Source organism: Schistocerca gregaria, chromosome 6, assembly GCF_023897955.1.
Source record: "Schistocerca gregaria isolate iqSchGreg1 chromosome 6, iqSchGreg1.2, whole genome shotgun sequence".
Lineage (NCBI taxonomy): Eukaryota > Metazoa > Arthropoda > Insecta > Orthoptera > Acrididae > Schistocerca > Schistocerca gregaria.
In genome coordinates this window covers 405,644,100-405,788,278 of record NC_064925.1, presented here as the reverse complement: position 1 = coordinate 405,788,278, position 144,179 = coordinate 405,644,100, and the positions used below count along the sequence as shown (strand labels likewise).

General features: G+C 41.9%; 1 protein-coding gene across 2 annotated transcripts; it reads right to left on the bottom strand.

The window, feature by feature from the left end:
* Positions 1-53,161: 53,161 nt before the first annotated feature.
* On the bottom strand, positions 53,162-141,234 carry LOC126278381 (uncharacterized). Of its 2 annotated transcripts, none has more exons than XM_049978460.1 (6): positions 141,138-141,234; positions 140,939-141,042; positions 104,648-104,962; positions 101,798-102,034; positions 98,477-99,037; positions 53,162-62,020 (listed from the first exon to the last, which is right to left on the bottom strand). In XM_049978460.1, exons 3-6 carry the CDS (start codon positions 104,960-104,962, stop codon positions 61,922-61,924), a joined length of 1,212 nt encoding a protein of 403 aa, XP_049834417.1. In that variant the 5' UTR covers positions 140,939-141,042; positions 141,138-141,234; the 3' UTR covers positions 53,162-61,921. The 2 variants fall into 2 exon arrangements, with proteins under 2 accessions (XP_049834417.1, XP_049834416.1); XM_049978459.1 differs by having other exon boundaries at positions 101,798-102,052; positions 141,138-141,221.
* Positions 141,235-144,179: the final 2,945 nt, after the last annotated feature.

The following is a 144,179-nucleotide window of genomic DNA, read 5'->3' as shown; positions in this document are numbered from 1 at the left end:
AATCAAAGAAAAGTTCTGCAACACCCACCTGAAAACACTTATTAGCAAAAACGACAAGAAACTGTTAAAGCAAAGCGAGCACCGCTGCAAAGTAAAGGCACGCGGATTGCTTCTAGCACCTTGTCGCCAGTTGTGTCTTGCCCGCTCGTCGGTAATAGGGTGCCTACAGCACGCAGCGTGCTCGGAATGCTAAGCAGCAATTTAAACAAATAACATCAGTAGTTTTATTGTTAGAAAGCAGCTTGACAATACATAACTTTGATAACAGCAAATGTCGCTAGCGAGAGGCGACATGAGAATAGTAAAGTTCTTGCTACACACAAAGTCAAAGTAAGCAGTTGACACGGATCACGACAGTCTGACAGCGTATCACTTATCCCGTTGCAGACTGGGCCGATCTGAGCGCCGAGACTCGCAGGAGCAGCGCTTATATTCACTTCTTGCAGGTGTCGCTCTTGGGGCGGCTTGATCAATTTCTGACGTTTCCTTCTCTGGCGTTCTGTTCGTCTTAGTTCCGAAGCTTGTGGTTACGCCAGAACAATGTACACCCTCCAAGTAGTCGAATGCATTAGTATGTCGCTTCCAGGATTCGGGGATACACCATTGTATACAATGAAAAACTAAAAGATCTAACTCATTGTATACGAATGTATATATTGGCCCATTCTGACGTGTCCAATATTATTATCCACGTTATAGCAGTTTCTGTGTGCCAATTGTCCACCTGTATATGCAAAACATCTCCATGTGAAGGATGTATTGTGTATTATTCTGACCTAATTTCATGGAAACTTCGAATACATAATTTGTAGTCCTAAGCCCACACGGATAATGATGAGTCGCGATTTCTCCCCTAGATATTACACTGTGACTTGTTCCAGCCGGCATCCGGATAAAATTTGTGCAAACGCATTTATCTTAGTCTTTAACATAAAAGTGCATTACCAGTTCAGTCCTGCCATAATCAAGAAGCTGTGCGATAACTCGAAGGTAACTTCCCTTATAATCAGGTATCTACGGCAGCTACTTTAGGTCGTTACCTTTCACAGCGAATATCAAACTTTAACAATGATTGCTCTGTGATGAATCAAACACACTCCTCTAAATTGAAATAAGAACACCGTGAATTCATTGTCCCAGGAAGGGGAAACTTTATTGACACATTCCTGGGGTCAGATACATTACATGATCACACTGACAGAACCACAGGCACATAGACACAGGCAGCAGAGCATGCACAATGTCGGCACTAGTACAGTGTATATCCACCTTTCGCAGCAATGCAGGCTGCTATTCTCCCATGGAGACGATCGTAGAGATGCTGGATGTAGTCCTGTGGAACGGCTTGCCATACCATTTCCACCTGGCGCCTCAGTTGGACCAGCGTTCGTGCTGGACGTGCAGACCGCGTGAGACGACACTTCATCGTGTCCCAAACATGCTCAATGGGGAACAGATCCGGAGATCTTGCTGGCCAGGGTAGTTGACTTACACCTTCTAGAGCACGTTGGGTGGCACGGGATACATGCGGACGTGCATTGTCCTGTTGGAACAGCAAGTACCCTTGCCGGTCTAGGAATGGTAGAACGATGGGTTCGATGACGGTTTGGATGTACCGTGCACTATTCAGTGTCCCCTCGACAATCACCAGAGGTGTACGGCCAGTGTAGGAGATCGCTCCCCACACCATGATGCCGGGTGTTGGCCCTGTGTGCCTCGGTCGTATGCAGTCCTGATTGTGGCGCTCACCTGCACGGCGCCAAACACGCATACGACCATCATTGGCACCAAGGCAGAAGCGACTCTCATCGCTGAAGACGACACGTCTCCATTCGTCCCTCCACCCGCGCCTGTCGCGACACCACTGGAGGCGGGCTGCACGATGTTGGGGCGTGAGCGGAAGACGGCCTAACGGTGTGCGGGACCGTAGCCCAGCTTCATGGAGACGGTTGCGAATGGTCCTCGCCGAAACCCCAGGAGCAACAGTGTCTCTAATTTGCTGGGAAGTGGCGGTGCGGTCCCCTACGGCACTGCGTAGGATCCTACGGTCTTGGCGTGCATCCGTGCGTCGCTGCGGTCCGGTCCCAGGTCGACGGGCACGTGCACCTTCCGCCGACCACTGGCGACAACATCGATGTACTGTGGAGACCTCACGCCCCACGTGTTGAGCAATTCGGCGGTACGTCCAGCCGGCCTCCCGCATGCCCACTATACGCCCTCGCTCAGAGTCCGTCAACTGCACATACGGTTCACGTCCACGCTGTCGCGGCATGCTACCAGTGTTAAAGACTGCGATGGAGCTCCGTATGCCACGGCAAACTGGCTGACACTGACGGCGACGGTGCACAAATGCTGCGCAGCTAGCGCCATTCGACGGCCAACACCGCGGTTCCTGGTGTGGCCGCTGTGCCGTGCGTGTGATCATTGCATGTACAGCCCTCTCGCAGTGTCCGGAGCAAGTATGGTGGGTCTGACACACCGGTGTCAATGTGTTCTTTTTTCCATTTCCAGGAGTGTATTTTCATTAAAGCACCACAGACCCCGTCAGCGTGCAGCAGTCATTATCCATGGGAGTGAACGCAGCAGCAAATGTGCTGAGTTTGTGGCCGGATCGGAACTAAACTGTACAGTCACTTCCTACGGGCTTCCGTCAGCAGGAGAAAAGTACGGGCGGGACTGATGCTACGAGTCATGGGTCTGAAGAGCATTGTCCACGGAAGACAAGATGGTAGATTAAAATTCAGCGTTTATACAGAGTGAAAAGTATTTAAACCGACAAACTCTGGGAGGTTGTAGGGGGCATCAAAACAAATATTTTTCCTAATGTCATTTTTCCTACGAGGATTATTTAAACCGGTGGAGGCCATATTACTCTCTTTAGTCGTTAGAGGCCATATGACGATCTTCAGTTGTTAGATGGCGTATTACACTCTTCGGTTGTAGTAGTGCATTGTCTCTCTTTAATAATGGAGCGACACACCTGGAATGAGCACACTGGTATGGTTGTGAGTGCTACGTAGCGCACTACAACGGACGAGCTGAACAGCGGGTTTATCAACAAAAATATCCTAATCGCCGTATCCCGCGTCACACGACCTTCGCTGCTGGGTACAAACGCCTGTGTGAGACCGGGTCACTTAGTAGATTACCTGGACAGGGACGCCGTCGCTCGGTAAGAACGCTGCAATTTGAGGAAGCTGTGGAGCTGGATCCTTCAATCAGCACTCGTGCAATTGTACGTAACATGGAGACGAATCAGACGAATGTAGGAACAGTCCTTCGAGAGCAATTATTACGTCCATTTGACTTAGAGCGTGTCCACAACCTGGAACCAGCTGATTATCTACCCAGAGCACAGTTTTCGCAGTGGTACCTGGAACAGTGTGAAATGAATCCTACATTTACAGCCTCTGTGTTGTTTACCAATGAAGCATCGTTTGGGCGTGATGGAATGTTCAACATGCACATTTCGCATCTTTGGAGTGAGGATAACTCATATGCCACAGTTACTGGCGCTCATCAAGTGCGGTTCTTAGTTAATATGCGGGTCTGTGTTGTTGAGGACTGTTTAATTGGGCCGTATCTTCTACCTAGGCCATTAAATGGCAGGCACTATTACATTTTTCTCGCCAGAGCATTGCCAGAATTGCTAGAAGACGTCCCGCTCCCTACAAGAAAACTCATGTAGTTCCAACATGGCGGGGCACCGGCACATTTCAGTTGTCGTGTGCGTCGATTCCTGTACCGACGGTTCTCAAAAACGTTGGCTGGCAGTGGTGATCCTGTAGCATGCCCTGCTCGATACCCAGATATGTCCCCTCTGGACTTTTTTGCGTGGAGAGGGATGCGCAACCTTGTTTTCGCAACGCCTATTGCATCAGAAGATGACCTGGTTGCCCGGATAGTAGCAGCAGCAGGAACAATTCAGGATACTCCTGGGGTTTTGCCCATGTCAGACATAGAACATGATCCGACGGTGTAACCTTTGTTTACGTGTCCATAGAGGCATTTTTGAAAATTTACTGTAATTGAAATTGGGTTGTGTTAATGTGTTGTCTCTTGGTCATAAAAAATGGGAAAGTGTTTGTTTGTTGCCACCAGAGAAATCTTCCTCTACCAGCTAAAATAGTCCTCATAGGAAAAAATGACACAAGGGAAAAATATTTGTTTTGATGTCCCCTACAACCTCCCAGAGTTTGTCGGTTTAAATACTTTTCACCCTGTATACAGTTTAAAACTGTCAAAATGTTTTTTTTTTATATATGTTGTTCGGTTTTACAATTTTTCTATGTACAGAAACTCCAGCCCCGATGTGCCAGGCTTGACCTTTATGAGATACCACTTTGATCTGTGGATCTCAGTGGTTTGTTTTCTGTCTTTGGGTAGCTGAATCTTTCAAAATTTCGAACCATTGATTAACGATATTTTTCTATGAGGAGCTGTGTAAATGACAAAATTGTATACTCTAATACAGCCGTTCCCAACACGTGTCGCGGCCCACCTATTGGCTGCGGGCAGCATGGCAGTGGGCCGCGAGCGCTGGTCGACAACCAAGATCAGATGGCATTTATCGGGAGCATCATGCATTCCACTCCTTAGTCTTCAAGGTCAGTCAGTAGGGAATGATATAAGAGTTGAAAAGCTCACCAGTATTTTGTTTTGAATGTTGGAAATGACGAATATCATGTACCATTGGGCTGCTGGAAGTCTATACCCCCCCCCCCCCCCCCCCCGACATCACTACCTCGCTGGCGCGTGGCATCGGCAGGCTGCTCACGACGCAAGCACATAACATGCCACAATCTGATTATAATTTGTGGAGTTAGCAACTGTTCACAAGAACGATTCGTTTTAATTACGCTAATTTAATATTCTGACACAGGAAGAAGGAAGAATGGTTGGTGTTTTACGTACCGTTCACAGCTAAGATTAAGATAGGCTTTGAATTCTAACCATGGAAGGAGACAACAATCCCGGCTGTTACGCGGAAACGAAATGATCGTATGGTATTGTTGGCGAGTTCACTCTTTAGCTCCTACTGTTCAGTCTACACTTCCAAGAAGTCATCACGGAAGTAAAACACAGGCTCAAGAGTGGAATTAAATTTCAGGGTGAAAAGATATAAATGACAAGATTCGCAGATAAAATTGCTATCTTCAGTGAAAGTGAAGAAGAATTACAGGATGTGCTGAATGGAATGAACAGTCTAATGAATATAGAACATAATAGGAATAAATTGAAGAAAGACGAAAGTAATGAGACGGTACAGAAATGAGATCAGCGCGAAACTTATCAGAATTTGGGATCACGAAGTAGACGAAGTTAAGAAATTGTGATTCCTAAGTTGCAAAATAACTCATGATGGGCGGAGTAAGCACATCGAAAGCAGGCTAGCACTGACAAAAAGAGCGTTCATTCCAAGGGAAGTCTTCTAGTATTAAACATAGACCTTAATTCGAGGGCAAATTTCTGAGAATGCATGTTTGTGGTACATCATTGTGTAGTAATAAAACATTGACTGTGGGAAAATTAGAAAAGAAGAGAATAGAAGCATTTGAGATGCTACAGAATAAAGTTGAAAATTAGTGAAAAGGTAAGGAATCAGCACGTTCTTCTTAGAGTCGGCGAGGAAAGGAAAACCACTGACAAGAAAAAGGGACAAGATGATAGGACATGTGTTAAGACATCAGGGAATGTCTTCCATGGTACGAGAGGGAGCTATAGAGGGTAAAAACTGTAGAGGATAGCAGAGATTGGAGTATGTCCAGCGAATAATTGAGGATGTAGGTTGAAATTGCTATATTGAGATGAAAAGATTGACGCAGGAGAGGAATTCGTGGTGGGCCACATCAAACCAGTCAACAGACTGATGTCTCAGAGAGAGAGAGAGAGAGAGGGAAAACAGAACACCATCTCTCGATGTTAAAATAAGAAAAATAAACTTTAAATGGGCGCTAAAAATGAAGATTGTAATCTTAAGTCTTCTGAAAAGAATCGAAACATTACCTTTTGTCGTGTTCATAAGTGAGATTATTCATAAGATTTAAGCCTGATCACATAAGGTGACAAGGTACAGCGTATATTAGGTTCTGGTTCTGTATCTTACATTACGTCAGTGATGTGAAGGAGATTGCATCAGATTTTGAAATGTGTGTTTGAGTAGAAAATGTATTCAATTTTTTTTTTTAATTGAGGTGTACGATTGCAAGAGCCGCCTAGGGTTATCCTTGATTTTTGTTTTATTCCTTCTCAGTAGTAAGTGTAGTCAAGAGCGCCAAAATAATAGTTTATGGGGGGGGGGGGGGCTAGACCTTGCAGTGTGGTGCAGTTTCAATATTCTGGAAGATGAGTGCCGACATGTAAGTAGCCAAAAAAAGGTTCCAGTTAAAACACTGATAACAACCTGCGTAATGTTCACTTTTAAATAAATTCCCTGAAAGAAAAACACCTGAGTCCTGTCCCTTAGAGCTAAGGGGACTGCGCCCTCCCCTCATCCCCCCCCCCAACCATTGTCCCACAGGTGTGGGCACCCTTGATTTGAGGTTGGAGATGGCAAGGGAATTTGTAGAATTTCGAGATTTTTCTATGACTAAACTGCCCATCAAACAGTTTACGAAATTTGAAGATTGAATAAGTGTTGGTACACCTTTCTTGTAGTAAATTTTGCCGGCCGCGGTGGCCGTGCGGTTCTAGATGCTGCAGTCCGGAACCGCTGGACTGCTACTGTCGCAGGTTCGAATCCTGCCTCGGGCATGGATGTGTGTGAGGTCCTTAGGTTAGGAAGGTTTAAGTAGTTCTAAGTTCTAAGGTTCTGATGACCTAAGATGTCCCATGGTGCTCAGAGCCATTTGAACCATTTTTTGTGGTAAATTTTGTGCCTGCATCTAAAATGCTTAACTTAAAATATGATCAAGAGACGTCAGTAATTCACAGCAGACAGAATCAAATCCATTTTAAAATATAAAGTAAGAGATGTAATGTTACATTCCTTCTAGTAAATGAATAAGAAAACGTACTCCTTCGTGTGCAAATCACTGAAGCAAGGACACTGCTATAGCAGCTAGGAAATGAAATAAAAAGGTCGAAAAGTCGCAACCCACAGTCGGATGAAGTATTACTCAAGTTAAATCTATAATCTGTTCACCTTTACTGATGGTATTCAATGGTGTCAGTGATTATTATACAAAAGTATCAGTTTAATCTACTACGAACATGTTCGTCTCCAATACCTATCTGACACCAGGGTGTGGCAAATAAACGATAAAATTTAATAAAACTACTGCTACGTAAGTAATAATTGTAGTCACTGCCACATTACATACCTGGTATAACAGCACAAATAAACAGTGTCTTATATCAGGACCTTCTCGTAGGCCAGCCACACAATTGCGATTGAATAATCCTTCGCTAGGCCTCGGCTACATTTTACCCGGGGGCTACAGTAGCAGCCTTGTTTCGCACGAAGCCTACCCATCGAGGCGACGTGGAGGCATGCGACGTTCGTCTGTAGCTGCAATTTTGCCTCGTCGACCTCCCTCTACTCACATATGAGATGCCAGAGGCAAGGGCTATAATAGACGCCGAGATGCCCTCGATAACAACAGCAATGTTCTTGCGGACGCGGCTGGGGAAGTAAGTGCTGCCATATCATGTGCGCTAAAGGCACAAGGCTCTTGCAACCTCTCTGTGGGATAGGGGACTGAACAAAGGAGTGCAGCATAAAGGACGATACACCTGAAAAACGTGCAGTTTGTCCCACACGTGGCTGATGATGACGAAAACGAGCGATTAATGTTTCAAGCTAAATGCGCTACTTTGAAATATTAATAGTAACCTCAATCTGGGCCACGGAAATTTAATTTTAACATTACTACATAAAATTATAGAAGTACTTTTGCCTGATCTTTCTGTATTTGTATTTTGGTACTCGTTTCTTGTATATTGATGCGAGGTGTGAAATATTGTTATGAACATGCAATGACTTCGACAGACAACGAGGAACGTGCAATAAGGACTTTCTGAAGATGAATGTCAATAAACTCTTCCTGAACAAATGGACTCATATTTCTATGTTTTCTTTCTTTGGACAATGAAATTCAGTGTCTCGTGTCATGTTGATGGATTTGTATAGTGTCTTACCTTTCTATCTGATCTCCATTAGTCGGCGTCAAGAGTACAATCTATATGGAAGTGTGAGAAAGTTTTCCAAATATTTGCGTATCGTGTATTTTAGATGGGACATCGGCAGCAGCGTGGTATTCATCTAATGGAATGTGAAAAGCCACCTAAAAGCCACGTCCAGGCTGGCTAGTACACTGGGGCTCGTTAATCCATCGGAGCTACCCATTAGTCCTCTCTTTTATTCTTTTCCCCTATTTCAGCTAATCGTTACCTAAAGCTACTTTTGAAACTCTCAACAATCTCTGAATCTTTCAGTTCATCCAGGCACCGTCATAATTTCGTGCCATTCACAATTTCTTCAGTTTTAATCTGCCGTTCATAACCAATAAATTATGATCAGAATTCTAATAAGCCTCTGAAAATGTTTTGCAGTTTAAAATGTGATTTCTAAACCTGTCTTACCAAAAAATAATCTACGCGAAAGGAATGTATTCTTTCGGTGTGTCCAGGTCACATCCGCGAAATTGTCCTGAGCGTTCCTTTTCATATACGTCAAGGTGTAGTGGCAGTGACAGGGATTGAATTTGTTACTCTGAGAACAATGAGTGCCATCTGAAATATTTATTTCTGACCGCTGGTTCCTTATCTCAAATGACGCAGTTCGGAATTATCTACGACCTGTATAATTTTGACCCTAACCTTTGGGTACCCTATCAACTGTACTGTTCCTAACAACTGAACCACCTTGTATAAATTGTAACTTATTGCATCTGCTAAATACGTACATGACAGCCACTATTTCCTTGGGTACTTTGGTCATTCATTACTTTCATTTTTCATGTTCTGGGGAGGTTTCAATTGTGGTTGTCCATTGATTACAGTTATATGTACACGTTTCTGAGCGCAACGATAAGGTCCTGCTCTGGCGAGCAGTAATTAGTTAACTGGTCATTTCTCACATATATCATTATCATGAAGTGTTCTGTATAGAATGCAGGATAGCTTCTGCGAAGTGCAGATGAGATATACTGACAGACTGAAACTGTGCTGAATGGTCTTGACTAGTGCCTGGAAATCTAAGTCGGTAAAGGCATTGCGCGCCGAATGAAAGAAGACGGATTCGTATCCAGTTCCAAAGACTTTTTTTAATAAGCCAGTACAGCTCAAAACTGCACAAAATCGGCTGCATTTAATTTTTAATTTAGTAAGATGGTCAACTTTTTGTGTATGTTTTGTGTTTCTAACACTATACCATACTCACGGCAAGTCAGTTCAATCAGTGCGTTTCCAATGCGCGTTGAGCTGGAACTTTCAGATGGACTTTTTTTTCACTGTGAATCACTGAACAGTAAAGTAGATTGGCCGTCACCCGAAATTGTGATCTGAGAGATTTCTTTATAATACACAGCGCCCCTATGAAGGCACAAGGCACAAGTTTGAATGTAGTTACCTCTACTCATGTGGAAACAATATGTATGAATTAAAGGTAGAGCGTCATGTGTACCGATTATATTGTTTGTCTAGCTTATCTAGTAGCTGGTGTGTTCCTGTAAGCATCAAAATTGTACGTGGAATAGCAGGACAGGTCAAAGACTTACGGTTTCATGAAGTGGAAGCGTACCGGTGTAAAGCATGTGTAGACTGTCAAAGTTGCTTTTAAAACTAACGATCTGAATGAGCATTAGAGATGATTAAAGCGAATCGTGTAACAATAAAAACTATGCTTGGATAAAACACAGATAATCTTTCTTCAACGTTCTTTATTATGGTTTGTGTAAGTGAGAGTTTCTTGTTGATAGCCAATATCAACCAAAGAATCTATCTCAGTTTGGGAGTGATACATGAAAAAACATGTGATACAAAAATTTATCAGTTTACTTGCTTGTCGAACATAGGAAAAAAGAAAATCCTCACGACTTTAGTGGAAGACGTGAACCTCAGTCTCTACTATTGACATAGATCTAAACCGATAAAGTAAACTGCCTGAAAAAGATAGATTTTTTAATACGAACTTAGCTAAATATGTAGGTATATGTATCTGTTAAGCAAAATACGAGAGTTATTTGGGAAGTAAGTTCCGATCAGTCACGAAATGGAAACCGTATTAAATATCGAAAATGTTTTATTTGTACCGGTCACGGTGGCCGAGCGGTTCAAGGCGCTTCAGTATGGATCCGCGCGACCGCTACGGTCGCAGGTTCGAGTCCTGCTTCGGGCATGGATGGTGTAATGCCCTTAGGTTAGTTAGATTTAAGTAGTTCTAAGTTTTAGGGGACTGATGACCTCAGAAGTTAAGTCCCATAGTGCTCAGAGCCATTTTTTTTCTTTTATTTGAAACAGTTTGCTACGCTTTCCAGATACTTCTCGGCTCCCCAACTTAGAGATTTGTCGTAGCGGTGTACGAACTTCCGAAATACGCTCGTCATAGAAGGCAGATGCATGTGTTTTCCACCACTTCTCTGCCCCGGTCTACAGTTCGTTGTCTGTACCAAAATTTTGTCTTCATAGCCAGCTGTTCCTGTGAACAGAGATGAACGTCAGAGGGAGCCAAGTTCGGGCAGTAAGGTGGATGGTCAAACAATTCCCATCGACAAAGCTACAGGGTCGTCTTCACTACCCTACGGTGTGCTGCCAAGAACTGTTATAAACAAGGAAATGAGTGACATGTAGGATACGTGGGGTTTCATGAAATCAGCGGACACCCTTACTTGCTAAGAGACAGTATCGTTCTAGACATCTTTAAGTGCTCACTGTGTGCTCAGAACTGAAAACAAAGACATGAAGTGATCGACAGGCATCCTAGAGACATTGCTCAACACATCTGTGGAAATCTTCATGGGATTTTCACTGTCGTTTCCATTTCGCGACCTATCGAACTTTATTTTCCGAATAACTCTTGTGTTCTGTACAGCAAAGGATTCATAAAGAAAACGCATTACAGTTAAACTAGAATAGAAAAACGGTGTTGTTCCACGTCACACTATAATACTAGAGTGTTTACTTTTCTTTCAGATACTATTATCTTGTTTTCTTTCTTAGCTTTATATCTCACTATCAGATAGTTTTTGAAGCAAACGCTTAAGAAGCTACAGTATACAAAACTGAAAAAAGTCTACGTCATGGTGATGATGCTAGCGGACAACAGTGGGTATTGTGTCTGTAGAAACTGCAGCGACTGAGAATGAGAAACGAATGAGCTTCTAAACTTTCATGGTGGTGTCTGTTTGTTCTATATCGTGTCTCCCTTCCACTTTCGCGCAACGACGCTCTGAGCGTATTTTTTAAGGAATTGACTAGTTTGAACCTGGGACCTGTTGCTGGTAAGGAGACGCCAGACCACACATGACATGTAAAATTCAGAAGAGTTCAGTGAGACTAGCGATAATATAACCAAATACTAAATGATCTCAGCGTCAGCTCCACTGCAGTCCCTGTAAAAGAATCTTAATACTAACTAAATTTAGTGGGAGGGGTTCAAGGCTTTCCTATTTTTAGTTAGCTGGTAAAATAACGTCGAAAAATCAGTTACGTTTACCATTGGATATTTTATTCTACTCACAAAACATTGTTTATAAATTGCACTATTGATAAAAGGAAGTGTTTTAATACAGGATGGTAAAACCAACTGCGTTCAACAAAAATGTGAACGAATATTCCCTGAATGGGTTTCCAAGTTCTACAATGTATCGAACGATGACCTATGCCATATCGCATCTATAATCTAGGTTTAAATTAAATTTCACAAGAGAGAAAACTATCAAAATGGTCTACAGTGACCCTCAATTATCTTTAATTACTTATCTAACTTGTAAATTACAGTGGCTGATGTGGCTTCTCAATAACAATATAACAGAAAAATCATCGCGTTTCAGATTTTTACTTCAAGTGGCAAATGTGAACACCATGAGTTTTAATTTACGATCGACACTAGTATTACGCAGAAATGGGGCGTAACAGATGAGACTTCAGCAGTTCTGAGTGAAGCCTTCTGCGCTCAAAAATGCGGCATCGCGTGCGTTCATTACCTTGTCAGTGTTTAGACAGCGTCAGAGCGGCAGGGGCCGACGCAGCAGCCATCCAGCTCGCCGTCTCAGAACTAAGTCACTCTCACTTCTCCTTAGTACAATTTACCGAAGTTGGTTTGAAAAAAAATATTTGGCTGTGTTTTCATCTGACCAATCAGGGTCTCAATATTATCCTTAAGGTCCGCCTACAACAATTCTGTCTATCCAATGAGAAACGTTATACTTTTCGTGGTGGGGCAATGTTTTTAAAGTTTGCAACGTAACAGAGACGCGAAAAAGTCTCACGCTAAAACTTGCAGCTGGTGTTGTCCTTTTAGCGTTATCGTAAGATCTATACTGTTCTTCTGGAGGGCTCTGTCTTTCAACATGGGCTGGGGGGTGGTCCTAACGTAACAGAGACGCGAAAAAGTCTCACGCTAAAACTTGCGGGTGGAGTGGTCTTAGCGGTTAGCTGGCGACGTGGGTGTCCGTCCATCCCTTATCGTAGGGGCTTCCAGCTTAACACGGTTCTGCTCTCGGTTTCTGTTCTCGTTTCTCCCCTCGGAACTGCGTCTGGCTCACGGTGGGAAGGTATGACATGCATTTAGGCATTCTTGTGTTAGTCTGTGGTACTCCATTTGTTCTCTCGTTACTCGTATTACTTTGGTTAATTTAATGTCACGATTTATTGGGAGCTATCTGATATACTACTGGATTTGCTTATCATGTCAAGGTTTTCATGGAAAGTGTTGGATTTGCCTGACACCTTACAAGCTGTTTAGTGAAAGCTTTATAAATTATGAAATAACTTCTTTGGAATCATAAATATAAACAGAAAAGTATCGCAAACTAAGGAAAACCGCTTTATTGAAGAGACTGGCCTTATATACAGAAGGATGCGGTTTCAATCTCCTTACGTACAGTCTGATTTAGTATATCCGTGATTTCGCTTAATTACTTGAGATTGAGGCGAATAACGGGATATATATATATATAAGTGAGCCACTGATGAACAAGAATACTAGTACAAAACAGTACATACATTGAAATGTGATCCATGTTTGTCGCATCATAATCGAGTCTGTCACGCGAAATTTTACCCTGGGCAACACTACACTAAACCTTTGGGGAGGAGGTGTTTTATTTCATTTATTCCTAAGAATGCTATTGTTGGCCAGCTCAACTGAGCTGTCGGCGCGTGTGACTTTCATACAGCGGATCTTGGCTCGATTCCCAGTCGGGTCGGAGATTTTCTTCGTGCGGGAACTGGTTGTTGTCACCATCATATCTTAATCATCGACACGCAAGTTGCTGATTCTGGTGTCAAGAGAAAAGACTTGTAACCGGCGGCCGTACTTCCCCAGTTGAGGACTCACAGCCATTAGTGCCATACGATAATTTGATTTTCATTTCAATGCTACTTTAATTTCTTGTATCCTGTATGCCCCTGAGTGATGATTGTGCGGGTGTTTGAAAATTAATGCAGCATGGAGACAAAGAAGGGAACAGCCAATGACAGGCATGGGGTGAGATATTTGGTCGGGAATTCCACGAATCTCTCGCCTTCTCTTCTCTCTCTACATTTAACCAGAGGAACCCTTCTCTAGAGAACGTTGTTTCACTTACAGCAGATAACAGAAAAGCCCATGAGAAGGATGAAAATGTGAAGCCTACAGGAGGACATGAGGTTGTACATTTTAAAGCCAACGAACCGTCCTTTGGATAGTGTGGTTGTAGAAACAACAGAGATGGATACAGTCTCGGACAAGGATGAGAAACCAAGGATGGGAGCGAGACAGTTTGGTTGGCCACTTCAGAATCAACGAACTTCTCTCCCAACTCTTAAGAACGGAGGAGTCGTTTAGCTGGATGGGCCAAAGCACCCCATCCAGCGAAGCGAAATGAAATGGGTAAGTGAGCAGATGCCCAATGGCATCTGGTCTCTGGAAAAAGTTATCAGAACGTTTTGGTTTTGTGTTTTATCGTTTTCGAATATATTTACTTTAGCCCACGTAGGACAGTGATGCGTTTTGTATTGTCATCCCATTTCACACTGATTCCTGGATGTAGTAATAATTTCGCAGGTTAGATTAGATTAGATTAGATTAATACTTGTTCCATAGATCATGAATACGACACTTCGTAATGATGTGGAACGTGTCAGGTTAATAAAAGATGTCTGTACAAGAAATTACATTACACAAAATATTGCATGACACTAATGATTAAGTTTTTTTTTTTTTTTTTTTTTTTACTTACTTTATATCTAAAAATTCAGCCAATGAGTAGAAGGAGTTGTCATCTAGAAATTCTTTTAATTTATTTTTAAATGTTAGTTGGCTATCTGTCAGGCTTTTGATGCTGTTTGGTAGGTGCCCAAAGACTTTTGTGGCAGCATAATTTACCCCTTTCTGTGCCAAAGTCAGATTTAACCCTGCATAGTGAAGATCATCCTTTCTCCTGGTGTTATAGGTATGCACACTGCTATTACTTTTGAATTGGGTTGGATTATTATCAACAAATTTCATAAGGGAATATATATACTGTGAGGTTACTGTGAGGATCCCTAGATCCTTAAATAGATGTCTGCAGGATGACCGTGGGTGGGCTCCAGCAATTATTCTGATTACACGTTTTTGTGCAATGAATACTTTTCTACTCAACGATGAATTACCCCAGAATATGATGCCATACGAAAGCAGTGAATGAAAGTAGGCATAGTAAGCTAATTTACTGAGATTCTTATCACCAAAATTTGCAATAACCCTAATAGCATACGTAGCTGAACTCAGACGTTTCAGCAGACCATCAATGTGTTGCTTCCAGTTTAACCTCTCATCAATGGACACACCTAAAAATTTTGAAAATTCTACCTTAGCTACAGACTTCTGTTCAAATTCTATATTTATTACTGGAGTTTTGCCATTTACTGTACGGAACTGTATATACTGTGTTTTATCAAAATTTAAAGAGAGTCCGTTTGCTGAGAACCACTTAATAATTTTGTGAAAAACATCATTTACAATTACATCACTTAGTTCTTGGTTTTTGGATGTTATTACTATACTTGTATCATCAGCAAAAAGAACTAACTTTGCATCTTCATCAATGTGGAATGGTAAGTCATTAATGTATATCAAGAACAGTAAAGGACCTAAGACCGAACCCTGTGGGACCCCGTGCTTGATAGCACCCCAGTTTGAGGAATCAGCTGTTTTAACATTACACGAACCACTTATTTCAACTTTCTGCATTCTTCCAGTTAAGTATGAATTAAACCATTTGTGCACTGCCCCACTCAAACCATAATGATTTAGCTTATCTAAAAGAATTCCATGATTTACACAATCAAAGGCCTTTGAGAGATCACAAAAAATACCAATGGGTGATGTCCGGTTATTCAGAGCATTTAATATTTGATCAGTGAAAGCATATATAGCATTTTCTGTTGAAAAGCCTTTCTGAAAACCAAACTGACATTTTGTTAGTACTTTATTTTTACAAATATGGGAGGCTACTCTTGAATACATTACTTTCTCAAAAATTTTTGATAGAGCTGTAAGAAGAGAGATTGGGCGGTAGTTGTTGACATCCGACATATCCCCCTTTTTATGCAATGGTTTTACAATGGCATATTTCAGTCTATCAGGGAAAACACCCTGCTCCAAAGAGCTATTACATACGTGGCTGAGAATTCTACTTATCTGTGGGGAACAAGCTTTAAGTACTTTGCTGGAAATGCCATCAATTCCGTAAGAGCTTTTACTTTTCAGTGAGTTTATTATTTTACTGATTTCAGAGGGAGAGGTTGGTGGAATTACAGCTGTTTCAAACTGTGCAGGTATGGCCTCTTCTATTAATAGCCTTGCCTCTTCTAGTGAAGATCTAGATCCTATTTTCTCCACAACATTTAAAAAATGATTATTCAAAATATTTTCAATTTCTGATTGTTTGTTAGTGCACTTGTCATTCAATTTTATTGCACTAAAGTCTTCCTGTGCTCTTGGTTGCCCTGTTTCCCTTTCAATAATATTCCAAATTGCTTTAATTTTATTATCAGAGTTACTGATCTCAGACATGATACACATGCTTCTGGACTTTTTAATAACTTTTCTTAGTACCGCACAATAGTTTTTATAATATTGAACAATTTCGGGGTCAGTACTCCATCTTGCTGTTAGATACAGTTCTCTTTTGCGGTTGCAAGATATTCTTATTCCTTTAGTTAGCCAAGGTTTTTTATATGTTTTCTTGGAATTATGTTTAACTATTTTCTTGGGAAAACAATTTTCAAATAACCTTTAAAAATGTATTGTGAAATGAGTTATATTTCAAGTTTGCATCGGTTTCCTTATACACTTCATCCCAGTCTAGCTGCTGTAGGCTTTCCCTAAAGTTTGCAATATTTATATTGTTAATTGAACGCACTGCTTTGAAAGTCTGATTTATTATACTGCATGGAGCTATGTCATGTACTGTAACAAGCTGTGCACTATGATCTGAAAGACCATTCTCAACAGGATAAGCATTTATGTCCTTAAACTTATCTTGGTCTATAAAAAAGTTATCTATCAATGTACTGCTGTTCTTTGTTATCCGAGTAGGAAAATCAATGACGGAGCTCAAATTGAAAGAACTGAGTAATACTAAAAGGTCATTCTTCCTATTACACTCTTTCAGGGAATCAACATTGAAATCCCCACAAATGATAATTTGCTTCCCCCTGTCTGACAGATAGCACAACAAAGCATCCAAGTTTTCCAGAAATAGCTGGAAATTCCCTGAGGGGGACCTATACACTGTTACAATTATGAAAGTGCCATCCTTTAGTTTAAGTTCAGTGGCACATGCTTCCATATGTTGCTCTACACAAAATTTTTTAGTTTCTAAATTTTTTGCACTGTGGAAGCTTTTGACATATATGGCAACTCCTCCTCTCATCATATTATCTCTACTTACATGTGCAGCTAATTTGTACCCATTGATGCTAACCTTTTGCATATCAGTGACAATGTGATGCTCAGACAGGCATAGTACATCTATTACATTCTCAGTTTCTATATCTTCTAAACAAAGCAGAAGCTCATCAATTTTATTGTTCAATCCCCCAATATTTTGATGAAATATACTAACATTTTTCATTTTACTTTTGCAACTATCTTGAACTTTTTTGACATCTTTAGTACTTGCATGGCTGAGTTTCCCACTGGACACTGATCTTACACTAAAAAAGAGTTTCCACCATGAGATGTAGTTCCTCCCCCCTTTAAATTTCCTGCTATCAGCCCAGCCAGTTTACCCTTCCCTTTCCTGTTGAGGTGTAGGCCATGTCTAGTATAGTCCCACCTACAGAGTGAATCAACACGAACCACACCAATGTGTGACCCCGCATCAGATCCAAGTAGCCGTTCCAACTCCAAATTAACTCTCCTGACAGAAGAGGTCAAATGAGGTCGGTCGTGGCGCTCCAGAACCGACACAAACCCAACACTGGTATGATTCGATGCCGATGAAATATTTGCCAGGTCACACTCTATGCTGTACCCCGGATCTCTGTCAATACTGTTGCCCGGCCCACCCACAATAACCACGGTGTCTTCCTTAGTAAAACCTTTACATAGTGAACCTAAATCCTCTGTAACCTGCCCAAGTTCAGCACTAGGTTTGAAAAAACTTGTGACCTGGTAATCCAACCCTAATTCATCCTGCAGAAGTTGGCCCACACCCCTAGCATGCGAACTACCTAGCAACAAGACTTTCTTTCTCTTTGCAGACTTCCCTACATTCTTAATCAATTTGCTGCTGAAAGCTTGTTGAGCCCTGTGTACATCTACTTCTGTGAGAGGCTCATCAGTTTCTGACTGAGGCAACAGGTCAAACCTATTTTGTACATTAATAACAAAGCGGTCAGAAGAATTTCTTGGCCTGTTCCTCATGCCTGTTGCCACTTCCCACCCCTGTTTACCCTTCTCCCCCCTTAACCTGCCCAGTTCTCGCCTAGCCTCATCTAACTCAGCCTGAAGGGCAGCAATTTTCCCCTCCTGTTCCACAATCTTCCTATCTCTACTGCATAGCCTACAGAACCACTGATGAGTCTCGCTCATTTTCCCAATTCCCACGCCACTACAGTCGCCCCAATGAAAAAAGTTACTACATCCATCACACCAGACCCCGGAGCTAACGATCCTATGGCACGTCAGGCACTTTACACTCATGGTACAAATCTATTTTAGTGACAGAAAGACAATTAAGTTACCGGAAAACAATGAAAATACGTGTACTAAAAATTAGGCCTACTCGCGACTATGTAAACAGTGGTTCAGAAGTTTTTTTTACTGGAAATTACTTAAGAGATGACGATACTCTACAGATATAAATGGGCAGCAAACGTATTTAGCACACTAAACTATCAGTAAATGCACTTAAGATTGCGGTATGAAGTTTAATCTGAAAACTCAAAAGTTCGGCCTGGCCGCGATATGTAAACAAAATGAACTTTACGTGATTACTGTGAAAATACGCGAGTAAGACAAAAACCTTTAATGGTATGCTTGCAGAGCACTATAATTAACGTAATAAATTAGTTTAAAGTGTTAAAAAACAGTTTATTACTACTTAAATTACTTATCTTGTACAAGAGCTGTGACTCAGACGTCCGTGTAGCAGGCTTTCAGTTTCATGTTACTCAGTGGTATTTCCCCAATCTGCAACCATTGTTGTACCATAATTAACAGTAATTAACAGAAAGGTATGCTTTCCATGAGTATCTGCGTTGAATGAAGAGAGTAATACCGTTTTTCATCACGAAATATTACCTCAGTTCTTCTCCATCAGTGCATTTTTTGAAATTTTAACTGAACTTTAAACCACTGCGTGTTAGAGAACCATTCAGTTGCTATTATAAATGTGCGGTGAACCAATTGTGATTGTAAAGTACGGAGGACTTCCTCCATTTATTCGCAAAGTTCAGAACATTTCCGAGATTTTCTTCACATCACAACTTGTTAAACGAAAAAAATATGTGTGAGGTTGCATAGTAAGTCATGTTGCAAGTGAATTATGTGCAACATGTCAGAATGCCACATGCCCTCCAATAAGTTACTTCCCAATACCTGTTTGCCTATAAGTTGCCATTCCATTGCGAGAAGATTACCGTTTTCATTGGTTCATAATGTAATTGTTTCGTCCTAATCACTGAAGCAATGTTCAGGGAAGCTCTCTTGAGGGAGTAAAGGAAAAGTAAATAGACAGTTCCAAGTTAACAAAAGTGTTTCTGCATGCTCAGGGACTCATGAGACATGCCAATAAGTACACTATAATCATTCGGTAGACCTCAGGTTGTAATACATAACCATAAATAAACATCTTCGGCATACATCATAGTCCATGATCATACTACTGCAGGAATATAATAGGCTTAAAATTTTTGGTACAGTCTATGGACAATAGAGTAACGAGTACATAAGCAGCTGGCTGAGTCTGAGTGTCTTTCAGTCGGCTATTTGATTAGGTAGGCAGTTACATGACCATAGCTCATCTGAACGGTTGTTATATCGAAATGATGTGGAATGACATGTATAAGTGATCTTAAAAACTAAGTTTTTACAGGCAACCTGTTTCTAGATAAAGTACACATATGAAATAGTAGGAATTATCCAGAAGAAGTTTATAACTTTCCGTAGAAAATGGACTGACGAATAATGCCTGGATGCCATTCATAGTAGATGTTAATCGAATTGTCGCGGTAGCAGCGTTCTTTAGCTGTCAGTCAGCCAGTCGTCTTTTACGAATATATATCGCAAAGTCCTAAGTCGTTGGTTTATACGTGCTGGTCCCCTGTAGTAACAGCACACTAAGCTCTTATTTAGTGATTTCATTTTTCCGCAGTTATTGCTGTTTGTTAATGAGTTCTTATTTGAGAAAATCAGTACTGCATTGGAACGAAAAGAAATGACACCAGTAACTGGCTGTGTAAATAATGTACAGTATTCCGAATTTCGCGCAGATGCTAACCTACATTAATTTTGCTTTAAACGACTGAATACCGACGACACGCAAACCTATAGATTGATTAACCGTGCTTCAATACGCGGGGCGACGTATACATGTAATTAACGTATGTGGAAAGAGAACATCAAATGGGCAGAGGTGAGAGCAGTGCCATATTAAATGTAACATCGGATTTTAGCGTCCTGTATTTCAGTTAAATTGAGTGAGATGTAATCTCGTAAACAGAGCAAGCTCGTGAATTCGAGAGATACGCAGAACAATTGTGTTATCTGGTAAATTTCGCCGACATCAGGACACTGATTGAGTGCATTTTTACCGTTTTTTTTAGCTGCTCTCACCATGAGCAGGAGTGAACATTGTTTCACAGTTGTAATTAATAAGGATTTCAATCAGATGCTGTTATATTTGAAATGGCCCAACTGTCGCGTAAGAGGAATAACTATGTAAATATGAACCAATTGTCGTATAAATTCCTAAATTCCTCGTATTGATCAAATTTCCTTCAGTGATGGTTTATGGCTTTCACAGCAAGAATCAAAATTATTGACATACATATCATCCTAAGAAAACAGTGATTCAACGGGTTACTGCCGCGTTTCTGGCGTTTCGCCTGAAGCTGTGTCAATCATTTTCACAGGTCTGACATTCCTCAGGCAAACTGTGTTGTCATACTGCTGTTCACCTCCACGTGAGAAATCAGAGGCGACACGTCAACTTGCTGTAAGAGGGTCTAATAGTCTGATAAATCTGTATTAATCTCACGGTACCTTACAATTAATGTCCTTACCACTGTAAACTATTAGCCATCATACTTATGTATAGACGATATTTAGCTTAATCTGCAGTGAGTGAACACATTTCAGAATGACAGTGACAAATAACATACGAGTGGTAGTTTGAAAAAGTAACAAGATGCATTATTCTTGGACAGAGTCCATATAATGCATGTAACGGACGTACAATTACCAAGAAGACGAAAATAGAGATTATCTATTTACAAACATCGGTTTCAGTTCCGTCGCTCTGCCGGATGGATGTGCGAGGTGTTTAACACTTTCTTTCTGAGGTCGACATTTCTGAAGTGATGTCATTAGTATTGTCTTTGCTGATTAGTAGAACAGCAAAGCTAATATAGGAACAATGGGGCCGCTTAATGACTGAGCCCATGTTTCAGTACCACACAGTGCTGTACTCCACATGTACATTCCCATAAATTTCTTTCTCACATTAAGGCCCATGTTTGATACTAGAAGACTTTTCTTGGTCATAAATGCCCATTTAGCCATTTCTAGTCTTCTTTTTATGTCCTCGTTGCTCCATCCATCATAGACTTTCTTGCTGACCAGACTGCTGAATTTCTTAGCCTCACAAATAAATTCCGTTTCTCACCGTTGTTATTGCTGCTACTGCTGATTACTTTCGTCTTTCTTCGATTTACTCTTAGTACATATCCTATACTCACTGGATTCGCATTCGGGAGGACGACGGTTCAATCCCGCGTCCGGCCATCCTGATTTAGGTTTTCCGTGATTTCCCTAAATCGCTCCAGGCAAATGCCGGGATGGTTCCTTTCAAAGCGCACGGCCGACTTCCTTCCCCGTCCTTCCCTAATCCGATGAGACCGATGACCTCGCTGTCTGGTCTCCTTCCCCGAAACAACCAACCAACCAACATATTCTATACTCATTGTGCTGTTCTTATCATTCAACAAATCTTGCAACTCTTCTTCGCTTTCACTGAGGATAGCAATATCATCAGCGAATCTTAGCATTGATAACCTTTCACCATGAATTTTAACCCTTGCGTCAAATTTCTTTTACATATTTTGAAAAAGAAGAATTTGTTTTCAAATTAATTAGTTTGTTCGTAATAGGAGGCAGCTAGTGGACCTATTACATAGACGTTCTTTTCCAGAATGTTCCTCTCTTTTATATCTGGACATAAAGAATCTATACACAAATGTGCCTTTAGAGGAAACTATTTCAATTATTCAAGAAAATTTTTTGACGCATGACCGCCTCGATAAAAATTAAATCATTTAAATTTTTATGTTACTTCTTATAATTGTTTCTCTTTCAATAACTCTCTTTACAAACAAGACGACGGATTAGCAATGACGAGTTGCCTCCCAGGTAGGTGTTTTCGTCAATACATTGAACAAAATTATTTCAGGAGTACTTCAACCCTGTGCAAGAAACGTTTTGTTTCCAAACTTTACATTGACGACACATTCACTGTTTTCTGTTGCAGCTCTTCTACAGCCACTTGACAATGAATTTAGTGAACTACACCTGAAAATGTCTTTTATGTCTGAGGTCGTGGATGAGTCGGGTAAACTAAATTACTTATGTGACAAATTAGAGCGGATTAATAATCAAGTTACTTTTTATGTCTACAGAGAGCCCACCACTAGCTATTCAATCACACTGCCCCATCTTGTCGACCACAGATTTATAAATTGCGTTTCTTCAGCCCCATGTCTGATGGCATCCTTGGTCTATCTGTCGATAAAGATGCCTTATGGCATGAATAACTGGAAAACTTAGAATTGATTGCAAGCAGAAACGGCTACAATATTTCTAGACCAAGAAGTTGCATAAAGAAAAGAAATTGAAACTGAGTGCTTCGTCTACAACTGAACACCTTAAAACTGAGGTAAAGTGGACTACCCTCTTTTCCTAGACACTGTGTCTTATGAACCAGACAAGCTTTTTCGGCTTAAAAAAGCAGCTATAGCTTTCAGTGGCGGTTCCAGTGTACATCAACTCCTTCATAACAAACAGGCACAGAAATGCATTTATGATGTTAGGGGTTTACAGATTAGAATGCACCTAATACAGTGCTGAATATATTGGGAAAACGGGAAGAATGTTTAAAACCACATGTTTCAGGAACACCTGCTCGCAAAAAAGGGCAGATAAAACAACACTTGCCATTGGCAGAAGATTTGAAGGACTCTGGCTATTGTCAGCCTACTATCAGTAATACGCAAATTATACATTTTGCGCATGTGGGACGGAAACTCAGTTTACTTTCGGAACTTGAGACCGCTAGGCGCACGTTTTTTGGTGTTGATGGCCTCTTCAGTGATTAGTTGGTCAGCAAAAGTCAATCATTTTTTGATAGAATGATGTCAGTTCTTAAAGAAACTGTATCTTCTTTGTTATTTGTTTTACTCCCTTATTTTTTTAGGCATAATTTAATTATTGTTATTTTATATTTGTGACAATCTTTTCATGAGGTATACTTATCGGATAGGTAATAGTTAATTTTACTCATATTTTTGGGCTGTCATTTTAGAAATTATGTACGTTTTGATTTATAAGGTTGTTTCATGTTCTGTGTGTGAATACGGTCTTGGGCAGTGGATAACGTACGGACTAACCAACGCCATCGGTCTAATACCACTGCACTACTTGCACTCCAAGGCCGATTACTATACTTCTCGGCGTTCCATGTTTGTCCGTGGGCCCGCCCACACATGTGCTCTCCATGAAGGTCTGCTGCGCATTGGTTCCTAACTTACCCAGCGTCCCTTACGCATCGCAACGAGAAAGATAATCAAAGGATTTTTCGGCACTTATTTTCACACTCTGATTAGCCAACATTTTCAAATTTGATTAATCCCAGTATATCAAATCTTAAAACTTTTTCGCTGAAATCTTTCATCATGCCGGTCCTTACCAGGAATCCACTTGCCAGGCATTCGTGATTTTGCACTTTTTGATATCCGAACCGGATTTTGCTAATGTATTCGCATCTTGTAGGTTTCTTTATGGACGGTGTGCGGTGTGACCAGCTGTAAGTTTGGATAAAAACTTTACCCGCAGAGTTCGTTCTCACACATGATAAGATCTGGTCCTTTCCTGATATCTATTTTTGTAATTTTTTGGATTGTAGATAATCTAGAGATGCCTTGCACAGGAGAAACGCGTCATTTAAATTTGAAAAAGAAACCTCCGCAACCAAGACTGTATTTTTATTTGAAATTTTACGTTGGGTACTGTATCAACTGTAACGACGGAACGGAAGAAATTTTATTCTTATTACTATCCAATGGCTCACTTATGAGGTATCAACATTTTACGAGAAACTGAGGAAATACTCTGCAGGAGATCAACACAACAGTATTCTGTTGTTTTAGGTCCCATAGGCTTTTGTCAGTCTTCTTCGTTATAATGCCTGTGTCGGATTTAGCCATAGGCACGAAGTGCGTAGATTTTTGTAATGCAAGGTCCAGGCACATTGATGTGACCACTCCTATGTTCTATATCAAAGTAAAATAGCCACGCACAGGCAGTCTGTGGTAGTACTAGCAGTGGAGGATATATAAAGCATTTCGTGTGACGCGGAAGAATGTGCAGTTGTTGTCGTAATGCGGGACAATGACGTCCAAATGGCGACGACCATTCGCTTTTGAGCTAAGGGTGCAAGCGTATCCAATACGTTAAGTTTTTAACCTGTTCAAGTGTCGCTGTCGTTAAGGTGAACGGCGCTTGGCAAAATGGCGCTATCCAATACTAGCACCAAGGAGCACGTTTTGTACTATCGCGAAATATGGGAGAGAGTGTCACTGATATGATACAGGATTTGGGCTGGAAGTCATTACAAGAAAGGCGTTGTTCGTTGCGACGGAATCTTGTCACGAAACTCCAATCACCAGTTTTCTCCTCCGAATGCGAAAATATTTTGCTGACACCGACCTACATAGGGAGGAACGATCACCACGATAAAATGAGGGAAATCAGAGCTCGTGCGGAAAGATATAGGGGTTCATTCTTTCCGCGCACTGTACGAGATTGGAGTGGTAGAGAATTGTGAAGGTGGTTCGATGAACCCTCTGCCAAACACTTAAATGTGATTTGCAGAGCATCCATGTAGATGAAGATGTAGATGTAGATGTAGAAGGTAACTGTGGTCATCCTCGGACCATAGACGACATGGGTGAACGACGACTGTGGACATGTGTACAGCTGAACAGTCATGTACCTGTTGTGCAACTTACCGCCTAGATGAACCAAAGGCCTACCAACAGTGTCTCCTCAGTGATTGTTCAGCCAACGTTGCTGTGTCTGGACCACCGCAGGAGGCGAGTGGGTGATGCACCCATGCTGACTGCTGTCCATCAACGACAAACGCTGAAATTTTCACCCCAGTACCGCAACCGGACGTCCATTGTGTGACGATCGAGTGGCTTTTTTACACGACTCACGTTCTATGCTCTCTCATACAGATGGCCGTTGGCGTGTACAGCGGGAAATGTCCGAAAGCAAACAACCTATAATCAAGAGGGGCTTCATGGTCTGGAAAATGTTTTCGTGACCTCGTCATCCTGGAAGGCACAAAATATCAACACAAGTGTGCATGTATATCACTGACGTCGATTTGCAGTAGGTTTTGGAGCTTATACTGTATTCAAACATTATGAATCACCTTGAAGGAAACCATCTAGTGATACGTAATGATTTCAGAAAACATCGTTCTTCTGCAACGCAGCTACCTCTTTGTTCGCACGAAGTAATGGCCGCCAACGACAGGGGATCTCAAGTTGATTCCGTATTTCTAGATTTCCGGAAAGTTTTTGACACTGCTCCTCACAAGCGACTTATAATCAAGCTTCGGGCCTATGGGGTATCATCTCAGTTGTGCGACTGGATTCGTGATTTCCTGTCAGGATTGTCGCAGTTCCTAGTAATAGACGGCAAATCATCGAGTAAAACGTTTTTGCTACTTTACTATCGTCTCTATTCGCAATCATCGAGTAAAACTGAAGATATCAGGTGTTCCCCAGGGAAGCGTCCTGGGACCTCTGCTGTTCCTGATCTATATAAATGACCTAGGTGACAATCTGAGCAGTTCTCTTAGGTTGTTCGCAGATTATGCTGTAATTTAACGTCTAGTAAGGTCATCCGAAGACCAGTATCAGTTGCAAAGCGATTTATAAAAGATTGCTGTATGGTGTGTCAGGTGGCAGTTGACGCTAAATAACGAAAAGTGTGAGGTGATCCACAAGAGTTCCAAAAGAAATTCGTTGGAATTCCATTACTCGATAAGTAGTACAATTCTCAAGGCTGTCAATTCAACTAAGTAGCTGGGTGTTAAAATTACGAACAACTTCAGTTGGAAGGACCACATAGATAATATTGTGGGGAAGGCGAGCCAAAGGTTGCGTTTAATTGGCAGGACATTTAGAAGATGCAACAAGTCCACTAAAGAGACAACTTACACTACACTCGTTCGTCCTCTGTTTGAATATTGCTGCGCGTTGTGGGATCCTTACCAGGTGAGATTGACGGAGGACATCGAAAGGGTGCAAAAAAGGGCAGCTCGTTTTGTATTATGACGTAGTAGGGGAGAGAGTGTGGCAGATATGATACGCGAGTTGGGATAGAAGTCATTAAATGAAAGACCTTTTTCGTCGCGGCGAGATCTACTTACGAAATTTCAGTCACCAATTTTCTCTTCCGAATGCGAAAATATTTTGTTGAGCCCAACCTACATAGGTAGGAATGATCATCAAAGTAAAATAAGAGAAATCAGAGCTCGAACATAAAGGTTTTTCCCGCGCGCTGTTCGGTGTTGGAGTGGTAGAGAGATAGTATGATTGTGGTTCGATGAACCCTCTGCCAAGCACTGATATGTGAATTGCAGAGTAATCATGTAGATGTAAATGTATTCTTGGGTCCAAATCCACCCCTACATGTATTTCTTTTCCTCGATATGGTGGCATCTACGAGCAGGGTAATATAATGTTTGACACAGCTCGCGATGTTCGTGCGTGGTTCGAAGAGCACCATGCTGTGGTTACCGTACTCCCTTTGCCACCAAAATTTCAGGATTTAAATCAGATCGAGAATCTGTGAGGCCACCTCGATCAGCGAGGCCACGCCATGGAACCTCTACAGAGAAACCTATCGCAGCTGACCACGACGCTGGAGTCGACAAGGCTCGACATTCCAGTCGGTACATTCCAGAACCTCACTGACTCTCTTCCTGCACGTCCCTCAGCGGTCCACGGTACAAACGCTTAGAGCCTCCAGCAGCCTGGAGCTTCTGTAGTTTACACACAATGTCACCAAAGTTCGAGTCACTTCTTATTATTCGGCGTAAAGAAATAGTTTTCACTTTTACGAGATTCCTTCAGGTATGGCATTTTTTTCGTTTTTTTTATTTTAGAAAGGGAGGGGCAAATAAAAGAGCCCTACAGAACGGAGTTCCACGGTACAACGAAACAAAGTAGAGGAAAAGAAATCAGTGCTAACCAGATTATAGATGACGTTGAAAGTAACCACCATTCATCTCTTGGCACTTTTGGGTCCTGGTCAGCAAGTTTCTGAACGTGGGTCGGAACTGGTCTGCTTGAATTACTGTAATCTCATGTGCTGCAGATATTGAAGACTATGGGTTTTGTTGCGATATACCTTAGCACTGAGAGCTCCCCGCACAGTGTGTTGTTCTTCAATATTCCACCGGTTATATGGTCAGTACCTGCATCCTGTTGGAAGTAACTGTAGGGGTGTAGTTATATGCTGGCATTCACCTACAATCCTGTCCACTTGTCCAGGCCACTTTTATTCGGTGCATCCTGTAGTAACCAAGTGCCGACACGGAATCTGTCTGTGCAGCGTGTTCACTTTCTCCACTACATAATCATCTGTTTTGATATCTTCATTGAGGAATGTGAATATATCGTGCGCTTCATCACGACTATAGAAAGCAGTGTCATTCTCTCTGTCATCCAACTCAACTTGCATTTCTGCATCAGAGTCACCACTTCCAAAAGCAAGCTGCTTTTCGAATCAGGCTGTTTGTTTCGCAGTTGCCTTTACTTTCTCTTGATTTTGTTCTAAAAGTTCTTGTTTTTCTGGGATGCCTATTAATATTCCTATTTTGCCTCTTTTCCTTCTGGCAGTTGTTCTTTTCTTTGGTGATGTCTCTGGGAAGGAACTGATTTCTTGAGGGGTGACAGACAACTATGACGCTCTACTGGTATCTTCTCTTGAAGGAGTGGGTGCAATATTTTCTTGCAATTTCCTGGTCACATATTCTTTAGATGCTGCAAGCACAATATAACCATCTTTCAGGACAACTTGGACAGCCTCTTTCATCCTGCCGTCAAATGTCATGCCGATATTTCATCTACATGACTACTCTGCAATTCACATTTAAGTGCTTGGCAGAGGGTTCATCGAACCACAATCATACTATCTCTCTACTATTCCACTCCCGAACAGCGAGCGGGAAAAACGAACACCTAAACCTTTCTGTTCGAGCTCTGATTTCTCTTATTTTATTTTGATGATCATTCCTACCTATGTAGGTTGGGCTCAACAAAATATTTTCGCATTCGGAAGAGAAAGTTGGTGACTGAAATTTCGTAAAAAGGTCTCGCCGCGACGAAAAACGTCTATGCTGTAATGACTTCCATCCCAACTCGTGTATCATATCTGCCACACTCTCTCCTCTATAACGCGATAATACAAAACGAGCTGCCCTTCTTTGCACCCTCTCGATGTCCTCCGTCAATCCCACCTGGTAAGGATCCCACACCGCGCAGCAATATTCTAACAGAGGACGAACGAGTGTAGTGTAAGCTGTCTCTTTAGTGGACTTGTTGCATCTTCTAAGTGTCCTGCCAATGAAACGCAACCTTTGGCTCGCCTTCCCGACAATATTATCTATGTGGTCCTTCCAACTGAAGTTGTTCGTAATTTTAACACCCAGGTACTTAGTTGAATTGACAGCCTTGAGAATTGTACCATTTATCGAGTAATCGAATTCCAACGGAGTTCTTTTGGAACTCATGTGGATCATCTCACACTTTTCGTTATTTAGCGTCAACTGCCACCTGACACACCATACAGCAATCTTTTCTAAATCGCTTTGCAGCTGATACTGGTCTTCGGATGACCTTACTAGACGGTAAATTACAGCATCATCTGCGAACAACCTAAGAGAACTGCTCAGATTGTCACCCAGGTCATTTATATAGATCAGGAACAGTAGAGGTCCCAGGACGCTTCCCTGGGGAACACCTGATATCACTTCAGTTTTACTCGATGATTTGCCGTCTATTACTACGAACTGCGACCTTCCTGACAGGAAATCACGAATCCAGTCGCACAACTCAGACGATACCCCATAGCTCCGCAGCTTGATTAGAAGTCGCTTGTGAGGAACGGTGTCAAAAGCTTTCCGGAAATCTAGAAATACGGAATCAACTTGAGATCCCCTGGCGATAGCGGCCATTACTTCGTGCGAATAAAGAGCTAGCTGCGTTGCACAAGAGCGATGTTTTCTGAAGCCATGCTGATTACGTGTCAATAGATCGTTCTCTTCGAGGTGATTCATAATGTTTGAATACAGTATATGCTCCAAAACCCTACTGCAAACCGACGTCAATGATATAGGTCTGTAGTTAAATGGATTACTCCTACTACCCTTCTTGAACACTGGTGCGACCTGCGCAATTTTCCAATCTGTAGGTACAGATCTATCGGTGAGCGAGCGGTTGTATATGAGTGCTAAGTAGGGAGCTATAGTATCAGCGTAATCTGAAAGGAACCTAATCGGTATACAATCTGGACCTGAAGACTTGCCCGTATCAAGTGATTTGAGTTGCTTCGCAACCCCTAAGGTATCTACTTCTAAGAAACTCATGCTAGCAGATGTTCGTGTTTCAAATTCTGGAATATTCCATTCGTCTTCCCTGGTGAAGGAATTTCGGAAAACTGCGTTCAATAACTCCGCTTTAGCGGCACAGTCGTCGATAACAGTACCATCGGCACTGCGCAGCGTAGGTATTGACTGCGTCTTGCCGCTTGTGTACTTTACATACGACCAGAATTTCTTCGGATTTTCTACCAAATTTCGAGACAATGTTTCGTTGTGGAACCTATTAAAGGCATCTCGCATCGAAGTACGTGCCAAATTTCGCGCGTCTGTAAATTTTAGCCCATCTTCAGGATTTCACATTCTTCTGAACTTCGCATGCTTTTTCCGTTGCCTCTGCAACAGCGTTTGGACCTTTTTTGTGTACCACGGGGGATCGGTTCCATCTCTTACCAATTTATGAGGTATGAATATCTCAATTGCTGTTGCTACTATATCTTTGAATTTGAGCCACATCTCGTCTACATTCGCATAGTCAGTTCGGAAGGAATGGAAATTGTCTTTTAGGAAGGCTTCTAGTGGCACTTTATCCGCTTTTTTAAATAAAATTATTTTGCGTTTGTTTCTGATGGATTTGGAAGAAATGGTATTGAGCCTAGCTACAATGACCTTGTGATCACTAATCCCTGTATCAGTCATGATGCTCTCTATCAGCTCTGGATTGTTTGTGGCCAAGAGGTCAAGTGTGTTTTCGCAACCATTTACAATTCGCGTGGGTTCGTGGACTAACTGCTCGAAATAATTTTCGGAGAATGCATTTAGGACAATCTCGGAAGACGTTTTCTGCCTACCACCGGTTTTGAACAAGTATTTTTGCCAACATACCGAGGGTAGGTTGAAGTCCCCACCAACTATAACCGTATGAGTGGGGTATTTATTTGTTACGAGACTCAAACTTTCTCTGAACTGTTCCGCAACTGTATCATCGGAATCTGGGGTTCGGTAGAAGGAGCCAATTATTAACTTAATTCGGCTGTTAAGTATAACCTCCACCCACACCAATTCGCACGGAGTATCTACTTCGACTTCACTACAAGATAAACCACTACTGACAGACACCAACACTCCACCACCAATTCTGCCTAATCTATCTTTCCTGAACACCGTCTGAGACTTCGTAAAAATTTCTGCAGAATTTATTTCAGGCTTTAGCCAGCTTTCTGTACCTATAACGATATCAGCTTCTGTGCTTTCTATTAGCGCTTGAAGCTCAGGGACTTTTCCAGCGCAACTACAACAGTTTACAACTATAATTCCGACTGTTCCTTGATCCAAGCACGTCCTGTAATTGCCAAGCACCCTTTGACATTGCAGCCCATCCCGCACTTTCCCGAGGCCTTCTAACCTAAAAAACCGCCCAGTCCACGCCACACAGCCTCCGCTACCCGTGTAGCCGCCAGCTGAGTGTAGTGAACTCCTTTGTTTTCCTTTTCCTTTTCCGAACGATATTTCTTGAAACTTGAGAGAGAAAACAGGATATGACTACAGAACAATAATTGTAATGATAGCGGAACACATTGGGAATAATGCCCACTGTGCCCCTATCATCCATTGGCCAGTGTGCCCCCTTACATATATGCAAAACGTAAAACATAATTTACTTACAAGTACATGTATGATCAATGTCAATGCTTCAATACCATTTCTAAACTTCCTACATTCATACTTATAGCTTTTGACTTCCCTGGACAATATGTGGTACCAGCAGAAATGTTTTCATTTCATGGAAATATTGGAACAAACGAGGTTCAAACACACATGCTGTGCTCTGCCGGAAGTGTGACTAGCCGCGAGCTTGAAAATTCAGTTGGCTCTACCAACATATGAATTCCTCCTCTTGGTGAAATACGTTACTATTCTTTTAAATATATATTTATTTATAACGAATTACCCACTTTGCTCCTATACTCACTGCACGCAGGTCTTCATCTAAGTCCAACTGAAGATACGGAACACAACTACACGCAAAAGAGAGCCGAGCTGCCCGTTACTCAGGTTGAGATATGGCTAGCCTGCAATAAAGCCACACAAGGTAAGACCTGGTTTAGGTTCCCACCTTACGTCACACACACAGCCCCACTAGTGAACGTCCATCCACCAAACGTGGATCAAAACGACACACGGCTGTACCTGAGACACTGTCAAAACAGTATCAGCAGGTCATCAACACAGCATCGTGTCTAAAGTAGTAGCCAAGAAGAGCCAACTGGACAGGCTGGAAGCGTTCGTGGTTGTCATTTACTGGATTCGGGACTAGACCGGAGATAGATCAGTGCAGGTGAACACTGAACCATTGCCACACACTGTCGTCATACCACAGCTAAATATTATGGAGTTTCTATCAATAAATTATTGTAAACTGTTGCTAAGCGCGTTTCCATCGATTTGCCAAATCTGTTGCCTAATCCCATTTAGTCATGTGACGAAGTTGTACAGTTGCTGCTTGCAAGCAAACTACGTCATAACACCAAGTACTTTCGATGGTAGGGGTTTCTCTTCCTGCCACACTTATATGTTTGAGACAAGATGTATTTGGTGGTCACCACAACTGTTTCTATTAGTAGTACGAATATTGTTAAAATACAGATGGCTAACTATAAATTTGCAGTTTAACCACCGGGTCTTATAACTTTTAGTTTAGCCATCTCGCGATAAAGAGTGTGAATATTAAATAGGTACATAATTCCCTCTCTGCCATCTATGGAAATATGTATCATCACCACAGACATGCCACAGCTACAGTATAAGATTTTGGAATAAGTGTTCGAAAGCATGTGCGGCTCGTTGCACAAGCATTTTGGTCCCAGTGCGCCAGATGTCAAGGATCTGTTGAATGTAAGTGTTTAAGGTGTTCTTTATCAGGAGATATAAGCAGTTTATAAACATGTGTAATTTGGAAATTTTTTGGGGGGAATTTGTGTTAAGATCCTTTCGGACCAAACTGCTGAGGTCATCGGTCCCTAAGTTTACACACTACTTAATCTAACTTAAACTAACTTATTCTAAGGACAAAACACACATCCATGCCCGAGGGAGGACTCCAACCTCCGAAGGGGGGACGACCGCAGACTGTGACAAGGTCTTAGTAGATTATTATTTAACAATCTGACAGCAACTAAGCAAAAAGAGTGAAACTGGTTTCTCGTGTATCTTACAGAGATCACTTTATTTAGAGCCGCACATTAGCGTGTACATAGTGTACTAATGCGTTATGCTAAACTCGATATACGTTCGTTTCGTTTATTAAAAATATGTTTTAAATTATAAAATAAATTCCAGGCAGGAATGGTTATTAATATGTCTTGTCACTTTTTATTTCATATACTCTAAGTTTTATCACATCTGCCAAAATTTGTTTGTTTCAACACATGGAAACAGTTGTAATATCATATTCAGCAAAAAGGAGGAAAGCAAGTTCGAAACATTGCATGAGATTTCAGAGATAAGTAATAATTTCTTTCTACTGTGTCCGTCTTACTGACAAAGAGTCTGCGAAATCATCTTATTATCTATAAATTAGAGTATTTCAGTGATTTCTTAAACATCTCCAATGACAAGATCTTGCGATATTCAGTCAACAATCTTTATTATGGTTGCCCGTCATTTCTTAATTTTCTATGTCCCCTGCAACTATAGTTTTTTTTATGTTTACATCATTCACTTTACTCATCTGTAATGCCTTATGTTGTGCATGTTGGACTGTGCTTTGGAAACTGCGAAAGTTTATGTCATAAAGAAAATTAAAGAATTATTGTCTTGGTCACCTTTTAATTTCTCTAACGGGGTGTTTAGAGAGCTGATACCATCTTCTTTAGGCGGATCGTCGGATTAAATTACATTTTTGTTTGCTGGATGTAGCCAGTTGTCTGTTTTGAGTTGATAGTTCTAACAAATTTAAGAAGGTGTGGCACAAAGTACAATTCGTTGTGAATTAGCTGTCACTACAACTTTAAATATTTGTTGTATCTTTCTGGTTATCAGTAGTCACTTTCGTTGTCACCTTTGTTGAACGACTGTGTCCTGATAGCATACAGGGTGAGTCACGTAAGACGTAACACCCCTTTTATTTCGTGAACGGTTACACATACCGAAATGAGGTTTTCGCAAATGATAGAGAGCTGAAGAGCATGCATTTTTGTGTTTGATGAATGTTTATAGCACTGGTATCAATTGAGTTATAGAAACAAGTACTTTTTTTAAAACGGAACCGTAGATATTTTATAATTGCATTCGACAGCTCTTGATAATAGAAATTATTAGGGTTCAGGTTGAAATCTGTCGTAAAAATTCGAGAAATGTCCTAGAAAGTGAGAAGACGGTGGCCGGAAATTGCATTTGCGGTGCAAACAGGCGTCTCGAACCAGGCTGCGTAGTTGTATACCGTTAAGGTAGGCCTGAGCTACGAGAATAAAGATTTATGTCCCCTTGAATCATCTTACGACCTAGATGCAGTTTCACCTACTAATGTTGTTTGTGGAAATACGACATAGGCTAAAATCTAGTGTATTTCAAAGGGCGTAGAAAACTATTTCACTTTTGTGTATCCTTCCAGATTTACATGAGATGAAACAGAGAAATCAGCTGTTCCTTCTTCAAAAATAAAGAGGTGTTATACACTGCAAGAACCAATTGATGTATTAAACACCGAAATTTTAAAAAGAAGATTTGACTTATCTTCTCCTGTACGTGGCTGTCTGCTCCTCAGAGGTAAAATACACTCCTGGAAATTGAAATAAGAACACCGTGAATTCATTGTCCCAGGTGAGGGGAAACTTTATTGACACATTCCTGGGGTCAGATACATCACATGATCACACTGACAGAACCACAGGCACATAGACACAGGCAACAGAGCATGCACAATGTCGGCACTAGTACAGTGTATATCCACCTTTCGCAGCAATGCAGGCTCCTATTCTCCCATGGAAACGATCGTAGAGATGCTGGATGTAGTCCTGTGGAACGGCTTACCATGCCATTTCCACCTGGCGCCTCAGTTGGACCAGCGTTCGTGCTGGACGTGCAGACCGCGTGAGACGACGCTTCATCCAGTCCAAAACATGCTCAATGGGGGACAGATCCCGAGATCTTGCTGGCCAGGGTAGTTGACTTACACCTTCTAGAGCACGTTGGGTGGCACGGGATACATGCGGACGTGCATTGTCCTGTTGGAACAGCAAGTTCCCTTGCCGGTCTAGGAATGGTAGAACGATGGGTTCGATGACGGTTTGGATGTACCGTGCACTATTCAGTGTCCCCTCGATGATCACCAGAGGTGTACGGCCAGTGTAGGAGATCGCTCCCCACACCATGATGCCGGGTGTTGGCCCTGTGTGCCTCGGTCGTATGCAGTCCTGATTGTGGCGCTCACCTGCACGGCGCCAAACACGCATACGACCATCATTGGCAAACTGGCTGACACTAACGGCGGCGGTGCACAAATGCTGCGCAGCTAGCGCCATTCGACGACCAACACCGCGGTTCCTGGTGTGTCCGCTGTGCCGTGCGTGTGATCATTGCTTGTACAGCCTTCTCGCAGTGTCCAGAGCAAGTATGGTGGGTCTGACACACCGGTGTCAATGTGTTCTTTTTTCCATTTCCAGGAGTGTACATGCTGTCGGACAACCGTCTCTGCATACACTGCTATGAATTATGTCATATAGGATACATTCGTTGAACTAAACATTTTAGTAAAAATACATTGGTGACCATCTGTACACTGCAAAATAAATATTGCGCTTAATGAAACGTTGTTTCATGCTGAACGTAAACCCGTAATGGCAGTGGTACAAGCAATGTGCAATACGCGCCATTGACTTATTTGACACTACAATGCAATTTCGTGTCTATGTAAATGAAGTAATTGGTTTACTAACAATGATTTGGTAACCGTTCAAATCACTTAATATAAATTTTACCTTGTAAAAAAATAACTTTAACTTTTCTTTAAATATGTGTTCAAACTGTTGACTATGGAGTGACAGCCACATTTGCAATCGCCGTTCGAAAGGACGACGAACAAATTAAAGTCAATGTTGATATAGAGCCTGCACTGGCGTAGTTTAGGCTCCATCATGGACTGTATCTTTGAGTTCTCCCCAAATAAAGAAGTCAAGAGGAGTGAAATCGGGGGATCTCGCACGTCATTTGACAACAGAATTTAGTCCTGTCTGACATCCTGTTAATTTCTCATTCAGTGTTCGAGTTGCAGAACAGGACGAGTGAGCTGGAAAACCGTCGAATGCAGCCGCATACCGTGTCGAGTATCCAGTGGTACCTCTTCTAGAAGAACCGGCACGATGTTCCTCACAAAGTGTGCGAGTGCGTTTACGAATGTCCATTTAGAAAGCCTGAGATGAAATAAGGTACAATCATGTACGCTCCACGACCGTTGATGTTGCACCTGACGAAACCACTGTGGATTTTCGTTTGCGCAGTAGTGCATGTTATTCAAATTTACAATAGCGTGGTTATTAAACGTTGCGTGGTTCGTAAAGAGCGCACGCCGGAAAAACCTAGAGTCGTCTTTCAGTTGCTAGAGGGCACACCGACAACATTCTGTACGATGTTCGAAATCACGATCGCCGTGTGCCTGATTTAGTTTCAGGTAATAGGGATGCAAATTCTTTCGACACAGAAAGTGAAGGATACTTGTCTGGCTGAGTTCAAATTACTAGGCAGTATGTCTCATGCCATTGTGCGGATTCATTAGCATTCTAGCCAGAACTACTTCTTCGTTTTCTCTGTCAGCTGCAGTTTTCTTTCTTCTCTTCTTTTTGTTGCTCAAGCAGTCTGTTTGCACTAGAGTCTTAATAATTCGTGGACTTCCTTGGCGCCTCTGACATTGTCTGTTCGGACATATAGCCCTATACATCTGTACTGTTTTCAATGTCAACATTAACAAACGCTATATCACTGTAATTGTCTTCTCGAGACCCCCCCCCCAAAAAAAACAACAACAAAACAACGTATTTGTTTCAATATCTCCTTGGACACCAGTGCTAAAAACATTGATTGAACAAAAACATACGTGCCCCTCGACGCTTTAACATAAGCCGAACATTATAACCACCTGCTTCATAGATTGTTTGTTCTTCTTTGGAACGAAATAAATCACTGCTTCTGCGTGTCAGGGATCCGACAGATTTTTGGTAGGTTTTTGCGGGGGTATGTGACATTAGATGTCTACGTACAGGTCATGTAATTCGCGTTGATAACGGGCCGGAGATCTGTGAAGGCGTTGATGGCGCTGGATAGCAACAGAGAAGGGTTCCAGAGGCGAATTTGGTCGACGACACATCAAAGTGGTGTGTCGCACCTCAAAACACTGAAGCACCGTTCTGGCTCCGAGACACGCACAACTATATTGCTGAAAGATGACGTCGCCGCCGGGGAAGATATCAAGCATGAAGGGGCTTTGGTGGTTCGCAGATGTCAACGTTTCTTCGATTACTACCACAGATCTCATGCAAGCGATAGAAAATGTCTCCCACAATGTAATACTGCTCTCACCAGTCCCTGGCGCGCTCACCTCGTTAGCTGCGTTTTTGGAGACTGCCAGAGACGTAGTGTAGCATAAATGTGATTCACCCGAAGAGCAGATACGTTTCCATTGATCGACGGTCGAATCACGATGGTCCTCTGGTCACTGCAATAGTAATCGACGATGTCGTGGGCTCCAGATGTGAACTCTTACTGGCGGTCTCTTGAGGAACTCCATGTTCAACAATGTACGATAAACCGATGTGCTCCGAAAGGCTTGTGCGTGCATCGGTGTTGTGTTCTTTCGGCAGAAACTCCACAGATCACCATCTATCCTACTTCATAGAGTAGAAAAGTTCTCGAACTCCACGTTCTGTGAAGAGTCGTGGAGACCAGTCCATCATCTTTCAGTAGATGCTCATGAAAGTAGCACGTGAACATTCGACCAGCTTCGCTGTTTTCGAGTTATTTGTTCACAGGCTTCGCGTGATAATAATCTTTATCAATGTCAATTATCTCAATGGACTTCTCCATTTGCAGCTCATATCTTCGCTATGGTGATTCCCCGTCAGTGTCTGCTCCGCTGGCAGTTTTGTTACCTCGTCACGTGCCCACAGCGCCCCCAGGCGGCATCCTACGTCGCTGTGGGCAGTGGTCATAATGAGTCTGCTTGAAACTTACTCGCAGATTAAAATTGTGTGCTGGACCGAGATTCGAACCCGGGACCGACCTTTGCCTTTCGCGGGCAAGTGCTCTACCAACTGGGCTACCCAAGCACGACTCACGCCCCGTCCTCACAGCTTTACTACCGCCAGTACCTCGTCTCCTACCTTCCAAATTTTGCAGAAGCTCTCCAGCGAAAGGCAAAGGTCCCGAGTATGAGTCTCGGTCTGGCACACAGTTTTAATCTGCCAGGAAGTTTCATATCAGCGCACACTCCGCTGCAGAGTGAAAACCTCATTCTGGATGTTTAGGCTTATCTGTGTATGGCAGTGTGATCTTTTTATAATGTGCCTGAAAATTAGAACAAAATGTTTTACGTTCAGTTGTAAGATGAATAAACATGATTTTTATATTTACTGTAAGAACACTTAGCGTTGCTGTGGTTGAGTTATTAGTAGCTTTCAACAACAACGAATATATGTAATTTCTTAAAAAAATTTATCTGCTTGCGTCTAAAAAAGCTGTTAAATAACGAGGAATGTAACTCAAAACAGGCAGCTGGCTTCATTCAACAAACAAAAGGTGATTGTGTAAGCCTCCAAAAGCGTCGCGGTAAAATAAGAGTGATTGATCCACATAACTGCTTAATTTGTCTTTTATTTCATCTGAAATACACAGCTAGGCCTTCGTTTTAGCCGCAGTTTTGGATCTCTGTTACTTATTGTTATCACAATGTTGATTTTTCACCTTGTGTAGTCTCACTTCGAATGCAGCATAAGTTTTCCACCTGTCCTACATGTTTCTCAATAAGTTTGATACTAGGGACATTATTATTTTTATTTCTAGAACTGTGTATTATGTTTATCTAATTTATGCGGGGTGCTTCATCTGGATATTAATTCTGAATATTTCTTATATTTAACCAGAAAAGAAAAATTTCTGCTGGACTGTTACCCATTTTCATTTGGGATTATTTCTACTCTATCTTGTTTCCCCTTTCCATTTTAGCAAGTTTCCCAAACTTGTAGAAGATGACCTGTTTTCGTTGGGTAATTTGTATTAATAATTACATTTCTCTCCTCTGCCGCTATTTTAAAAATTTCGAACATTATCAAAGTCTTTCTCTGCGTGTAAAAATTATTGCCTCCCTGTGAAGCAACATTAGTGCTTTCGAAAGCATACTGAAGACAGTCGCCTCGATTCCCGGTAGTAAAAATCACTACAAATTGCTTGTGAAAGGAACATTGTGGTGTATAATTATGTAACATCAGACTGTCGCTCAGTGGCCTAAATTAGTAGTGAATGTATTCGTAATATTTCTAGGTGTGTCTGTATGTCGTACGGTTGATGATGACCCTCCGACTAATGATAAAGTTCATCTCAATGCAGCACCGGTGTTGTTCACAAGAAGTTAATGATTTTCCAACAAAGAATTTCACCTTTTATCTTCCACCATTTTTCACAGACATTCAGAAAAATATAATTCAAGACCAGGTATACACGCAAAACTCTTGAAGTCCTACGCTAAACAAAAGTAAGGAGCGCTTCCCGAATATTTCAGCAAGTAGTGCAACAACCCATTTAAAAGGATCTTAAAGTCAACAATCAGGCAAGGACATGCTTCATAAACCTGCCGTAGCAGTAAGTAATTGTTTCTGGCAGATTCGAAATGGACAAAAATTATAATTAAATGTAGCAGAAATACAATAACAGGGATGACAGAATAATTGTGAACACAGACGCAAAAGAGAAATTTCTCAGTAGCAAGAGTGGATCTTCTTTCTTTTGTGACAATACAATTGCAATTGGTGTTACTTATATTGCTGTCAGTTTTTCTGTTATTATCATTTGTTTATTTTGTGTTACTTTACTCCACTTTTGGGTAAGATTCGGGCCTCCAAGAGGACACTCAAATAATTACTACTAATTTTACTTCCGATTTCTGCAGTAGTTATTCATTCAATGAAAGTACTACTGGTTCCGAACTTCTTACCACCTTGCTAGTCTGTCATTTTTCGTTTTCTCTGGAGACTGGAAGTTGAAACAGTTATTCAAAGTGTATCATTTTTAAGAATTTCGTGCTGTTAAATCTTCATCTCTGTCAGGTCACTATAGATTTCTTGGAGCCACTAGTAACAGGGGGATTTTCTCTGGTTTACATGTTAAAAACTTGTCTTGCATATCCTGTTTCCACGCCTGGGAACGAAACGGTCGACAAACATCATTCAGTGTTTTTTCATTGTTCCATCTGATTTTTCAGTTTTCGTGTGCAGATTTTCGTTACTTATGTCGACAAACATCATTAAGTGTTTTTTCATTGTTCCATCTGACTTTTCAGTTTTCGTGTGCAGATTCTCGTCTCTTATGTTGCTGTCCACTGTTTTACTTGATTGGCCCCAATATTTTTCTTTGAATTTATCTGTTTTCCTTTACATGTTTTCTATTTCTTCTGTCTTAGACAGATCCATGTATCTCTTTGCCTATAATTATTAGTAATTAATTGCTAGGAGATGAAGTTGTTGTTATACATATCTTCAGTCAACTTAAAGGTAAATCAAAACACGAATGTGATGGAGAGTGGCAGAAAGGAGAAGAACTTCTTGTTTCAATGTTTTAACAGCACAGTAGTGGCAGAGGTAAAATATCTCTCCTACTTAGGAAGGAAGATTCCATAGCACTGTCTAAACAAAATGAGAGCTGTCTGTTAAATGAACACTTTCAATGCACGAATAATATTAATTCAGTAAGTCGCGAGCTTATCTTCGCTAATAGATTGTAAATAAGTCTCTGTGACCAGTACCGACTTACACAGCAGAGATTCTTTGAACATGTTTCTGTTAGATGTAGAGGAGGAAAGTTGGTCACGTGCGATGGCTCCTGGTGCTTTGAGCCTTTCAGTTGCCGTCGGTTATCCCTAGCTTACTGAACCCTTCTAATATTTACGATAGCAATAGAGTATAAAGCAGTACATGTATTTAAATTGGTATGTGACATACCATTGGAAATCGAATAATGGTAATAAACTAATGCAAAACATATATTTTATGAATTACTATGAATAACATGTGGAGTAGTAGACTTCACGATGGTTTAGTGGCATTGTAACAATTTCCTGCCTTTAGTGTTCTTCGGTTACTGTACATGTTTGCAGTAATCTCTGAAACTTTGTTCGAGGGACGGGGTCTGTTTGGAAGTTAGATGCGACACGGACTATTTGCTGTTTCATTTGTTTGTGGGTTTGTGGTTACTGGGCGTGGTTGCTCAATGGGAAGATTTTAGCCGTAGAACTTACAAGTTCATTCGTGTGTCGTTCGTAATCTACGGCAAAATTTTCACTGATTACGTTTCTAAACTTTCTCTGAAATTCGAAGGCGAACGTGTATCCAAGCGCGCGTAGTTTTAGAAAATATCCATATGCTTGTGAATTCGTTGTGATTATAGCTGGTTACAGAATAGCGATCATATTATTCAGTCTGACAAATTGTGTAGTCAACTAATTCCACCCATCAGTGTAACTCATTTGATACTGTTTATGGAGCCGTGGATTCGTGTTTGACTCCTTGTGATTATTTCTGCTTTTAACTCGGTGCACGTCTTTTTATGAAGTAAAGTTCCCTGTGTTCAAGGCGAACTTGATTTTGAAAATAGATATACGATTTAGTTGCAGATGTTGTTTCTCATTTTCAGGTTTCCAAGGCATTTACTAAATACTTATGCACATTTTGAAGTGTGCCGTTTTTTCCGCCAATTCTTGTTCACATGTGTGAATTTGCCACCTTCGTCTACCTTAAAGTTGCTCTTAACGAAGCTCTTGCAGTATTTCAGTTCCCAGATGGTTTCTCCTTTTTTGTGATTCAGGCTGTGAACGTAATTTTCAAGGACGATTCTTGAATGAAGAAGCGTTGAGGTTGAAGCTATAAAATGTTCATGTTCCATGAACTATATTTCAGAAAACGTTACATCGTTGTGACCAGTAATACACAACACCATCCATTTTCAACTCTTCAGAAGTGCACCTTATCCACACAGTATGTAGACGTATCGTCAGCAGTTGTATATTTTGTATATTTGCCTATGGAAATTACAGAGATAGATCTCCAGCCCCCTTGCACAATGGCCGACTACTGGTATGTCATCACTACATATAGGTAGGACATTCGGAAGGAGCTTAACGTGTGTCTTTCCTATTCCTCGATGTTCAGTTTCCCACACTAAGTCTGTCTTTCATCAAGCTGCGTGACTGATACCGGGTCTGGGGGGAATGGAACTTCCTGTCAGAGGTGACAGTATTGGTGATTCTGAACAAAAAACTTCACATGAGGATATGCCCTCTTCTTAAACGTATTCGACACACAGCTGTTCGAAAATCATGGGAGTCAGTCGCATGCCTTCTTCATCAGCATATGCATGTATAACAGGGCATATACGAATGCAACCGAAGCTTCACGAGGCTAAGTAGTGTGTAAGTAGGCTGTTTAGGTTTTTATATTGGTAACGCCCCGTAGCACTGGCTGTGCTGTGTGCAGTCTGTGGCTACTTTGCATTGTTGTCTGCCAGTGTAGTGTTGGGTAGTTGGCTGTTAACAGCCAATCCTGCATATCCTGTAATTCACATTACAGTATATGATGTAAAATTTACGGCAGTACTTGACTCTGGCAGTCCATTTCAGTAATTAATGAAACGGCTTTTAGCAAATGCAACAAATCGAACGATTGCCCCACACTTCCTTTATGTAAGATTAAATTACAAGGTGCAATTTTTGTAAAAAGTGTATATGTATGCCAACAAACCAACTTAGGATTCTTTTGTCAAAGTCACAGCTTCTTTATGAACTTTCTTATTGGTCCATTATTGTCGACGGAAATTATATTGGGAGTAGACTTTTTGAATGAATACAAAGTAAACTTAAACTTTCACGATGCTGAAATAAGATTAGAGAAAGAAGGTATGTCAATTGCTTTGAAATTTGAAGATTGTCTCTCAAACCATGACGAGGAAATTAATCGGCTTTACCTTCTGTTAGATAACAGTTGGGAATTTTAGACGAAACTTGACACTAACAATCACTCTGCAAGTACTGACAGGGATGACTCACAAAACAGAAACAATCAAGGGATTTTAGTACCAATTTCGTGTTCGTGAGCACACTAAATTTTGTGTTGGACCATACGTAATTCCAGCACATTTTAGGGACGTGTTAGAATAGAAATACAATCTACGCTTGACGAGGGCATTATTGAGCCTGCAGTAAGCTCATACAACAAGCCATTATATGTTGTTGAAAAGAAAAATGGATCGATCAGACTTGTCTTAGATTCGAGACGTGTCAATACTATCATCATTCCTGGAACAGACAGGCCGCAAACGATGGAAGAACTTCTTCAAAATTTTAAATGTGTAAAAGTGTTGTCTTCTATTGATCTCAGATCCAGCTTTTATCAGATCGAACTTCATCCAGAATGTAGAAACTACACAGCTTTCCTTTGTTTCGGCGTTTGTTATCAGTTTCGGAAACTTCCTTTTGGTTTGAACATTTCTTCAGCAGAGTTCATTCACGGGCTAAATTCCGTATTACCTTAATTCTTAAAACGTCACGTTACCTTATATGTGGATGATATTCTAATAGCAAAAGCTTCATGGGAACAACATAATCGCATCCTCAACAGTTTGTTACGTATTTTTGCAGAATCTGGAATATCAGTTAACTTGGAAAAGTCTGAATTCGGTAGGACAAAGGTGAAGTTTTTGGGACATATTATTTCTCCTGGAACGTTAGAAGCAATCAGAACCATTCCAGTTCCATCCACAAAAAAACAAGTCCGCAGTTGTCTAGGTCTTGTAAATTTTTACCGTCGTTTTCTCAATATGCAAATTCTAGTTACACCAAAACTTTCTTCTCTCACTGGAAAAAATACTATTTGGAACTGGGACAAACAGTTGGAATTCAATTCTTTGAAAGAATCGCTTCTTAACGCGCCAATACTAGCTCATCCAGATCTGTCACAAGATTTCTGCCTTAGCACGGATTCTTTTAAAGTCCGTCTTGGTGCTCGTTTCTTTCAGGAAGCTATTGAAAATGACACTACTGTTCAGAAAACCATTGCTTTTGCTAGCCGAGTGCTAACAAAATCTGAAACAAATTATTCCGTTACCGAATTAGAAGCTTTAGCTATCGTTTGGGCATTTAACAAATTCCGTTTCTTTCTTTCTGGTAAGCTCGTAAGAATATACAGTGATCATCGGACATTACAATTTCTTATGTCTTCAAAATTAAATCATGACAGGTTAAAACGTTTGGCATTGTTTCTGCAAGAATTCCACTTCACAATAGTCTACATTCCCGGCAAGGAGAATATTGTTGCGGACGCACTGTCACGCGCACCGGCTGGGCTTGAGAAAAATAACACAGAAGGCAACCTCGAGAAAAATTTCAGTATTCTTTTCATTCAGAAAGTCGCCTTTGAAAACTTCATTACCACATCGTTAAAGGAAATTGCTCAGGAACGAGATAAAGATCCGATTTGGGAAGACATCAAAAGTAAATGGCATGAAAAGACACAACTTAAATTCGGCATTATTATCTGGTTATAAACAACATACTGTTCAAAAGCTGCACTGCTGATGACAAGCTATGGCTACTTTGCTTTCCAGACGATTTTGTTAATAAGCTCATTGGTACATTCATTTCAGCTGTGTACATTTTGGTCCACGAAAATGTTATCATATTCTTCAGGCGACTTGTTATTTTAACGATATGGAAAAGAGAATTCGAAGAGTCTTCTCTATTTGTAAACTTTGTCAAAAGGCGAAACCATCTACTATCTCACATCGTGCTCCATTGTTTCCTATCATTACTTTTAATCTAAAAAAAAAGTGCTGAAATTGATCTCTTGGGACCCCTTGTCAGAACATCGAATGGATTTTCGTACGTTCTAGTCGCTGTTGAGCTTACTTCAAAATTTGTTTCTTTCACTCCGTTACGTAAAGCCACTGGACGGTCTGTATCCAAAGCCTTTTCTAAAAATTTCTTACGTGAAGTTAGTAAAGTCATTTCAGATAACGGACCGCAATTCAGATCTGCTGTTTGGTCACGCATGCTTCGGAACCATAAAATCAAACCTGTTTTTACTTCATTGTATTCACTACATTGTATCCCGTCTGAAGGGATTAAGAAAGAAATCAAAAAGCTTTGCAGACTTTATTGTCACAGTAAGCATCAGTATTGGCATAGATATTACACTTATTTCAAAACGTGCTGAATGAATTGCCTCATGACTCCACTGCTTTACCACCTATTCTTGCGCTGAAAAATGAAGAACCAACGAAGAGAATCAGAGAGCTTGTACTTTTCCCCAATACACGTAAACTTCGACACAAAGACATAATTGATTTGGCTATTAAAAACATAAAATCTGAAGCAGACAAAAGGAGAAAACTACATGGTAAATAAAATGCAATGAAATTATATATTGGTCAGAAAGTTCTCATTAAAGCTCATTCATTGTCACATAAGAAGAAACACTTGAGTCACAAGTTCTTTCTAGTTTACAATGGACCTTACAGAATCCGACTTATACCACATGATAATTGCGTTGAAGTTGAAACTCTGCGTACTAGGAAGAGTAAAGGTTTACACCACATTTCACATGTAAAACTATTTATTGAAAGATAATTTGCAATGGTTGAAGTTAAATATCCAGTCAAGAACCAAGGGAACATGTTTAAACAGAAATTAGGATTGTATTTTTATAGTGAACAGACGACACAGTGTTGTTATTTGTACATTCTTGCTTGTTAGTTGCACGATTACGTAACGACTATCAGGCTCACATACTTAGAACATATACTAGCACTGCTAATGAGACTTTCATGCAACATTTTGGTTTACTTGAAAAGACATTCTTTATTTAAAGTACTTTCTGCGAGATACCAGATGACACAGTGGTTATTTTATGTGACAGCTACACGATTTTATCACGACGCTACTAATAAGTACAATTTACAATGTTGCTTTTGCGGTGTTTCTGTTTTATATCTGCACAGTTTTTCTGAATTCTTCTGGAAAGGAAATCATGTTTAGTAGTAACTTTTGTGGTGTAGCTACAATGAGACAGCCTTTTCCGTAGCACAACAATACGTTACAGCACAGTACTTTCTTCATCATGGCAATAAGCGTAATAAGTAAAATATCTATACGCCGAGCATTTCACTTTTGTTTGTCATGAGGTAAGTACATTGACTTCTGCAGAACTTAGATTTCGGAGGACGATAACTACGATACTTCCACAGAGATTATCTTACAACAAGACACACAGTTTAGAACTACAGTGATTAATTTTTACATAAAACATGTATTTTCAAAGGTTTTTGAATTACAATGATACAAAGGTTTTCCGTGATACATTTCATTCCATTGCTGTAATCTGTTACACCTGAGGGTATAATTACATTAATCCTCAGAGGGGTACACGCCTGCATTGTGTACCATGTGTTTGGCAAGCACAAGGAGCCCTAGCTAATATGGTATTTGCTTATACAACTTTACACATCGGTACCATATTTCTCTAACATAGAATTACACAGCTATCTGATTATTTAACAGAGAAACAAACATTTTTTACTACATCAGTGACACATGTTTACACAATTACACAGTTGTATAACTTCACACTTATGAAATTGTATTTTGTCTGTACTTTGTGAACTGTTCATATTTTTTCGGAACCATTGTAATACTATGAGACCTTTGAATGATGTATTTGGTATGAGATCATGATTTTTAAAGTACGTTTGCGGTAGATGACACTATTGAAATGAGCAGAGAATATTTTTTACGATTTGAAATTATTGCAGAAAACTACGACGTTTTTTAGATTTGACTAAGGTGTTATGATGTTATTATTACGATGACAGTGTGTATTTTGCTGTTGAGTTATGTTTATTATCAGTAAGCTGATTCTATATGAGGAATTTGATTATGCTTCATTTTTATTAAGACGAAATATTGAAGAAGTGTCGACGAATATGTATATGTGTAATAAGGTAAGGAATAGTGAGTAGTGGTTAGGGACTCTGACTTGTGAAAAAGGATGTTGGAAACCAAGAATCGTACTTTAAGACTTATGAAATGTGTGTAAATGCATGAATGTACCACAATGCCGACGAAAATTTTTTGGACACTGTTATATTTACAGGATTTTGTTTCTACACATTTGTAATGCAAATTCTCGACCTGTGAAATTTTTATTTGAGACTGTCACTGTAGTGGAAACTTATGAAGTAAATATTTCGGTAAGGAAGGTAGGTCACCTTGACATAATGCATTGTGGGCATCCAGCTGAGAGGTAGTCGTTTGACAAAAGAAAGCCATTAGGTGGAGAAAAAAAAAAGAGGCCATTATCCTAGCTATTGACATTTCTTTGACGAAAGCATCGCAAATACGACGCACTCAAACTTGAAAACAAATGATTGCACTATGGAGCTCTTAATTTATGATATTTACTAAAATGCCTAATAAAATGATGAGAAACATTTTAGGTCTATTGTCTTGGTAATTTTTTTGGTAGAGTAATTTATCGTGATGCATCACTCTAGTGTTAAGATGTGACATAGATATTACACATGGCCATTTTTAATGTAATATTTTTTCTGCTTGAGATTTGTCACGTTCAGATATAAGTTATTGCATTTGCTGCTACTGTTTGCCAGGCATAGTGCTACTAAATTTCATTTTGTACCACTCTGTTAATCCAGTTTTACTACTGATTTATTTTTCTTGTTGCTGCACATTGGCTCATATCAGTTGTAATGTTGCTTTTGCTTGGTAATTTAGATTTACTGTAGCTTGCTTTGCCAATTTCCAATTTTTGTCATTGCTGTTTGTGTTAATTGTTTTGTGCTGCTGCATTGCCTCGTCGCTTAGTTTAGCATCTGAGCTCAATAGGTTTACGTTAGCTTAAGATGGGGTAGGCTATATGTGAGAACGAGTTGTGATGAATTGGAAGAAATGCACTGAGAAGCTATAAGAAAATGGTTTGGCCAAAAAAGAATTTTGAAAGAGGATCTGAACAGAATATAGAAAGCAAGCTTGGATAGGATATTTTTGGTGGAAGCAAATGTTGAAAATAAGAGGAAAGATCTACAGAACAAGTTTTGGGTTGGACTGCAGTACCAAATGCCACATGGAAAGCGAACCCTGTCTTTCCTTTTGTATTATTCTGCTATGTGTTTATGTACCCATGTGTATTTGTCTTTTTCCTGTCTTTAAGTGTTTAGCTAATATGATTTATGTTGTAGAATTTTTCAGATACTATGTTATTTACTTTGTAAAGATGTTTAGACATTATTAATTCTGTTCTGTTTCAATGCTCATGTGTGAAATTAATGTTTCGAAAACTATTCTCATTATTTTATGTATTTACTTACGTCATAATTCCTGTAACAGGATGCATATGTTTATTTCTATTCTTTGTAAAGCCTGTATTATCTGTTATCTGTGTTTTTATGTTTTAATAATGTTTTCTGTATCTTTGTAATTGTATTCTCATGTTATAAAATTGTAATTGACACCAGCTTATCAAATTAAGTAACTTGTAAGTTACATTTCACTGCACACGTTTCTGTTGGTCATAGTATATGGACAATATGTGGGAAGTAGGGACTGATAGTGTTTACACCTATGTTAATAATTCAGCACGGGACTGGATAAAAGCATTGATGATTCTAAGGACATTTAAGAAAAAAGTTTTGTGAGTGCACAAGTGGTGGTATATTGTCCACAAGACTCTTCGATGGTGATTGTGCTCCTTCAAAGTCGCAACAGATGGCTGCTGGCCTTCTCTACAAGGACTGCAGTGGGTCTGCACCTCTGGTGACTCACCAATCCAGTAATCTCTACCAGGACTGCAGTGGGTCTCCTCTGTGATGACCTACCTACCAATATTCTTCAAAACTTCGACTGACTCTGCTGTGGGTTTGCTCTGTCGTGGCCTATTACCTGTCTGCATGTCGAAAGTCCCCACTGTCTTTCCTTTGGAAGGACAACACTAATTCTGCATGGAAATCCACTACTTCTGTGTACATTTTCTTTTACTGCTCACACTTTGTGCATAAAATTGTAATTAATACTGTGATAAATGATCAGGACTGACTTTATGGACTCTGAGAAAAGTTAGCTTTTGACCAACATTTTATCAATAAGTGTGTGCATTTGATTTCTTTGTTGTTGTAATTATGATTATGAAAATTTTTTTCAAATGTGTAATGGCCACTGCCCAAAACAATTCGTAAATTTTTTGTGGGGAGCATGGGGGCTATGTGAGTAGGCTGTTTAGGTTTTTATATTGGTAACGCCACGTAGCGCTCTGTATGAAAATCACTGGCTGTGCTGTGTGCATGCAGTCTGTGGCTACTTTGCATTGTTGTCTGCCGTTGTAATGTTGGGCAGTTGGCTGTTAACAGTGCGTAGCGTTGCGCAGATGGAGTTGAGCCGCCAGCAGTGGTGGATGTGGGGAAGTGAGATGGCAGATTTTTGAGAGCGGATGATCTGGACGTGTGTCCATCAAAGAAAGTACATTTGTAAGACTGGGTGTCGTGAACTGATATATATAATATGACTTTTGAACAATATTAAGGTAAATACATTGTTTGTTCTCTATCAAAATCTTTCTTTTGCTAACTGTGCCTATCAGTAGTTAGTGCCTTCAGTATTTTGAATCTTTTATTTAGCTGACAGTAGTGGCGCTCGCTGTATTGCAGTAGTTCGAGTAACGAAGATTTTTGTGAGGTAAGTGATTTGTGAAAGCTATAGGTCTATGTTAGTCAGGGCCATTCTTTTGCAGAGATTTTTGAAAGTCAGATTGCGTTGCGCTAAAAATATTGTGTGTCAGTTTAAGCACAGTCATGTATAATTTTTCTAAGGGGACGTTTCAAGTGTTGTCTTTAATGACCATTCGAAGGCGCACTTCATTTGCACTCATATTTTACAGGAATTTGCTACAGTGAAGTTTAGATCAGTAATATACCCTAGCAGCAGTCTACAAGCTACAAAATACCCTGTAGTTGACAGTGGACTGTTTGAGCATGTTTTGTGAAGAAATGCACAAATAAAAAAATTAAATCACATCGTTTCACTTACTATTACCTGCATTTGTCCTGTTCCCCATTGTTTTTATTGGTTTCCTCGGAAACTGAGAGGTAAATGTTTTATGAGCATATGACGTTTTTTGTTCAGAACCATTAATACTGTGACCTCTCAAAGCAAATTGCTTTTCTCCTGATTCATCCATTATAAATACGGCGTACTCTATTAATTTAATTTTTTATAATGAAGTCAGACACAGCTGCCAAACTGATTAGTAGTTCTATTCACTTAATAGGCAGCCGGCTTACAAAGGTATATATTGCAATTAGATTGATGTGATGAAAGAATACACTCATGTTCAGATCGCCTTGAACGAATGGAGATAGGGCGTTCATATTTACAGGATTTGTACATTAGCACGATATGCAGAAATAATTAGCATTTCAGTCATCTCTGTTCGACATGCGTTCTGTTGACTAGCAGGCACAGGGTCCGCCATTGCCTCGAAGACTTGTTCCTTGCGTGATGGTTTCGACGCGTACAAGGCGCGATGGCGTCCTGATGCGTTCACCTGCTTTCGAAGTTCATCTGTAGTGGTTCGCACCGGGTCACAGCACTGCACCAGTCGTTTCACCATTTCCCACACATTTTCGATTGGCAAGCAGATCTGGTGATCTGGCATGCCAGAGCAAACTGCTGACTCCCATGACACTAAGAAGGCACGTGTTCATGCACCAACATACAGTCGTGCATTGTCTTGCTGAAAAATGGCGTCTGGGTTGTTTTGCTACAGGTCGCAGGATGCCATTTAGGTCACACTGATCGCAGTTCCGTGGACGTACTCTAATTATGATTTATGGTTGTATCCAATAGCATCATAGGGTCTTGTGTTGGGGCAGTATGTCTTGGGCGAATAGAGTCATTGCGTTGCCGCTCACAATGTCTGCGACGAACCAAAATGTGGAAATCATTTTTAAATAAAGAGAACCTGGATGCGTCAGAAAGTACTATATGATCCCATTCCTGTTCACAGTGACGTGGTTTGACACACCATTGCGTCTAGCATGTTTCTGCACATTCGTGAAAGTTAGGCGGAGAAGTGGACGACATGCACGTAGCCCTTGCCATAATAAACGGCGACGGACTGTCACTCCTGATAGTGTACGATGTGTTACACTGTTCCATTTTTGATCCATCGCCGAGGAGGACGCAGAGCTGTCCTGCAATATCGTTCGGATGAGGTGTTGATCTTCTAGTGGGGTGGTCTGGGTGGTGCGACCTGACCCATCTCGTCATGTAGTGCGGCCTTCCGTGAACCATTCTGCACACACCCGTTACACTGCCGAAACACTGCGTCCCACACGAGCAGCAGTTTCCCGGATGGATGTATCACGTTCTCTCATGTCGATAATGCGCCCTCTTTCAGAGACTGATTTGACAGTACGATTCTCGCATATATCTGCTAGGCAACCTGCACAACTGCTCAAGTCACACTGACCCATTACCTTCGTTTATAGGCCGCAGGCACATTTCATCGGTAGGTGCTATAGCTGCGCGATGCTGATGTTGACCTTGAACCTGCGAGCCGACATGGTTCAAATGATAATCATTTCTGCAGAACATACTAACGTACTTGTCCTGTGGCTACCTTTAGTCGTTCAAGCTTTCTTTTCTGAATATGAGTGTATTTTATCAATAAAGGTCTTCTACTGGTATGAAGTGCTGATATGCAAATGAGGAACAAATTACTGACAGTGTATGTGTGGTGTGCAGTACCGTACGAAAGTGAAAAGTGGTGCACATAAAATCTGGAGGGAAAAACATATTGCAGTATTTGAAATGTTGCTGTCGAAGAAAGTTACAGCAGAAGGTAAAGTACAAAATGAGGATGAAATGAAAACAAAAAATAAAGAAATAAATCTATAGAATTTCCTCAGTGAAAATGCAGCATGTTAGCGGGATATCGGCTACGGCACTACAGCATTATTAACTTGGTCCTGGAAGAATGAGTCTGTTGTAAAATCCAGTAGTGACAGACAAAACTAGAATATTCCAAACAACTTATAGAGTAGGTTATGGTAAAGAAGTGTAATCTCTACAAGACAAGCATTAACTGATCTGGTGTAATTACGGTGATAGTGAGATAAGTGGTGCGAGGTGAATACTTTCTTCAGAAGGAACATTGTCGTACATGACTGCATACATCGTCTAACGTCTTTTAAAGAAGGTTTGACTAGCAGAAAACGTTTTATTGTCCAAACAGTATTTACTGTGAAACGACTTACTTTCAAATCTTGTTTTGGAAAATGGGTCGTAAATGCGACGCTGTTCTGTAAACAGATTTCAAAAACAATGAAATTATTACTTACGTAGCACTATCTGACTAACTATCTTTTACTTATTAGCAATTATAGCAAAACTGTAACTGCACTCTATGGAAGAAGCGATGAGTAAAATGTAACGTGATGTATTTTTTGAAAACAGCTGACAATAATTTTTTTAGAACATTATATTACATTTTTAAAATCTGAAAATGTGTATACGCTTTGCGTCTCTGTTCTAGACGTGTGACTTGAAGATGAGAACACAATTTTGTGTTACTTTTTTTTATCTTGGTTAATTAGTTAACAAAATGAACTTGTTGTTTTTTAAAAGTTTGTAAGCGTTGTGTATCTGTATGATTCAAATGACTTCACAAAGACTACAACAATTTCCAGTTACTTGTTTTCTTGGTAAGCTAACAAAAGGAAATGTCTTCCTCGATGTTGATTATAACAACATAATACATCAAATATTAGTACCCTAGATTCGCTCATTCATGGTTGTTTAAGAAGAATTTATTTGATATTATTGTTTCAACGTTAAGAACTCGTCTCGCATGTTTCTGTTTACATTACGATGTAGGAAATCTCTGACATAAGGAACAAAATTGTAAATGCGAATTGGTGGAAAGACTTCAGTTGAAGTCTCTTTATCATCGCAGTGATGTAGGTCTGGAGTTGAAGTACTTGAATGTCCATTGTTTATCTACGTGGCAGGAGAGAGGATGCAGTCTAATGGCACTTGGGAAAATAGAATAGGGAAATGCGTATTTGTGTGGATTTGTTATGCATACAAAACATTAACATTTCTAACGGTAGTGACACTTTAATAGATTAAAGTCACACGAAATACACAAACAGCACATTTTATATAATACAGTTTATTACATTTATTATCAACCTTCTTACAACTATTACAATAATTTTGTAACACCTGTTTTCTCTCACTAAAGTCTTTAATGTATGAAAATATAGTATATACAATATTGTTATAAAATACTTTGTAAAGCAGGGATATGTACAAAGAGTTCTGTCTTGTTTTTCAGGTTCTTTTTCCCCTCCACTGCGGAAAAGAGATTTTAATTGAAGGCATATAAATTTTTTTGTTTCCTATTTACGTTTAAGGATTTTTTTGAACTATTACTACTCCTATTACTACGATTACTCGTCGTCGAGCAAGACAGCTTAGGGGTTGTGCACAGGGAGTCCAAGAGGGCGGCAGTAGGGTTACACACACACACACACACACACACGCACACACACATACTCGCTCGTACGCACTGACGCATGTTGTACCTTGAGTACACACACACACACACACACACACACACACACACACACACACACACAATAACAACAATGCGCGAAGCTGAAGCAGGTACACAAGTGACTGCGATCTCCTCTACTTGCTACCTCTACTCGGAAACAGGAGTGACGCTCCAAAATAAAGTACGGCAGTCTACGGCCGCCATCTGCCCCTGGTCTACGTGGCAGGAGAGAGGATGCAGTTTAATGGCGAGCGAAGCAACCCTGAGGTGCTTGGGGACCGTCAGGAGAGACGTATTTCTGGGAGACCAGCTGCAGGATATCCAACATTTGTCTTGTCCTTCCTTTCGTCCCTTCCCTATTCGCCAACAGCAGGAAAACTCTTTATAGAGTGTCTGTTCTGGAAATTTCTTGCACACTATTTCGGCACCGTCCTAAGGCGAGAGTCTTGCTTACCTCACACGTGAACTGGAATTGGACTGCCAAGATCGATCGGTGAGTCCTAATTTCTCCTTTTCGTCCTTAAATCAATCGCCAGCAACTTATTTGTTCCTTCTTTCCTTTTGCATTCGTGACCAGCTGCGTTAAGTAGCCACCTCTTACTTAGAGCGCTTTTTTAACTGGAACATTCGGCGCATGCCTTCTTTAACGATATGAGTCCAGCCCGGTGTGCTGACACAGGCAGAGTGTGGTTACAGCCAATTCCAACGATGTTTGCATTATTCGGTTTAGGGTCATTGCTGGAAATTTCCCAGGCGCTAATTATTTTACCTCTGTCTTAGAACGGAAGCCTGGCCTACCTGATATCTGTACCGGAATTTGACTGTTATGACCCCTCGTGCTAAATCCAGCAGCCATATTACATCTACGTTCCGTCTGAGATATCCGATACCTGTGATCTTTAACGACACGAATCTCACCCAGTGGGCTCACAGGAAGTCTCAGTGAATGGGAGAGACTGTGATTAAATCCAATCACAAGTGATTTCTTATCCTGAACGGCTTGCATCTCTCAATGACATCGTCAAGGCTAGACCATAAAATCTTGGTTATAGTGCACCTCTCTACGATTCATAGGATGGTCTTCCAATGCCTTACTGTATGCTACCTCAGTTCCATTGTTTCGATCAGTCCCTATATTCTGCAGTGTACAGTAGGTATTATTCATTTAGTAGTTCAACCACCCCTAACCACAACTCACGAGACCTTCAAAAGCCATGCGCGAGAGTTTCATAACCATCCTCGCTACACGAATATTATTAATCCCAAAAACAAGGACAAGACCTTCATGTAATAAATTTAATGTAATTCATTTATGTAGTGGAATACGTTTCGCTGGAGGATGTAGTTTTAGAATTATTAAAAAAAAAACCTACAAAATAAACTTTCAAAGAGTGATTTTCTTGAGTAAATAGAAAACCGTGCCCTCCAGGGAAGACTTATTCCAGTACAAAATTTAACTAAATCAATTTCGCTACAAAAATATCCTGTTCATTTTTTTTTGTAGGGCTAATAGTTTGTATGTAGTGCGTGGGGAAATATGAAAATTTGGGCGTGGTTTTTTTAAGACGTTGCGGGTTGCATAAAACCCATTGCCATGTCTACCTGAATCAGGAGTATATCTGAGACATTTTTAGAATGGAAGCATCGCAGTTTGAATGACAGAATGAGTGAATTATGTTTTCTGTTGTAAATCACAATTTCTTGTCCACTTTGCATTTTCTGTAAAGGAACCTGTCTGCGTAAGTGTCCTCTTTCATTTATAGCTTTATAGCGCTTTTTGCGTTTCATCTAATCAGTGGAAGAGAAAGGCCAACTTAGACAGAAGGTAAACCGCTTCCATTGCTGTGAGAGGTACTGCATCGGCAGTGAGGCGTCGTAGACTGATTAGTGTCGTATGCGATGGACGATGTGACACTAACCAGGAGCACTGGCTATATAAAACCCTCCGCCCAGTGTACTGCTTCTAACGCGTAGTCCCGCCCAACAGCGCAGACACCGGAGCCTGCCCAGTCGTTTGCACGCCCCCCAGGGATCCACCCTCTGCCTGCTTTTACTCGCGGATCAGCCACCGTCTTTCAGAGAAGCCCTGCAGGGCGCGACCCGCCGTGCTCCTGCGTCAGAGGCGCTAAACTTAGCCCGCGTCCCCGCCTCCGCCACCGCCATCATAACAATCATGCTCTCCGGGACACCTGTCGCCCGCTGACGTCATAGCTGCTATCGACTGCCGGCGGAATCGATGTCGCGTTGTCGATCTTTCGTCGCCGATGATGCTACCGTGACTCCCGTGCCCGGAATAACGAGGAGCTACTCTTTCACCTCGGCGACACTTCTCATGGTATTTTTTTGATCGGTATCTGCGAAAGAGTGTCGTTAAATAGAGGCAGGAAAATGACAGATGCCTACTGTGTTTGCTACAGAGCCACACCTACCGCTGCAAGAACTGTGCTCCAGGTAAAACTGTTTCAGTCACTTCGGTCTTACAGAGAACACCGTGACCATGAATTGTAATTTTAGGCACCAATATAATTACTGAAAACAGTCACTTCTGTTGCTGCATATCTACAGTGCATAACATTAGGTATTCCACTCATAATGATGGCAATATTGTAGCGTGTTTGCGATGTAGTTTAGAGAAACGAGTGTCAAGAATGTTTATACCGCGTAGTACGTCGTAATGTAACATCACCCACTCGCTACGAAAAAATGCGATCCTTGTAGGTTCGTAGTTTCTGTACAGAGATAATCTTTACTTTTTTTCAAGCAGTTCTTTTGTTACGAAATAGACGCCCACTTTAGGAAAATATCTTTTCTTTACCGAGTCATTTTCCCCCATCACGACCGAAAGAGAGAATATTACTCAACTGCCTGGTAGATGTGGTTTCAGGGGAACGCAAATCATTGAGCGTGCTTGATTTTGTAGCTCTTTGACGATAGACTGAACGTAAGCCTAGGAATTCGTGTCTTCGCCTCCATTATTTTAGTTCATAAATTGTCATATATGCCAAAGATTATTAAAAGAAACCAGTTTAGCAGCATGAGAGGTTTTAACACTGGAGCATAGATGAAGGGCTTATTTGAATAGTGGTACAAGTCCATTTTTGTTCATTCTGAGATACAGAGTCCTACAGTTAAAAGAGCGCTGAAAAATCTGCAGTTGAGATACCATAAATATTCAAGTAAGTATATATACTTGAATATATATACTTGAATATTTCTGGTATCTCAACTGCAGATTTTTCAGCGCTCTCTAAACTTTAGGACTGTGCATCCCAGAATGAGCAAAAATGGACTTGTACCACTATTGAAATAAGTCCTTCATGTATGTACATGCGTTAAGTGAACTGTTTCATTAACCGCGCAAAGCGTTGCGCTGCATTCTTTTATGTGCATAACTTTGCGGAACTACGAAAGTGGGATGACCACTAGCTCCAGGCCTTGGAAGAAGTTACATAACAACGCACATTATGAGCATCTGAAGGTGAATGGTTGTCTACTACGAACAAGATATGCACTGTAAATGAACAACAATCATTTATTAACTTATAAAATCCGACATACCTTTGCAAGAAGCAAAATTAAAATTTTTATCTAGATCTCTGTGTGTGATCACTGAGATATCTCAGCGAATTTTCTATACTGAAGTGCAAAGCAAAAATTTCATGGCTTACCTCCATATTTTATTATACACAGTCTACTGTTTCTCGACTGAAACTGTCTCATAGATAGTTGTGACGATCGGAGAAATTTTCGTAACGTTGCTTTGGAATACACGCCCATTAGTATATTATCAGTGAGGTTTCGTAATGTATTGTACCAAGGACTGACTACAGAAGCAGATACACATTACACCTGCAAAAATTTAACCCTCTGGGCCGAAAAGTGGTATCAGGAGACGCGTTGCAAGCAGACATGGTCACTTGGCTTTACATTACTTAAATTATTAATTAAAGCTCCTAACTTTCGATGAAAATAGGCATAAATTAACGCCTGCTGAAAGAGCATCACCTCAAAGGACCCCGTAGTCTCTTCAGTTATTATGAATTTATTACCAAATTAGGACACCATCGATCGATTTATGCGGCCTGCCCTAATTCCAGTTGTAGCCTCAAAGGAGAGCTATGCAATATCAACATGCATTCGTTAATTCGTTAAGCGTAGGCCCGGTCGCTTTAATGACAAATGATAGGGAGTCCCCAGCAGAAGGTGCTGGTTCACTGTAATAGCTCCTAATTCTGACTGCGCCAGTGATCGCGTGTTGAGAGGCCCTCTTCCCTCGCAGGTCTGTGGCGGCTATTTTCGGTAATTTCCGCGCCGTACGTAATTCATAGGCACTTGCCTCAAAAGAGCGCCGCGCCTAGCTATTCTCAGAGCCGAGCGGCCGCTTTTAGACGGTCGAGTTTCGTCTGCGGAGCACGTAAAGCCGACGAAATCGGAGCAACAGATGAGGCGTCTCCCTGTGGGGCTGCTTTGGCGTTCTTTGTTCCCACTTAATCTCGCCTCTTCAGTCGTCCGCTTACTGTTTCCTGGATGGCCTCGAAATAGCTCGCCTCGGTACACTGTTAAGCTCAACTATAAGGAAACCTTTCCCGGTTGTGTTTCCCATTGGCCTTCGAATCACTGTCTCATTTTTTTGCTTCATTTTTCTGCTTCGACAGGCCCAGGAGCAGGACAAAACTATATATTTCTTGTTCTCTATATAATGTGAACGAAAAGAAATAACAGGAGCAGTCTATCCACTATCATTTGTTCAAAAACACTGAATAAATACTGTTGTTTCTTCTTGATTATCCTCAGCCTCTCTACTTCTTTCTCTCTTCAAGTGTTACACTATCCATTTCCTTTCTAACATAATAACATGTTAAGCACCTGGAACGGAAAGCCTGTGTATCAGCGCTAAACGCCTCAACCGGGAACCTGGAGGCAATATTTTATTCGCTTTTCCGCAATTCCAACATTCAGATGAAAGCTAAGCATTTGTACAGTCCAAGCGACGCAGCGCACTGACCATCACATAACGCAGATCGTGAAGTTCCTTCTCTGTCATTGTTCCCTCCTGTACTGTGGTGATACTGACCTTACCCTAATTCCTCTAAACGACGAAATCCTATGATACGCGGGTATTCCGTCACATTCACTGCTCTTCCATGCTACGCTGTGCATTGGTCTTCGAGTCGCTCCTTGTCTTCGTACTCATACACATGTGTAATACAGAATCGTAACAGCGGGAGTATACTGTGCGATGAGAAAAACAAACACAGCACCTGATTAGCGAAACCAGAGATTAATGTCGCAGATGAGTGTTTGTAGTTTCATTCAGACTGCTCGTGGAAAAGCGGGTTGCACGATTATTGCGGGAAAAGCGGTATCTTGTCCATCGGTGTTGAGGATGTTCCTATTCTAAGCGGACATTCAGTTCTTTGTTCTCCCTGCGGTTTTCCCTGGCAGTAAAGCAAGAAAAGCATAAAACGAATCCGTAACGAGTCAGCAGTCGAGTGTCTACGATGGAACATAATTTAATTTTCTAGTGAACACCGGCAACAACTCGAAGCTTCTGTGCTAGATAAATCTGGTATCTAGAGACTAATTGACATCAGTTAATTTGCAACAAGTTTTTTTTCAGACAGTTTTGATACAGTATAACATAGTTATTCCAGTTCCTCTTATGAAGGACGCAGAGCTCTTACTATGGAATCAACATTTGCTTTCGCAAAGTAGGAGGGTCTTTCACAAATCTGATACAATTTCCTACCTTGGGAAAATATTAAAAAATAGATACTGTTTAGTTGCTGTTGTACAATAAATGACTGTACTGTACTTGTGTGGAAATGAAAATTTACGATTGTTGTAGAAGGCATCAGAAGTGCAAGAAAACACTATTAATAGTTTTTTCATCTTTCAGCTCACACCACAGAAATGTTGCTGCTATTTGTAGCTCTATTTGACTATTTCCTCTTAAAGGAGAGTATGGAAATGAACGGAATCGTACGTACAACACATTAACTCTGTGAGTTTTACAAGACGAAATTTTCAGTATGATGTATATTTGAATGACGGAAATGATAGAAATACACGATGCGTCTGTAGTTATCCGGTCATAGTGTATATGGAGCAAATTCTGCTTTCCCAGTTAGCACCTTTGAAGTGGGTGCCATTTTCATAATAAAGCAGCTTGCAATCGAAAAATTCCGCATTTCTGTGCTTAATAATCAGTCAACTGTCATTTTCATAATAAAGCTGTATGTAATCGAAAAAGTCAAGATTTCTGTGCTTAATAATCAGTCAACTGCACACAATTTTTATATAAATACGTTACTATGTGAAAACTGTATTCGCACTCTATTGTGATAACTTAGAAAGCATGGAACAGATAATTCAGAGACGCTGCAACTCTGCGTCCAACAGTACAACCCTTAAGTCTTCTATTAAAATATACATTGTAGGCTTAGAAATTTATCTCTAGAAAATAATTAATGGTGAAACAGTTAATGGAAGTATAAAGATAGCTTAGGCGTAGCTAAACAGGTTACTGAGCATGTACCAGTCTTCATAAGACATCCTGAACCGTAGTAAAACGTAATTAAAATGATTAGTCCAGAATCTTATCGTTATAGATATTGCAAAAAATTATTTAATCTCCCATAGTGTACTGCAGTTAACAGTAAAGTGGTTGCAAACTCTTGAGAGTAACTAAACATGTGACTTCGCAGGAACCACAAGAAATGCTAACATACGATAAAAGTAAACACAAACAATGGAATCTGTTTGCTTTGGACTTAGGAACACGTCTAAAGCACTATAATACTGCTATTATAACATTCACTGGCTGCTCTAATGAAAGGGAAAAATTACTTTCTTTCTTAAGCGAATTCCTGCGAAATCACAGGAATGAGAGATGTCGTTCTAACTTGTTAAATACCTAAGAACATTTCAGACTACGTCAGGAAGAACTGCTAAGTTTTCATTCAGTATCCTGAGAGTATGTTTGGACTAAACGGTTTTATCATCAGAGTGAAGGAAAATTAAGCATGCACCTGTAAAACAGTTAATAGTGAAAAAATTTCTATTGTTATGAGTTTTTATGGTAGAGAGCTGCAGAATAGTTTGTATTGGACTTTTAATTATATCAGTTTTTTGTATTATTTAAAATATTTGCGAATATTTTAGCAGTAATTATCAAAATATGTGGAAATATAATTTGGTTTTGGTAGGACATTATGATAAAACAACTTTGCCGCACAACATTTTTTTAACCGTTTTCTCGCAAAGAATGACACTCCTTTTGAGTGCGCTATTCTGCAGGGCACACTAGAAAATTAAAGAGAGTTTCAGCTCTGTATCACTAATTATTTTGCACTGATAAACTTCAGATCATTCTGGGTTAATGATAGCAAATAGCTGGTGCCGAAGATCTCCCGTTAAACATTTTTGCGAAGCTGACACTGAAGTTAACGTGCCGTAGAGAGGTATAATCACATGGAGCACATGTTATTTCGAGAGAGCAAGCCACTGTAGACAGTCACATTAGTTCAGCTACAACAACACAATCTCTTCCTGAGAACCCTTGATATTACGTCTATTAATACAAAGATACACTCGATACCACTTAATTGTTCGAAAATAGTGTCAATATATATTAGGTAGAAGTTTCTCTGCCGTTGTCAGAGAAGTACGGATATCGAGATGCAGTGGCATAAAGGCAGGATGTATCCGCTCAATTGTGTGCATAACTAGACTGCCAGAAAGTTGTAAGAAAGAGACAATGGTTGCCTCGCAGTAGCAACGGACCGAAATGGATGAATTGTATAAAGAGACAATGGTTGTCTCCCAGTAGCAACGGACCGAAATGGATGAATTGTATCTGCCGTGTCCGCACGTGAAAGTGTCAACCACTGCAACGCTTTCACACTCGTGACTGTGGTCACCCAGAATGATATGAAGTGAAGGACAAATTACAGGAAAAATTGGAGAAACAGAAAAGCAAAATAATGTAATCCTCGCTAGACATGCTTCCGTGTCGTCAATCGCGTGTCTGCTTCATTTTTAGGCCGTGTTGTTCAGTCTTTCAACGAGAAGCACGATCTGGTGGGTTGTTTCGGACACTGTGCAGAGCCGCCAGGTCGAGTGTGGCCGCTCGGTGACACGTCGGAGCATACGCGCTTGCGGACAGGAAACCTAAATGGAAACGAAAATTTCCCCCGCAGGTACAGACGGGGGAGCGGACTGCGTGGCGGTGGGGAGACGGAGCGACCAGCCCAGCCCAGGGGCCACGGGCTGCTGGGGTCGGGCAGCGGGCAGCGCCTATGTGGAGAGCGGCTTGTGCAGGCCGCCCAACTGCTCCACCAGCGCCTCCTCGCTGCTCACAAACCGCTTCTGCGGAGGTCGCCGGCTCACCTCCTCCTGCGGGCACAGAGATGATACTTTTATTGTTTACCAGTCACTTACATTCGCAGGAGCAGCAAAATTGACACACTTCAGCCATAGCATTGTAAATTTTGACAGTAAAATTTTGTTTTTACAAGGTAATGTAGCTGATGAAATGAAATGTAGTGAGGATATGGCCTCCCGTCGGCTGGACAGGTCGCCTGGTGCAAGTCTTTTGAGTTGACGCCACTTCGGGACTTGCGCGTCGATGGGTATGAGATGAGGATCATGAAGACAACACAATACCCAGTCCCTTAGCGCAGAAAATCTCCGGCACAGCCGGGGATCGAAACCGGGCCCCTTAGCATGACATTCTGTCGCACTGACCACTCAGCTATCGAGGCTGACAAGTAGCTGATGATGAAGATCGACGTCTACATCTACATTTACATCCATACTCCGCAAGCCACCTGACGGTGTGTGGCGGAGGGTACCTTGAGTACAACTATCCGTTCTCCCTTCCGTTCCAGTCTCGTATTGTCCCTGGAAAGAAGGATTGTCGGTATGCCTCTGTGTGGGGTCTAATCTACCTGATTTTATCCTCATGGTCTCTTCGCCACATATACGTAGGAGGGAGCAATATACTGCTTGACTCCTCGGTAAAGGTATGTTCTCGAAACTTTAACAAAAGCCGGTACCGAGCTACTGAGCGTCTCTCCTGCAGAGTCTTCCACTGGAGTTTACCTATCACCTTCGTAACGCTTTCGCGATTACTAAATAATCCTGTAACGAAGCGCGCTGCTCTCCGTTGGATCTTCTCTATCTCTTCTTTCAACCCTATCTGGCACGGATCCCACACTGCTGAGCAGTATTCAAGCAGAGGGCGAACAAGCGTAGTGTGACCTATTTCCTTTGTTTTCGGGTTGCATTTCCTTAGGATTCTTCCAATGAATCTCAGTCTGGTATCTGCTTTACCGACGATCAACTTTATTTGATCATTCCATTTTAAATCACTCCTAATGCGTACTCCCAGATAATTTATGGAATTAACTGCTTCCAATTGCTGACCTGCTATATTGTATCTAAATGATAAGGGATCTTTCTTTCTATGTTTTAGCAGCACATTACACTTGTCTACAAAGAGATTCAATTGCCATTCCCTGCACCATGCGTCAATTCGCTGCAGATCCTCCTGCATTTCAGCACAATTTTTCATTGATACAATCTCTCGATATACCACAGCATCATCCGCAAAAAGCCTCAGTGAACTTCCGATGTCATCCACAAGGTCATTTATATGTATTGTGAATAGCAACGGTCCTACGACACTCCCCTGCGGCACACCTGAAATCACTCTTATTTCGGAAGACTTCTCTCCATTGAGAATGACATGCTGCGTTCTGTTATCTAGGAACTCTTCAACTCAATCACACAATTGGCCTGATAGTCCGTATGCTCTTACTTTGTTCATTAAACGATTGTGGGGAACTGTATCGAACGCCTTGCGGAAGTCAAGAAACACAGCATCTACCTGAGAACCCGTGTCTATGGCCCTCTGAGTCTCGTGGGTTAATAGCGAGAGCTGGGCTTCACACGATCGTCTTTTTCGAAATCCATGCTGATTCCTACAGAGTAGATTTCTGGTCTCCAGAAAAGTCACTATACACGAGCATAATATGTGTTCCAAAATTCTACAACTTATCGACGTTAGAGATATAGGTCTATAGTTCTGCGTATCTGTTCGACGTTCCTTCTTGAAAACGGGGATGACCTGTGCCCTTTTCCAATCGTTTGGAACGCTACGCTCTTCTAGAGACCTACGGTACACCGCTGCAAGAAGGGGGGCAAGTTCCTTCGCGTACTCTGTGTAAAATCAAACTGGTATCCCATCAGGTCCAGCAGCCTTTCCTCTTTTGAGCGATTTTAATTTTTTCTCTATCCGTCTGTCGTCTATTTCGATATCTACCATTTTGTCATCGGTGCGACAATCTAGAGAATAAGGTGATGATCATTTCACGTACTTCACTTTGTTGTCAAGATAATATGCTGTTGATGTTATTGTTGTTGTTGTCTTCAGTCCTGAGACTGGTTTGATGCAGCTCTCCATGCTACTATATCCTGTGCAAGCTTCGTCCTCTCGTAATACTTAGTGCAACCTACATCCTTCTGAATATGCTTAGTGTATTCATCTCTTGGTCTTCCACTACGATTTTTACCCTCCACGCTGCCCTCCAGTACCAAATTGGTGATCCCTTGATGCCTCAGAATATGTCCTACCAACCGGTCCCTTCTTCTTGTCAACTTGTGTCACAAACTCCTCCCCTATTCTACTCAGTACCTCCTCATTAGTTATGTGATCTACCAATCTAATCTTCAGCATGCTTCTGTAGCACCATATTTCGAAAGCTTCTATTCTCTTCTTGTCCAAACTATTTTTTGTCCATGTTTCATTTCCATACATGGCTATACACCATACAAATACTATCAGAAACGATTTCCTGACGCTTAATTCTATACTCGACGTTAACAAATTTCTCTTCTTCAGAAATGCTTTCCTTGCCATTGCCAGTCTACATTTTATATCCTCTCTACTTCGACCATCATCAGTTATTTTGCTCCCCAAATAGCAAAACTCCTTTACTACTTCGAGTGTCTCATTTCCTAATCTAATTCCCTCAGAATCACCCGATTTAATTCGACTACAGTCCATTATCTCCGTTTTGCTTTTGTTAATGTTCATCTTATACCCTCCTTTCAAGACACTGTCCATTCCGTTCAATTGCTCTTCCAACACCTTTGCTGTCTCTGACAGCTATCTGATCGAAAGCACCCAACGCCAATTGGTTGACATTAACATCTGGTCTGAGATGTCTATATGCAGACTGACGCGAAGACTGAAAATTTGTTCCAAGCCCAGGATTCGAACCTGGGACTGCTGCCCAGAAGGCAGGTGTGCTAACCACTAGGTCCCCGGGCACAGAGGTTTTGTGCAACTGCATGGACTACCCTCACGCGCCTCCCTTTTCAGTCCAAATTTCCATTCACGCCTCAGCCCTATTGGTATCGTTCGTAAATTCGAACAGCACTGCAGAGGCTCCCCAACTATATTGGAATGACACCTCAGCATGGAACGAGGATGATGCCTGAAACGGAGGTTTAGGTAATTTAATCAAATTAAACTATATGTTTCCAGAAACCCTTTCATCTGTGTTCTATACATGCAGACTGAAGGGAGAAATTAATTTTGTACCGATGGCAGGATTCGTTCCACGGTGAGGCACTATTCCAGTACAGTTGAAGAGCTCTGCAATGCTCCTCTAGTTTAGGGAAAATACCAAGTGGACTGAAGCGTGAATAGGAAATTGTATTGAGGAAGGAAGCGTACTAACATCCGTACAGATGCCAGGGTGGTGTAGTGGCTAGCACATCTGCATTTGGAGCCGGAGATCCGGGTTCACGTCCTGGCCTTGCTACAATTTTTCATTCATCGTTTCAGTCTGTGTAAAGACACCACAGATGTTTGAGACTTGGGAAGATCTCTGGAGCCGTATAGTTTCATTTGATTAAAGCACCTGTGTCTGGGTTTCAGTCGGGATACTCCTTTCGTTTGATGCTGAAGTGCTATCCCATCAGAGTTGGAGAGCGTCTGCAGTGCTGTTACAGTATAGAGGAAGTACCAAGTGGGTTGAAGCTTGGGTGGGAATTTGGACTGACGAGGAAGGCGTGCTTGTGTAGTCGGTTCAGATGTGCAGAACCACTGCGCAAGGGTGGGGTAATGGTTAACGCATTGTCTAGTAAGCAGGAGACAGTTTCGAATCCTTGCCTTAGTACAAAATTTCGTTCGTCGCTTCATTCTGCGTATATACGTCACAGATGCTTCAGATTGTAAAGGTCTCAGAAGGAACATAGTTTCAGTATGCGATTTGCCCCCTCCCCCTTGCCTTTATGACGAACTCGAGTAACCTATTCTTCCTCAAGGTCTGACACGTGAGAAGCTAGTGATTTGGACATTCGGGACAGAATAAAAGTCATCGTTGTGACTCATCCGAGAGGTGTTCTGCAGGGTTCACGACGTGAACCTGAGCAGGCCTGGAGAATCTATTGCCCCAGAGATGCTTCTGACGGGGTCCACTGTCATGCATCGTCTGACAACTGTTTCTTTTGCAGTCGGCTAAAAAACCTCATCTTCTTGAATGTCATGTCATTGAACGGTATCACACACGGACTTCATGCAACGCCTTAGAAGGGCGAGGCGAATGAGGTGGGATGTGCAATAGGGCAGACGAACCGACGACAAAGGGAAACGTCATAGAGCAACACACTCTGTGATTCCGTCAACGCATTGGCATACAAAGCATCCGTGCCATTGAGCGAGTGAAATTAGGTCGTTTTAAATAACATTATCATTGTCTAGAACTGTTCGACAGAGCTTTTGGAACTTGTGAAGAAGAAGAAGAAGAACAGATGAACCATATAATATCAAGATGTCCCAAAAAGACAGACAGGGTACATGGGACACTAAATCAGCTGAGTGCTAGGGAAGGTACAAAGGCTCTCATTGCGTTACCACTCTTTTGGCAACAACAGACGTTACAGCGTATAAACTCATACACACAGCTGTAAAGGAATTAGGAGTGTTCATATTATCAGCCACGTCCAAACCAGGATCCTACGAGCACGGTAGGGTGAAGGAGGCGGCAGGCAACAGTAGACCATTGGCGAGAACGGCCTCTGCCTGGAGGACGGTATTTCTTCTAGGACAAAAGAGGTTGCTGATCCAGATCTTTAAGTGGCGGCATCGGTCACTGCATTGTCTGCATTTTAAATTTCAAATGTCCTACGTCGGGTTAGTTTTCGTATCAGTTTCTCATTAAGACGGTTAATATATATTATTTTTAAAAAATACACTTATTTTGCAATAGCTGCATTGAAATTTGATTATCTAAGAGAATCAAAACCGACAGTTGTTACTGTCTGGTTATATGGTCATGGAAAAAAAGGCAAAATGGATGAATAAATAACTAAATTCTCTACGCAGTACACAATTCTGTAAACGTGTTCATATCCTTCTGCTGTTAGTGTTACCTTCAGGGTAATTCAGGGAACACAACTTACCACTCACACCCTCACAACAACCCGTCCTCTCCCTTTGTCACACTACATGTACGGCCCACTATTAGATAAATGTCTCTAACAAGGGAATGGTCAGACTTGTCATGTCGAAACCTGTGTTGCTTTTTTTACCACTGTGAGTTAACATTGCAAGAAGTATGTATGAAGAATTTTAGCTGCTTACATGACCTGGAAGTCTGTAAACAATTTTATGAAGTAAGACATTATTGCCGCATGGTTTCCGTGCTTATAACTGCCTCTTGTACAACCCTGACCTCCCTCGCTAAGTTATACCGACGCCATCTAGGGACAAGGTGGCGTTAGCTACGCGCCGCTCTCTTGCCACAGCAGTGAGAGAGCTGATTCCCCCAGTGAAAGCGATCGTATGATAATTAAACGTTCGTTGGCAAATATGGCTGATATGTTATCTACAACATTCTTTCCAAATAGCTATGAAATAGACACAAATAAATATATGGTTTAGAACACGTCCAAATTTTATTTCTTGTAATTAGCGCAAAAATGGGAAATATTGATACAATGTTCAAAACATAGGTTTTTTGTGCACCAAGAGCATACAAGCAAAGACGACATATGACAGCCCTGCGAATCACAGACGTTGTTAGATGTCCGTAGGCAAAACTGGGCTGGTGTTAGGAATGAATCAGGCCCAGTGTCAATGTATTTCGAGGAGTCCGCGCATATTAAATCAAATTCTGAAGCCGTGGGGAGGAAAACTGATTATGTACTACTGATTGCAGCTTGAGAATATTGTCACGGCGATAGACAGGAAATTGCAGTGATCTGCACACAATAATTTTCTCTGTAAGTTACCTGTAAAATGCCTTCCACTGACGGAAAAATTCTCTGTCTACAGGTTGAATTACGTTCGTCGTGCGGGGTGGAATCTGATGTATTTCTACTTCTTTGCCAGGTTGGGCTCGAAATACAGCTTTTAATGAACCAGACCTTTTATGACCTGACCACGAATCTAGAAGGAGAAGAGATTTGTTCCCGCAGAACGGAAGAAAAGCATTACGCATCCAGACTTCGATGCGTCTACCACAAGATTGTTTGCGTAGAACATTGTTCTTTTGACACGTGGTCCAAAACTTCCAGTTGGTTCTTGAAGACACACATATAGTTTAGGCAGCAATGGACCATCCAAACTAATTATGGGCATTATAGTGTATGAATGGGTGAGTGCAGTCGTGGACTGCGCAATCGCCTCAATATGTTTTTCCCCTTCGAATGATAGTGTTCTTTTCTCACGCACTTCTTTTTGAAAACCTGACAGATCTGCATTGTACACCTACGATTCACTAAAACTAGCGATCTTATTTTTGCATTCGCAAGAAAAGCTTCTATCATTTCGATTTGTGTCACTTTATTTTCCGACCTGTTTCTCGATACAAATTTTGTTATTTTTCTTGCCACAGTTTTTTGTGATCTTTTGTAGCGACTAATCCAACTTTGAGAAACTGTAAATTCTTTAGCGCCTATCGCTTTGGCAATCTGTAACGCCCAATGACGCAAAGTTGTATCGCTGACACTAAATGACTGTTTTCTGGCATTGGTAAATAACTCAAAAAGTCGCGCATTTATCTTCGTCACAACGGACAAAGCGATAATAATTTTGAACAGTACTGACACGTAGGCGTTTCTTACCACTTTCGTTCAAGCAATACGTCACCGCTTTTTCTTTATCTGATAACGTAATTGTAGTTGCTGGTGTTACTGTCTGAGATAACTGATGATGGTACGTGGCACTATCACTCGAAGAGTCTTCACGAGTGCAACTTTCGTCGGTGTCTTCGCCATCTGTAGATTCACAGTCTGCAATATCGAGTGTTACAGTTGTTTCTAGCCACATGTCTGCGCCATTTACATACTCGTCTAGAAGTTTAACAACCATGTCGCACAACACATAGTCTTCATGCGTGTTTTCTGCTGATTGCTTCATTTGGCGCCTGTGGTATATGTCCATGGCAAGCAGCAAAACATTTAAAGGATTCGCCATCACCTGTGAGGGAAGATTGAATGTTCACCGGAAAGTGGCTTGCGGAGTATAGATGAACATGTACAGAACCCCTTTCACATCTCTAACCAGTTTCATTACGGTATGTTTCGAAATACGTACCAGGAATTAAAAGGACGTGCATGCCACAAACACGAATATTCGTTTCCCCTTTCCAGCAAAACCGTGCAGCGATATTCCTCTTTAGTGAACGCCGCGATAAGACGGACGCACTTCCCAGCCATGCGCACAACGCTCGCGACTCGCCATTTCCAGGGGTGGCCAGCCGTCACTGCATGCGCCAAGCAGGAAACGCAGCCTTGTTCGTGAATTTTTTTAGGTGACTTCCGGTTCATGTCAGCAGCTACAATTTTGCATGCGGACCTTTTGAACAGTTAAATAACAGTGCTAAAAAAAAAGCAGTACATGTTTCGGCATGACAAATCTGACCATTTCCTTTGTCAACGGTTTAAACGTGCGTTGTCGGTGTTTCTTCTAGGACGATTTCAGGATTTTAAATTTCAAACGTCGTATAGGTAGGTTGTTGCACTAATCCCCTACGTCGGATTTGTTTTCGTGTCAGTTTCTCATTAAGACGGTCATACTGTGACGATTGAGTAGTAGTTACACATAAATTTAACTGCTAATCAGCTTGTAATGGAGGGGTACGGAATGTAGACTTATGAAGTGTTCCTGCTGGTTTATCAGCTTCGTCGACTCTCCGAAAAGCCAACAGACAGCTAACGCGTGAGCTTTCCACGGATCGCCAGAGGCCAGCCGTGCCGGTCTATCTGCCGTCTGTCAGCTTGGAAAATTGGTTTCTGGGCCCTCCGGACGTAAGGCGAGGCAATAAATCACAAGCCAAGTTCTCTGAGCAAGTGGCGCGTCGTCGAGGGAGACAGGCAGCGCCGCAGGCGGAAGGCGGCCGCAACACGCCCAACACCCGACCAGCTCTGCGCAGGTCTTCCATACAACAGTTCATGCGTCTTATATCGTCTGCGCATACTCATTATGAACCACGTGGGGCTCAGGCAATGATTATTGCTAACCCGATAAGAGATACAATTAACTCACGGTGTGTCTTCGTTTAGCACTTAACCTTGTTTGCAAAGAAACTGTTCGGTACTGTCAAGTAGTATCGGCGGAACGATGCACGTGACGTGAGAAAGTGAGGAACATATTTCTTAACCATGGTTCGAGCTGCAGAACACAAAATGGAACTGGTGATGTAAAGAACTCGTATATATTCCATTTTGAGATCAAAAAATTTTCGTTTACTCGCAAGCTAATTATAATCAATCTGCGTGCCTATGGAGTATCGCCTCAATTGTGTGATTGTATTTGTGATTTCTTGTCAGAATGGTCACCGTTCAGGGAGTCATATAGTAAAACAGAAATGATGTCTTGCGTTGCCCAAAGAAGTGTTATGGCGCATCTGTTGTTCCCGATCTATATAAATAAATTAGGAGAGAACCTGAGCAGCACGTCCCAGAAATAATCAGTTGAAAACCTCTCTGAACAAATATGGGCTCATTTAATGTAGAAGCTAGACAGTACAGAGCATGCTCTTGTGCGATGAAATTGAGCGTTAAAGGGTTGTGGCAGCAGACGTTCAACACGAGTGCCTTTGCTAATAGCTTGACTTCGCCTGCAGCGTCCCTCGTTCTTCAGATGGCTTGTGCTCATATCGGGACGTCAAATTAATTCCATATGGCTTTTGACACCGTTCCCACAAGCGACTTCTAATAAAATTGCGTGCTAATTGACTATCGTCTAATTCGGGATTTCTTGTCACAAAGGTCAAAGTTCGGAAAGTCAACAAGTAAATTATTAAACACTGAGTGAACAGAGTCTGGGTAATCTGCCCTACATTTTCAGATAAAAACTAGTTTTTCACGCATCTTAATGTTTAGCACATTAATCTTTTAAACTGTGTGTCGTACAATGATATATTTTTGCATGTATATTTAATGAGACGTGTAGATATTGTCTGAGAAGCTGTTGCGAATAGAGTTTGTCCAACGAAGTCATAAGGTAAAACGTCGTACCTGACGCTGAAGTTCTACTGCGCCCGATTTTAAGCAGAATCTAGTTTTTCACTCATCTAAATATATATGACGTCACATCTCATGAAATTCGCGTATGTATCGTGCAACTACATACTTTTGCAGGTGTATTCAATGACATGTCTGCATAGTGCGTGCAAACTGTGCTGCGAATAGAGTATGTGGTAGTGAAATAGTAAATTAAAACGTAACCTGTAATGCTGAAACGTTACTGCATGAACAGCGGAGATGTAGTAAGCCATTACGTTTTTTCCTTTCGTCATATTGTGGGAGGGTGTCAGAAAAAGTCTCATAAAGCTTTGAAATTTAGTGTAAGGCTTGCTGGAGGTCGCAAAGTGCTCCCATTCTGAAGTAATGTATGAATAAAATCCTGGTATTGGAGCGCCGTCTGTTACGCTGCCTGACGAGAAACACACAGTTCCTAACTGTCATACTTGTCTTATAGTGTTAAATTTTTAACATGAGATTGTGGCTCCTAATGAGTAGGTTATGGCAACATTTTAAAAATTTAAGTTAGTCAATAATCAAGCGAAATATTGAAAATCAATTTTTTTTGTCCCTGGAAGGCGTTAGATAGGCCACCTGCAGCTGGTGCTGTCTTCTGGATTTCGGGGTAATCGATCAAAATTAGTTGTATTGAACACCGAGCACCGAGATTCGCGTATAAGTTGGGCAAATAAACATTAGCAATGCATCCTGGGTCAACCTTGGTAGGGTTCCCTTCACCGGCGATTGCAGAATTTGTGTGAAGCGTAATGATCGGTGTGGTAAAATGTGTAAGTGACCGGGTGCCATGATACGTCTCATGTATGTAGTTCGACGGGTTTAGAAGTGAAGTGAGCCAGTGGCATTCCGATATCATGTGTTAGCGTCGGAGGCCTTTCTGCAGCCGTAGGGCAATTTAAGGGCTGTGAAGTGTCTGAGAAGTATCCTCCAACAAACGTTTCAACCTGGCAGCCTGACAGTGAGCACTCAAGCGTGGTCACGTTTCGTACACGTTCGTCCATTGGCACTGATCAATGAAATGTGATGGCTTGCGATATCTGCTGACGTTAATGCGCTTCAGCTTGTATGGGATCAATTTATACTTGTAATGCATGATATCATCAACGATTCTCGTACACTATAGCTCCTAAGGAAGGACAACTGTAAATGAGTGGAACACGCTTGAGCAGAAATGTCTATACCACACTGCAGACAGGATGTTGCTTTTTACAACGCACAGGGTGAAGTAAAGCGGTATCGACTGCAAAGAAGGACAGACTTTGGTATCACAGATGTGCAAAGACGTTCACTTTCGAAAATATTGGCTTATTGTTTTCTTTTTTTTTAAACCTTAGTAGGATACTGGGTAAATAGTGTATTGATCTACATTTGGAAGTCAATACAGCAGCGATTGTGGGTGCCACGGATGAGGCAGGTCCTTGGTAGGTTTCCGAATGTATGTGACCGCAGACGTCTATGCCCAGTTCACACAACTCCAGTATACTATGGGTGAGAACATGTCCGGTATGTGTTGAATCAGACCAGAGTAGCCACATTTGTTAGCCGAGACACTATACGGGCTCATCATGTTCATGAAACCACTGTAGCACGATTTTGGCCTTGAGACACGAACCGTTATACTGTTGGAAGATGTCATCGTCTTCGGGGGGGACATAAAGCCTGAAGGGATGTAATAACGTTCGCCTGTTCCACAGCTGTCATATTGCACTAGGTTACTACTACAAGCCTGAAGGGATGTAATAACGTTCAGCTATTTCACACCTGTCATGTTGCACTACATTACTACTACTAGTTCCATGAAAACCCCAATGAATGTACCTTTGAGCATAATACTGCATCAACCTTCCAGCGTCCGTGGGGCAGTGCATACTTCGAGCAGGCGTTCACCTTGAAGACGGCGTAACCGGACAGGAGGACAGAACTATCGAACCTTGTGGAACAAGAAACTTGACTATCGTCGGTCCTGGCGCTACTATAGATCATCGCTCCAATGCCGATGGTCCCGTGCATACTAAACTCGTAAATAACGATGTCGTTGGACCAACATGAGAACACGTAACGGTTGTCTCCTGCCGAGACGGTGCCAGCTGAACGATGTGCTAAGAAACACTTGTGCCTTGCCGTCTGTTGTCAGATTTGTCTTAGATCGCCACCTGTTCTGCACTACACACCGTGTAGGCCTATGTCCTTCAAGTTCTGTGATGAGCCATGGACATGAACCACCTTGTCACTCGTAATTTTCCTTGCTCACAACAATTGCTCGCGAGCAGGATAGCAACTTCGCCGTTCCCGAGATCGTCGTTCCCACGCAGTAACAATTTTGCCTTTGACAGATTCATTTGTGTCACGGGATTTCCCCAATTTCGATATCACAAGCAGAATTATTTAACATTCATATTCGATTCGTTTGTATCCATTTCTTACCACGTCACACATCTGGCCACTAGGAGGCATTTAGTAGCAAGGTGGACAGCGCGGTTTATGATTTGGTGAAATGAAACTGTATGGTTCCAGAGACACCTGTCTGCCGCAGAAATTCATCGACAGATTTGCGAAGTGTACGGTAATACTGTTATGAGTGAAAACAAAGTGCTTAAGTGCGTTCTATACTTCAAAGATGGCCTTGGCAACGTCCATGATGAGAACCGCTCCGATCGCCCTTCTTTGAATACAGACGATTTGGTAGATTCAATTGAAGTGAGGATTCGTGAGAACAGGTGCTTCACAATAACAGGTCTCTCAAACGAATTTCCTGACGCGTCGAGATCAGTGCTTTACAACATTGTTTCTGAATACCTTAAGTTTAGTGAAGTATGCTACTAATGGGTCCCGAAACTCCTAACAGAGGGCCACAAAATACAAAAGATTTGTGCATTGAATGGAGACACACACACTTGCCTGTAAAGGTAAAGGCCAAACAGACACAGTCCCAGCGCAAAATCATGGCGCTGGTGTTTTGGGATAGGCATGGTGTTTTGTTGGTCGACTTCATGCAACGGGAACCACTATCAATGCAGAAGCATACTGCCAAACCCTGAGAAGGCTGCGCAGAGCGATTCAAAACAAAAGACGCGGCGTGGTGACAAAGGGAAGTGTCTTTCTCCATGACAGTCCAAGACCTTGCACTGCAGGTCAGACCCGCAATTTATTGGACAGTTTTGTCTGGGAGGTCTTAGACCAGCCACCCTACAGTCCTGATCTTGCACCGAGCTTTTAACATATGTTCCTCCACCTGTAACAACACCTCAGTGGCAACCGTTACAACGATGACGACGACGTGAAAACGGCAGCGAACTCTTGGTTATCAGAGCAGGTGGCAAGGTTTTATGAACAGGGTATTTTAAAATTGGTTGAGAGGTATGAGCCGGCCGCGATGGTCTCGCGGTTCTAGGCGCTCAGTCCAGAACCGCGCGATTGCTACGGTAGCAGGTTCGAATCCTGCCTCGGGCATGGATGTGTGTGATGTCCTTAGGTTAGTTAGGTTTAAATAGTTCTAAGTTCTAGGGGACTGATGACCACAGATGTTACGTCCCATAGTGCTCAGAGCCATTTGAACCATTTTGTTGTTGTTGAGAGGTATGATACTTGTTTAGAACAAACTTGGCAACTATGCCGAACAATAGAGTGAAGTATTTACTTTCTGAAAATAAATTTACTTTTTTCAAATAACCTTTCGTTGTGTACTTATGTTCAAACGGACCTTACTTAAAAAACACCCCTCGTACGTACAAACTGAAGTGCCGAATGAATATTTGTACCAAGACTGGGATTCGAGCCCGGAACTCCTGCTTACTAGATAGATGCGCTAACCACTACGCCATTCAGGCGCAATGGGTTTGGAGAACCGCACAGACTACCCTAGCACGCCCCCTTATCAATCCTAATTACCATTAAGTTACAGCCAACTTTGTATTCGCCATAAACTCGAACAGCATTGCACAGCTCTCCAACTGCGCTGGAAAAACATCTCAGCATTGACCGAAAGTGTAGATGCTACCTGAAACCCACAAATAGTTGCATAGCCTGTGCACTGCTGTTCAAGTTTTTGGGGAAATACCTAGAGGGCTGAGGCATGAATGGGGCTTTGGGTTGATCATTAGTACAGTCCATGCAGTTGTGCAAAACCACTATGGCAGGGTGTCGTAGTGGTTAGCGCATCTACCTGGTAGCAGATTCGAATCTCTGCCTTGGCAAAAATTTTCATCCATCACTGAAGTCTACATATAAACTATGTTTTGGCTCATCAGCGTATGTCATGGATTTATAAGAGTATTCTTTCATTCCCTGGTGCGTTAATAGAAGCTACAGCCTGTTATAAAATACGCATATGGTGTAATATATAATACTTAAGCCGTTTATTTTCAGTACCGAACATACGACGAATCGCAGTAGTCGGGACAAGTCAGCGTGTCAAGTAATCGATTTACTAGCGTGGGCTGCGTGGCTGTTTTGTGAATGAAGTTGTCTTTGGCAAGAGGGGTGGGGCTGTGACGGCAGTAGCGCTTGAGGGCGTTGTCCGAGGGACGGGTACATATTTCGGTGGTGGTGGGGTGGTAGGAGGGAGTTTCATGTATGACATATGACGTATGACGCCCTCTGCGCAAGTCTGTGTGAGTGCTTTCCAGGCACGGTGCAGTCTACTGCCGTGTGTGTGTGTGTGTGTGTGTGTGCGTGTGTGTGTGTGTGCGTGTGACGGAGAGGGGCAGGACCAGGGGGTGGCGGCTGGGGGCGCTGGCAAGCTGCCCAGAATTGCAGAGCGATGGCGGGGGTGGGGAGTAGAGGGGGGGGGGGGGGGTTTGACGTCAGCAGCGACGCGCCTCCGCCTCCGCTGGAGCCGCGGTCTTGTGAATGGATCCACTGCAGCCCAGCTGCCCACGCGTCCTGAGTCTGCAGCCAGCAGCCACCGGCTGCCCATTGATCTGCACAGGACTAGGAAAGCGACCTGCGCTCCTGACCAGCGTTACAGTGCATTGTGATAGCGTTTCGGTATCCGACAGGCTACGTCGCACGTGAGACGGGGTACAATACTCTTTGTGACGGCTGACCTCTGTTCTCTCTCTAAGGGATTGCAGGGTATGTTAGAGATGGCGTTTCTGAATGGAGCTCCCTTTCTACAATGAATTTATCACTTTGCAGCGTAGTTCGAACGTGTCTAGCAAACTGTGCCAGATGTGGACTCGAAACAGCCAGAAGTGCTCTTGCAGAATGCATTACCAACAGACGACTCTCGCGCTGCCCTCAGCCAGAACTGCGCTCTCATGTTTTCCGAACATAGCGGAATCTGTCCTTGATACCTTTCCAGACAAACCCTCTGAAAGAAATTGTACTGATGAGAAATTGTTTAGCTACGAGAGCGAGTTGCGAACTGTGCCTGTATAGGTCAGCTGGTAGAAGCTCCAGGATTCTAGGAAGTTTGGAAACAAAACTCATTGGGATTTAAAGTGACAAACTCATTTGAGAAACAGTCGCTTAGGCAATGGCTAAGACATTTCCCTACGATTATTTTTTGTTTAGCAGATCTGGTCCAGACAGAAATGTGTGCAAACTTCTGTGAAGTTTACTAAAAAGACAGGTTCTACTGCTAGAATTGAATATTGATGGCGGCCTTTAAGTCATAACTAGGTAACTCCGTGTCTAAGCCTATTCCCCGAAAATGACTTGGTTCCAGGTTATAGCCCTGGTCCGTTACTGAGTTTTAGACTGCCGCGAATTTCGAATTCCCTTTGTGATGAATACTAGGAACAATTTGTACGTCTAATCCGACGCACAATGCCAAGGAAAAACTTGATCATTTTGGAAATGATTAACGTTCGTAGCTCAAAATGCAGTTACCTTTTTTTAAAAAAAACAACATCGCTGAACACAGTGCACTACACACCACATAGTTCCAGGGAGCACATTACGTCTGTGAACCGCGAAACTCCTGCACATGCCTAATCAAACGACTCGCAGCTCGCGAAGAAATTAAAATTTTCTGATACTTGGTTAATTAGAAGAGAATTTATACAATATGTAGTATTTCTGGAAGGGAAAGGTAGCCATGGGTTTGAATTTCAGTCCATCTACACCAGCGCCGGAGATACACACGCCGCCCGCAGTTTTTGCAGGGAAGATCTACCAACCTGTGAGCTGCATTCACTGTCTTCACGGCTAGGAACAAAATCACAAGAGGCGCATCTGTTAGGCTTTCACGAGGCTCCTCTTATTGCCCAGTGTCTTTGGGTCTTCGTACAAAAAAGTGACGAATGATGTCATTGGTGCCCCAGTTGAAGTCTGTTCTTAGTTGAAGCGGGTCCGTAACATCATCAGCGAGTGCGTGCATGCTTCTTGCATCGGTAGCGCCTACTGACTGTGCGACTCGCTACAGTATTGTCAGTAACTCGTTTCCGTATGCTAATGTACAACTCCGACGTGAAGCAATAGCGCGAGTGCCAAAACGTGGGGGTGGGAACGCATCTTGTTTCTGTCGTAGTAATGTAAACGGTCCTTGGGTGGACCAGTCTCGGTAGTTTTCACGACTATTAGTATTTCAGATATTTCTTGGCGCACTCTATCTTAATTTGGTGGTTAGACCATTCATCACAATGTCCGTTAATTGTCGTCACCTGATCTGCAGGAAGACTAGTTCTAGCCAGTTTCTTTGCTTAATTTCTGGACAGTAACCGTTATTTTTTCTAACTGGCTACTATTCTCATATGTTGTGTTGTTTTAGAACAAAATGCAACGTTTTACCAGATCTGTTAGTTTTTCCTTGAGGTGCGGTTTCTACCTGTTTTATTTTTTTACTCCCACATCCTAGACGTGATGAATCCTGATGCCGGGCTTGGTTGGGATGCCAACAGAACCGCAGATTAGGCTTTCAGTCTGAACATCGCCACTTCATTAGGGGAACAAGAAACAGAAAGTCAATTTTATAATTGCTGATATACTTTCAGTTAATCTCATCATCTCAAGACATCTGAAGAAGCGTTGCAGCCATAACGCAGCAACCGATGTTTGTAGCCTGGTATTTCTGTTAAAGCTGCCAATTATCGTATAGGCCCCCGCGAGAACACAGAATTGCCGCAACACGACGTGGCATGGACTTGACTAATGTCTGAGAAAGTGCTGGAGGGAACTGATACTATGAATCCTGCAGGGGTGTCCATAAAGATGTAAGAGTACGAGGGTGGAGATCTCTTCTGAACAGCACGTTGCAAAGCATCCCAAATATGCTCAATAATGTTCATGTCTGGGGAGACTGGTGGCCAGCGGAAATGTTTGAACTCGGAATAGTTTTCCTGGAACACCTCTGCAGCAATTCTGGACGTGTAGGGTGTCGTATTGTCCTGCTGGAATTGCCCAAGTTCGTCGGGATGCAAAATAAACATGAATGGAGGCAGGTGATCAGACAGGATGTTCATGTACGTGTCACTTGTCAGAGGCGTATCTAGACGTCAAATATCACTCCAACTTCACACGTCCCGCTCCACTACAGACCCGCCACCAACTTGAAAAGTCTCCTGCTGACATGCAGCGTCCATGGATTAGACCAGGCAACATGTATCCATTCATCAACATTCCAATGTCGGTGTTGACTGGCCAGGTGAGGCTTAAAGCTTTGTGTCGTGCTGTCATCAAGGGTGCACGAGTGGGTCTTCGTCTTCGAAAGCCCATATCGATGATATTTCGTGGAATGTTTCGCACAATGCCACTTGTTGATGGCTCAGTATTGAAATCTGCAGCAATCTGCGGAATGGTTGCACTTCTGTCATGTAGAACGACTCTCTTCAGTCGTCGTTGGTCCCGTTTTTGCAGGATCTTTTTCCCGCCTCAGCGATGTCGGAGATTTGATGTTTTACCGGATTCCAGTTATTCACGGAACACTAGTGAAATGGTCGCACGGAAAAAATCCTCACTTCACCGCTACCTTGGAGATGCTGTGTTCATCGCTCGTGCGCCGACTTTAACACCACATTCAAACTCAGTTAAAACCTTGATTACCTGGAATTGTAGCAGCGGCAACCTATCTAACAACTGCACCAGACACTTATTGTCTTATATAGGCTTTGCCTACCGCAGCGTCGCGCTGCTCCAGCGCTCATTTAGTGCACAATATGCGTCCATTCCAGAGGCGACAACACAGTAAAAAGAGGCGTTTCGCGTTTTCCGTTCAATCCGATGCAAGTCAGTAAGCCCTGCATTCAGTATTTTACGGACTATAAGACGCACTTTCTTCTTTCAAAAATTGCATCCGAAATTCAGGCGTGTCTTATGCTCGACATAAATGTAAAGGTGTCCAATGTTTCATTTAAAATTCCGGCCAGTCTTAAAAAAGGTGATATTTTGATGCCACGTTAAGCTCTATCTGGTATCACTGGATTGAACTGACAGCAGTGCACCGATGAGACGAACATGAGTTGTGGGATTCACAAACTTGCTAACACTATCTCCCTCCCCTCCCGTCCTCACAAACACAGAGCCTGACATACGTCATTGCAGTCTAGAGTGCCTGTGAACTTGAATTGAAAGTGATTTGTGTTATCGGTAACAGTACAATGTTTTTGTCAGTAGCTAGTTTCGAAACGGAAAAAAATGAAAGATATTCATATGATGCGGGCTATAACGTCAAAGTAATAGCATAAGCAAAAGAAAATGGAAACAGAGCAGCTGAGCAGCATTTAGGTCCTGCACCAAAAGAAAAAAAAAACATTCGGAATAGGTGAGCTGGTAGAGAAGAACTGAAAAAAAATGGGGAAGACTAATCGTATAGAAAGAGGACTGATTGCAACCTGACTAAAACTAGATGATGACCTATTAAAATGGATTCAAGAACACCGTCAAAATGGCACTACAACTGATTCAAATAAACGTTCTTAAGTTAGTGCTTCAATGGAACTTAGTAGACTTTTGCGAACCAAAACTAAAATATCTCAGAAAATACCACAGGAGTATGGAAAGAATATATCCTCCTTCCATCATTTTATTACCGGTGTTCAATACCCAAGGAAACCAGTGTGGAACAAGTCCGATAATCAATATGGACGAAATCCTGAGAACTGGTACCTTGATAAGTGCTAAAAGTGTAACTATAAAAACAAGTGGACTTGAGGAAATAGTCTATACAGTTATCCTTTCATGTTGTGCTGACGGTACTAAACTTAATCCAGTGAGCATTTTCAAGCGCAAAACAATGCCAAAACCTTCTGAAATACCGTCAGTTATTGTTCACGAACATGTCAAAGGTTGGATGGGCGAGGATGGATTAACAGAGTGTGAGAGAGTTGGAAAGGTGCTCTATTGAATAAAAGTTCTCTTCTTGTGCTAGATCAGTTTAGTAGTCATTTGAAAAATTCTGTGGAAGACCAATTGAGACTGGGAAACACAGAGCTTGCTCTTTTTCCGGGATGACTTACGTCGCAATTGCAAACTCTTGATGCCTCCATGAATAAACTATTTAACGTGTGTACGAGGCAGTAATGTAACAACTGGATGATGAATTAAACCCCGCATGAATTCACGCAGAAGGCAGCTTTAAAACGACCTACAATCAAACAAGTGTTTCAGTGGAAAATATAGTGGTGCTCTACTGTGAGAGAAGACATTATTGTTAAATCTTTCAAGACGTGAGGCATCAGTAACGCTCTCGATGGCAGTGAAGACCATCTTATATAGGAAGAGGACAACGATGAGACGAAGAGGAAAAATAAGAGGAAAAGACAAAGTTCAGAGGACGATTTTCATGGATTGTAATGATCAGTGCGGTTTTACATATTAAGATTTTTTTGTACTGTGACTTTGCAATCTAATAATGAAAATTGTAAAAATCTTTTTAAAGATCGTGTTTAAAAATTAACGTGCCTTTTACAGTTGCTAGCGACTTGTAGTCGGTAAAAATCGGTAAGGGTACTCCTTATCAATGAGCTGCTTCAACACTGAATCGTCCTTGAGGGTCGCAACGATTTTGAATTGGACCATAGGTCTCCCAAATCACTAATTATCGCAGTTTCTTTTAGTGTGCTGTGAAAGGCTCAGTGTGAGAACTTCCGATTTCAATACATTTTCATGATCTTCACCGTCGCATAACAAGAGCAGTGCATGCGGTAATTCCATACATGCTCGCGAAAGTATGGGCATTACACCTCTTTAAATGTTGGTATAAAATGGAAAGGTAACAAGCTAATGAAAGAGATGCATTCAAAGCAAGAAATTAAACTAGAACAAGAAGTGAGGAAAAGGAAGAGATGAATATTGGAAGGCTTATAAAGCAAGGATACTCGCTTTCACCGAAGTTATTTAACATATAGTGTGCTTGTTATTAACTATCACTACTTGAGTCAGTGCAGAAGGAAAACTGTTTACCGGGACGCAGCTATATGGAAATGATGTTCAGACTGTGCACAGGAGGATTTGCGTTGTTAGGCGTGTTAGTGTCATGACATGCAGTTAGGTGTCGGTAGCGGTAAGGCGACGTAGGACTGAACAAGTGTCAGTGTGTACTACAGTTGCAGAGAGTAAACATGAATCTGGACTAGGCGAGCAGGCATTTACATGTAATTTTTTTAAAATGAAAACAACAGCAGTAGTGCTGCTGCTCTTTCTCGAGATTCGTCCCATTAAAGGAATACGGGGAAGTTGTCTTTCCGCACCAGTGTTGAAGAACGAATCAGTAGTGCGAATTAACTGACGATCTGGGGAATGGTCTTGGGAGATTCCGACGGCCAATTGCGCCTCAAATAGTTGGAGAAGTTAGTGTCGCCATGGCTGAGAATGTTAGACGCAGTGTGCGGTGATCAAGCAGTGCACCAGCTGTGCCACGACAGCTGAACATTTCATGGTCCACCGTTCGAAAAGTGTTGCAAACTGCTATGGAATGGTATATCTAGTGCGATTACACGCTGTCGCGGATGAAGATGGTCGTCACATTGAGCAACGTTTGTAACCTGAAAAGTAAACGTGGTACGCAATTAACAAATATTACCCTCTCATGGGGAAATTAAAATGTGTTTCTCTCAATATTTTATTTCTCTCCCGCACGTCCTTCCAAATGTTTCCAAAAAGTTTCAGTGTCATTGTTCATGGGGGCCCTCTGAAGTAGCGAAAGTTATAACCACTACGGAGATAGAGAAGGACCAATAGCTAAGCTCATACAGGATGCAAGAAGCACTGTAATTGGAGGAGTGATGGAGCAGAGCGGGCGGAATCAGAAGAAGACATACAAAATATGTTGACTAATATTGCAGGAAGACGCGAAGAGTATGTAATGAACATAAATAGGGGAAAGACAAAAGTGATGATAATAAGCATGTAGAAATTTCCAGGTAACGTTTTCTTAGAAGAAAATATGGTGGAACAAGTAAAATACTTTCTGTAACTGGAAAGTTTAATGATATGAAACGGAAGCCGTGCAGAAGAAGTAAGGAGGAGCAAATCTACGGGAAAGAAAGCATTTGAAAGTGTGAAGCAGTTACTAACATCTGGAACAATTGCAATGGACCTGAGGAAAAGATGTGTCAAATGTAATGTTATACAGTAGAGAATTAAGTACAGTTAAAAGGAAAGACTTTTAGAAAGTTTTCAAAGTGGCTGTGGACAAGAATGCTTACGGTCAAGTGGACTGACAGAGTTAAGGACGAATAAGTAATGAAGAAAATGGGGCAAAATAAAATTATCTGAATTGATCGGAAAGAAGAGAAAAATCTTGTCTGCGACATACACCGCAAATATTGCAACATATAATTCAACAACGAAGTACAGAGTCGAAGGAATCAGAGGAAGGCGCAGGAAGGGAGTTAGAAAGATGGATGACGTTAGAAAAGGACGAACATCCAAACAATGAAAGAAGATTGTCAGAACATCCGGCCGATGTGGCCGAGCGGTTCTAGGCGTGTCAATCTGGAACCGCGCAACCGCTACGGTCGCAGGTTCGAATCCAGCCTCGGACATGGATGTGTGTCATGTCCTTAGCTTAGTTAGGTGTAAGTAGTTCTAAGTTCTAGGGGACTGAGGACCTCAGATGTTAAGTCCCATAGGGCTCAGAGCCATTTGAACCATTTTTTCTCAGAACAGAACGCGATGGACAGCTTCCAGTTGAAACCTTGCAAAGACAGGTACATTCAAGAAGGAGAAACCAGCAATGATAATTATTACCGCAAGGCGGAGGCCGCTAATTGAGATTTCTAATGCTCAAAGAGGGACCGAAATTGATATTTTCGCTAGAGGCCATATTTTTCAAATCATTCAAGACAAAAGTACAAAAGCGACATCCAAACGCTTTTGTCTTCAATAACTCGATAACCAAGGCCTCCAGCCAAAACGAATCCTGCTACAAAATTTAACTACATTAAATCGATATGATTGTCAACTGTGGTCCTGAAAAGGACCAAGATGATGTTTCTGGTGTCAAAGGATTAGCCGTCAGAGAAACCTGACGCCCAGGGTACGCCCGATTGCAAGTCTTATCACGCACCTAAATACTTGGGAGTCACTCTCGATTGAACTCTGACATTCAAAACTCACTGCAAGAACACCAAAATGGACATCTGCGCTCGAAACAACCTAATTCGCAAACTAGTGGGGACACAGTGGGGATGACATCCACAAAGTAGTCGCTGTTCTGCAATGGCACTGTGCGTTTTTACTGCTGAATATGCTTCTCCAGTCTGGCACAGGTCATCTCATGCCAGACAAGTAGACATTGCTCTCAACGAAACCTGCAGTTTGATCACAGGTTGCTTAAGACCTACCCCAAGTAATAAGGTCTACTGCCTGGCTGGAACAGCGCCACCATGGATATGCAGAACAGTGGCTGCCAACAAAGAGAGACGGAAAGTGGAACGGGGCAGTGCCCATCCGCTGCACGGACATAATCCACCACAGCAACGGCTGAGATCGCGAAAGAGCTTCCTGAGAACATCCGAGAAGCTCACCATTTCACCAGAGAAGGCAAGGCTGGAGAAGTCGACGCCTCACCTGCAGACGCCAGAAGCTGAGAACTACAACCTGGACACAACGAGAGATGGCTGGTGTGGAAATCTTTAAACATATTACAATCAGGAGACCAACTGAAGAGATGGGGCTTCATAACAGAAGATACGTCCTGTGATTGTGGACAAGAACAAACGACAAGCCAAATGCTCCAGTGCCCTATATCCTGCACGAAGATTGATCTAATGCAAGTCACTCCAAGCACCTTGGAGGTTGCAAACTACTGGGCACATGTAATATAAATACAATTTGTGTATATTTATGTTCATATTTATTGATGTGTAAGGCTACTGTAAATTTGTATGTTTCTGATTCGAGAATAAAAACCACGTTAAATTTCACACGGAAAGTTCTTGTAAATGTTTTCCGTAGGGCTAAAAGTGAGCATGTAGTGAGCGAGTCATTGTGAAAATCTCAAGCGTCGTTTTTTGAAGACATTGCAGGCTGCATAAATGCTATCGATAGCGGCAGCTGATTAACTCTTTATAATCCTTTGCCAACTGTATAACGAGTAGCGGTGTGCTAGGCTGGTGTGAGCCACCGGTGCGCTGCGTCCTGCCTCGGCCGCGGGCGGTCAGAGACAGCAGGGAGAGGGTGGTGTGGTCAGGTCAGGACCGCGCCGTGCGTCCGCCCCCGCACGACGAGGTGTTCCGCATTGCGGCAGCCAGGCACAGCACAGCACGACACTCGCGCACGCCCACGCAGCGCCGCTGGCCGGCCACCTGCCGTCGTCGGTTGGGGAGGGGGCGGGGAGGGGAGGGGGCGCAATGCGGCTAGTGCGTTCACTGTAGGAGGTCAACACCACACAGCTGTTACGCTCCACTTGTACAATACTTTCACCGCCCCTCGTAATGCGACTGTGGGACTGCGTACAGGTACAGCTGGACACATCAAACAGCACAGCTCACTGCAATTAGCTGCTAAAAACTGAGTTTTTCTGGGTGCCTGTCATGGCCTCAATACATTTGAAGAATGGCGCGCAGTTTCTTCCAAGCTGTTGCTTTTAAAATGCACTATTGGCCATTAATATTGCTACACTACGAAGGTGACGTGCTACAGACGCGAAATTCAATCGACAGGAAGAAGATGCTCTGATATGCAAATGATTAGCTTTTCAGAGCATTCACACAAGGTTGCGGCCGGTGGCGACACCTACAACGTGCTGACATTAGGAAAGTTTCCAACCGATTTCTCATAGACAAACAGCAGTTAACCGGCCTTGCCTGGTCAAACGTTGTTGTGATGCCTCGTTTAAGGAGGAGAAATGCGTACCATCACGTTTCCGACTTTGATAAAGGTCGGATTGGAGCCTATCGCGATTGCGGTTTATTGTATCGCGACATTGCTGCTCCCGTTGATCGACATCCGACTGTTAGCAGAACATGGAATCGGGGGGCTCAGGAGGGTAATACGGAACGCCGTGCTGGATATCAACGGCCTCGTATCACTAACAGTCGAGATGACAGGCATCTTATCCACGTGGATGTAACCGATCGCGCAGTTACGTCTCAATCCCTGAGTCAACAGATGGGGACGATTGCAAGACAACAACCATCTGCACGAACAGAGACCGTGGCTGCGGTTACCCTTGATGCTGGATCACACACAGGAGCGCCTGCGATGGTGTACTCAACGACGAGCATCGGTGAACGAATGGCAAAACGTAATTTTTTCTTATGAATCCAAGTTCTGTTTACAGCACCATGATGGTTGGATCCGTGTTTGACGACATCGCGATGATGGCACATTGGAAGCGTGTATTAGTCAGCGCCATACTGGCGTATCACCCGCGTGATGGTATGGGGTGCAATTGGTTACACGTCCTGGTCACCTCTTGTTCGCATTGACGGCACTTTTAATAGTGGACGTTACAATTCAGTTGTGTTACGCCCCTTGTCTCTACCCTTTATTCCATCACTGCGAAACCGTACATTTCAGCAGGATAATGCACGACCGCATGTTGCAGGTCCTGTACGGGCCTTTCTGGATACAGAAAATGTTCGACTGCTGCCCTGGCCAGCACATTCCCCAGATCTCTCACCAACTGAAAACGTCTGGTCAAAGGTGGCCGAGCAACTGGCTCGCCACAATACGCCAGTCACTACTCCTGATGAACCGTGGCATCGTGTTGAAGCTGCATGGGCAGCTGTACCTGTACACGCCATCCAATCTCTGTCTGAATCCATGCCCAGGCGTATCAAGGCCGTTATTACGGCCAGAGGTGGTTGTTGTGGGTACTGATTTCTCAGGATCTATGCACCCAAATTGTGTAAAAATGTAATCATATGTCAGTTCTAGTGTAATATATTTGTCAAATAAATACGTGCTTAACATCTGCATTTCTTCTTGTTGTAGCAATTTTAATGGCCAGCAGTGTATTAAGTGCGTGAAATAAGTAATGCAATACCTATTTTGGTTGGAAAAAATGCGGTATTTTTTGTGATGCATCGTGAAATATTCCCACTTCAGTCCCTGTAGCTTCATGATGTTCCGACAGTTGACGGCGCGTTAGGTAGCCTTCGAAATGACATCTGTAGCGGAGGTGCTTTCTAGCAGAAAGCAACAACTGAGTTTCTTTTGGTGGGAAACAAGAGCATCACACACACTCCTGGCAGTGAACAAAAGCACGGTGAGCCGTTGGGAGAGGCTTCTGTCATCATCGTAACAACTTCATGTAAACCTGTTCAATCTCGCGCGTGCCCACTGGCCTTACGTAGCTGTGACTCCTACAGTGTTGCAACGTGCGGACACTCTCATTCGTGGTGGTAGATGGATCAGAATCGAACATCTCGCTACACAACAGGACGTCTCTGACCGCAGTGCTGACATACTAGTGCACGACTTGGGGTACTCAAAAGCGTGTGCCAGCTAGGTTCCTTGCCACCTAACAGAAGATCATACAGAGCAACGAATGACCAGCTATGCGGAATTGCTTTTTACGTTAAGAGGCTGAACGTGACAATTTTTTGTCGAACATCGTCACAGACGATAAAGCATGGGTTCATCAGTTCGAACCCTAAATAAAACGGCAGTCCATGGAGTGGCGCCACACTACCTCTTCTCCTAAGACAAAAGTTCAAAGCCGCATTCTTAGCTGGTAAAGTCATGGATTCGGACTTTAGGGTTTCTGAAGTGGTTTCCTGTTTGATGTCCTCCCTCATGGTGTAACGAGCATCTATGAAGTGTATTGCGCTACCCTGGAGAAACGACTTCAGCGTGTTCCTCGTCACAATAACGCAAACTAACTTCTCCCTCTCCTTGACAACGCATGTCTGCACGCCAGAGAGGAGCTCACTAAACGTTAATGGACTCTTCTTTCTCATCCACTCTACATCCTAGATCTCGTACCTTCTGACTTCCGCCTGTTTGCCCCAATGAAGGAGGCACTCCGCTAGAAATAGCACGTGGATTAATTTATTGGAATTATGAATAAAAAGAACTCGCTTCCAGAAAACCAAGTGCTGCGTTGCCTACTGACTGCCCCTCGAAGCACTTTGCTGAACACTACTAGCTAGCTTGTAACTTCCGCCATTTTCATTGCAAGTTTTAAAATAATAACGCACTTGAATTGGAAAGCTGTCTGTTTGATCGCCACTTTCAATAGTCCAACAATGTTTTACGTCTTGTATGCAGAGTCTCAAGGAGCAATGGTCGAAACTCAGGGATACAAAAGAAACGACCACTCGAAGCAAAATTTCTAGTAATAATGGGCTCTAAAAGGCATAGCTTAAGAGCTACGAGAACTTCTTCATTTTCCGTACTGCAAAGAGATGTTTTCTACTATAAGTGAATTGTTTTTTATATTTTGAGAGGTGGTAGTATGTACCAAAACAAGAAAAAAGTGCAATAAACATAGCCAGTAAAGTGCATGAAACACATTTCTTCTGCTGAATAAGCCCGTATCGTTCTTAAGTTACGCATTTTAGTGTTCCGCGCTCAATAAACCAGTTTTCTTATTTTGGTCAATACTGTCTCCTCCCAAAATATGGAATACAAAAGCTTGTAGGGGAACAGGTTAGTTTCACAGTATTGAGGATGAAGATGTGCTCATAGCTCTTAAGCTACGCATTTTAGAGCTCATGAAAACTGCGTTTTCTTGGAACGACCATTCCTGTCACATCCCTGAATATTAACCATTCCTACTGGTGCACCCTGTTTTTCAATTACACTCTAGGAAGAAGAAGGAAAAAAAGAAAAAGAAAGATGCACCAGAAACTATCTGAATGAGACGTAAATCGGAAGATGTGATATACATGTAGAGACAAATAATTGCTATTCCAGAAAAATTGGATGAGTTGTTCAAGAGAAAGAGTTTCACAAATTGAGTAAGCCAATAACGTGACAATGACTGCAAAAGCTGTGGGACGTCCTCCTGAGGGATATCGTAGCAAATTCTGTCCAACTGGCGCGTTATACCGTCAAAATCACGAGATGATTGGAGGGTCCTACCCATAACGCTGCACACTGTCGCATGGGGAGAGACCCGGGGACGTTGCTGGCCAAGGTAGAGTTTATCAAGAACGAAGACGTGCAGTGGAAACTCTCACTGTGTGCTGACGGGTGTTATCTTCCTGAAACGTAAGTCAATTAAGGCTTACCTTGAAGGGTAACAAAACAGCGTGTAGAATATCGTAGAGGTACCGCTTTGAGGGTGCCACGGATGACGAACAAAGAGGTCCTGCTGCGATGAGAAATGGTATCAAAGACCATCACTGCTGGTTTCGGAACGTGTGGAGGACTTCAGGAAGGTTATTGTTCCACTGCTGTACGGAGTATCTCCAGATACGTCCGGCCTGGAGTCTAATTGGAGTAGGGTTGTCCCCATCGATGAGTCCCTATTCGAAATGAGCCCCGCTGACTAGCGAGGAGTAATGCCCTGAGGTCTAATTTCTTTTCATAGCATGGCATCTTTGTTTGTCTGTACATAAAGGGTGCATAAGTTTAAGGATTCATGTTTTTAGAATGATGCTACCACAAGTTGCTTCTTGCGACTGCAACGATAAATATATTATTGATATCCATCTCGCAGTTTCAATTCTCACTGGCCATTGGCCAAAGAATTAATCACTATCGGAAAAAGACACCGAGCTTCACCGGTAAAACCGCCAGCAGTGGTTATGAGTGAGTACCGCATTTAGCTGAATCACTGTTCAATTTGTGTGTGAATGTATACTTTCCCAGCGTATATTGATGAATAAATCAACTCGGCCTTCCATCCGGCTGACAGCGTTGAAATTCCATGACGTTTCAACTTTCGTAGAAACTCATAGAAACGTTGCAGAATTTCGACGCAACTACCTAGATGGAAACATAAGAAAATTCCGGTAGCAATATTAAATATTATTGCAAATTTCTGTGATGTTCATACGGACTCTTTCATATTTAACCTGTCCTAGCCACTGTCCTACTTTTTCTTTTTTTTTATTAAAAATGAAATTCCTCCTGCTGTATTTAAGATTTTGTATTTACTTCGCTACTAGTTTCGACGTTGCGTCAACGTCATCTTCAGGCCCTTACACTTTGATGAAATCAGTTGTGTGTGGCTCAGTCTAGAAGCCCGCGGTGAGACCAACATGTGCTCCACCTGGATGGCGGGCAGTAACTTTCTCTTTACCTGGTTAGCATCAGAACCATGTTGCTGTTACAACTGTCAAAAAAACTTAGTAATTTTATTTCATCTCATTCCACACAAATATCATTTGAAAGTTAATTAAGTGTTACTGCATTGCAGCTTCGTAACTATTCAGTTGTTCAGTTCTGTAGTGACTTAATTACAATAAACACTGTAGTTAAACGATACTTTCATATCCAGTTTTAGTGAAGCATCTTTCATTATATAAGACCTGGCAGAGTCAAGAATGTGGAATTCGGATCTTAATTTTTGATATAACCTTTATCTGCGTAGATTCAAATGGTTCAAATGGCTCTACGTACTATGGGACTTAACATCTGAGGTCATCAGTCCCCTAAACTTAGAACTACTTAAACCTAACTAACCTAAGGACATCACACACATCCATGCCCGAGGCAGGCTTCGGACCTGCGACGCGTGGTTACGGACTGAAGTGCCTAGAACCGCTCGGCCATCGAGGCCGGCGTATATGTCTAGATCGCGAGTTTATAAAATAAGATGACCGGTTTCTATTGTGCCATCTATTATCTTCGGATCATAAACTGTTGTTACAGAGTGTACCACGTCACATGAATTATATTGAATTATTGGATGATAATACTGTATTTTATGACTCAGTATAGGAATGTACCTCATGTGAAGTGTTACACTCTGCAACGATATTTTACGATCTGAAGATGAAAGTCAGTAGGACAATGGAAACCGATCACAACATGTTACAACTCGCGATATAGACAAATAAAGGTTGTACCTATCCATTGTATTTGCTGTACTCTAGCGCGAAATATGAGAGTTAACTCGAATCAAAGAGTGACTGTTTCATCATGTTTCTGCTCTTACTTGGTCTGCGGGATGAATAAATTAATTCAGGATTATGAGAATGTTATAACTTCTGCTGACCGTTCTAAAACTAAGAATGGTAATTAATGCCTGATTGAAGAACTAGTGTCGTAACAAATGTAGTATACGACAGAAGTTTTCTTCATCTCGTCCATAATCCTCTGGTACCGGTACAATTTTGAGACTGTGGTTGTGTTCTAGAAGACTGGAAGAGCTAATGGTAGGGGTCGAGCGTGGCGCAGATCTCACGACACCATGGATCCTTGTTGTCAACAAGGCCCTGTGCAAGGTGGTGGTGGCACCATGATGGTGTGGTTCTCTGGTCCAACTGGACCGATAATTGAGTGGAAACGGTACTGTTCGTTAACTTGGAAGCCATTTGCAGTCCTCTGCTAATTTCATGTTCACAAAAAACGATGGAAATTTTATGGATGACAGTAAGCAATGTCAGTGGACCATAATAGTTGGTACTGGTTTGAATAACATTCTGGAACATGATTTAGCCATCCATATTGCCCGTTATGAATGCCAGCGAACATCTATTGGACATAATCGAGAGGCCAGTTAGTGCACAAAATGCTGCACCACTGACACTTTCACAGTTATGGACGGCTATAGAGGCAGCATGGGTCAATATTTCTGCAGGGAACTTGCTGATTTCTTGCCACGTCAGACTGCTGCGCTACACTATGTGAAAAGGGATCCGACACGACATTAGGAGGTATCCTATGACTTTGGTCACCTGGGTTTACATCCTCGTACTGGAGAGTAGGTTACCCAGACTATATTTATCCGGTGTTTCATAATGAGAGCACGTCGCGACTTCCGTAAAACTTTTCTAAATTTTCCCTTGCTTGCATGCTTAACGTCAAACATTTAATATGTTAACTCATTTGTAAAGTAGTCGGACGTTTGAATCTGTTTTCTACATGACTGATGTAAACTGCATGCTTAGTGGGAATAAAGTCATTCCTCGTGAACAACCTTCTTGGTACAAAATGCTTACGGAGACATATTAGGCTTTTGGAAGACACAGACAACCGCTGTACGTATATTAAAATGGGTAGTAAAATAATAGCTCAAGTGTGCGTATATGTCTACATGCACTTTCAGACCCTTTCCACAGACTTGGATGTGGCACTCTCAGACCAAACCATTAACCAATAACATATTGTGTAATAGCAGCTGGCTGTTATTTAGAAACAGAATTCTACTTTTAAATACTGGTATTAATTTTGAGTTGCTCGATTAGCGTATGGTCCCCACTTCCCTCAGCGCAGGTTTCGGTACGCTCCCTGTTAGCTCTCGGTAATCCAGTGCCGGCCTCCCTCACGAGAGCGTTCAGGTCTCAGGAGGGGAATATTGGCACGATATTGTCCGCTTTATTAGATCGCGTAATAGGAGCGCGCAGGCAGTCTTCCATTAGGGCCCGGGCTCATCAGCCAGAGGATGTGCAGGGGCCGTCTCCCAGCGGTTTGCCTCCACCTGCTCTCCAGATCGGCAGGCGCCTTAGAGGTGTGCTAACAAAAGCTTCTAATCCCAGAGATACCAGCTTCTATCACTCGGAACACCACATTAAAATCTAGAGACTATAGCCGAGATATCCGTCACGAGAGAAAGAACTATAAACTAACAGAATAGATAATCGCAAAACCAAGAAGGCATTGTGTGACATAAACCAAATTTGTTAGGTGTGTTTCTACGTCTGAAATATGATATCTATTCAAATTTGGCGCCAGTCGCATAAGAGTGGCGCCAGTAGCGCCCCTACGATGTTGCAAAACAGGTTTGCCTTAATAAATACTGTAACGGGCGTGAGTGTTAATGCCTTTGAGAATGGACATGGTGAGTTGATGTTAATCAAGGATGCCTTATGTGACAAAGACCCCGTTATCACCACGTCACTGCGTTTGAACTAGGTCATGTAATAGGGCTACGAGAAGCCGCATGTTCCTTCTGCGATATTGCAGAAAGACTTGGCAGGAACGTAGCCATTATACGTGATTGCCGGCAGCGATGGCCACGAGAATGTACCTTCGCAAAGTGACCAGGTTCCGGACGGTCACGTGGCACTACCATGAGGGTAAGATAGTCATGTTGTGCGTTTGGCTCTGGCGCATCGTGCTCCATCTGCAGCAGCAGTTTGAGCAGCGGTTGGCACCACAGTGATACAATGAACTTTTAGAAATAGCTTACTTCAAGGACAGCTCCGAGTCAGATGCTGACCCCAAACTAACACCATTTGTGATTTCAGTGGTGTCAAGCAAGACCGCAGTGGGGGGCTGTGTGAAGGTGTGTTTTGCCTTCATAATGAAAGCTGGCTCCCCCTCTGTGCCAAAGGCGGCCGTGTGTTGGTTAGGAGGACGCCAGTTGAGACCCAGCACCCAACGTGTTTGCGTTCTAGACGCACTGCACCTACACCTTTCATACGATAGTAACAGCACTCTCATTGTGGAACCTGAGCTTCTCTTGGCGTAAACTATGTTCAGAGTACTTACGGGCATTCAGCCAGGTTGAATTTTCGACAACTGCCGATATTTCGGCGGATGCACACTCCGCCATTTTCAAGGCTTAACTGCAACGACCAGACGAAGTGCAGAAAACACGAGAGCTCGGTTCTGCGAGTCTAACAGAAAAGATAACACACACCTAAACAAAAGCCACCAAAGATGAAGTCAGAGCTATCGATAGTAAGAAACTATGGACAGGTAGTTGAGGAAACGTTAACTCTGTCCCTATGTTTTTTAACAAGTGAAAGAGCAGGATTCCAGGCTGAGTTTAAACAAAAGCCTCCATCCCTATTCACAAGGTTGCTAGCCAATTTAATTTCAATAGGCTCCTTAATCACACTATCCCAATAGCCGGACGTGCATGCTAATATCTCGGTATTATTATACCACATGGAGTGACCAGTGTCCAAACAATGTTCGGCAATAGCAGATTTGCTAGGCTGCTGTAGTCGCGTGTGCCGTTTATGTTCAATACACCGGTCCTCCACGGTCCTGATGGTCTGACCAATGTATGCCATGCCACAGCTACAAGGAATGCGATAAACACCTGCCTTACGTAAACCAAGATCATCCTTAACAGACCCCAAAAGCGCTTTAATCTTAGATGGAGGTCGGAAAACACATTTCACATTGTATTTCCGTAAAATACGACATATCTTGTTTGAAGTGCTTCCTATGTAGGGCAAAAAGGCAATAGATTTAGGAGTCAACTGAGAATTATCATCAGTCACCTGGCGCACAGTTGGTTGATATCGCAACGCCCGTTCAATCTGTCTTTCACTATACCCATTGTGGCGGAAGGTAGCCTCAAGATGGGCCAGCTCAGCAGGCAAAGTCTCAACGTCGGAGATGACATGTGCCCTGTGTACCAGGGTACGAAGTACCCCTTCACGTTGGGCCGGAATGCCGGAATGCCCGTAAGTACTTTGAGCACTCTCATTGTCTCACACGCTCTGACTGCAAATTTGTAGGCCAGTCTTGCGATTCGTCCTTTTGTGCTGCCATTCGTGAACAGCATTCCAATGGGTGTTTTGTAACAAGATAATGCTCGACTACATGCCGATGTTGTACCTCAACATACTCTACTGTGTGCCGATATGTTGCCTTCGTGTGCTCGATCTCCAGATATCTTTTAGTGAAGCACTTGTGGGACTTCATCGGACGACAACTTCAGCGTCATCAACAATCAGCAATAACCGTCCGCCCCCGGTAGCTGAGTGGTCAGCGCAACAGTATATCAATCTACAGGGCCCTGGGTCGGAGATTTTTCTCCGCTACCGGACTGGGTGTTGTGTTGTCCTAATCACCATCATTTCATCCCCATCGATGCACAAGTCGCCGAAGTGGCGTCAAATCGAAAGACTTGCACCAGGTGAACGGTCTACCCGACGGGAGGCCTTCGTCACACGACATTATTATTATTATTAGCATTATCGACCCCATATTGACCGACCAAGTGCAACACGCTTGGAACTCCAAAGCACAAACTGACATCTGGCACCTGTACAACACAATGCGCACACGTTTGCGTGCTTGGATTCAACAGTCCCTAGGTTAAACCTGTTTTCAATGTGACAGCGTTTTACACTTGCAATGGCTTATGTCGCGCTTACATTAACCTAGCCGGCGGGAGTGGACGAGCGGTTCTAGGCGCTTCAGTCTGCAACCGCGCAACCACTACGGTGGCAGGTTCGAATTCTGCCTCGGGCGTGGATATGTGTGATGTCCTTAGGTTAGTTAGGTTCAAGTAGTTCTAAGTTCTGGGAGACTGATGACCTCAGAAGTTAAGTCCCATAGTGCTGAGAGCCATTTGAGCTATCTGAACATTAACCTGCGATCTTGCAGTGTCAATCACTTAAATATGTTACCAAGAGTAATGTATTCCCGAAATTTCACTAATATACGTAATATATTATTACTACTATTATTTATTATAGTAAATATATATTTTACAAACCTTTGAAAGAATTCTCACGTATTATTTAGCGTAATTTGGACATTTTTAAAATGAATGAAATGTTTCGATATCTATCGACCATTGTCAGATCTAAGTGCTTACAACAGCAACCTGTCGTGTCTGTGGCAGCACCTCAAATCTGAGAACCGTACCATGATATTGGGTTCTGACATAGTCACGGGCGTATTGCAGACGCATCTATGTAGGCCTGATAATGGTCAAGAAATATCGAAAAGTGTCGTGTAATTAAGAACGGTGTGCATCTGAGACTGAAGAACAAACAATAATCGTTTTAGACTCTAGGAAATATGGTGAGTGCCTTTTCTGGTTTGCGCTCAGATACCTTTGGTCCTGCAACGCTACCTGCATGGAATATATTACCCTCGCGTTCGGTTTTATTTCCTCCCTAGGGTTCTTTTGCTTGTGACTGGGTCGACGCTTTTTTTTGTTTCAGTAGAGAATAATAGTGTGATTACAGTTGATTTAGTGATACCCCAGTAGCCTTCGGTTTTGTAAAGTTACATCCACAGAGGTAAAAATGCTGTAATGCGTCACCAGCAAAGCAGAAAACGTAAAATGTAGAATAATTGGTAGCTGTTACACAGAACGCAGTGTGGTATAGACTTGTCGTCACTGTGGGATGAACATAGCGTAGGTCAATTTCGGATCAAGCGTTCCCGAAATCAGCATAATGGTTAATGGTATTCTAAGTTATTGGAGAGACAGAGAAAGTGAGAGAAAGGGACAGAAGAGAGAGAGAGAGAGAGAGAGAGAGAGAGAGAGAGAGAGAGAGGGCTAGGTACTGTCATCAGCTATAGATCCATTTTTCTTCTGGGCGTCATTTTCACTTTTATCACTGCCTCGTCAACCAAGCGACTGTGGAACACGTACCTATCATGTAGTCTTTTTAATGCCACTTACCTTTCTTGATGTTCCACCTTTGATATTTCAACTTAATTACTGGAGATGTTGAAAACTGTGTGGTACACTACACTTCGTTTTTATTCATTCTGAAATATCTCAGTTTACTTTAAACGCTTGTAAATTACGGGATCATTCCTTCAGTACATATAAATATGAAAAATCACTGGAATGGAAATTAACTTAGACGATAAAAAAGAGAAAGACGGGATTCATACTATCTAAAATAGACGAGAAAAAAGAGAAAAATGGGCTTCATACTATCTAAGATATTATAAATCGGTACCTAATGTAACTATTAAAATATTTTCTACTTCAACACTGCGCTTGCATTTCTGAGATCGTATTAACTTGCACCCTTTTCACGTCAGCAGAGGAAGGTGTCCTGAGAAACATATGTGCAGATGGGATCAAACGCTGAATAATGACACAGCTTAAAAGCAGTGGATACTGTATTTTATATAGGACGTCTTAAAGGCCTTTAGAGCGCAGAGGGAAATGACGCCCAATAGTGTTCAGACCAAATGGATGCAACCACTGACTACACAACAAACTGCAAGGTAGCTATATGCTCCTATTACAGTGTTTAACGCTCGAGGAAGGTGCTAGGCTCTAATATACTTTGCACAGCGAACTTCTCATCTCAGAGTAGCATTTACAACCTATGTCCTCAATTATCTGCTGGTCGTATCCCAATCTCTGTCTTCCTCTACAGTTTGTACCCACTACAGTTCCCTCTTGTACCATGGAAGTTATTCCCTGCTGTCTTAACACATGACGTATCATCCTGCTCTTCCGTTTGTCAGTGTTTTCCTCTCCGATTCTGCGGAGAACCTATTAATTCCTTACCTTATCAGTCGACCTGGTTTCGACATTCGTCAGTAGCATCACATATCAAATGCTTCAATTCTCTCCTGTTCCAGTTTTCCTGCAGTCCGTGATTCATTACCACATAATGCTCTGCTCCAAACGTACATTCTCAGAAATTTGTTTCTGAAATTAAGGCCTATGTTTTGATACTGATACTGATAGACTTCTCTTGGCCAGGAATGCCCTTCCTGCCAGTGGTAGTCTGCTCTTTACGTCCTTCTTGCACTGTCAGTAATGAGTTGTTTTGCTGCCTATGTAGCAGAATTCCTTAAATTCATCTACTTGGTTGCCATAAATCCAGATGTTTTCTCACTGTTTTCATTTCTACTACTTCTCATCACTTTCGTCTTTTTTGATTCATTCTCAATCCATATTCTGTACTCTACATCTAAATCTGCATACATACTCCGCAATCCACCATACGGTGCGTGGCGAAGGGTACCTCGTATCACAACTAGCATCTTCGCTCCCTGTTCCACTCCCAAACAGAACGAGGGAAAAATGACTGCCTATATGCCTCTGTACGAGTCCTAATCTCTCTTATCATTGTGGTCTTTCCGCGAAATGTAAGTTGGTTTTGCAGTTGCAGTAAATTTTACTGCAGTCAGCCTCAAATGCTGGTTCTCTATATATCCTCGGTAGCGATTCACGAAAAGAACGCCTCCTTGCCTCTAAGACTCCCACCCGAGTTCCTGAAGCATTTCCGTAACACTCGCGTGATGATCAAACCTGCCAGTAACAAATCTAGCAGCCATCCTATGAGTTGCTTCTATGTCCTCCCTCAATCCGACCTGATGGGGATCCCAAACGCTCGAGCAGTACTCAAGAATATGTCGTATTAGTGTTTTGCAAGCGGTCCCTTTTACAGATGAATCACATCTACTCAAAATTCTACCAATGAACCCACAACTGCCATTACATGCTTGTCGCACTTCATATTGCTCTGCAGTGTTACGGCCAAATATTTAATCGGCATGACTGTGTCAAGCGCTACACTACTAATGGAGTATTCAAACATTACAGGATTTTTTTTCCTATTCATCTGCATTAATTTACATTTACCTATATTCAGAGTTAGCTGCCATTCTGTACACCAATCACAAATCCTGTCCAAGTCACCTTGTATCCTCCTACAGGCACTCAACGACGACACCTTCCCGTACACCACAGCATCGTCAGCGAACAGCCACACATTGCTAACCACTCTATCCAAAAGATCATTTATGTAGATAGAAAACAACAGCGGACCTACCACACTTCCCTGGGGCACAGCTCATCAGACTATTCATTCCATTCAACACACCGCATAATTCTACTTCACTTTCACTTAGTATAGCAACGTCATCAGTGAATCGTATCATTGATACCCTTTCACCCTGAATTTTAATCTCATTCTTGAACCGTTCTTTGATTTCTGTCATTGCTTCCTCGACGTATAGATTGAACAGTAGGGGCCAAACACTATATCCCTGTCGAATCATAAAGCCACTGGATCTACAAACACTTAAGTGGTAGAGGAGTTACGATGTGTCATCACCACGCCTAGTCTTGATGTAGCATGTAGCATACACTATAGTGTGAGGTTAGATGCTGACCTTTTCCTGCAGCGTGGCCTCCATGCTGAGCAGGTGCCTGATGGTGTCGTAGACGGACGTATGCGAACCGCTGCCGCTCCGCGTCCCAGTGGGCCGCCGCACGGGTGTGGCCGGCCTTGGCATGGCCACCTCCTTCATGCCGCGCCGCTTGTCGTCAAAGGCGGGGCGCGCCGTCGTCGTCGACGTCGTCGTCGTGGTGTCTGGCGCAGGTGTGGAGGTGCTCGTGGCGGCGGCGGCCTGGCTCTCGTCGCCGGCAGGCGCTTTCCTGTCAGAGAAGCGCATGCCGCCCTCGAACCAGGGGCCGAGCTCTGACGCGAACTCTGGCCGCTTCTGCGTCGCGAGGGAAGCGGAGGCGGCGTGCTGGCGCGCCTTCTTCACCAGAGACTTCAGTTCGACGACGTCCTCGTCGTAGGCGGCGGGCTCCGCGTCCTCCTCGGTGCCGTACGGGTAGGGCAGCTGGCGCGCGCTCGACGTGTACTCCCAGGCTGCCGCGTCGTCCGCCAGCAGGCGCTCCTCGTGCTCGGGCAGCAGCGGCACGCCGTACGGCACCTGTTGCTGAACCTGCCCACACACACCGACTACTCAGTACTTTGCACTCTACGCGGCCTGCAGCTGATGCCAAGGCAATCAAACTTTCACGACTCGACATGGATGTGTCGTCCGGGATGGTTCAAGAAATCTTCCTATTTCTAACGATTCGACCGACGTGGGGCTGGAAATTTTCAGAGGTTTCCAGAATGAGATTTTCACTCTGCAGCGGAGTGTGCGCTGGTATGAAACTTTCTGGCAGATTAAAACTCGAACTCGGGACCTTTGCCCTTCGCGGGCATGTGCTCCACCAGCTGAGCTATTCAAGCACGACTCACTCCCCGTCCTCATAGCTCTGTATCCGCCAGTATCTCGCCTCCTACATTCCAAACTTTACAGAAGTTCTCCTGCGATCCTTGCAGAACTAGCACTACTGAAAGAAAGGATATTGCGGAAACATGGCTTAGGAAGCTTGGGTAGCTCAGTTGGTAGAGCACTTGCCCGCGAAAGGCAAAGGTCCCGAGTTCGAGTCTCGGTCGGGCACACAGTTTTAATCTGCCAGGAAGTTTCATATCAGCGCACACTCCGCTGCAGAGTGAAAATCTCATTCTGGAAACATCCCCCAGGCTGTGGCTAAGCCGTGTCTACACAGTATCCTTTCTTTCAGGAGTGCTAGTTCTGCATGTTTCGCAGAAGAGCTTCTGTAAAGTTTGGAAGGTAGGAGACGGATACTGGCAGAAGTAAGGCTGTGAGTACCGGGCGTGAGTCGTGCTTCGGTAGCTCAGTTGGTAGAGCACTTGCCCGCGAAAGGCAAAGGTCCCGAGTTCGAGTCTCGGTCCGGCACACAGTTTTAATCTGGCAGGAAGTTTCATTTTCAGAGGTGCTCATGGGTCCAGTGAGTCTTGCCGATCGATATATCGTACGTCGAAGAGTGGCATAAACGCCTCAAAAACAACGTGCTATATGTTTACACGTGATCGGCAGACAATATATGTCACGGATGAAACTTCACTGTCAACTCTTTTATCTTTCTCAGGCGACAATCGGTAGTTTATTCCTATGTCTGAGAAGGATTATCACATGTAAACTTCTACCGTTCCCTTTTTTCACGTTATTCTTATTGCTTTCCGGCGTCGGATCTATTAGTCGTCAAGTCAGCAGAAAGGAGAGCACCGCTGAAGACGTCCAGCGCAGATCTGGAAGAAACATCACGAAGGGAAAAGTTTCATGGGCCACGACTATACAACCCGGAAAACTCACCAGCAGCCAAGTAGAATGTATGATCTACGACAAATTCGGTGCAAAATACACTGTGATCTAGAAAATAGCCGGCCGCTGTAGTCGAGCGGTCGCAGGTTCGAATCCTGCCTTGGGCATGTCATTAGGTTAGTTAGGTTTAAATAGTTCTATGTTCTAGGGGACTGATGACCTCAGATGTTAAGTCCCATAGTGTTCAGAGCCATTTGAACCATCTGAACGAGAAAATAAGAAGCTAAGTCGATTACCGAATAAAACTGTATTAAAGAAAGTTCCTCTAAGCAGTGCATGTCAGTAGTGTAAGCTTCTCTGTCCAATTTTATGCAGAATGAGATTTTCATTCTGCAGTGGAGTATGCGCTGATATGAAACTTCCTGGCAGATTAAAACTGTGTGCTGGACCGAGATTCGAACTCGGGGCCTTTGCGTTTCGCTGGCAAGTGCTCTACCAAATGAGCTACCCAAGCACGACTCACTCCCCGTCCTCACAGTTCGGAGGAGAGCTTCTGTAAAGTTTGGAAGGTAGGAGACGAGATACTGGCAAAAGTAAAGCTGTGAGGACGGGGCGTGAGTCGTGTTTGGGTAGCTGAGTTGGTAGAGCACTTGCCCGCAAAAGGTAAGGGTTCCGAGTTCGAGTCTCGGTCCGGCACACAGTTTTAATCTTCCAGGAAGTATCAATGTATTTATGGTTTCGAGGAGGAAAGTGCTTGTTATCCGAGAAGGAGGGCAAGTTTGTAAGGCCTACGTCCAGAATGTACTTAATTTGAGTGTAAGTGGGTTCAAACTGCTATGTTTGCAATATTTTTTACTCTTCGGCAAGAGAATGAAAGCTGCCATGAAATTGGTTATTGGTTGTTACTTTCAGAGAGAAAGAGAAAGAGAGAGAGAGAGAGAGAGAGAGAGAGAGAGAGAGTGAGAGTGAGAGAGAGATTGAAACTGAAAAGAGAGAGACTGAGTGGAAGGTGTGAGACAGTGAGTGATGAGGGAGAAGTGAGTGTAATGTGTAAGACAATTGGTAATACAGAGTGTATTATATTTGAATGCATAAGCACTGTGAAGTTAGGAGACTGTGTTTGTGTGTACATTGGTGGAAAGCTGATATGTGTGTATGTGTGTGTGTGTGTGTGTGTGTGTGTGTGTGTGTGTGTGTGTGTGTGACAAAGAAAGAGATGCAAGCGAAAGTCTAGTTGAAAAGTGTAGTGCAGTGAGTGGTGAGATAGTGACAGTGTGTGAGTGACATAGAAATAGAGAGAGTGGCATTAACTGAGAGAATGGAGAGAGTTTTTATTTGTACGTGCGTGCATGCGCGTGTACTTGTGTGTGTGTGTGTGTGTGTGTGTGTGTGTGTGTGTGTGAGAGAGAGAGAGAGAGAGAGAGAGAGAGAGAGAGAGAGAGAGAGATTCAATGATGGAGGGAGAGAGGTAAACAGAGTGTGTGACGTTAGTGGGTGTAGAATGTGAGGTAATGAGTCGATAGAGGGAGATAGTGGGTGGAGGTTATGAAAAATGGGAGTGGAGGTAGAGTAGAGGTAGAGTACCTGTGGGTGCAGGTAGAGCTGAGGCGGCTGCGCGTGGGGGTAGAGGGAGGCGGCGGCGGCGGCGCGCTGGCGCTGCTGTTCGTCGCTGTAGAGTTGGCTGAGAATGAGGTTGCGCAGGAACTGCGAGTTGACCTCAGCTGTGTCGTCGCGCGGACTGCTGTGCTCGAACCACATCTCCTGCCCGATGGGCAGCGCCTCCTCCCGCTGTTCGCGCTCCGCCTCCTGCTGGATCTCGTCCTGCCACCACAGCATCGCCTGGTTTACACCCACACAGCATGCAACCAGTACAGCTGACTACTGTCCACCGACAGGCGAAACATCTACTCTACAGTCTACTCAAAGTTCAAAACCTAGCTGAAGCATGACCCACAGATGCGAGTATAAGCTCACCAGACAAAACATTGGTTTCTTAAAGGAGTGCACTGTGTTGCTAGTCAGGCGGATGCTGTCCTGGAAATCCACTCGCAAACATTCCCAAATGGGATTTACACTGCCTTACACTCAGAGTTATGGGATATTTGGCTGAAAATGTCTGTTATATAAACGGCCAATCTTGCTGTCGGGCGAAAGAGATACGAAAGTGGAAAGAAACTCGTGTTTGGAGTTCTTTATGATGGAGAACTGGTATCGGGTGGTCATGTGAGAAGTTGTGCGTATATTGCAGTCAGTCATACGGTATCTGTGCAGTGAAATGAAATGTCGTGTGGCTAGGGCCTCCCGTCGGGTGCAAGTCTTTCGACTTCGGCGACCTGCGCGTCGATGGGGATGATTAGGACAACACAACACCCAGTCCCTGAGCGGAGAAAATCTCCGACCCAGCCGGAAATCGAACCCGGGCCCTTAGGATTGACATTCCGTCACGCTGACCACTCAGCTACCGGGAGTGGACCATCTGTGCAGTAAATGGGAGACCTGACAGAACGGCAGTACGGAGTTATTGCGCTTAGAAGTGTCCGTCACTACAGCTTGAATAAAGTTGCCTGGTTTGTTAGTGTAGATCACAACTGTTCTATCCCCTGACACCTTATTAGATTGTAGGTCATTTTAAAGCACCCTTCGGAGAGAACTCATGTTTGGTTTCACCCATCATCAATTTGTTGCAATCGTCACTCTTATACAATTTAAATGGTTTATTTATGGAGACATCAATAGCTTGCATTTATGACGTCATCCCGTAATAACAAGAAGCTCTCTATTTCCCTGTCTGAATTTCTCCGTCATAGAAATTTTCAAATGACTACTACACTGCTGTACCACCAGAAGAGACCTCTTCTTCAATAAGGCATCTTTCCTTCTCTCACACACTCTGTTAATCCATAATACCATGATACCATTGTCATGTACCTGAAAAATAACTGACGGTAATTCAGGAGGTTTTAGCATTGTTTTGGGCTGGAAAGTGATCACTTGATTAAATTTAGTGCCGTCAGCACAACATGAAAGGAGAACAGTCGAGTGAATTTTTTCATACCATTTGTTTCCTATAGTTACACTTTCAGCATCTAACATGGGAACAGTTCTGTTATTCGGCACATTAACCAAACGAATTTCTTCCATATTCGTATTTCGCTTAGTTTCACACATGTTTTCTTTCGATGTTGAATATTAATGAAGTGATGGAAAGAGAATGTTTTCTCTTCATACTCTTGTGGCATTTTCTTAGATATTTTTGTTTTGTTTCCCATTGTAAATCCAAGACGCTTCATAAAATGGTTGAAATGGCTCTTAGCACTATGGGACTTAACTTCTGATGTCATCAATCCCCTAGAACGTAGAACTACTTAAACCTAACTAACCTAAGGACATCACACACATCCATGCCAGAGGCAGCATTCGAACCTGCGACCGTAGCGGTCTTTCGGTTCCAGACTGAAGCGCCTAGAACGGCTTGGCCCAATCTGTATCACCACTCAACTTAACCCTAACACTTGTTAAGTTCCACTGTAGCACTACCTTACGAGCGTTTATTTGAATCATTTTTGTATCAGTTCTAGTGCCATTTTGAATGTGTTCTCGAATCCATTTCAACAGGTCACCTAGTTGTGCCCATTTTGCGTTCAGTCATCCATTTGCTAATTTAGTCGTCCTTACTTTTTTCAGTTCTTGTTTACTAGCCTGCTAATCGAGAATGGATTTTTCTGTTGATGGAGAGCCGAAATGCCGCTCAGCTTCTTTGTTTCCTTTTTATTCTGCTTATGTATTACTTTCAGTTTACAGCCCGCATCATATGAGTACCTTTCATTTTTTTTTCCGTTACGAAAGTATCTAGTAACAAAACATTGTGTTGTTACCGATAACACAAATCACTTTCTGTTCAAGTTCACATGCACCGTAAAGTGCAATGACGTATCATAGGCTAGACAGTGTTCTGGATTTGTGATGGTGGGGCGGGAAGGAGACAGTGTTAGCTAGTTTGTCAATCCTCGCAACTCATGTTCGTCCAATCGGTGCACTGCTGCTGCCAGTTGAATCCAATGTAGCCAGATAGAGACAGGCTTCTCGTGGCCTCGAATTTAAGACTGACGGTAATTTTAAATCAAATACGGGCCATTTTTATATTATTTTCGACTACAAGACGCGACTGAATTTTCGAGAGCATTTTTCTAAGAAAAAGTGCATCTTACAGTCCGTAAACTGCGGTAGGTGTGGCGTACCTGAAGGAACTATTGCAGTCATTCTAGGCGAATTGACACCATTGTCAAGACTAGATGCTACTATAGTAGACAGCGTTAGCCTGATGTCTCCTGGATGTGAAGAATGTTTTGTCAGGTGTGCACAGCAGCGCTCAGGCAAGTACTAAATGAATCCTCTGCCAATCAAATAAAGACTGTGCGTTCGAGAGCGAATTACCTCAATGTCTTCTATCGGGTCGGAGGCCACCACATCGTCGTCGTAGTTGTAGAAGCCGTAGCCGGGGTGCTGCCTGGGCTGGTCGTAGTAGTAGGGGAGCGGCGGGTAGGCGTAGGCGAGGGGCGGCTGCGGCTGCTGCGTGTAGTGGTAGTCGCCGTAGTAGGCGCGCGGCCACGCCCCCGCTGCCGCCCCCGGCGCCGCCACCGCCCCCGCCGACACCCCCGAGCTACGGCCGTAGCGCTTGATGCCGAACGCGGGGTACGCCAACAGTGGCACTGCTGCCAGCCACAGTGCCAACGCCGCCGATACCAGCATCTGTCCACACACGTCACCTCAGACACTGACACCACGTGTTCGCCCTCCTTCTCCACCAACTCTCACTCTTAAGTGAAACTAAATCATCACATATAAAGCCAGAGTAGGCGCATAAAGATTTTTGCAGTACTCAACACAATTATGGTTTTGCTACGATCAGTACAATTATGTTCATGTAGACCCATCTTCAGGCGCACATTGTTTTCAGTTCACGTGTCAGGTTCACACCTGTTACTTACATGGCCATACGGTTGTGAAAATCAATCTCAAGGCAAGGCAAGGTTTCTACAAATTGATTTTACAATGTATGAAACTAGTAGATACATACACTGATCAGCTGAAACGTTCTGACCACTGCCCACTGCGATGTTGGATGGCGCCTGGTACCGTTACGGCCACGTGACCAGGTAAAAAGAGTAGTAAGAGGAGCAGACAAGGACAGGAATCACCCTAGTGAAGATATTGGCTAAAATTGCTGAAATACTTTGCGATAAGCCACTTTGGACAATGGAAGATTACTATTACGAGGAGCCTGTGAATGAATATCTCGAAATCGGCGAAGCTGTTTGTATGTTCATGTGATCCATTCGTAAGCACCTACGGAAGGAGGTAGAAGGACAGTGAAACTACCAGAAGGCACCAAATGATTGTACGTACATGACTTTTCACAGAACGTGGGGTTGGGAGGCTTGTCTGCTCTATAAAGTAGGAAGGATTGTAATCTGTGGCTTCTCTGCCGAAAGACCAGAATGATGGTGTACGAAAAATTGTTTCTGAACACACCATTCATCGTACATTGTTGAACATCGAGCTCCACAGCAGACCACTCTCAGCATTCACATGTTGACCTAACGACATCGACAGTTACGATTGCAGTAGTCTCTGGATCATCGAGATTCAACCGTCGAACAATGGAAGCGCGTCGACTGTTCGGGTGAATCACATATTTGCTACGCTAGGTCCCTGGTCGTCTCCACAGACACCGTCGTCGAAGTAAACGGCGGATCGAAACGAGGAACGTGCCACCGTTGCAGGTTGGTGGGAGCAGTGTTATGCCACGGGAGACATTCTCCTGCGCTTTCATGGGACCTGTGGTAGTAATTTAAGACACGCTGACAACTGCGTACCACCTGCATACCTTCATGCTTAATGTGCTCCGCGACGGCGATGCCATCTTTCAGCAGTATAATTCTCCGTGTCTCGCCTGATGTAAGTCCTATGCAACCTATCTTGGTTGCTGTCGGGCGTGCAACACCGCATAAGCAAATAAGCAGCCCGCTATTTGCGCGAGTTGCATGACCTTTACGTAGACATGTGATGCCAAATACTTCTACAAGCCTAGCAACAAACTGTCGAATCCCTGATATGCAGAATCAGTGATGTATTTCGTTCCAATGAGTGGTAAACGTGCTATTAGGCGAGTGGTCATAATGTTTTGGCTCATCAGTGTTCCTCCAAGCCATAAACAATGATGTCGGAATGACATAGGTTCTTTCATAGCACGAGTAAAGAAAAAAATGTTTGCGGTTCCTGCATGCAAACTGCCTCAGTTCTTCCTAATTACATCAAAAATTTTCTTCGGGATTCAGTAAGTTAGTTTTTGTAGTTCTTACAATGACATTGACGCCCACTCTTCTCGTAGTGCTCTTTTCAGCAGAAATACGGCCTCAAATCGTCTTTCAATGTGATAAACACGGTTTGCAAGTACTTCCCAATTTTTTCCACGAGGTTAAAATCCAAACCATGTGCAGACATCGATATATTTATCTTAAAACTACTTTTTTGTTGTGCAGAAATCTTGAGAGGTGCATTGTCTTGTTGAAACTTACATTTAGGTTCCCTAAGTTCCCATACATTCTAATTCACACTCTCTATTGTCTCAGAGTACATATTAGAGTTCATTTTATTGTTCACGCAAGCAGTGCATTATTTACCTTTAGTGTAGAATGCTGCCCTAATCATAGCCCTACACCAAAATTTCTACTCATTCTTACCTGCTGTTCTGTTCTCAGACCATGCCAATCATACTGAAATCCATCCGCACTTTCTAATTTGAACTTCTTCTCATCACTGAAGATCACTTTTTCCCATTCTCAAGTCTTTAACATGTTTTTCAGAAAACTCCAATCTAGCCTGATTGGGAAGTAGAGAAGGTTTCTGAAGACTTTTCTTGGATTTTCATTTGACAATATTTGCCTTCCATGTATGGCAGTTACCGGTATTTGTAGACCAGCAAAATGTTGAAAAGAATAACGGTTTTTGGCCCTTGCTTTGAGCAAAAGTAACCGTTTAGATGCCCTTATTTTCCATTCTGTCCACACTATGGGCGAATATAGCAAAATTATTAATCATTGTACTTAAAGGGTTCAACTACTCGGAGACTGAAAATTAGAGAGACCTATTTCATTCTACGCACCAACTTTAGCTTTTGCATCGCATGATAATTGTTTTCCGCAATGCTACGTCACAATCGTGCTTCATGTACACAATACGAACCCTCATTAAAGATGTCTCGTATCTGCAGGAAAGACACGTACACATTAACACCTCACAGAGCCGACTGTCTTTGCACTGACTTCTACCCTCTACCACCTGAATCTTTGATGTCTTGTTATGTACTGTACTACCGACATCAAATACGATACTATTTCACTGCATTTGTCAGTGTACTGGATCCTATACTGTTGCATATACACTTTGCGCAACAATTCCAACCGACAATGTTAATTTTCCTAAATACATTCACGCCTTTATACTGATTTACACTACAGTAAGTACTTCTGTGGTTTCAGAAGACAAAACACTGGAGATACTATGCCTTAAGGACTGCAGTTATTATTTAAAAGTACGTCGGTTTACTGTTACACCACCATTATCAGGTCGAAGTGCGTAGCATCGTTCATGTACTGATTGATTCCGCGATGTTGTTACAGCTTTCAGGAGTAATGGTGAAGGGTAAATGTCCCAATTTGAGATCCGTGATCCTGGATCATTGCATTCTGACATAATTAATGTGTGTAGAACCTGGATTTAGGGCAGTGAAAGATACTAGTCAAGATATTAGAGTCCTCTTCGAAGATATGCAAGTCACTCAACTTTCCTGCTCTCTAAAAGAATGAAGTATGGAATGTATAACAGTGATGCAAAACGTTGGGTGGACGCAAATTTTTGGAACATGGGGTTCAATCGCAAATTCTTATAAACAGTACTCAGCAACAGACAACATCCTAACAACCAGCTCACGAAAATTGTCTTTAGGCAGTGTAACTATGGAACTGAATTTGCTGGCCTGGCTATGGTACTGCACCGATGGCAATGTTTCAATGCATAGACTTCTTCGAGAATGCTTTCTGAACTGAAGCAGCAAAGCAGGTAAAATTTCAGTGGTGCAAATATGTTACTGTATGTGTGACATTTAATAAGGGCCTAATCCTTTGTGGCCATTTTCATGCCTTGTTTGCTAGAGATGTGTTCAGTGTGCTGTCTTTCTTGAGCATAACTATTTGTCTCACAACGATATATCGTACCACCAGCTCTTCACAACGCACATTCTTATTATCTGCTGGAATTTTATTTGCTGCTATAAATCCCTTGACACGTAACACTGCAGAATCGAAAGAACGATGAACTATAACTGTCTTGTCTCTCATAGACAGAGTGACATTTTACAAGTTGTGTGATTATTGTATTCAAGTTCATAAGTATATGTGAAGAATTTTCATTTCATTCAACATTCGATGGTAACGGAATACACGTATATAAGAGAAACTTAAAGCACAATTAGTTTGACACAATGTTGAGGTTTGTTTCGATTCATAATAATAGTCAAGAGGAACAGTATACATTCACAATTAAAAAGTACTGTTAATCCACGTGAGGATTTTTAATCCTTACGGCACAGTATTACATTTACAGAAGATTGTGGTTGGTTCGTGAAACAGATTAATTATATCGCCAAGGAATCAAAGACTTTATTTACTGAGCTCTTGCACGATTTTATAGTGGAACAGAGTGGTACTCTTGCTATTAAAAGATTCCATTCGATTTCTGAAGGACTCACAATTTACTTAATTATAACAGTTTTAGAATGCTTCTTCGTGCTTTTATAGTAACAGTACGGTTAAGTAAAAGTAAAACTTTATATGGTGTTTCTTGTGTGCCCCGAAACAAATGCAGTATTAAGTTCAGCGTATGAACAAGGTCGACTAATTTACAAGTGAGAAATTCTGGGAACCTTGCCACAAATTCATTTTACTTATACAATAGGTTACTGCGTAATCGATGAACCTCATTAAGCTGATATGGCGGTGTAATTGATGAGTGTCTACGTACAGTTATGACATGAAAACTGTTTGAAAGATAAAAAACTGATAAAATGGTTTGCGGTAATGGATAGTGAAAGCAACACCTCTCAGGGAGACATTTCTCTCATTCTTGCATTATATGCCCTCGCACGTGTTTGACTAAACCTAGTGGTTATTCTTCATACAATTTGATGTTTTCTACGTAACATTAAGGGAAAGAAGCATTAGTAGCGCAAGGACATAAGACGCGTTTGGTCTGTATAAAAAAATATCGTAACTGACTGAACCTTGCGAATGTCTTAGATATTTGAGTAATAAGCTTGGCTTGTGCCTTTCCTTCACTGTCACACAGAAATAGTGTTTAAGACGGCAGAAGCAATAGTCTATTACTCCTAATGATAAGAATCAAGGTTTTCAGTGCTATAGAAAAGTCTTGTTAAGTATTTGCTTATATTAAATGGTGTGTCAAGCTCTTGGTGGTCAAACCAGATCACTGAATGAATTATCAAACAAGTTATGAAGCGAGGCAAATAGGGATCTTTTCACAACAAATCCGCTGCGCGGGGTAGCCGCGCGGTTAGGGGCGTCTTGTCACGGTGCGCGCGCCTGCTCCCGTCAGGGGTTCGAGTCCTCCCTCGGGCACGGTTGTTTGTGTTGTTCTTACTTTAAGTTAGATTAAGTAGTGTTTAAGCTTAGGGAACGATGGCCTCAGCAGTTTTGTCCCATACGACCTTACGACAACTTTTCAAATTTCCAAACAAGAAATCTGTAAATTTCTGGACTTGAGCATTTGCATATTGCAAAAGGTATTGTAGACCATCTTAAAAAAAGGTAGAGATTTATTGTCTGTAGGTTGTTTTAAATTGCGTTTAATGGTTCGCTGAGTTTTTAGATTTCAAACAAGCCACTATACAAAATGTACCTGTTGTTACCAGTTAAATGAAATTACAAGCGAACTGATTTTAACTTTGCGGCTGAAGTGACCAGCAAATGTTAACGTGTGGTAAAAATATAAATAAATACTTAAAAACATCGCAGCTATATATCAGGTACTTTTATTACGTCACGGATACTTTCATTCTACATGATCGTCTTCAGGTGACTGAAAGGTCACCAACAATCATCGTAACTGGAACGTGCCTTTGTTATGAGTCAAAATTATCTAATCGCCGTACATAACGCTAAAAGACACATCCTAGAACACGACAAGCTTACTGAGGCACTTCGCCGATTGTCTGGTACAATCACAGCCATTAATACATGCACAGAACATCACAACATTCTGCGCAATACTGATTGCACTACATGCTATACTGAGTAAAATGGGATATGTCGTTACCTTTCGTGCTTGTGCTGATGGCTGTCGGTGTACCGATCTATAACGTGCCTTTTAGCATTTTGTATGGAGATTAGACATTTTTGAGTCATGACAACGGAATATTATGTCACATTGTGAGAATTAGTTAAACCACTTGAAATTGTTAATTTAGAACGAAACTAGTTGTGGTGTCTCTGAAATAGAATTGCGATGGTTTTTGTTAATATGTACCTTAGTTACAGAGCACAACATGGTCAAGGTAATTAGAATTATAACTCTTTGAGCACACGTGAAACACCAGCAAGTGGAAGAGATTTGTTTCTTTGGAGGAAGACTTTTCATATGTAGTTTATAGGTATGAAATTAGGATACCTTTCACAGTAGTTGTTTGCTTTTTGAATTCGGATGTCCTGCACATTTGTGCTCGTGTATGCTTAGATACTACTGTGAAATTATTATATTTATTAGCTAGAATTATTGTGGGATAACATTCAAAAATGTCTGAAACATGCACACACATACAAGACGACACAGTGAGAGAGAGCAACAGGTACTAGAAGAGATGGAATATACATTAATGGTACTTAACTACTTGCATTTATAGCCAAGCGAGCGACAGCTGCAAAAAGGAAATACAGTTTACGTGAGTTGTTGTCATTCCGTGAGAAACGCCGGCGTGGCTACGGGCAGTGCTAGGGCTTTGGAGTCGTGCGTCGTGCGGGGAGCTGGAGTCCGTCCCGCGTCTCACTGGCCGGCATAATTACGGCATAAAACTTCCCTTCCCACTTTGTCCAGACTTAGGACTGGCAACGGCCGGGCGCCGGGCGTTGGTGTGGTTAAAAATTTTATCGTATAGTTATGCGACCAGATCCATGGGGCACGCCGCCCATGATCACTGCTGAACACCGCGATAGGGCGAAGTGGCGGAGATGGGGCGAACAGAATAATGGGCCTGCGGCATATGGAAGTTACGAAGGAAATTTAGGAAGAAAGTCACACATTTCACTCCACGTAATGTTGATGCCTCTAAATCAACGTCGAATATGTCCCGGAAATGGACAGAAAGGAAGCGTTCTACAGGCCAGATAAGACAACGAAACGAAAGCAATGAACAATTTTTAAACATAACTTTTGAAAAAACTGTTGGAAATTGACAACGATCAGATACATAATTAAAATACCAATAAGTCCTGACTGCAAGGATTAATTTAAAGGTAAAAATCACACGTCAGGTGGTACCTGGTTTAGATTTTCTCAAAAATCATTTTCATACCATTCTCTGAAACGTTAAACATTCATATTCTTTAGATGGAAACAGGCGTCAAAATTACACACGTCATCTAAACAATAAATATGGATAGACTGACTTCACACAGCAAAAATTTTGTATACAATCATATGGTGAATAGAAGCGGAGGAAGAAGGTTGGAAAGTATCGGAGGACACCACTGATAACTGCTAAATAACATCATAATATAAAGAGCAAGCTTATCATCTCGTCTGCTGCATGATATCATTGGCAGTCAGTTGCTCTAAGATACGTTGGTAATATACGTAAAACATAAAATGCAAGCAGGGAACTGTGGTAATTATTTTACATTGGCGAAAATAAATAACCAACAGAAATGAAGGTAAGAACACTAAACCTTCTTCTACGGGCATTGAGTGGTACTTCATACTCAAATATTGAAACAAAGATAAGTGCAGCTACTCTAAACGTTTTCGTGGAGACGGTAGCTCCGAACCCGTCGATGCATAGTGACGAAGGTGAGGAATATGAGATGTAACGGCAGAAAGACGGCTCACCATGGAGACAACGATCGATGAATGACGATCGGAAGTGAATTTAAAGAGGTATGGAACCTAAAACTCGGTAGTAAAATAGTATTAGTGGCGAGATGATGTCTGAACATATATTAGAATGGTTAAATTCAAACTGAAAAACGAAAATTCACTTATAGTTAGTGGAAAACCGATATAAACACAATGACAGGCTTATGACGAAATGAAACAGTACCATAACTACCACCTTTATAAATTTTCACCAGTCATATAAAAATTTAAACAGAAAAGAAATATATATTTTATTATAAGAGGGGAAACATAAACTACAGATAATTTAAAAAAAAAACGGAAGCACAAGTGCAGATTTTTTTTGCAGCAAATCGTCAAGTAGATCAAAGAAAAGTTCCTCCTAAAGTCCAATTCCTCATTAACTAGGGTAGATGGTTGTCTTACGAGCCTTTTTGGGTCATTGTCTAGAACTTTTAGATTCTCCCGCATAGTCCTTCCTCAGTATTTATTATGTATAAGATGCTGCCCGAACACTGATTTAGTACAGATTGTAAACATGTTTCATACAACTTCTGTTGTTTGCACTTTGAAGTGAGTATAAAATTATGGCCTCTTTGTTCTATGTAATGACAAACGCTGTCATTAGAAAAAATCTTGTAAACCCCAGAGTGCATAAATTTATTATCCCGTATTTCCAACGTTATATCTCAGTTTATTTTGGAGTAGGTTGTTGGTAGTAAACGCCAGCGTTGTAGCTGTATTTTTTTAAAAAATCTGTTCATTCTGTCAGACCGGTTACCTATGAGGGTCACTTTAACGAATTTCGAGGTAGTAGTGACAGGAGCGTCTGAGGATTTTCGTTTCAACTTATTAAATACAATGTCAACCTCATTTGCATTGAAATCCTCGTATCCTACAGTACAAGATAATTTTGGATGAATCTTACGTAGAACTATAACTAAATGATCAGCTTCTTTTTCTGGAGCTCTATGAAACAATAACGTATCACCTACATATCTTTTATAGTACATGATGAAATGACCCATACAAGTTACCAGTCTGAGAGAATAAATTGGTTTATCAAAAATACAGTTATAGACCTGGCTATTGCTATCAACAAAGTACCTCAGACTAACATGAGACATAAAGTTTGAAGCACAGATAATAAATTTTTGAACTCGAGTATTTACAAGGTATCTTGTAATGATTACCATAGTCATTACATAGGACAAACCGATTGTAATTTTCTTACATGCTTCAAGGAGCTCGCAACTGGCGTAGGCTGTACTAAATCTGTGTTGAGTTAGCATCTCATAAATAGCAAACATTCAGGAGGGATTATCCAGGAGAATCTAAAAATCCTAAACAACGCCTCCAAAGGGCTCTTATTACACGCCTTGTAAGGAATTGGAACCTATACTCATTATGAAAGATTACCATCCACCTTGCGTAATTAGCAATTGGACCTTGACGAGAAACTTCTCTTTGATCCTTTTGACAATCTGCTGTAATGTATATCTGCCCTTTTATTTCTCTTTTTTAAAATTATCTGTAATTTCTCTGCTCCTCTTCCTTTTATAGATTTGTACTTATTTTCAATTTTTGTTCATCTTTTGTAAGTTTGATCATAAACTGTAAAGGTGGTAATTATGATCCTTTTCTATCATGAAATTGAGTCATAACCCTCTCTGTGTTTATATGTAATTTTTCGACTAATTGTCAGTGCATTTTCCTTTTATCACTTTTAGTTTAATCATTCTTACATATGATCAGACATTTTTTCGCCACTTATACTGTTTTACTACCGAGTTTTAGGATTTCATCGAGAGACATCAAGCTACCGTCTCCAAGACAAAGTTTGGCACCATTACTCTTGTCTTTGCTTCAATATTCGAGTTTGAACTTACAAGCAATCCCCACAGACGGCGGTTTAACGTTCTTTACTTTATTTCTGTTGGTTATTTATTCATACGTATGTTTATAATTATTTTTGTCAATGTAAAATAATTACTACTAAGTCCTGCTTAATTTTATGTTAAAATACAATATTAAGGATAGCAAAAAGTACGCAGGACAAAGCGATAATTATCTTCATGTACATCTAGATCTATGTTTCATTGTATACATATTTAACCATCATATGTTAAGCCCTACTGGTTATAAATGGTGTCATGCAGCAGGCGAGAGGCGGAGCTTCCTCGTTATAACTCGTAGCGTTTTGGTGTTATTTAGCAGTTACAATGATCCACTGTCGTCACTGGTTACTGTCTGATGGTACACATGCTTTTTATGTGTTATGTCTGTCTATCTATTTTATTATACAGATGAAGTGTGTTATTTTAATGCTTGTTTCTCTCTAAAGAATATTAAAGTTTACAGTTTCCGATAGATGGTTTGAAAGTGATTTTTAAGAAAATCGAAAACGGTTATCATCTGACGTGCGATATTTAGCTTTAAGAAATCCTTGAAATTAAGACTGATTATTATTTTAATTTTTATACAATTTGTATAGTAATTAAAAGCGAAAACCGACACCAGTCGAAGTATTTGATAACGGAAGCAAAAACGTTTCGCTAAAGAGGAGCTCGGAAGCTACAAGTTTTGTAGGTAACTGTCAATGATCGGCTATGAATCACAACTGATTTCCTTATGAAGTATTGTCCTAAATGGTACAAATACATTTGAATTTGTACTTGCTGATTATTTCCCCATCTAAATGGACTCAAATTTGAAATAAACCTATGTTACATTTATGAGTCATCATATCGGAAACATTACTTTCTGTGTACTACTGCATCATTACAGTGTGTCGCGTAAGTTGCACTAAAAAACCTGCAGTACATCCACTGCTAATTCCCTCTCTGGTTTTTAAGCGGCAATCCTCCCCGGCTAACGGGCAGGCAAGAGAGCTGCTCCAGCAGTCCATGTGCTCCTGGTTGCCTAAACAGGCAGGCGCCGTGTGCCTCTGCCGGCACTTCGCATAGTGCATACAAAATACTTGGACGAGCATAAGAACTGATCTTAACAAAGTTGATACCGGAGGTATCGTAGGGCAGTAGTGATCGTATCATCGAGCTAAGCATTACTCCAAGGTATCTAAAACGAAATCTTGCTGGACTGGTTGAGCAAGTTCCGCTTGCATAGCATTGGCGAATGTGGTACAGACATAAGAGACATTGGCATATTTTGATAGTGATGTAAAACACATGTATCGTGCCAGTATGCTTCTCTGTGGGTTGATCAGGGTCCGTACCTAAGCTCCCAAGGTCGCTTGACGTCAGTCCCCGACTTTTTCTATGGACCTATGAACAGCAAGTGTGCAGCAGCCCCCTTGATAAGCATCAAGAACTGGAACTACGAAGTATACAGTTCTGTCTCGGTCGGGGGAGGGTGTGGGGTGACAGAATCTGTAGCTGACTGCCGAGACGAGTATAGTATCACATTGAGAAATCGACACCTCATTTAACAGGCACAAGGGTGTATTTCTTGTTACGACAGGCCGTGAGTGAAATTTGACCACAGTTAGTTGAAGAATTAACAAGAAAGTTTACGTTTAAAACATACCTGTACTAACATAAAACGAGGTCAGTGGGGCTTATAAGCACACACAGGCAATTATCTCTTACACGGATCGTTTATAGACTAATTTTTATTGGAAGTTACTGTTTCCGTTATCATATAATTCAAAAAAAGTCAGTTTTCAGTATTAATTACGATAAACCATATGTACAGAATATAATTACCATAACAGAACAAGATCTCTTGTAAGATAAATCCTGCCTAGAAGCGTTCTACCGCAATCAGCACAAATAAAGGTAACCACCTACGTCTAAAACTTTCAACAATTTTTCGTGAATTTAGTTCAGTAATACTACGTCAAGAGTCACATTTTGTGGTTGTTGTATGTTAGTGAAAGTGAAAGCAGAAGCAAACCACTTTGTGAAGTAAACATGCAGCATGCATTCGTGAACACAGTGTGCAGATCATAACGTATTGTGCAAATGGCTTCGTACACAATTCGAATACACTGCGATTCCGCAGCAGGAAAGCAATATCTGATTAACATAATATTATGCAGAATTAACCAGGACACGCCAATACAAGTTTGTATTCATGATAAGGCAAAGCGACATTAATAATGTATTGTGCAGTGACTCACATAGTCTTCCAAATGTATAATCTGTGAGAAGTATTTGTAAGATGTCAACGTAGATGTGTAAAAGAAAAGATACAATTCTTGAAGCGATGTGGAATTGAAATTAAAGCCGTCGATAGTCATGAAAAGCCAAGTGAACCTAATACGAACCGTTTTCGGAATGACAAGGAACATACGCATGGTGTTCATTAAGAGCAAGAAAAATGTGTGAATAGCCACGCTGTTAATGAGTTTCAGTAATGAGGGACTCACTGTCTACAATGTTCAACGTTGACTGGATTTTTGCACCGATGAGATTCAATACTGTCTTGCTTGAGTGCTACTGAACATATGAGATAAATTCACACATGCACGCCACGAGCAATAGTTGGATAATTTCAAGACTGATTTACGCAATCACAGAAATTAACCCTTTAGATTAAGGCTTTTAATGTGTATTTTTGATTTCCTGCAGAATATAATTTGTCACACACTGTTCTAATTATAACATACAGCTATCCACTACTGAAACAACTGCCAGTTTCTCTTGCGAACCGAATGAATCATTGTGTAGATTCTGGCACGTGGCCTAGCTGGTACTGAGGTGGCTGCATCATTAAAATGAGGAAGAATGAGAGCGCACCAAGACAGCAGTCTGGTATGTTGCCGTTCGATAAATTGAAGAAATGTTTTACATCCCGAAGGAGGGGGGAGGGAGCATGAGGAAATGGCGAACTACATTTCTTTCCCAATGAACTTCGGGTCCCCAAGGAAATTTTGGGTCATAATGCGAAGACATTTTTCCTAGCCAGCACTGGCGTGCGTAACGATCCTGAGGAGATGGTACCTACCGCAAGGTGAATGAATTACCGATGGAGCGCTGGACCTTAGCAAGAGATGCAAGAGTTATCAGCAGGTGCTGTTATCATGGTCTCTCAGTGCCACCGTCGCCTCGTGTTCAGCAGAATCACGTGCTGGGGCGCCCGCAACTGGTTGGAGTCTGTCGTCAAAGTCGGTGTCGTGTTGTGTCGTGTCGTGGCAGTGTGTACCGATCATTTCCCTCTTCCAGCACAGTTATGTCTGCAGTATATCTCAACACCTACAGTACTGTTTCGTTATCTGCTGCACAGTTTGTATCGAATTCATGTTGTGAACCACCTGCCCTTCCTTTTATTTCTCACTGTTTTGTAACTGACAATGAGACACATATTTATATGGGAGCCTAAATTGCGATCGTGCAGTAACAATGCTGTTGCAGTCAACCACACTGTGGAATAGCCTCCATCTGACACACCAACGCATTCTCGGAGTCGGCGCTAGGACTGCTGGGACAAAACTAAATCATCCAGTTTCACTGCTGTGGTGAAGCATACGAGTACATTAAATTAAACTTCCTTGTCTTACTTTAAAGGTAAGGGGATATTTCCACCTTCCCAAAATCATCAGTGCCAGCACACACACACACACATGGGCTCGCGCGTATGTGTTGTTGTACAGGTTTTTCCAACAATTTAGCCAGTTCAAACACACTCGGCTAATTCGATTTTAGTTTGAAAGCTGGGCGTTCAACCTTCTCACTACCAGTAGTACCAACAACAGTATTTCAGTTTAACTCCAAGGATAGGTTTATTTCTGTCTTCCGCACAGCTAAGTAATGTCCTTATTCAGCCACCTATCTTTTTCATGACGGATACTTGGTGTATCTGTCGCATTGAGAGTAGCGTAGAGAATGTTTATACCTTCGTGACAGTTATAATGGATACCTTTAAGCAGAGAATAGTGGACTAAATAAAGGCATTACATCTCAGGTTTTTGGCTGTGCATTCACACAGGTCTAGGACATAGAGCTGCAGCACGGGGTTGTAATACGGTATCTTATTTAGTGACATTCCTTACGGCTCGAACAGATGAAAGATAACGCGTCGTGCGGAAATTGTAGGGATGTGACTGTTGAGTTGAGCACTTACGAATTCTTCCAACTACGACAATGACATTTAATCCAATGTGTTTTATTTTTATTTTGTGCGGGTCCACAACCTCTAAATACTTAATAACACAAGATATAGTCCGTAGTAGTCTGTAATGTAAACGATATTTATTTAAATCGAGCGGTTACTTAAATCGACAATTTGTTATTTTCAAGCATATGTGTCATATTACGTGTTATATATTCTAAATATCAAATCATTTTTCTTTACGTGTGCGAAGCAGACTTCATATTCCATCATTATATTGGGAATGGATCCACATCAGCGTTGCAACGTCACATGTCATATTGATACCTGTACTCTAAATACGCAATAAGTAAGGAAAAATAATTTCAAAATTACAATATTTAATACGTAATATCACACATGTGCTAGAAAGTGACATATCGTCAAAATCAGCTGATTGCACGATTTAAATACAGATCTTTACGATTACATCCCACTAGATACAATGTTTTCCTTTATTAAATTCAATGTATTTTGCATATTGACCACATTATTAACTTTTGATGGTGTGAGGTAAGTGATGAGACCTTAGACTCTTCCAATGCTTTGATGTGTAAGATGAAGAGATTTTTGTAGCGTAGTTGAGTGCTGTGAGTTGTGTTTAAAAATTCAAGTCTCAACAGCAGATAAATCTTCCTTAATTCCCGATGAAAACGCGTCGTCTTAGTTTCGATCTAAAAATTTGACACACTCACTTTCTCCCATTGTGTTCCCGCTAGCTATAAAACCACTATACGAATTTTCTGTTACATCTAAACAGTTAAGCAATATTCGCTTCTCGAGATTCAAGCATTCCATGCTGTACATTCAATATTATCATTGCATGAGGTACTGAGTTATGTGTGCAAGAAATCAACGATGTTCAAAGTTCATCGATATTTCAATCAATAAAAGTCATTCATATATGGCGTTCATTTAGTACTTGTGACACTTCCGTGCATATAGACAAGTCATTACAGTTTTCCATGTCGACGCATCTTACTGCGCTCCGAAGTTCTACGTTTTATGCTTCATTGTGGCGCACAGCCCTCTATTGTGACACAGAGCTGACGGACTTTGCTGGAGGAGGGGAAACGATCGGTGTGTTTCTTGTCGTTGAGTCAGTTGTCCGCTTCCACAGTACTGGGAACTGGTGATAACTGACTTCTGTTCATAAGCATCCACTTTCCCGTACTCTGACAAAGCACGCCAAATCGAATTAGGGGACATGTGAGCGGGCCTTACATGGACTCTCTGATTGTGTAATGATATTTCATTGCGTCCTTCAGCCTCTTCAAATTCCTCCCGGTTTATGAGAGTTCCTGCTTCAGCATCATATGGAAAGCGTCACTTCTTAAAACCACTTCGACTGCAGCAAAATAGTCGATTCAGCTAAACTGGTTCCATTAAGAACAGTATTTCCCAGGAGCTCACTGAGTGCACTTCCTTTCTTATCGTTCGCTCAAAAACTGGTTGAGAAGGATTTGCGTCAACTGACAGCGGCGTTTACCGTAATGTTTGAAGCCGGCTGTCACTGATAAGGCCCAGTATTCGCTGTGCCCTCCGTCGCTTAATATCATTTTATGGCCACTGTTCCTACGCCGGGTTAAATGGCTGCGAGGGGTACACCTTGTGTTGCAGACATGTTAGACAGTGCGCGTTGAAACATCAACAAATGAATTAACGTCATCAATGATGGATCATGTGCCCGTCTGATCAGGTTACTTTCTTCCATTCTGTTACATATACACGTCGACTCCTCTTGGTGCGCCAATTCCATACAATCGACTGTTGCATACGCATCACTGTGTTGCCATAGTCTAACTTCAGTGGCAAGCTGGTAACCGGTTTACGGAAATTAGGGCGTTCCCAAGTGAGTAGTGCTCTTTGTTATGAGGGTGACTAACATTTTATCCAGTGAAGTTTCTTACACTGGGTATTCGGAAATTCTCATTACAGACTTCTAGAACTTGTAGTAGGGACTGAGTCACAATGTTATGAACAGGAAAATGTGTCCGGAAACGTTATCCAACGACGCTACAGGGAACCTATAAATGTGAATACACAGTTTGATGTTATAAACTTTGAAGGATGATGGAGACGGATAAACGAATCAATTTGAGGTAAGGGTTCCTGCTTCGGAAACGGACAGGTCCAAAATTTCAAGTAAAATCATTCTGATACCTCTGATTTGAGGGGTTTGGTGAGGGGAAGGGAAGTGCTAATGAGGTCAAGCAGGTGCTAAACAAGACTTACTTCACACCCATACTAATTTGCGGCTCAGAGACTTGGTCTATGACTAGAAGAGAGGAGAGTAGGATACAATCCAGTGAAATGAAGTTACCGAGAAGTATGCTAGATAAGATTAGGAGAGACAGAGTGAAAAACGGAGATGTTAGGAAGGAAATTGGAGTGGAGAAGCTGACTGAGAAAATTGAAAAGAATAGATTAAAATGTTTTGGGCATGTGAAGAGGATGGGAGAGGGAAGAATACCAAGAAGAATTGTGGAGTTCAATACTGAGGGCAAGAGACCAAGAGGAAGACCGAGAACAAGATAGATTGATACAATAAAGATGAGTTTAAGGGGGAGAAACCTGCTATGGAACCAAATTGTGGAAGACGAATGGTGGAAAGACGTAGTGGCGAAGCACCATTGATACTCCAACCTGACCAGGTGTTGGACAGAGGGGAAACGATGATGACCTCTGACAGTGGAATACATGTACCAGTAAAGTAGTTGCTAAGAATGTGTGGTTTGTAACTTTCAAATGTGGTAGTAAGAATCAAAATATGAAAAAGTGTCTAATAAACATAGGCTCTGAAACGCATACCTGAGGTGGTAGGAGCACTTGCTCATCTTCGCTATTGTGAAACATATCCATTGAACGAACTGCTCATAGCTCTTAGTTTGGTCGATACCACCACCTCTGAAAGTTGCATACCCTACAATTGTAGCAACAACACTACCGGCACATGTAATCCACTGTCAGAAGTATCAGAATGATTTTCGCTTGTAACTTTCGACTCGTTCGTTTTCGAACCACGGACTCTTACTTAAATTTGATTAATTTATCGGTCTCCATCATCCTACAAAGTGTGTAACATCATCTCGGAAGGATTTCGTATCGTGACAAAAATTATTATGTTCTTTAAGAATGACATGCATATTACATGGTTCATTATGATCCAATTTAATTTTCGCAATATCTGATGAAGAGGATGGCCTCAGTGCGTTACAATTTAGATTACGTTATATGTGTACGGCGGGAATGCAAAATCTACTCGAAACCAACAAAAGATGTAAAATTTTATTGTGTTGTTCTAATACCATCCTGCGGAAAGGACGTGAATGTGTGGCTAATAGATCTACGCTTCAGCAAATGTTTTAAATGACATAGGTCATGTTTAGATATTGAACAAATTACTTTTAAAATGTACCAGATTAATAATAAACTGTTTCAGTAAGGTATGATTTTTGTTGACTATGTTCGAAATCTAGTCTTCGTCGATAATACCCACAACACTTGTACCATATCTTTAAAAAAATTGGGAATACACATAACTCAACGTTTTGACGCGAAATTATTAATGTCGTCAGTTGGTCCAATTCTGAAGATACCTCGCAAGTCTCCATGAAGCATAAAGCATGGAAACTGCATACCGTTCATGTATAGGATATTGATCTCTAATTTTCCATTTTACAAGTTGAATGACACACTCAGTACCCGTCACTGTAGAGCCTTTATTGAAATGTAAACTTCCGCTAATGTAGTAAAAAGTGTATGTTTATGAACATGGAAGTTTCAACACCAGCATGTATAGTGGAGGTGTTGGTTAAAGGTATTTTGGTAGTGTTGGTTGATGTGGAACTGGCATCCACTAATAAAAAATGTTTTTTGAGATAATCGAAGCTCGAAGAATGCACAGACATTCTGCAGAAAACACGAAAGCGCGAGTAAAATGAATCTGTATTCGATTTCTTTTGTGCCCATTGAATAGTAATGGACTATGATGACCGTCCCAACAATGGAGTCTACTGATATTTTAGAGGTACACCAATTTTACTAAGAACACGGGACGAATCCTTAACGCAGTAATACGTATTTAATATAACAAATACGTTTGGAGAAAAAGGTACCAACATTTGGATTCCGTGTTTCCCAGTGTTATAATGTAGGGGGTAATTTGTAGCCTTATTTCTTTTCAACTGTAAATAAGTGTAGGGGACTGGAGAAGAGAGACCTGTGTATTCAGGTCACACATATAACTTCAGATATTACGGTTTTTGTGTTCGTACGAGGAACGCAGTGGATGATGTGTGTGCATTCTTTATTGTAAAGAAATGTTTGTTATTTTGATTGATTCTGGTGGTAGGTTGTTTTGAGTATCTGAGAGAATGAGTTTGACATGGATAGTAGGTGTGGTTTGTAGAATTAATAACTGGATGTGTTCTATTCCCTCGTGAGCACAGCTGTCCTGTTCTCAGGTATTATTACTTTGAAATTTCTAGTATCTGTTGATGTGGAGTATACAAACTTCAACCTGATTGCGTTCTGTGTTTCTCATGTTTGGTACTTTCAGGTCCAACAGTGTTTCCTGCTTGGATATCAATAATTAGGTTGTAGTTTGCGAAATGAATGAAGTTGTAACCTTAAACCAGACCAAATATATACAGAACACTTGCACATACCTCTTCTACTTAGTTAATTCAGAGGATACGCTAGTACTGCAGTGGAACGTTATCTGCAGTCAAAGACATCACAGTCATACAACGGAATGAAACATTTTCTTTACACAAGAGGTGCTAGCGTTCAACATACCTGTTCATGTATATCTTTCGACAGACGAAGCAACATGATTTTGGCTGAGAATATTTTTAACCATATATAAAATAAATTTATTCGATGACTGGAACATGTTTCACCAAGTTCCCCATTCGAGCCTGGATTTACTATTATCAAACCACTAAAAATGATAGAAATTGCACTAGAATCAGACAATAAACCACTTTAGTTTTAAATAGTTCTAGTGGTTCAATTAAGAATGGGTTCGGCCGATTATAAGCCCATCTTCAGCTAAACATTGGCAATGAGGCAAATGGCCGGCTCACAATCTGTATCTCAGCGTGCGGCTGTCACCTCCCCCCCAGTGTGGTGTTCAGTGTGCGTCGACCACGCGCTTCATGGTTCTTGTTCGCCTGAAATGGGCTTATAATAGCCCGAAATCTATCATGACTGAACCAAGAAAACTATTTACAGCTAAAGCGAATTAATAACTGACTCTACGTTGCTCAACTGGGGACGTTCTGTTAACCAGATGCTATGCAGAATTGCACTTTCTTTCTATACAGTGATGTCACACAGAGGTGTTGGAAAGCAGTCACATGCCTCTTTTTTGACGACTTACTGTCAGGATGAAGCTATAGTGTAGATATGAGCCAGACATTCCATTACTCGGACTAAATCGCTGTGGGATGTTAGCGCAGCTCACGCAATAAAGTTGGTTAGCTTTGGTGGCTTTTGCATAGATATGAGGTGATAGCTATAAGCGGCTGTAGCGCGTCCATGTTGAAGTGTTAGCATCACAGTTGGTGCTGGATCCAGCGAAGTGCCGCGCCGCACTGCCAGTTGTGTACAACGCTGAGCAGAAGAGCAGGACGTGCAGTGCGAAACACGTGGAGGAGGAGCCGAATCTAGAGTCGTGAAAGCATCTAGAAAACGAAACTTCCTGCCACACATTCCGCCCTCACGGGTACGGCAGCCATGCTGGAAGCTAGCCAGGCGGGGTTGGCCACCGGTTACTGCTAAGCCAGCGAGTCTAGTTTCCGACAATAGTCAAATTGATATCTCTCCCTCTACATGCTCATACCTTCCAATTAAAACGCACTTACCTCCAGATTCTCAGTATGTTTCCATTACGGAATTCAGTGAAAACGTTGCCTAGAGTCTAAGTGCCGGGAATGTCCCTTCTACGGCTCATTTGCCAACGAGCCATCACGTAATGACCGCCAGCTTAATTGTGTGTTAGTCTACCTTTAGAACTCTGCACAGAAGTGATTCTGCTTGTCAGGGATACGACAATTCTTTGGTAGGCTTCTACAGGTACGTGGGACATGCAATACCTGTAAATTACGGGCCAATACTTTGTGGGTGCGCAGGCTGCCCCCAATGTCGTCCCAGAAATGTTCAACCGGGTTCAGATTACGTGAATTTAGCGACCAGGATATCAATGTGAGTTCACAATCACGTCCATCAAACCAGTATAGCACGATTTTGGCACTATTGCACGGGCAATTACTCTGCAGCTAGATTCCATCGCCACCGGGGAATCCATCCAGCATTAAATCAAGCAGGTTGTTCGCAGTAATATTCACGGTGCTATCGATTACTACTGCAGGCTGCATGTAAACCGAGGTGTATGTTCTCCACTATGTAATACTGCCCCCACTGGCGTTGCTGTGTGGCGTAGTAGATGCTTCGAGCAGTCATTCGCCTGGTAACATCTTATCCATATACGACTATCGACATAGTGTAAAAAAGAACGCGATTCATCCGAACAGGCGACCCGTTTCCGTTGAACAAAGGCCATATCTCGATTATTCAGTGATGGCTGTAATCGTAATCGAGGATGTCGTTCGGTCAACATGGGATAACATGAGTATCATCTAGTGTGGAACGGTGGACTCCAAAACCCTTATGCCTGCATCAACATTGTACTCTGTCGATAGATTTACCACAGATCACAGACTATCCTGATTTAGAAATCGGGAAAGCCTCCGATCTCGACTTTGTGTGGTGAAAGGTAGATGCCCAACTCCTTCTCGGCTGTTCGTGGTTTTTCACCGGTCTTCAACCACATTCTACACGTGCTCACGATAGTAAGGTACTAACACTCGTCCACATTTCACGTTTCCGATATTCTCATACCCTGGTGCTAGGTCATAAACACCTGCCATTTGACAAAGACACTGATGTTAGTGGACTTCGCTATTTGCAGCCCGAATCGTTTCTTGAATGATTCTCTGTTCATATTATTCAGGGTGGTCAGAAACTGTACGAAAGGTTTATAACGGGGTTGCACCTGATGTTGTGCTGAGAAATAATTGTTTAGAAAGAAATTCGATAAGTTGCGCTGTTTACCAGTTATTTAGCATTGAAGTAAGTAAATTAGGTCGTTGGCCACGTAAATTCAAGCAGGCTGCTGGAGACAATGTCGCCAAACTGGTTCTTTGTTTAGTTTCCTCAAGCCGAACCCAACATAGAAGTTACTCACCTAGCTTAAATTTATCACTTCGAAAAACGTCACATTTTAACTTGTTTGGAGCATTCGAACAGGTCGTAACTCACGGACACTCAGATGTCCTTGCATTACGGCATTTTAGAGCTGAATTTCCGGACTAAGCCACCTGATTGGCTAAAGTCACTTTTAAATAGCTCGGAAACAGCACGACGAATCGAACTTTCTTCTTAAGAGTTACTTCTCAGCACAACCTCCACTGCAGCAGCCGTGCAAGCTATTCTGACTGCTTACGACCACCTTGTATAACTTTCCTTACCGCGTCAAGTGTCCACTTTGCCACCAGGCAGCGTTCAGTCTTACGGTAGACATTGGTCGTAAAGATTTGACTCATCTGTGTTAGTTGACAAGGAATCAGTTTTGTTTGGCCAGTGGAAGGATAGTCATAGTTAACCAATGAGAGGGGACAAAATATATTTCGTGCCTCGAAATCGAAACCATGCGATGTTTAGTGGGTTTCTGAAGATTTCTCTGGAATAGTTTCTCAAGATTTTCAGTAGTAAAAACACAAAGTAACGAGTCATATTTTTTTTCTTCTTTTACCACTTGTTTCGGAATCTTAGCTCCATCATCCACTGGCGTTTCCGGTGATAAGTTCTGATGATCTCCCCTGGGAAACCAAGAATGTTCCGAATGAAATGTTACTGAGCTGAACACCTGACAGAGAAGCAAACCCTCCGAAACGTGTCGTAAAAAGTATTTAAAATTTAGTGACTGGTTACCTTGCGTTTTTGTTGTCGTTTTAAGACAGCCATGGAAACAGCCAACCAAGCCTGTGCATGAGCAAATTTCTTAGTAATTGTTTGGAAAAGAAGGTTGTAGTGTAAGACTGCATTTTAGTACAGCTGAGGGACTAGGTTAAATTCAGATATGACAGTTTCGTTAGGGGTTAGCGAAACCTTCAATGTGACAGAGAATTAGATATTTATTAGAAAGAAGTTTGTGATTACTGTGCAACGTTCGAGGGTATGATGATTATGAAACTTCTTGTTTCTTTACTGCTATCTGACCTCGGCTCTGTTTAAATGCGCGAATATACTCCCAGCATCGTTTGCATCGATTTAATATGATAATTTATTATACTAATAATACTCTTATTCTATCAGTAGTTTGCTACATACTGAAGTAATAATGCTTTGATTTTGGTCCGTTATGAAATCTTACATTTATTCATTAAAAAACAGGATGATCAAATTAATTCCCTAAACTAACTATCCTACCGCTGGCACAATGGAGACTCTATCCCTAATCGTCCCTGTCCCTAACTTACTTAGGTTAATATTGGCCACGCATGTGGTTTTACTAAAGTTCTACCTAGGCGGACACAGACTCCGAGAGCTCAAGCAAAGAGGTTGTGGAACCCGTACCCACTTTCAGTTACAATGCCCTACTTTTCCAGCAGTTTGCTCTAGTATCATCATAATTCCGCACGTAGACTACGACAGTCGACCCGGAACCATCGTGACGTCGCCTTGCGGAGCAGAGCCTCAGCGTCCGCCTCGTACCACTCTGAATTTTCGCGCGGCTCTTGTTGCCGCCAAACTTTGCCGTTCCTCTCACACGTATTCCTACGCTTTTCGGCCAATCAGGACTCTAAAATTTCGCGCAGATCTCCCACCTTTCGTGGGCGCGTCTTATTTGCGCCCCGTTAGTCGCAACGGCGGGAAAGAGTCTCTCTCTGTCTCGCACCTACGCTCCCTCTCTGTTCTTCCACCTGTAAGGTCTCAGGCTCCCCCAGTACCCTCTGTTGTCACAAGTGCCACTCAACCGACAAAGCAGTCGCCATGTGAAGCACCGGCCAGCTGCAGGTCACTTAGCTTGTTCGACATCACAAACATCTCTTTCCTGTGTCCGTCCAAACCACTTTCCCAATGATAATATGCACAATTCTAAAATCTTAAGTACCAGTATTAACCTTGATATGTTGATACTGATATCGTTCTGTGAAATGGCTATCTCTATCCGCGTTGTATTTGTCATATATTATTTTCTGAATAAATACCATGTAAGGTGCTAAAATCTGCCACCTTACAACTGATTATAGCGTATCTTCACTTCGGGTTTTTGTTGAAAGCTATTAATTTAGTTGTTTATTAGTGATGGAAACGAATGTGGTATTATTATATGAACTCCACATATATTTAGCACAGAGTTCAACAGTCATTAAGAAGACTGTCAGCAAGTAAAAATTACCTACATCTCACATTATTTTGTATTGCAGTTTAGCCATAGCACGTGTCTCAATTGAATTTCATTTTTATGGCAATGACCTTATTAAATTTTATAATTATGGCAATTTAATCGTGAATTTCACTAGTATACTGACGTCGTGATTTGACTCAGTTGCTTGTATTCTTGCTATGAAACACGTTTATCTCTCTGCTCCTGCACTGGCTACATGGAAACAGATGCTGACACATCCTCTTGCATTCGAAACTAATCGAACGAGAGTTCTGACAATATTGCTAAGTGAGACCCAAAGTAGCGGCACTAACGCTAGTCTAGATTCCTAAATAAAATTGCTAGTCATTTTCAGTATTATGGCTCATAAAACTTCCTATTAGACATGTTTGTAGTTTTCAATTTCTGTATGGTCATCTTTTCCACTTCTAACTTTTGAAGAGACATCAGGTTTAAACATTTTATAAGGTAAAGGTAAACGTTTCAAATAACTTGAGGAAAGAATACGCAAGTTCGGTACAAGTAGGCTAACGTTATCACACTGGCCTACGTGCTTCATCTGCATAATAAATTAATCGAATATATTTGGCAAGGAGTCATATTGATATTATCTCTGTTCCTATGAATTTAAAGTTCAAATTATCGCAGTTTATATTTTTTATCAATAAAAACAAATTTCATAAATGCTGTTACTCTAAAAATTAAATAATTTATAATTTATGGTACGGTAAAGACTTTCAGTCATATGATTTCGAAATGAGTCTTAAATAAATCAAGAACAGTTTCGTAATTGTTAGCTATGCGTTTCTCGAATAACAGCTGTTTGTATGATGTGAACATTGCTATCCCATTAGCATTCCTTGACATTTTTGTTTGTCCTAGAATCACAGTGTTTGTGTAAGTGTTGCGTTTTCGATTAATTTCTCCTCCATTCATGCTGTGTACCTTCTTATTTCCTTTCCAGCTCTTGTTCCCTTGATTGTATCACTTTCATTGTAACGAGATCAGTGATGCAGTTGGCTATCTGTCATACTGCTTGGATTTCCTGGAGCCAAAAAGAACGACTAAATTTTCTTGAGAGTGAGTTTGCAACAAACATGATTTATATGGTTCAGAAGGTAGTGCGACTACCCCTCAGGACCTTTAATGCCATTAACCAACCTTCAGTGTATTCACTGCTACATTCCGACAGCTAACGAGCGGACAAGAGAGCTGACTCAGTTGTCCATGTACCCCTGATTGCCTATACGGGCAGGTGCCTGATGCTGCTGGCGGCACTCTGCAACGTCCACGCAACAAACTTGTTCCGGAAGAGTAAGAATAGCTCGTAAATAAGTTTGACGAACGCTATCTATGAACAGCGGAATATCTGTAGCTATATATTGCCTCCATAAGGGAGTGTGTAATACAGTTCTTCCAAAGATTCACAGGAATCTTTGCGACATTTTCATATGGGTTTTGCCATTCCAGGACCTTTTCAACATACCAAAGTCTGCCATTCTCCTTTCCTGTTACATATTCCCGTCTCATGTCCTATGACTTTTCACTATTAATCTAAAATATTTAAATGGCATGGTGACGTCCAGGTGTTACCGCTAAGACAGAGATCGGATTTTATCGGGCTCGGCTTCTTTATTATGTGTAGTGTCGTATGTTTACCCAGAATTGAGCAAAGTGTAATTTTTCCCCATTGCAATTTTCTGTGGACAGCAGCATTGTTAACGAATAACCTAGTAGTGCTGATGACCCTATCGAACAATGCATCGCAGCACTGAGAATTACAGATGTGGATTATTCTTGTCCTAGGCCTTCTGTAGGGGTGTGGAGAAAGATAAAGACTTTCTTTTTCTCAGTTGTTCATCGTGACCCGTGGAATGGTTTGGCCGTCAGCCTCTGCAATGAGAAATTTATTTTTTATTACATTTCAAAGAGAATCGAATGTTGAAAATGCCTGCGGTTGGACTAAAACACAGTCACTTCTGTTTCCTCCAATTAATGTGAAATTCATAGCACTCTGGATTATCAGCTGAACGTTTTACACAATGTGACTTTCGTATTCGTGTGAAGAATTTGTTTTTTCACCTTCTTACGTGAAGGACATAGCTATGCGCTGGAGAAATCCATAGACATCATTTTACGTTAAAGCTGATAAAACAGTAAGTAGTTCGTTCAGGCGACACAAATAGTGAGACTTTAGTCTATCTAAAAGTGGCTGTATTCTCCACCACAAAATTACTCAACTGATATTTCTTAATTAATATTCTTATCTATATTCTGTAAATTTTTCGACGTACATGTTAACAGAGTCTAACAGTAAACAGCTTTTCTACAGTCGAGAGTAGTGTGGCATTTCTTTAATTCTGGAAATTAATGAGCAGTTTCACTTTCCGAATATGCCTGTTTTAATAGGAAAACTGCTTCTTCTCCGGAAGTTTTATATTTGAAACATTGATTATGAGATTCATCTGAAGTTCATACTTAAAGTCAAGACATGCGTTGTTACCAATAAGGACCTGCTCTTTGTCTGTATTATTGCTGTATTAACGTCTCTGCGTCCCCGGTGTTTACATAGTATTTTATGTATACATTGTCTAAATGATAGGAAGTTTCACCAGTGACAGTACAAGAACTACAAGAAAGCATTGTGTCATCAGAACTAATTTGAAGTAAATGAGTGACAGCAGATTTCTATAGAAGTCGAAAGCAGATACCAATGCCCAATGCATGAATTTTTTCTGTATTGGTTTCCTCTTTTTTTTTATGTCTGACCTCTATTTTCACACAGACACCCAAAATACCGCTAAGTAATCTAGACTGAATTTTAATTCCTTTCCTAATGCCTCTTCTTTATTTCCGTTTTTTATATCGTGTACTACTTGACTACGACACAAATAAAGCCTTCTCAGGACGATACGGCTGATGGCTCATCACGATAAATATTATGGATTGCTGTGAGAGTTGGAAATATGTAACCTTTCGTACAACACTTCAACAAAAAATACTGAGGCATTGATCACGACATTAATTACGTGACATTTATCAAATCTTTTGTATCCATGTAAATTTTTTACATAAACGTATAAAAATTTGTTTTAAAATTTCTGCTCAACTGCTATTAGCAGGTCAAAGAAACACTAGAATTTACGCGTTTCGAAGGACAGGCCTTCATCTTCAGAATAACATTACAAGAATCCGAAAAGAGTCACTTTTACAGGAATCTCTAAAAGTGACTCTTTTACAAGTATCTCCAAAAGTTACTTTTATTAGAGATTCTTGCAAGGTTATTCTGATAATGAATTCATCTTCGAAATGTGTGAATTCTAGTGTTTTTTACGCTGCGCTGTAAATAGGTAGCGATAGTTGGGCCGACACACCAGAACCGATTTTTACAACCACAGCCTCATTTCCGTTACAGACAAAATCATAATAAGTAAGAAAATAACCCGAGTTGTGTGATAGGCAATAAGTTAATGAGGTGAGACGGAAGTGGAATATACTCATTGTGGCACTCATTCTGAGTCAGCCATTTTAGTCTAGCTTTGATTTTCGCCCTATTAACATACTGATTGATGTATAAATCGGGAACTCCTCTGTATCCTATAACACTGATGCAGTTTTCCTGTAAAGTTGATCTAGTAGCGAACAGTTACGATCGGCTGTATCTGTAACTAATACCCGAGGATGGCGTGTTACTTGATTGAAACCGGCGGTTAAAATAAAGTCACATACAGGTTATTGTACTAACTCATGATTCCTTTTCCTAAAGTATGTAAAATCTATAAATTATCTTCTCGTTTAAGCAAATCATTAATGATAAGGAAAAAGTCTATATCCTGAAGTTTTCCATTCTCATACAGTATTATCTACATTGAGAACGGGTTGGTCCTGTGCAATAAATTCTTTACACAATACAAGAAACGGTGTTAATGACGTATGGCAAGAGCTACTTCTGTGAGAAATTCAAAGACCCACTGGAAAGGAAACAATTTTAGTGAAAGCTTTTACCCAGTTACACAAGATTTTAATTGACAACGGATAGTTCTGCGAGGTTATTGTTTCCTAAGTTATGAGGGTCACGAAATTCGGAGAAGAACGATGAACACTAGGAACTCTACGCTGCAGTGAAATGTGTAATGGAGGGGGAGGGTGCTCCCGGGAGAGGTGATAGCTCGTCCGGGTGACCCACTTGCTGTAGCCTTCGTCCTTCGGGCCGGGCTGTAATATCGATTCTCAGGCAGGATGGCCGCGGGCACCTGTACCGAGCAGTCGATGTTCCGCTGGCGTGTAACAAGTGGGTGCGGCGAGCCACCAGTGTTTCGAGGCCTCAATGACCATCTTGTTAATTCTCCCACAGCCGAGAGGTCAGCTCAACTGGGCTCGTTCCTCGGCGATCCGACATCTTGCTCCAAATGCGTCGATTTTACCAGTCGACTTTATCGTATTAATTCGAGTAAATGCAGTGCCGAAAAGGGAGTAACATCTTATTGTTGGAACGAATGTCAACAAGTCTTTCCCTGAGATAGAAAATAGTACCAAGACTGGACCGATTAGTCGGCAGGGAGTTTCCTGAGATTTTCATTTGTAGAAAAGAAACTTATTTTCCATCTGTCGATCAATGTTTTTATTATTGGAAACTGACCAGTCTCGGGCAGCGTTGCCCATTTTCCGTTCATTTATCGTATTCAACAGCTCTAATGGAGCTATCACTTTCACTGACAGTTAAGACTGGTTACTCTGTATCTGAGGGTCGGCGACGGTACCCCGAAGTAACCAGTTTGAAATAATAAAAACAGTGATAGACATGGGACAAATAAATCTATTTTCAGTTATCCGTTTAATCCTTGAAATTGGTCTGAGCCGTAGTGAAAAACGTCTTAGTTTTGACTCAGGATCATCTACAGATCTAAAACAAAGTAAGACTTAATGTGTACCATGTAATGTTTTACTTAAGGTAATTTTCTTTTATTGTTCCGTCTCAGGTTAACAAATTTAATTAGATCACTCAGGTTCATCTTCAGATCTAAAACAAAGTAAAAATAAATATGTACCATCTAACATTTATAGTAATTAGAAAAGAAAAGAACAGTACGTGAATGTAGGATTTACCTAAGCAGCGGCTTTATACAATTTTTCTTTTTATTACTTCCAGAGTAAGAATTCACGGTTTTATACTTTCTAAACATCTCAAGATACTAATTCAGTTTTCCCTACTTTATTTCCACTTTTATATTTTTCTGTTTTATTCCCCTTTTATCGTTTTACGAATCCATTCAGGTATTTCGACAGAATGTTTTTTTTTACGTAATTGACTTTTTGTAATTTTAGTACAAGACCCTCTCTCGTTAAATACAAAGCGTCCCTGTCACTATCTACTCCTCCACCTTCCTTGCCTTCTTTTCTCCCGCTCAATCCTCCTCGCTCTACTTTACAATTTTACTATTTTACATCTTTTAAATTTTCATACCTATTGTTCAATATTGTTCATATTTTAACGAAAATTGTAACACAGTTGTACGTTATGTAGTTTTACCACGACTTCTCTTGTTAAACTCATGATATTCCCACCACCCCATCCTGTTTCCTTTCCCGTCCCCCAATCACTCTCAATCCATTTTCCCTTCACCCCACCTCTCCCCAACCTCAAAAATATACCTGTTTAAAACACTGACCCCAATTGAAAAACACAGTTCTCTGTTAGACCTGGTGGGTAAGCTGTTCACGCAGCTACTTAACTAAATTCTGCATTTATCTGCAATATTTTCTTTCCTAATTATTCTAAAATATTGGATGGTAGATATGTAGTTTTATTTTTTTCAGGTCTGAGGATGATTCTGAATGGTTGAAACATGTAATGAAAACTATGCAACTGAGACGAAACAATAAATGAGAATTATCTTACGTATCAATGCAGTTGATGAATGTCTAAAGACGAATATGTCTGTTATAGTGAAAACTGTATAACATATATGAACCCAACTATAAGTAATAAAATTGGGAGGAAAAGGAAAACAAATACATCGTAAGCGGGTTTTCATGTTATTGGCACTCTTGTCCACTTTACCGAGCGACATGGAGCTGTGGTTATCACACAGGGCTCACATCCTGGATAACAGCAGTTAAAATCCGCCCTTGGCCATCCAGATTTACGTTTCCCGTGATTTCCATAAATCGCTCAAGGCAAACGCTGGGATGGTTCCTTTAAAAGGATATGGATTTCCTTCCCCGTCGTTAACAAAGCAATCGGAGGTAGTGCTCCTTCTCTAATGACTTCGTAGTCAACCGGATGTTAAGCTCTGATTGTCCTTCCTTTGATTGACCAAGAAGCAGTTGAGGAAGCGAAAAAGGTAATAAGAGGAAATGAAACAGACACCAATGCTAAGGTTCGTAGCCATGAAAACCCTTCTGGCTGGACGTAAAAAAGACTTAGGAGAGCTACCTTACAATGAATACGACTTACGGACAAATAAAGTAAAGACGACAGCGATGAGGAACATCATATAAGAGGAAAGCGACTTACTTAATATCGAAACTGGAGCTTTGTAGTTGGGAAAGCAGTTAAGCTATTCTCCTTGCTCGAAAGCGTAAATACACATGATGGCCGTAGTGAGGATGGTATCAGAAGTGGACTCACTCCTTCTTCAATAAAAGATTTTTTGTGCTATTACATACTGATACGCAAATGAAAAGGTGTTCCTAGAAATGAACGAGGGGCGTTTAGTAAGTGGTGCAACACTTTTTTTTCTGAATATAGGTTGTTTTTTATCAGGATTCCAATACACCATATTATTCCCCTTTCGCTTGGCTTCAGAGGTTTTCTTCGAAATAATCTCCGTTGACTGTGATAGTCTTACACCAACTTACTGAGAAGGCCTATATGCCTGCTTGATACCACTCTATGGCTGGTGTCGCAGCCAACGACTTGCTGCATCAATAGCCTCCCCATCGTCTACGTACTACTTCCCGCAGATTTTATTCTTCGTTAGGCCAAACAGGTGGCGGAGAACCCAGCGGACATATGCCTTTGAGTACCCCAAGTAGTGGACGAGCGAGTCATCACTGTCATCAGAGACGTCCAGCTGTGCAGCGAGATGTTGGACTGTGATTCGCCGATCACCTCGCGTGAGAGTCTCAACACTTTCCATCACTGCAGGAATCGCTGTTGTGTGTGGCCGGCCGGTACGCAGGAGGTTGGACAGGTTTGCACGACCTTGTTAATATGATAACAGACGCCTCACCCAACGACTTACCCTGCTTTTGTTCACTTCCAGATCTCCGTAGACATTCTGGAAGCGCATATGAATATATGCCAGAAAAAAGTCAACGACAGCTCTCTTCCTGAAACGCACCTCCGTCACAGACGTCAATTAGAAGGTTATATGTAGCGCCGTCATCTATCGGAACTTCATGAAACTATAGGGTCAGGAGCGAAAATATTCCACGACGTCCCACAATAAATTCTCAATTTTTCAACCGTAATTGACGATAAAATAAATGTGCTGCTTTAGTTATTGAACCCCTCTCGTATATTTTGGAGCTGTAAAGTAGACCACCGGGAATCCAAACAAGAACATCAAAGCAGATGGAGTATGATGCTATCGACGATTGCTACAAACTGACATATGAAGTGAGAAACGAAAATTTACTGAAAAGGGTGGATGAGGAAATGAGTGAATGGTAGTACGTTAACAGAATAAAGAATAATTTAGTGGGGCATTGGATCATCTGCAACGATATCAAGCGATTGTTAACATGGCTCATCAAGGGACATTGGAGGGGAAGAAAAGTAGAGAGAGAGAATCAATGTCGTGTGACTAGGGCCTTCCGTCGGGTAGGCCGTTCGCCGGGTGTAAGTCTTACGATTTGACGCCACTTCAGCGACTTGCGCGTCGATGGGGATGAAATGTTGATGATTAGAACAACACAGCACGCAGTCCCTGAGTGGAGAAAATCTCCACCCCAGCCGGGAATCGAACCCGGGCCCTTACGACCGACATTCTGTCGTGCTGACGACTCAGCTACCCGGGGCGGACGATTGAGACAATGATCGAAATATGTATGACGTTTTTTAGATAACTTCGATGCAGTAGAGACGAAAAAGTGAAACTAAAATCAGAAAATAGAAACAAACAGACAGACAACAGAAGTTAGCATTCAGAGCTCATTTACATGCTGTTAAAAATTCTGAGATGTGGTAGTACGGACCAAAAGACAAAATTGTTCTTTAAAGAAGGGCTCTAATATGCATACCTATAGAGGTAGGAGCACCTGTTCATTTTCGCTATCTTGGAACGTATCTGTTCTACTGAACAAATGCTTGTGGCTCGTAAAGTACGCATTTTAGTGAATTGTGATTACTGGCCATTTTTTCCTATTTTGGCCCATGCTACCACCTATCGATGCATGGAACGCTTTTTTAAAAATCCCTGTATATTATTTATTGGCTGTACTGGGAGATACTTCCGCCAATCTCAACTGCCCATATCACTCCTTAACCTATGGCTGCGTCATTATGCTCCGTACTAGAGGACTATACTACGATGACTGAGAAGATGTATGTTGTTAACATATACTGACATAGCCATTGGCTAAGAGGTAATATGGGCTGCTGAGAATGGCGTGAGTGTTGAAACCAGTCAAGCGAGTCGTCCTTCTTCTTTTCCTTGGCCTTAGCTCGTGTCTTCACAGGTTTGGCGTGCCAATCTGTATTGCGCAATGTTAATGGTAAATGGTGGCCAGATGGCCGTCCTGTCGCCCTTCGACCCTAGGAATGAATTTCTGTACCCCATATTCCTGCATCTAGTGTTGTCCCAAGAGAAAGTGTGAGAACGGTTTCGAAATGTTTGTGAATCGTAAAACTCAGATGGGACAAGGGAACCAGCCCAGTGTTCACCTAGTCGGATGTGGGTAACCGCCTAAGATCCATATCCAGGCAGGCCGGCAGACTGCTCCATACGTTCATCCGCCGGACCGATACGACCCAGAGCCGGTGCGCCTCCTCGAGTACCACAAGCGGCGTGCTAAGGCGCGTGGCTGCCCTGTAGGGTATGACCAGTCTAGCCAATAAACGATGTGCTCAGTATTAACTGCGGATCTGTGTAGTCAAATTTAGCAGGATCACTGATGCTCATCAATAAGACAGATGTGAATAAATGGAACAAAGCGTCAAATCTGTTATAAGGCCGATAACTCAAAAACTGCCACAACCAAAGAAAGAAGGAAAACTTATTTTTCAGTATCGGACAATTGTTGCGGTCACAAAAGTATCAGTTACTCATGTTGAATACGCCTCTTCGTTATAGGTCTGGAGAGATTTAAGCTGCCTAAGGAAACCCCTGTTTAGGCTTATTTGCTAAGTACTTCAAAGCTCATCAGCCCTAAGGCAATAACACTATTAGATAGAGTGAAAAAATATCTCAAGCAACTTTGTTTTCACTTTGTTTTACCGGGCATCTAGCTGCATTTTGTCAACATTCATTGATACAGCAAAACATAAGTGTGATTACCTTGGTTAAGCGTTGTCCATTGTGCAAGAAAATGCATGCGAATCGATCCAGATTTCTTCAGTATGACATATTTCATTACCAATACAATATACTTTCAGAAAAATTTGTGAGTTGGTACATTACTCGTTATCGAAAGGTAGGTGTTATGTAGGGGAATAGTTCTAGCCTCTATATGCGAGGACGACGGGAAAATGGGACCAACGTGACACAAATAGTGAAGAGAGGGTACCCGTTCTACCGTATTTGGTCAAGTTGAATATTTAAAAGAATTTCACTACAGGAAATGAGAACTATTTAATAATAACACAGTAGTAATAGAAAACAGGTACTCAATTGCCAACTACTTTAGCATGTTTCATCTAATATCAATGCAACGGTTTCCTAAGCAACTGAGCATTTCCTGTTCCTTGTCAAGAAAATATCCAGAAACTGCACCTATAATTTAATCTCGTATGTCCTCTAAAACAGCTAATAGTTCTTCAAAATTTCTAAATGAGTTCCTTTCTGCTTCACAGGAATAAGGTAAATATACAGCGCGGAAAATGTTTCAAGATACATCCCTGTTTAATACCCAAATAGTTTCTATTTTGTTTTTAACTGTCGGAACGTTTATTCACTGAAAGTTTATTCACTGATGTGGAGCAGTATGTAAGGGTTTATATGCCAAAATTTATCTCTGACATAATTCTAACACAATTCCGAATGCAACTGACCAAATTTCTTTACGAATTATGAAATCTTCTTACAGAATACCAGGCTCATCATTAAGGATTCAACAATAGTGAAAAAACTACAAATTTTGGATTCCATCAGAACAGATCAATTGAAAAATCGATTTAATGGGTGTGGTTTCCTGAGAGTCATTTCGGGGAACAACAGCTAATATCAGTTTTGATAGCTATAGAATAACAAAAGGCCCGAAAATATTTTCTCTGCATAATTATTTTATACTTTTATTTATATTTAATATGTAATTTTTATTCACACATATTTAGATTCCACCAGTACAGATCGATTGCAAGAAAGCGATGTAAAGGGTACATTTTGCTGAGTGTCATATCGAAGCACCAACAACTGCCACAATAGGTCACATTATTTTTCAATCAGTTTTGATAGTAATAGGACACGAGCAGTCACTAAAACTTTTATGATCTTCGTACACTTGTGTGGCTATCATCATAGCATTTAAAATCCTTGGCATTGATTCAGTTTAATTGCAAAACGAAGTGATCCTTCACAGCAGAAGTTACTCATTCAGAATAAGTTTCAATAAAAAATTTACACAGTGTGGGAAGTCACCTACTGACAAAGGTTCAGTTTCGTAGATTTCGTTACTATTTTAAGGTAGAAAATATTGCAAGCACTACCATCCCAAAATATACAGGAATATGAGTATTCACTTTCTCGTTATTTTGAGATTTATAATGATTGTTCATAGAAGTATGTGCAAAGTGTTCTGTACATTTGGACTCACATTTCATGTGTGTGGATTAATTCCGTACTCATATAAAAAAGTCATATTTGTTGATATCCGACGTCTAATGTGGAGTGTTATAAACTATCAGGGTGTCTTTTCCTATAAGTGCTCTATCAGTCGTGTCTGATCACTTTATCACAAACCCAAGCAGAAGATTGCCTGACTCCAGCTAAGATTTTGCAATATCTCTGCTGCCGTACAACTGTAGGTGTACGGATGTTACAGAAATTGCTTGCGTGTGGAACCGCAGCTCTTGCTAGCGACGTGCTGTGCTCTGCTGTGCGAGAGAAAACGTTGTGACACATCGAGAAAAGGTAAACAGATGTGATAAAAAGGGTGCAGGTGAGAAGGCGAGAGAAAAAACGTGTGGTGCCAGTCAGGCGAGGTGCGAGGTGCGGTTGGTGGCGCGGAGTGGTGCAGTCGGTGGTCTGGGATGGTGCCAGGCACTCGCAGGTGCTGTCGTGGTGAAGTGCTGTCATCCTGGTGCGGTGCCAGAAAAGCCATGCACCCCGGAAACGGAGCGTTTCTTAACGTCGCCCAATGTGGGCGGGAAACTATTCGGCATGAGTGGCTCTGTGTTGTAATATTCACGACTTAATGTTGCTTCCTGTGCTTATCGCTCTGGAAAAGCACCAGTGTCATCAGACAACATACATCAATTCACACTGGCATTCCAACAGCTTCATATCTGAAAATTATGCTTGATTTATGGGAATTATGCCAAGTGTAGGTCCTCACCGTAGACGGAGTGTTGTCGTGACAACTCACACGTGTCTTTTGACATGCCAGATAACTCGCAATAAAATTAGAAACAGACGGGAAAGCAAATTTAATTGCTTAAAACTCGATCGGCCATGGCTAAACTACAACTGGCAGTGCACTCCTTGATTTGGTTGACACTTTGTGTCCACATAGCGAAACAGTTACCTTCCCACATGGTTAATAAACATGTACTTCATTTATGACAGTAATTTTCATGTTAAGCATCTGCTAACCCACAGGTCACAGTAAGAAATAACAAATAACTGGGAAAATTTATACGAGTTAGCTGACTATTAAATAGTTGAGATGCTAGACGCAACTAGTGTATAAGGACGGACCATAGTTTATACTAGGAGTGAAGTACCGTGATATACGACCATTTCGAGGCAATGAGAAAATCTTATTTCGAAACCACACAGGCCACTCCACGCGATTTGGTCTCAAATATAACTTCCTGCTGCAAAAAATAGAAAATACTACGTGATACTTTATAACACGCGTCGAAGTACTTTACACGTTTATAGCGCAAGAACAGCGCCACTGTGTCACTAAAACTGGGCGTAATATTGTGATCTGTAAACACGTATACGCGAGTACGATAATTTCTTGGCATCGTATAGGCCACTGCCAGCAAATGCTCCGAAAATTATCACTTGTCTCAATTTGAAATACGAAAAGGAACAATTTGCAGCAAATGTACACGATCCTGGCAACAAAACAGCGCTCTAGTGGCACTGTATTGCTAAAACACGATGTCATGTTGTGAACTGCATACATGTGACATTCACACGAGTACTATAATTTCTTGGCACCAAACATGCCACTGTTTGCAAATGCTCCGAAAATTTATCACTTTAACCGTTTTGAAAAACACGGTGGGACACTTTGCAGAAAATGTGCGCGACTGTGGCAGTAAATCCGTTCCGCATAGCTACTTTCAAACAGGCGAGAGCGTCGCCAGCTGTGGCAAGCTCGCCATTTCCCATTCACAAGTGGAGCCAACGGCCCGCCTCCCATTCAAGCTTCGTGCTGTAGGGGACTTAAAGACAAGTTACACACATGTACATACACACAAGACACTACCTAGTGCTGCATATATCTGGCAATGCATAAGATACATGAGTTGTAATATGTGCTTCTGTGGTTAACTGAGAAGGAAGAAGACAAGAGAAATACTGTGAGAATGTTGCGTGAGAAAATTCGTAGCAAGCAGAATTTAAGTGGTTACTCACGGCTCTGCAACGAACTAGGCCTTTACACAGGTATCACAGTCAGATGACCTCGGTCGAACAGCAGACGAATGTAGCAGGCGTCGGCTGGTCGGCTAGTGCAGTAACTGTGGGCGAATTAGCGAAGTTCAGGTATATTTACGCATTGTTATTCCCTAGGTGGTGGGAGTTGAAGCGAAGGTTTTGCGGTAAGGGGACTCACCTCAGGGGATCAGGCAGTCGTGCCGCAGAGCAAGGAACAGCTGAACGGCTAGGCGCAGGCGGAAGCTGGACGCTAGGAGCGACGAGTAGGCGCACACAGGTTGGCGGCCGGGATCGACGCTCTATTTATAGGCGCGCGCCCAGCCGGCCACCCACTCGTTCTGAATGAAACCCGCGGTCGGTGGAGGGGAGGCGCGCGCCCATTGGACGGTGCCGTGCCGCCCGCCAGGCGTCCCTCCCCCCTCCCCCCGCCACACCCGCGACCGCGCTGACGTAGCGGGAGCGCCTCGGGCGTCCCGCCGCCGCGCGACTTCCAAATCAGGGGGCGGTATTGATCGGCGCCGGCTCCAGAAAGGGTTTTACTACGCGCCATGGCGGAGGTGGCGGGGGCGGCGGAGGCAGCGGCTGGGCGGCTCCCATTCACAGCCAGCGCCAGCCCAGCGCGGCCTGGCTGCTGGTCCCGGTTCGCCGGTCTCCACCACCTGTCGCCGGCCGCCACTAATGAAGCGTCCACATGCCTCCCTGTTGCGGCGGATGCGATTTGCAAATAATGGCTGTTTGAGACGATGAGGGCTGAATGTGCCACCTTGAAAGAGGTCCTCTAAGTGATTATTGGTGTTGAAATTCTGAGCATTACACCTCAATATGTTCTGTTTCTAGATTTTGATACTTTGACTGCTGACCATATAAGCATTGCCATTCCTTTGAGAACCTGTCATTTCTGTAGATTTTCGATATTTTGCAGTAAGAAAATTATCAGACATTTATCTGTGATACTAAACTTTTATGAAAGCCTGAAACTACGCCTCCTGTATTACATATTTCCTGCTTCTTTAAAATTTTAGTTTTTTAGCCTTTTTAAGGATTGTTAGTTTTTGTAAGGAAAAATAGTAGTCATTACAAAAGTTCTTAATAACCATTCTTGTCCTGATAATCACCTATTACACCTTCAGTAATTGAAAACTAACATCCTAATTATAAATTACTTTCCGTATGACGGATTTTCACTAGTTCCACTGTTAAATTTTCTCTTCCCCTACAGTTTATCCTGATTTTTTTTCTGTTGGCTGAGTTTGTGTTGTACATCCTCTGGGTCCCACTTTAATTGATAGAGGCAGTACTCATTTGTGTTGTGGCCTGAAAGGTAGTGTCTTCACACATTGATAATACCGCATATAAAGCATTTATGAATTAAAAACAAGGTGCGTCCTCTTACATTTTACTTTTTTGTGAAGAATGTATGCATTCATAAGACACATAAAGAAACAATTAAAAGCAAGTTTCATGCATCATTTCACGGTGATGTGCTGGAAAAAAAACCACAAGCTACTCTCTCATCAGGCAGATCACCCTGGTCTTTTTGTTGTAAATTGCAGAGTAAAACAATGAATAAATATACAGTCCATCAAATGGCGCCATCGGCAGTCTATGGAATTCTTAACGATGCATCAACTGATGAGAATGGCAGTTAAAGACCAAATATACAAGGGATGAGAGAGTACCTGTGATCTTCAACTCAATGAATTTATTTCTCTACTTGATTTCTAAAGTTTTTACCCTTTGGTTAATCCAGCACACTCAAACATTATTTCTGAAGCTCTCTCACATATTTACTGGCCAGTAGTTGTATATAAATACGCCTTCCCCCATGAACCATGGACATTGCCGTTGGTGGGGAGGCTTGCGTGCCTCAGCAATACAGGTAACCGAATGGTAGGTGCAACCACAACGGAGGGGTATCTGTTGAGAGGCCATACAAATATGGGGTTCCTGAAGAGGGGCATCAGCCTTTTCAGTAGTTTCAGGGCAACAGTCTGGATTATTGACTGATCTGGCCTTGTAACACTAATCAAAACGGCCCTACTGCGATCGGCTGAAAGCAAGGGGAAACTACGGCCGTAATTTTTCCTGAGGGCATGCAGCTTTACTGTATGATTAACTGATGATGGTGTCCTCTTGGGTAAAATATTCCGGAGGTAAAATAGTCCCCCATTCGGATCTCGGGGCGGGGACTACTCGAGAGGATGTCGTTATCAGGAGAAAGAAAACTGGCGTTCTAAGGATCGGAGCGTGGAATGTCAGATCCCTTAATTGGGCAGGTAGGTTAGAATACTTAAAAAGGGAAATGGATAGGTTAAAGTTAGATATAGTGGGAATTAGTGAAGTTGGGTGGCAGGAGGAACAAGACTTTTGGTCAGGTGAATACAGGATTATAAACACTAAATCAAATAGGGGTAATGCAGGAGTTGGTTTAATAATGAATAGGAAAATAGGAATGCAGGTAAGCTACTACAAACAGCATAGTGAACGCATTATTGTGGCCAAGATAGATACGAAGCCAATGCTTACCACAGTAATACAAGTTTATATGCCAACTATCTCTGCAGATGATGAAGAAACTGAAGAAATGTATGATAAGTAAAAGAAATTATTCAGATAGTGAAGGGAGATGAAAATTTAATAGCCATGGGTGACTGGAATTCGTCAGTAGGAAAAGGGAGAGAAGGAAACGTAGTAGGTGAATATGGATTGGGGGTAAGAAACGAAAGAGGAAGCGGCCTGGTAGAAGTTTGCACAGAGCAAAACCTAATCATAGCTAACACTTGGTTCAAGAATCATAAAAGAAGATTGTATACATGGAAGAAGCCTGGAGATACTAACAGGTTTCAGATAGGTTATATAATGGTAAGACAGAGATTTAGGAACCAGGTTTTAAGTTGTAAGACATTTCCAGGGGGAGATGTAGACTCTGACCACAATCTATTGGTTATGAACTGTAGATTAAAACTGAAGAGACTGCAAGTATGCGGAAATGTAAGGAGATGGGACCTGGATAAAGCGAAAGAGCCAGAGGTTGTACAAAGTTTCAGGGAGAGCATAAGGGAATAATTGACAGGAACGGGGGAAAGAAATACAGTAGAAGAAGAATGGGTACTTTGAGGGATGAAGTGGTGAAGGCAGCAGAGGAGCAAGTAGGTAAAAAGACGAGGACGAGTAGAAATCCTTGGGTAACAGAAGAAATATTGAATTTATGAAAGGAGAA

Bases quoted from the DNA above. Each gene is read 5' to 3' on its own strand.
- LOC126278381 (XM_049978459.1), bottom strand. From the start codon at position 104,962: ATGCTGGTATCGGCGGCGTTGGCACTGTGGCTGGCAGCAGTGCCACTG. The intron at 99,038-101,797 runs GTACTCTACCTC...GTGTGTGGGCAG, and splicing joins AGCTCTACCTGCACCCACAG to GTTCAGCAACAGGTGCCGTA. The intron at 62,021-98,476 runs GTCAGCATCTAA...CTGTGCCCGCAG, and splicing joins AGGCCACGCTGCAGGAAAAG to GAGGAGGTGAGCCGGCGACC.